The sequence below is a fragment of the Coenobita brevimanus genome, chromosome 29 (genome assembly GCF_032717465.1).
Source record: "Coenobita brevimanus isolate Jiangsu-jjx chromosome 29, ASM3271746v2, whole genome shotgun sequence".
Lineage (NCBI taxonomy): Eukaryota > Metazoa > Arthropoda > Malacostraca > Decapoda > Coenobitidae > Coenobita > Coenobita brevimanus.
Genome location: NC_136982.1, coordinates 39,665,178 through 39,809,356, shown reverse-complemented (window position 1 = coordinate 39,809,356; position 144,179 = coordinate 39,665,178). Strand labels below are relative to the sequence as shown.

The following is a 144,179-nucleotide window of genomic DNA, read 5'->3' as shown; positions in this document are numbered from 1 at the left end:
ATATATATAAAACAAAATGATGAACTGCCGAATTAGGGAAATTTTTATGTCGTGCAGTACCGTGAGAGAAATACTAAGGTAACCAACCCGTTCGTGAAATAAGTCTGAAGAGAGAGAGGCACCGAATGCAGGAAACAGCTGGGTAGATTCTTGGTGGATGCGGGAGGTGAGTGGTGGTGTGGTAGTGTACTGGCTTGTGGTAGTAGTGCCTTGGTGTGAGGCGCGGGCGGACGTTAACTGGTGGTCGGTCCTGTGGTGAGTCTCTACGACAGTAGTTTCCAACCTTTTCTAATTCTCGTCCCCCCCCCCTTACTGAATGACACGTTCCCTGCGCCCCCCCTTCCTCAAAAACTGTATTTTACTGGCATAGTTGGCACATGTCAATAAATATAATAGATTCTTAATCTTTGAAATTGTTTATATATTCAGATAACTAGATTTCTTATTCATGTCTGAAATAGTTTCTCCATATTTAGGAATTACTAAATTCCATCATAATTCATAGATTTCAAAATAATTACCCTCTTTATCAAGCCTTCGCAACCCCCCCATGCAGCTCTTCGTGCCCCCCTACGGGGGGAGGGGGCGCCCCACAGGTTGGAAACCACTGCTCTACGACATATTTACGACAGAGTCCTTGTCGTAACTTACTTGTTTTTGTTTTTAGAAGAATTTAAAGATACGAGATAAGAGGAGGGGGATTGCTCGAGCATATTTACGTCCGATTTCCTTGTCGTAACTTAGATTTGTTCTGGCGGGAAGTGAAGACATGGGAAGATACGACCATGTTTACGATCGCGTCCCTGTCGTAACTATTTTTGTTTTTTTGTTAGAAAGAAATAGAGACGTGGGAGGATCCGATATATTAACGATCGATTTCCTTATCGTTATGTAGATTTTTTTTTTTTTTTTAAGAAGTAGAAACATTGGATCAGGATGGAATTCTTGAACACATTTAAGATCCGATTCTCTCTATTAACTTAGATTTCTATAAGTAGGAAGAATTAGAGATATGGTAAGTTTCTACAGTCTTCTTGTCCCTCCTTTTAAGACAGGTATATAAACCTATGATGTTTTTTCTTCCCGTAAGATTTGCCTTTGTATGAAGAATTGACGACTTGGGAAGACTGGACTCTCCGTCCTTTCTGCGAAACGAAAACGAAATTACGACAGACGACTTTTTTTCTTAACCGATTTATTATTATTATTATTTTTATTATTATTATTATATTATATTTATTATTGTTCCCTGGGTCTTAGCCTTGGGGTTAAGATACGTATAAATGTGTGTGTTTGGATGAGTAAATTGGGAGTGTGTCGCGCTGTCTTGGCTACCTCCGTTTCTCTGGGGGAAGCAGCATTGGTGCATTATATTATTATTATTATTATTATTATTATTATTATTATTATTGCTGTTGCTTTTGTTGTTTTTGTTTTTGTTGTTTTTGTTATTTTTTGTTTTGTTTTTGTTTTTGTTTTGTTTTTGTTTTGTTTTGTTGTTTATTTTTATTATTATTGTTATTATGATCATCAGTCCTGTGTAGCGGGATGATACAGGATGGTCCCATTTTCGGTATCGCGCCCTATACCATTGCCCTAAACTCAGGCTGTGTATGTGTGTGTGTGTGTGTGTGTGTGTGTGTGTGTGTGTGTGTGTGTGTGTGTGTGTGTTGCAGGTCATGGTGTTGCTTCCGTCCTACCCACTCAGCAATGTTACTGGTCATAACAGCTTTGGCTTTCCTTATCTTGCTTTTGTCATATGTAATTAAAGTTTCCTATTCCTGGCCTTTGATAGAAAGACAGGCAGGTTTTTAAAATCACATATAAACTGCATGCATAGCTCTGCATAAAATCCTTACATATATACCTGTATATCTGTATTGCCCTGTATCTATATTTATATCTATCTATTTGTGTGGGGGGGTAGGGGAGTGTTGTTTATGGCGAGGTGTAGAGTGTGACTATGTTCTGCTGTCCAGTTTGTGAGAAGGGTCACTGTATATTTGCCTGGGGCTATTGTGAGTCTGTTTGTGGTGAACCATTCGTGTAGTGTGTTGAGGTAAGGTTGGAGGATGTGTGTGGCTGTGTCTGCGTTTTGGTGCGTACGGCCAAGTGTTATGTCGTCTGCATATGAAGCTACTGTATGTGTATTTGTGGTGTGTGGGTGTTGGTATGTCGTGCATGTATAGGTTAAAGACTGTAGGGGACAAAACAGATCCTTGAAGGACGCCGTTTGTGAAGTTTCTGATGTTCGATGACTGACTGGCAAATGTTACATGTGCAAATCTGCCTCCTAAATAGTTTGCCAGCAATTTGTGTGTGTGTATGTGTGTGTGTGTGTGTGTGTGTGTGTGTGTGTGTGTGTGTGTGTGTGTTATTGTGCATGTTTTGTGTTGAATATTTTGTTTGTGAGGGTGTGGCAGGGGAGGGCATCAAAAGTATTACTAATGTCTAGCGTGACTAGGAGTCTTCTGTGTGGTGGCCTAGCTGAATTCATGCCATCAAAAATTCTCTGTGTAAGGTCTGTAAGAGCAGTGTTTGTGGAGTGTAGTGGTATAAAACCATGTTGTGATGGGGCTTAGGGAATGTGAGGTGTTACTACTTGTAATACCAGTCGTTAGGTGACTTTGGAGGGGTGCAGAGGAGTTTGAAGGGGCGGGGGGTGAGGAAGGTAACGCGGTTTTTTTGCTGGATTTGGGGATAGTGATGATAGTACCATGCATCCAGATGTTGGGTAGTATGTTGTGTGTGCAGCTGTAGTTTGTTATGGTGGTGAATGCTTGTATGCCTTGTGGTCCAAGATGTTTAAGGTGTATGTTGGTTATGTTGTCTGGGCCACAGGCCGATGAGAGCTTAAGGTTGCTAAAGATGTGCTACGTCTGGTTGTAAGTGAAGGGTGCAAAGTCTGGGTCTGTGTGTCACGGGGTTTTTAATGTATATGTAATATTAAAGGATATTTATTCAATAATACTGAGAACAGGACAATGAACTGTCTTGTGAAAATCAAGCAATGATTACTTTATGCCGCCTTACTTCGCCGATTCTCTAAGGACAAGAATTTATAAACTTTCTCAACAGTACACAGCAGAGACTAATTCCTCACAATTGCAGTTTGTTAGTACTGTTAGCCTCTGGAGAAAGTGACTTCACCCCTGACAATCAATAACTAATGCTATTAATGATAACAGATTCACACTGATGCATTATCGCCTGGTTGCACAACGGATTTTAAGCTTAATACAAAAGGACTGGCCTAAGTACCAGTTATGAATAGCAAAGCGTTTATGCAAACTAGGAACTATAAGTGAAATAAGCTTAATATGGAAAATAAAACACTAGTTTACATTACATTAAGCTCAAGAAAAGGAACTGTTAATTTATTGATTACAATAAAATAAATTTACGTTACATATCAAAATGAATTCAAAATAAGGAGATCGCACTCACTCGCTCACTCAAAAGCTAGCTCTTAAACCTAGGAAAAAAAAAAAACGAAAAGAAAATACTGGTCAGAAAAGTGGACAAAGCAGATGACTGGGCATCATTACTGGAAGGACACTGCACACGCTGAGTCTCTCGCCAATCACACTAGGTGGAAATTCAGGAACTGGACAATGGCGGCACTGCTACACACTGAGCCCAACCTGCTTTCACGGCACTGAAATCCTGACTGAGTTCAAATCGTGAGAAAGAGGTGAGTGTCATGCCCGCATTGCTAACGGTTAGAATGAGCGAAACACGCCCATAATAAATCGCTCAGCGGAAGTCCTAATGTCTCGCACAAAGATGATCACTCATGACACAGTGAAAAATTGTTCTGAAAACACTCCCGACCGGGTGAATACGTAGCGGTTAAACTGAGCGATAAATACTGGGATTCCACTAGAATTCGCGGTTTCCCACCAAAGTTAATGTCACGAGCTTATTTAAATATAAAATTGCGCCGACTCGTGACACTGTGGGAAACTGTCTCATGCGTAAGGTAACACGTCGGTCATCGTGATGGGAGTATAGATGACTGACGTGTGAGATGTGATTGCTGAGAGTGTTTGCTTGTTGATTGTTTAAGAGTATGGTGTATGTTGTGATGGCAGTGTGTGATTGTGTAGTACTGCTGTTGGAGAGTGTGATACTGTTTAGTGTTTTGTAGAGTTTGCTGGTGTTTGTTTTGTGATCAAATGTTTGGAGATAATTATTCCAATTTAGTGTTTGCTGCTCTGATATTTTATTGTTTATTTGAGTGTTGAGTTCTTGTATTTGTTGCACGGTGTTTTGTATATAGGGTGTTGGGGAGTGTTGTCGTGTGTCACATTGAGGAGTGTTGTAGTGTGTCACGTTGACTGATGAAGCCTTGAATTTCTGGTGTGAAGTTGGAATTGTGTCTCTTTCTGTTGCCTCTAGGGATGTGTATTTTGTCTGGGTTTTGAATAATTGTATTGAAAATGTGCACCGTGGTGTTGATGTTTGTGATGGGTGTGCTGTTTAATGTTTCAAAGTGTTGTTCTGTTTCATTTGTGATTGCCTCCCAGTTGGCTCACTTATAATTATTGTTTGTGTGTCTGTAGCCAGCTGGAGTGGCTCTGGTTTTGGTAGTGATGATGACTGGGTGGTGGTCAGAGCCATGGGTTATGACCACTTTCCAGGATGTTGTGGGGGAGAGGTTTGGGGAGCAAAGGGTGTCATTTTGGAAGGAAGAGGGCTTGGTGAGGGATATGGGTATGTTAATGGAGATTGTTCAAAATGAAAAGATTATCTGTTTGGGATTATAGTACCAGCCCTCTGTCTGTGTCAGGGTTGCTGACATGCCAGGCCAACGCCTTGGCATTGAAATCACCACCCAGGATGATGTTGGGTAAGTTAGTGATGTGGTGTACTTGAGGAGAGTAATTGTGTGGTACTGTGGGAGATGAATGGCGATCGTTATGTTTGATTTGTTGCCAGTGCGTATTTTGATTGTATTTCTGTTGAGGAGTGATATGGAGGGAGAAGTGACTTTGTGTGTGCACTGGTGTCTGAAACGTTGATGGATTGGTGTACCATAGTGATGAGTCCACCGCCACTGCCGTCGGCCCGGTCTTGTCTGATGGTGGTGAAATTATGAAATTTCTTAGTGCTTAAAACTCTTTCACGCGACTTCAGAAATGGACTCCCGTGGTAGATGTTGTATGCTGATGACTTGGTGCTGATTGCAGAGAATGAAAGGTAGGCAGAGGAGAGATTTAGGAAGTGGAGAGACGGAGAGGGGCCCAAGAGTTTTAGAGTAAATATGGATAAACAAAAATGATGATATCAAGGGCTGGTGGCGGTACCGTCAAAGCAGAGGGAGAGTGGTCATGTGCAGTTTCCCATAAAGGCGTGGGAAGAACTCCATCTTGTGCAGTATTTGTGATAACTGTGTGCTTAAGAAATGCAGTGATATTAGAGGTAGACTGTGAGATGCTGATTGCATATATGCAGTGTTTTGAGGAGAACAGATTGTCAGGCATGAAAGGAATGATCTTGAATGTGTGGAAGAGTTTTTTTTATTTGAGGGACATGTTATGCTCTGGAGGTGGGGCTGGAGCTAGCCCTGTACTCGGAGTAGTTGCGGAAAGTTCAAGGAACTGTTGCCTCTCCTGGCACTGAGAGGGCTCTCCCTCTGTGCTAATGGATCTTTGTGTGCGGCATGTCTATCTGTCTATTTGCAGACGCCTCAATCCCAAAAGGGGTGGCCAGAAACAAATCGCATCCATATAGCCCATTCCCCCGCCATTTCACTGCCCGGTTCCTAGCTCATACCTCCCTCTCTTATATAAATCTCCACTCCACCCCTCCTCATCCTTGGATTCCCCCTCCCTCTCCCCCCCACCACCTCACTCACATACACTCTCCTCGTTCGTCTCTCGCTCTCCATCCTCTCCACATGGCCAAACTACCTCAGTGTATTTCTCCTAACGCTTTCTGTCACATCCACATCCACACCACAACGCTTCTTCACTTCCTAATTTATCAGTCTGTCTCTCCATGTAACTCCACATGCTCCTTTCAAATAATTCATTTCCACTGCTCTCACTCTTGATTTGTGTCCTTTCAACAAGAGCGTTAGGGTTGGTATCACAATCTATCATGCAACGACTTTTATACTTCCTTGCTCACTTCCCTGTTTCTTATCACCGATTTCAAAGATCCAGCAACCTTTCTTTGTTGTACCCTTTCAGGCTACTCAGTCTCCAAACTTCCATCCTTACTCATCACACTACCCAAGTACTTAAACGGACTTACATTTTCCATTTATTTATCATTCAACATCACTATACATCCAGTGACTTTATTTCTCTCGAAGACAGTAACTTTACTTTTCTCTACATTCATCTTTAGATTCCGTTTCTTAAACACTCTTCCAAACTCATTCACCAAACCTTGCAGCTCCCCTTCGTCTTCAATTAACAATACAGTATCATCTACAAACAACAGTACAGGGAGTTTCCAAACTTTTCCCTCTCATTAAAGCCGCTCGAACATCCACTGCCCTACCTTGTATCTCTTTTACAACCCCATCCATATACAGATTGAACAGCCATGGAGACACGACACATCCCTGTTTCAGTCCAGCATTCACATAGAAAAATTCACTTAATTCACTATCCACACGCACTGTAGCCTTAGCCTCCTCATTCATGCTCTTCACGGCATTCAACAAATTCCCATTTACTCCATATCCTTAATATTTTACACATTCCTTGTCTATCCACCCTGCCATATGCTCTCTCCAAATCCATGAAGGCCGCATACAACTTCTTTCCCTTCTCTAGAAACTTTTCCACTATAGACCTAAGAGTGATTATCTGATCTACGCAACCTCTTCCCTTCCTAAAATCTCCCTGTTTCTCACCAAGTAATTCCTTTGTTATTTCCCTAACCTTGTCAATACGTATCCTACCATATACTTTTCCTGTTACACTAAAAAGGCAAATGCCCCTATGATTATCACAAACTCCCCCTCCCCCTTTTCCTTTGTACTGTACTGGGGAATAATTACACCCGACTTCCAGTCCTCCGGGACTCCCAATCTGCATATCTTCCATATCCATTCTACTACTGCCTCTCTCCCATGCTTCAGCATTTCACCACACACTCCATCAGGTCCTAGGGCTTTCCCCGTTTTGACTTTCTTCATTGCTTTCACTACCTCCATCCTACTGATTCTTCCTTTCTTCTCACCTCCCACCTTTTCCCAGCCATTCCCCAGCCACTAATTTTTGTATCACTTTCATTCTCTATGTTTAACAATTCTTGAAAGTGTTCTGTCCATCTGCTCACCTTTTCTCCCTTCTCCACTAGCAATCTACCATTTTTATCTTTTACTTCTCGACTAACTTCATTATCACCTTGTCTTACTCTCTTTACCTCATTCCAGAACATTTTCTTACTCCCACTCTACTTTACGCTCATATTACCTCCATATTCCTCATCCACTGTCTTCTTACTCTCTCTTATTACTCTTTATACCTCTCTCTTCCTTTCTACATATAACTCTTCCGTCACTCATTGTCCTCCACGCCTATCTTCCCATCCACTCACTATATGCATTCTTCTATTGCTCCACAGCTTGTCTCACCTCTTCATTCCACCATGCTGTTCCTTGCTCTCCCTTTCATCTACTCTTCACCCCCACACACCACCACACTTGCTGCACAGATTTCTTCTGTGAATATCTTGCACACACCTTCCACGTCCCCCATCTGCTCCAATCCATATTTACCCAATGGCTTCTCCACTTCTCTCTTATATTCTGCCTTTTTTTTTTTTTTTTTTTCCCAATCCTCTTGCAACCCCTCTGCCCTCCTCGTGTGGACTACATCTTCTGTCCCTCCCTCCTCCTGTTCGTCCATTGCATTTGAACCTTGACTTTCGCCACCACCACATTGTGGTCATAAAGTCCGCTCCCCCAACCTCTGTATGCTCTTGCATCCATTACACACCGTCTCATTGTGTCATCCACACACACACAAAATCAATCATTGCCTTCCGTTTATGCAGTTCACCACCCAACCTTCTCATCATTCGCTACACATACCCTTGAATAAAACTGTCTAAAGAGGGTATTGGCTATCACCAACCCTCTCCCCGCACAAATGTCCACTTGAACACTGCCATTCTCACCCATTTCTGCAGGCAGACTCCACTCATCAACTACTCCATCCACCTTCACATTCTCTGCGCAGAACTCTTCTTTCACTTTGCTTGCACGATCTTGCATTGGCGCACACACACACACACACACACACACACACACACACACACACACACACACACACACACACACACACACACACACACACACACACACACACACACACACACACACACACACACTCGCCCACATTTGTAGTCCTACTGTCAATCTCACCCACACAATCCTTGAGCCAACTGATCCATACTCTCTTATATTCTCCTTCCATCTCATGCACACGACAATAGACACCCCTTCTTTTGCCCTCTCATTCTCACCTACTCCCATGCATATACCCCATCCATACTACCACTCTCTCACACTCTCACCTCACCATTTAGTCTCAGTTATTTCACTTGTGTCCACTTTTGCACCCTCAAGCACCTGGACAATTTCTCTCTCACCTCATCATTCGCACCCCTAACATTCCATGTCGCAATCCGTACCACGTTCTTTGTTCGTTCCTTAGTCACCTGTTGGTGACATGTGTTAGCAGTATAATGCTGTATGTAATGAGACTGCACAGTAAAGATAGAGGATAGTCGTAGCCTGAAACGTACAGAAATGACAGTGATTGGATGGATGTGTAATGTGTCCTTGAATGCGAGGCCTGGAGTGAATAGGTTTACGAATGAAGAGTCGAGAGGAAGGATGGGACTGAAGTATATTGGTGCTGTGGCGAGGTGGGGCAAATTGAGGTGGTTTGGGCATGTGGAGAGGATATAAATTTCTGATGTATGGACTTTTTCCCTTCCTCTGTTCATCTTTTATAAAAAAAAAAAAAAGTGATGTTGAATAGTGTTAACAACTCTGCATAAGAGCTGTGATTGTCCATCGTCAAGCAAGCCAGATGAACTACAGTACTTAGGGAACATAATGTCTCTGCCTTAAAGCTTATAGTCCGTAATGAAGCTCCAGTACAGCTGCGTTAATGCACATGATAACAAGGAGTGCTCTAACACCAACTCTCTCTCTCTCTCTCTCTCTCTCTCTCTCTCTCTCTCTCTCTCTCTCTCTCTCTCTCTCTCTCAAGACTAGGTACGCAAAATCCATTCTAGACAATTGACGTACCAACAAAGCTCCAGGTCCAGATGGAATTCCTCCAATTGTTTTGAAAAAGCGTTTCCCAGAACTTGCTCCTGTTCTAGCTAAATTATTCAGACTACCGTATGCATACGTACTTCTTCATTCCCTAATTCTTGGTAAGAAGCCAGTATCCACTCAGTTCCGAAGAAAGGAAGTTCCTCTGACCCCTCTGATTACAGACCAATAGCTAGCACATCTTCTTTTGGTAAAGTATTTGAGATTGTAATTAATAAGCACATTGTTAAACAGCTTGAATCTAACAACTTAATTAGTGATAGACAGTGTGGTTTTCGCCAGGAAAAATCCACTGTTGATACACTCAGTCTCCTGACCCATCCCATCCATCAGTCAACTGATCAACATGGAGAAACTTGAGCAATAATCCTTGATATTTCTAAAGCTTTTGACAAAGTGTGACACCATTCCCTGCTATCCAAACTCTTTTGCTATAGCTTGTCATCTTTTGTTCCTCTAAATTCCTCACATCTCAGCGACAGAAGGATAAGAGTTTAAAATAGATGTATATTCCAATTTCCACTCGATTAATGTCGGCATGCCACAAGGATCAGTTCTGGCTCCAACCCTATCCCTATCAATGATCTCTGTCACTCATAATCCCATTCATTCATATGCAGATGACTCAACACTTCACAGTTAATTCACACTTAATTACCTGTCCACAAAGCTTAATATCTCTAACTCACAACTCAGTACAGCAATCTCCATAAATCACGAATTATCTAAGATCACTGAATAGCGACAAAATAACACTGAATCATTCAACACTAGGAAAACCAAAAATATACAATTTACTAATAGGCAGGTATTGCCTGATTCCTATATTACCTTCAGTGCTACTAAATAATCCCATCTCTAAAAGGATTGAAATTCTCTGTGTTTCACCTAACAATGCCCACAGTTGGACCTTTCATGTTAGATCACTTGCTAAAACCGCTTAAAAGAAATTTGAATTATTATACAGAATCTGCAGTTTCATCACTGACGAGTAGTTAGCTGTAATATACAAGAGTCATGTGCAATCTCAGCTGCAATATTGCTCACCCTTGTGGAATGGATGTGGAGAAGTTGCACTAAAACAATTGGACAAAATTCAGAAGACAGCTATTAGAATTACTAATAACCGTACTATTACAAATGAACTACCTCCCCTACAAGTAAGAAGGAACGTTGCCTCTCTTGCATATTTTACAGATAGAGTACTTTTATGGCAAATGCTCAGACGAAGTTGCATCCATTGTGCCACCTGTCCGCACCTTCCCCCACGCTAGACGGGCATCTGGTAGTGCTTATGACTGGACTGTCACAAAGCAAAATTGTAGAACTTTTGCACATCAGAATTCTCTTATTATGAATGGAAGAGACTTGTAATCTGGTGTCTGGATGGTTTTTATTCTTCTGCTTTTCTTTCCTGTGCTTTGTTACTGTAAAAAAAAAAAAGAAAAAAAAAAAAGAAAAAAAAAAAAAAACTGCGACGAGGTTGTAAAGAGAAATTAACACAACATCTTGAGATGAAAAATATGTATATGGTTTTAGTGTCCAGGAAGAGAGAATATCGGAATGGTCCAACAATAGCGGTGCACTTGATATTTACTGCTCGATATCTTTATGTGTGGCTAGAATGACTCGGTCTCCTGGTGTGGGCGTGGGAGTAGAAAATAATACATGTTTCTGGCATGGGTTGGTCTCCTTGTGTGGGCGTCGGAGTAGAAAATAATATTATGTGTTGCTGGGACGGCTCAGTTTCCTGGTGTGGGCGTGGGAGTAGGAAATAACGTCATGTGTGTTGCTGGGACGGCTCGATCTCTTACTGTGGCTGTGGGACTGACAATGGGAGTGGGATATAATATACGAGGCAGAATAGACACTGAAAACGCCGACTGAGCCGTTCCAGCAACACACAAGAGATCGCCCGGCGAAGTGGAGCAGGAAAATGATATATAGACCACACTCTATAAACTCCCAATCTTGAACTTTGTTGTTGTTATTGTTGTTGGCATTATTGCTGTTATTGTTGTAATCCTAGACTCATCTGAACTTGAACCCAGTGGACTGTAGGCTGAAGCTGTCCTCCTGCAGTCCACCAACCTTCTTTTCGGGGGACAGGGAGGGAGATGAGGAACATTTGTTACACCAGCCAACAGAACCAGCCATTTACACCAGTGCCACCATGGGAAGACTTCCCTCCTACAGCCCACAAACATCTCACAGTTACATTAGAATGAGTGTTAATCCTTTCAGTCCGATGACGTGGTTTATATTCGGTTTTTACTTCCACAGCCAATAGGTCAGAGTGGATGAAGATAGGAGAGGCCTTTGTTCTGCAGTGGACTGACTCAGGCAGGTGATGATGATGTTGTTGATGATGATGATGATGATGATGATGATGACGATGATGATGATGATATTCTACCGCCAGACGGGTTTATTCAGTTCTGGAGAGACTTTCGAATGGGAACAGTTAGATACATCAGTCACTAATCCCTTCAGTAATTATGGTTTCTCCAAAGTTAGAATATATCGTTCGGTGTTAGCAAGAATGAAATTTAGAATACGTCATCGAACTGAAGGGGTTAAGAGAAAATACGAAACCCAAGGAGCACTCAGGGCGAGCAACATCTGCTGCCTTTAATCGGTGTCAGGGCCCAAACTTTGACGCAGCCCAGTGACTGGACTTTCAACCAATAAAATTCTTCTCAGAATCGGATTACTTCACCCTTGCCTGAGGCTCAACCTTCCATTAATCAGGTTCAAATCGAATCAAATATCTTTGAGTTGGCCTTGCCCTGTGGCCTGAACATAGACCTATTATTCAAAAAAACTATTTGACCCTCAGTCCTTCCACCAACCTAGGTTCATATCGGATAAAAATGAAGAGTACTTTTCGGAGACACACAAGCCTAAACACAAAGACACAAACACACCGAGCAAAATAGTACACCCACCGCGCCACGGAGTGCTTTAGTGTAAGAACAATCATTAGACTGCAAGGGTTAAAAAAAGAGGCCATACTTACTTTACTTGCTCTAGGTATACGGCCGGTGCATGTGCCGGTTGGGGGAAGATGGACGCCCCTGCCCAGCATAATCCTGGGTCACCCCTGGGCAAGACATAGTACCCGTTACCCCATCAAAAGGTCGTAAGTGGATGGTTACTAGAGAATCCCAAGTCTGCATGTTGATAGGATATGGCTGCTTGTTTCTTACCCAGGGAGGGGTTATGGACGATATATTTGCTGTGCGATTTTTTACTTGATCGGATGGTATTTAGAGGTCCTGACATTTGACCACTTTTTTCTTTCATTCACGGATAATAGCGACAACAAGGTCAGATACCAATGTGTGGCTTCATGAAAAGTCTCCAATATCTGAGCTGAGTAAATCTCGTTTACCAAGTATTATGGATGTGTTACTCCTCTTCATTTATCATAACCACACCCAAAGTAAAACAGATTTACAAAGCATCAAGGCTGTAATAACGGCTGTCTTCAAAATGTGGTCCAGAACCAGTTCGATTATGGCAACTGCCTTCGCTCATGCATCAACGAAGCTGTGATCTTTGATTAAGAGGAACAAGAGCAAGAGTAGAATGACATACAACATGCAGCGCGGGGTATTCATGGCTGATAATGAGGATACTTTTGATACTGTTTGCTCAGATGCCCTGACTCGGCGAGATCTCCCTCTTGAAGATAAGAAATTTCTCTTTTCCCAAGGGGTTGATCCACAAGGGAGTTATATGGGCACTGAGGTTCGCAAATTCAGTTTAGCTGCACAAAAGAGGGATAAAAAGAAAATTTCTCTAAAAGGAGCTCATTGGCGACAAGCAGAAGAGGCCTTAGCTGTTGGAGTCACAGGGGAGGCATTCTGTGACAGCAGCAGCACATCGTCGGCTGATGACAATGAAACCGTTGCTTATGGACCCAACCCAACAAAAGCTCCTCAAATGATAGCCCGAAAGACAGTATTAGTGACCTAGACCTGGCAGCGACTTGGCATCGTGAGGGCCTTTCTGCTCGTAATGCAACAGCAGCCAATGCTGCGAATGCAAAATCCATGGGTCTTGGTCTTGAAAAGGTTCCATCAAAGTGCACGGTCCACCGCTTCCGCCAAAAGGCTCGGTCAGCAGCAGGGACCCATATTATTGGCCGCCTCGAACAGCTTCAGCCTCGACCACAGCTCCACTGGGACTCGAAACTACTTCCTGATGTCGGATGCGACCTCAACCCAGTTGACTGGATTGCTATTTTAGTGACTGGAGATGGCGTGAAAGAGCTTTTTGGAGTACCAAATACAATGAGAGGAACAGGGCAGCAATTGGCAAATGCAGTCCTCATGCTTTCACCTCAGCAGGGATTGATATGATCATAGGCTTGGTATTTGACACGACAGCTTCGAACACAAGGCTAGTGCAGGGGGCGTGTATGTGTTTGTGGAAATAAGGCTATCTCTTCTGTGGCTAGCTTGCCGACATCACGTTCGTGAAATTCTCCTGAAGGATGTCTTTGTCGTGTGCCTAGGAAACCACCTGACCTTGAAATTCTGCTGTTCAAGAGATGCAAGGAGGCTTGACCATCAATGAGCCACTGTCATTTGGATACGTTTGACGGTGATTCACTCGCTATAGCCTTCATTAATGTTAATGCCTGCCTCTCACAAATGCGACTCGTATTGGATTTTCTGCGCAATGTCCTGAGAACCGGAAACCATTCTCGAGAGCATTATTAAGAGCTACTTCGATTGAGCCTCCTGTACCTCGGGGGAGACTTAGGACACTAAAGGTTTTCGCCCCCAGGAGCATGTCATCAGGACAGATTGATGGTAAAAGCTATATATTGCGTGAAGATAGCACTATTTCAGTGATAGTTCTCCAAACTCAGTCACCAAGAGTGGCAGGAAGTGCGCTGTGTGGCCCACTTCGTGAATCTCGTATACGTACGTCACTGGCACGAGGCTTTTGTCGCCATCAAAGCACCTAAAAAAGACGTCAGCCTTTGTAAAGTACTGTGCCAGTACTCTGACAAGGACATTGGTAACATACAGTAGCTTACCAAGCTATGCTCCGTCACATGTGGTATATCTTGGAAGACATTATCTGTCTTGTACTGCTTGCCAACAGAGTTAATGACGATTAGAAACGTGAAATGACGGCCAATCTGAATAAGAGCCCAGTGAAGGGCCTGAAGCAGGTTCATAGCAAAGGTCTCCAATTGGCTGGCCTTCTTAGTCCATGGGTGACGAGCCTGTCCACCAAACTGTTCTAATCTCTCCAGGTTGAGCCCATGTTCCTTGCCAGAGGACCTTCAACATGGCACTCTGACGGTAACTTCCGTCATGCAAAGAGACGTGCAGAAGACCTGAAGGTGGTCAATGATGCAGCAGAGAGAGGCATCACCCTCTCTGAGAAATTCCCAAACAAACCTCTGTGCCGTGATGAAGAACGCCTCCAGTTCCTCCTACGGACTGTCCACTTCCACCAACAGACTGTAAGAAGGAAGGAATGATGGCAGACCTCATGAAGCAGATGTTTATGTAAAATGCACTGATGCTAAGATGATATTGAGGTCTTTTGTTTATTTTCTTCATTTTTGAGAGTGTCACTTGTTCCAGTAAGTTTGGGTAAAGAAGAACTTATGAAATAAAGTATTGTGTTATTTAAATGTCAGTAGCAGTTGTTTCATTGGCTGACACTGAAAATATTAAATGAAGTATTCAATCGTTGGGACCTTTAATTAACCTTCAGTCTTTCTGAAATTTTGTAAAAGTTTTTTCATGCGCGACACCAGCGGGGCACAACACGAGCAAGATTGCATCTCGATGCTTTTTTCTCCACCCTTACGTTTTGGGACACCCTAATGGTTACCATCGTCCCGAGAGGTACTAGGTAAGGGGGCAGTGACTAGGCCTACCGCGGAAATGACGTGGGGCCAAGGCCCCGGAACTGACCATGCACAACACTCCAAGGCAGGGAAGTCATTCATATTTACCAAGTACTCAAAGTCCGGGATGAGTCTACAACTCATACATATCTCCTATACACAGCTCATCCTCTTGGGAGCTACAGTATGCCTCCTCCTTTTTCCCTGCACCTCGCCAAACGGAAAGACCCTGTTAACACCTTAGCGAGGCGCCGTCTGCCACAGGAAGGTATCTGCTTGTTGAGGTCGATGGGTGTGATCGGCCAAGCAGATCGGGGTAGAGCAACAATTACAGCTTCGCTTGCTAGATGAAAGATATACGTATCAGTGATATTCTCCCCTACAGGATCTCTCTGACGTCATCCAGGACCAGTGTGTGTTTACGAAACTGGTAGTGGTGTGGAGGTGACGGTGATTTCTATTACACCACCTGACTTCACCTTCATCCTGCAGCGATGGAAGCAGTCAACACCTTCATTAAAAGAATAACAGGTGAGTTCACACACACACACACACACACACACACACACCATGAGTGATGAGACGAGTGGGGACGGAGTGGGATGGAGTGAGGGAGGGTAAGGTCAGGGTACCATAATCTCTGGAGGATGGCAGGTCACACCTCACCTCAGTAAAACCATTTGACACTGCTCAGAAGGAAATGATGATGCTCAAGTTCAGTCCGACTTGAAATTATTAAAAGTAGATTTCCTCTTAAAATCAATAAGAATGTTTATGATATTTTATAAAAAATATTCCAGATATTTTTTATAATAATTTCTGCTACAGTGTACAGCAAATATGATTCGCAGACACAAAAAAAAATAATATCCCATGATAGTGTACCATATAATTAACGTAGATGAGAAACATGTCACTAGAAATATGATTTTCAATGTCTTGAGGATCTCATTTCTGAAATGTTCTCATCGACCTCTTAGTGTTTGTACATTAAACTAAAAATTATTTTCAAGGTCTGTGTCAGCCTGTCTAAGCGCACGAAAGGCTGCATTCAGGGAGGAGGAAATTTGTTCTGCCTGATAAAATGTATTAAATCGGTTTATAGTGATGTACTGATATTTTCCGTGATAGTATTATTGTTGTGTGAAGTGAATGTTGTGTTAGAGTTGTGGTATTATCGGGGTGATGTTTTCGGTACTGACAGCCAATGTTTCAGTGTCCTTATTGTCTTATTAGGATGGCACAGTGTAACGTATGTGTGTGTGTGTGTGTGTGTGTGTGTGTGTGTGTGCCACTGATATGATACGCGTATTAACTCCACAGGATGGGTGCCAGCTCGGGTAGTCCTGGGCTCCATGGCGCGGCTGGGGTTCATCAACCTGTTCCTGGTGCGAGTCAACCTGTGGGTGTGGGTGTGGGTAAACTGGGGTAGAGTATTAACAACATCTAATACCAACAGGCTGGTTGCCAGCCAGGGTGGCTCTGGGCGCCATGGCGTGGCTGGGATTCATCAACCTGTACATGGTGCGAATCAATCTGTCCGTCATCATCGTTGCCATGGTTGGACGCAACACATCCGATGCCACCCACTCCTACTGCCACAACATTACAGGTAGCCTAGGCTAGGCCTACTTTCACTATTACAGGTAGCCTGGGCTAGGCCTACTTTCACTATTACAGGTAGCCTAGGCTAGGCCTACTGCCACAACATTACAGGTAGCCTAGGCTAGGCCTACTGTCACTATTATAGGTAGCCAAGCTAGGCCTACTGCCACAACATTACATGTAGCCTAGGCTAGGGCTACTGCCACAACATTACATGTAGCCTAGGCTAGGCCTACTGCCACAACATTACGGGTAGCCTAGGCTAATCCTACTGTCACTATTACAGGTAGCCAGTTTAAGCCTGAACCACCCACACTTTCTGCGACAATATTGTTCTCATAGAGAGGGTAGCTCATTTAGTCCTCACCAGCTCGGGTTTAGGTTAAAGTTGTGTTTACGTCACGCCTAAACTGTAAATAATAAAACAGAACAATGACAATAAACAGCATTCACAGAACGACGTTATAACTTTTTAATAAATACTGCTCCTCCGAAATATTTCTGAAATCAAAGCATATGTAATCATCCCTACATTTAGGTACAGACTATGGCATTTTACACACACACACACACACACACACACACACACACAGACACACACACACACACACACACACACAGTGGTAACGCTGTCGCTTGCCAACTGGTGGACGGGAGTTCGCGCCTCGTTCAGGTTGCGAAAAGTTTCACTGACGAAGTGGGTGGTTACTGTCCCCCTTGAGCAAGGGGACGGGTGTGTGCGTGTGTGAAGGTCACAGCCTTGCCCTTAGATCGGACTATATGAGCTCTCAGCTCCATTCCGGGAGGGTAAAAGCTGGCGATCACGACCATCAAGTGATCCTGACCGACCCGGTGAATTACACACACACACACAGTGACCCCCTTGGCCGTACTAATGTGTGTACTGTTGTGTTGCAGGTGGCGATGTGGGTGAGAACCAGTCGGACACCACCACCACCACAGGAGCCCTTCAGGTGACACTGGCACCAGCTACATTACACATTAACCATCACATAACTGCACTACCAAACTTGCTTCTCTTGATGTTTAGCACACACACACACACACACACACACACACACACACACACACACACACACACATATATATATATATATATATATATATATATATATATATATATATATATATATATAATGGCAGTGCAAACCATTTTTCACTTATTCGGAATCTGTTGCTAATTTAATGAGGGCTGGTGTATCATTCTATGTGATTTCCTTTCTGTTGACAGTGCTACTTGTCCCAGTCAACAGTTCCAGCCACTGTTAACTGTTCATTGACTCTCTCCCTGTCCTTCGGTGCTGTCATTGGTCGGCTGTTGTAACGGGTGGTGCAGCAGGGAGAGTTCGACTGGAGTGAGACTATCCAGGGTCTGGTACTGGGCAGCTTCAGCTATGGATATGCTCTGACGCAGGTCACGTCAGGTCCACAGCAAGTCCTCTCGTTTCACTCTTAAGGAACTGTGACAACATGTCAGGACAAAATGTCTCTTGGATATAAATGTGGTCATGAGTACCAGTAACTGTAATTGCATATAATGTTAATATTTGTGTACAATAATCTTCATAACAGTGCTTGTGTGGATGGATTGTGAATGTGTGTGCGTGTGTGTGTGTGTGTGTGTGTGTGTGTGTGTGTGTGTGTGTGTGTGTGTGTGTGTGTGTGTGTGTGTGTGTGTGTGTGTGTGTGTGTGTATGTTGCAGGTGGTGGGTGGTCGGCTGGCGGAGGTGTATGGTGTGAAGCGGGTGTTTGGTGGTTCCATCCTGGCGGGGGGCGTGAGCAACCTGCTGTCTCCGGCGGCTGCCAGACTCCACTACGGGGCCCTTATCGCACTCAGGGTGTTGCAGGGCCTCTGTCAGGTTAGTCCTTCCCCTCGACTTCATTGTACCACCTACACAGACGTATTTATGTTATGACAAACACGTCTATTGACTATGTGCCTTCCGTCCCGCCAAGAAACCGTCATAGTAGGGTAAAGAAACGAGTGTGGTGAACTAACGTATGGGTGGGATGAAGTGAAATGCTGGTTGGGCTGTGGGGTTAGGGTAGAAAAATATAGTATACCCTTTAAAAACGAGTGTTTAGAATTTCTCACCACCCTCGACTTTTCCGTGAGTCCACCATGAGGTCACAGTTCATTTAAAGCAGACATTAAAAAGGGTTAGGGGTATAGGGATATAATAAATGGAGAGAATTATACTCTAGAAATACAAGATATTTAATACTTACAAATATCTGTTAGACAATACTGCACAGATTTAGCCAGATGCAGCCACAAGACAGAGGGAGTGAGCTAGACTAATAAGTAAATATATATAAAGAGGAAATAAAGCCCTTCACTGATATGTAATGACAAGCCTTCACACAGATTCTGGCACCTGTGTAGTAGTTTGCCATAACCACTAACCAGAGTAGATATTGCCCTGTCGTATTTCATTGATGACCCAAAGCTCTTAATTACATTTGTGGTTAGCTCTATTAAATTCAGTGGTTTGATACACCCCGTTGACCTGGGCACCAATCTGTGTATAATTTCGAATAAAGTTAGTTAGATATACATAATTACTGGATGTGAGCAGGTCAACCAAGCCAGAGAGTTATCCTAAGAGAGTAATTTACGGTGGTGTATCGTAAGTTTGAAGTAACAGTATATCTTTAACATCAATAAACCTGGATAGGTAACGTAGATATAGCTGATACTACCAAGAATATTACCGGTGTTTACATACAAGGTTGGAATTATGTATAAAGTATGGAAGAATGGTAGCGTATGGTAGGCTGGACGAATTATAACGAAAAGTATAAACTACGAAATGAACAGAATATGACGTCTATTAAATGTAAAAATATAATACTGTAGGTAGTAATTTTAAATTCAGTAATTATACGCAGATTAAATTATAAGAACATGAGAGGATTATTGCAATAGGCCAGTAGCTTGGTCAAGAGTGACTAGACGACTAGAAAAAGACAAGGATAGTAAAGAAGGACGTGGAGGAAGTGTATTGCCGGGTGTACGTTGCCTGTATCGTTGCCATGAAGGTCGCATAAGAAACGACTCTGCAGATCTCGCAACACTTCCTCCAGAGCAATTTATTTACACGTTACACTTCAGTATCCTGCCATATATTACTGAGGCAAACTCTTTCCATATTAAGCCAGTAATAATAACATATCAGTGAATACTAACACGTGATATACTTTAATAAATCACTGACAAAAAGGAGTTACGAAGTCTATGATGCGGTGATACGCTGAATAGGATGGCTGCTCTCTCACTGGTCTAGTCAGGCTTGATGTTTGGTAATAATTTTTGTGTACTGATGTTTTTCTCAATTTTGAAATAATCAGTAAGAGGTGCAGTAATACAGGTTTAACATCGATAGAGGAAATACAGTAAGGAAATGTTGTATTACACTTATATTAATGTAAATAATTACTCTCTTGGCGTAAAATTTCCATCACTTCATCTTCAATACTGAGTTAAATCACAATATTAACATTATAATACGATGCTAGTCTCGAAGATGTGGTATGGAAAGGATGTAGAACCATTGTATTCATATTTTAAAACATGGGTGACATGAACTGCTACAGGACGAAAATCTGGGCCAAGTTAGAGTAAAAGGAGTGTAGGTTATCTTACTGCCTTCTGGATGCGAACCCGGTTGACTGCAGGCTGAAGTTTCCCATCTCCTGCAGTCCTCCGTCCTCTCGGGGTATGGGGATGGGGTTAAGGGACATGGAGGCAGTGGACCCGCCATTTATATCGGTGCTACCGCGTGAAGGCGCCCCTGCTAACGCGTGAAGGTTTTGGTTGAATGTATTGCCTTATAGTAGTGACACTGGTAACTGGTAACCTGTAACCGGTAACTGGTAACTGGGTGTCTTCTGGTACTTAGGCTGTGTCGTGGCCCAGTATGTATGTCTGTTTGGCCCAGTGGATCCCGCCCGTGGAACGACCTCGCTTCATGGGATACGTCGTCTTCGGTAACCCTCTTGACCTCGTTTTACTCTGTTTCATGTCTGCTTCACCCTGTCACATGTGCAGTTTGGTACATGCCTCTGTTACATGTACTTGTTTCACTCTGATACATGTCCCTGCTTCACTCTGGTATATGTGTACTATTTTACATGTCCTTGTTCCACTCTCGTGCATGTTCTCCCTCTACTACACTGTTACATGTCCCTGCATCACTGTTACATGTCCCTGCATCACTGTTACATGTCCCAGCATCACTGTTACATATCCCTGCATCACTGTTACATGTCCCTGCATCACTGTTACATGTCCCTGCATCACTGTTACATGTCCCTGCATCACTGTCACATGTCCCTGCATCACTGTTACATGTCCCTGCTTCACTGTTACATGTCTCTGCTTCACTGTTACATGTCTCTGCTTCACTGTTACATGTCCCTGCTTCACTGTTACATGTCCCTGCTTCACTGTTACATGTCTCTGCATCACTGTTACATGTCCCTGCTTCACTGTTACATGTCCCTGCTTCACTGTTACATGTCCCTGCTTCACTGTTACATGTCCCTGCTTCACTGTTACATGTCCTTGCTTCACTGTTACATGTCCCTGCTTCACTGTTACATGTCTCTGCTTCACTGTTACATGCCCCTGCTTCGCTTTATCATGTGTCCCTGCTTCACTCTCTGCTTCAGTGTTACATGTCCCTGCTTCACTCTGTCACGTGTCCCTGCTTCACGCTCTGCTTCACTGTTACATTTCCCTGCTTCATTGTTACATATCCCTGGTTCACTCTGTCACGTGTCCCTGCTCCACTCTGTTTCATGTCTCTGCTTCACTCTCTGCTTCACTCTGTTACATGTCTCTGCTTCACTCTCTGCGTCACTCTGTTACATGTCCCTGCTTCACTCTGTTACATGTCTCTGCTTCACTCTCTGCTTCACTCTGTTACATGTCTCTGCTTCACTCTCTGCGTCACTCTGTTACATGTCCCTGATTCACTCTGTAACATGTCCCTGATTCACTCTGTTACATGTCCCTGCTTCACTCTGTTACATGTCCCTGCTTCACTCTGTTACATGTCCCTGCTTCACTCTGTTACATGTCCCTGGTTCACTCTGTTACATGTCTCTGCTTCACTCTGTTACATGTCTCTGCTTCACTCTGTTACATGTCTCTGCTTCACTCTGTTACATGTCCCTGTTTCACTCTGTCGGAAGTTTGTTTTTCCTTGGACCTCTGCAATAAACATCTAAGTTTTAGTGTGTGTGTGTGTGTGTGTGTGTGTGTGTGTGTGTGTGTGTGTGTGTGTGTGTGTGTGTGTGTGTGTGTGTGTGTGTGTGTGTAATTCACCGGGTCGGTTAGGATCACTTGATGGTCGTCATCGTCAGCTTTTTCCCTCCCGGAAGGGAGCTGAGAGCTCATATAGTCCGATCTAAGGGCAAGGCTGTGACCTTCACACACGCACACACCCGTCTCCTTGCTCTAGGGGGACAGTAACCACCCACTTCGTCAGTGAAACTTTTTTGTAACCTGAGCGAGGCGCGAACTCCCGTCAACCAGTTGGCAAGCGAGAGCGTTACCACTGCACCAGCAAGCGGTGTGTGTGTGTGTGTGTGTGTGTGTGTGTGTGTGTGTGTGTGTGTGTGTGCGTGTGTGTGTGTTTAACTGTGACTTTTCGGCAAGCCTCTAAGATATGACTCTAATAACTTATTTTTCTAGTGTCTAATATATACGGACGCCTGGTGGCCTAGTGGGTGAAGGCTCTCCAGCTGGATGGGTCTGTAGGGGTTTGCATCCAAGGGAGTTTTGGGGTTTATTGCTCACATAATGCCACTCAGGGATGTACGAGGCTGGTCACCCACACCTTAAATGTCAGGACTGAGAACCCTATCCCCGGACCCTACACTCCTGGTGGGGCAGGAAAGGATTGACTGATGTCTGTTTATCTGTCTGTCTATTTAACTATCAATCTGTCTTCTTTGAATTGTCATACGCCTTAATCCTCTAAAGGATGTCCAGAAACAGATCACCTCCACGTCGCCCTGTCCACTGCCATTTGGATGCCATCTCTCGAACTCACACACACCCCTCTCTCACATGCCTCTTCACTCCACCTCATCTTGTATATCTCCCTCCCTCTCTTTCCCTCCACCTCACTCACATAAACTCTAGTCAGTCTCTCAGTCTCCATTCTCTCCACGGCAATGACCTTTTGTTACGCTGCCACAGTATTGTTAGTGTAATCAGTCCATTCTCTCCACATGCCCAAACCATCTCAAAGGATTTCTCTTAACACCTCCAACCACACCCACTTCAGAATAGAAGCATTAACATATTTTTATGATTTTATTTCTGTTCACGTGTTTATGTATTTATTTATTTATTATTTTTTGTCAGGTTCAACACTGGGTACTGCCATAACTCTGCCTCTGATGGGCCTGATAGTGGACGCTCTGGGATGGGCCGCCGCCTTCTACATCTCCGGAACGTTGTCTGTGGTGTGGTGTGTCGTGTGGGCCCTCTTCATGCACAGCACCCCGGCTCAGCACCCTAGGTAGTGCTAGGTGATAGGGTAGGTGTTAGCAGCAGCAGCAGCACCGAAATCTTCATTATTTTCATCGTTGTTGTCGCTATAATCATCTCTATCATCATCATCATCATCAACGTCACCATTATCATCATCAGTGTCATAAGTCTCATCTACTTTATCATCATCGTCGTCGTCGTCGTCATTTTCATCGTAAATCATCACAATTATTATTACCATCATGGTCATCACAATTATCATTCCCATTATCATTGACATTATCATCGTCACCATTATCATTATCATTATTATCATCCCCATTATTATCATAATCATCATCTATCTGTCTGTTGGCCAGCTCCATGCTGCCCTTATTGTTAGTCACGTTTTCTTTCATTCATAATTGTTTAATTGTGACAGGCACTTCTACCCTTCAGAATTACTAGATTCCGACCAAACTTGGACACAATGACCAGTTTGTGACCTAGTTGTGTCCGCTTGGTTTTGGTTGTTAGGCAACTACCCGTTGCCTAACAACGGCCGAAAACCCGCTTTTTTTCTTACGTTTACGTTTCGAGCTGTAGAGGCATTACTAGTGGGCGAACAAAACTCTGACTTCTTTAGGCACAATCTTGAGGTCATTCCGTATTGGAAGTGTGTCATCCATTTTTACCCTCTCCTCTAGTGTTCGAGTGGCAACCCTGCTCCCCAGTGGCTCAGTGGAACTGAATGAAAGTTAGTGTCGACACTCACTTCTAGTCACTGACAGCGCCATCTAGAAGCCGTACGTTTGGTGGGCCATTCCGCGAATTTCAGGTTTTCTAGTTTCACAGTAAGGGGATGGAATTGAATGAAACTTTGCATGCATATAAACGTTAATGAGTTTTATAAGTGTGCTTCGTACATGCTTGACTTATATCCGCCAGGTCAGGGGTCAAAGGTCATCAAGTGCAGAAAAATGAAAGCGCTAAAAATTACTGCCTTGCTCGGCGAAATGCTAAGGCTCCAAAGATTAAACCCTGGCCATTGTTCTTGGACGGAATGTTGCACAGGAGAACCTCCACATAGAAATGACTTCCGTTCGCTGAAAAAGCTTGGTCCGCTTAGAGCTGACCATCGTTGCCTATCAGCTTGTCCTTCTATAGCCAGAGGCCTTAATCTCGTAAGGGGTGGCCACAAGCATATCGCCTCCATGTCGCACTGTCCCCCACCATGTCGCTGCCCTTCCACCACTTCACACACCCCTCTCTCACATACCGCTCCACGTCATCCCTATATCCTCGGTCTCCCCCTCCCCCACCCCCTCCACCTCACTCACATTCACCCTCCACGTTAGACTCTCGCTCTCCATCCTCCACACATGGCCAAACCACCTCGGTGTATTTCTCCTAAGTCTATCTATCACATCCAACTGACACCACAACGTTCTTTCACCTTCTCATTTGTCAGTCTGTCTCTCCATGTAACTCCACATGCTCCTCTCAAATAACTCATTTCCACTGCTCTCACTCTTAACTTGTGTCCTTTCAACAAGCCAAACTTTGCTTCCACATGTTAGAGTAGGTATCACTATCCTGTCGTGCAGTGACTTTTTTACTTCCATGCTCACTTCCCTATTTCTTATACTTTCAAAGAACCAGCAACCTTTCTTCCCTATTGTACCCTTCCAAGCACTGCATCCTCTAAAGCAGGGGTCGGGGAAGATTTTTAGGGTATTACCCAAAAGTTTATTTGAGTAAAAGGAAATTACCCCCAGACGTCAGAGTCAACAAAAACAAGCCAATTAAGTGTACACATGTGTCAATAGTACAGCGGCTGAGCAACAAATATGATGCATGATACATCGTTTTACATCTTGTTCATTAAAACTTACATCATTTATGTGAAGAATCAGTAGCACTGTAATTATACCGTATTCATTTCCTCTCATACCGTACGCATTACCTCCAAAAATTTTAGATTTACCTCCTTTGGGGTAATTTACCCCTGTTGCCTGACCCCTACTCTCAACCTCCATTCTTACTTGTCACACTACCCAGTTACTTAAATGCACTCACATTTTCCATCATCATCATCATCATATCGTCGTCGTCGTCGTCATTCTTATTCTCATCATCATTATTATCAGAATTATTATCATCATTATCATCGTTGCCATTATCATCTCTATTATCATCATTATCATCTCCATCATCATTATCATCAGCGTCGTCATGATGATGAGGATGACGATGGCGATCATTTTCCAGGATCAGCCCTGAGGAGCTTCAGTACATAGAGTCCGCCATCAGGACCTCCGGCACCAGCAGGATGGGGACGCCTCGGGTGCCCTGGCGACGCATACTCACAAGTCTGCCTGTGTGGGCCATCATCGTCTGCGACGTGGGACCCTCATGGGGCTTCGCCTTCTTCTTCAGCCAGCTCCCGACTTTCATGAAAAACATCCTCGGCTTCTCCATCAGAGAGGTTGCAATTCACTGATCTCTTCAGTCTTTTGATGTTTATTTTGTGTTCTTGTTACCTACGGACTGAGCCTGTAAGGGTCTGTGTCAGAGAGATGGCTGGAATTTAGTGTGCACATAATGCCACTCAGGGAATAGGGAGGCTGGCCATCCTTGCTATAAATATTGGGACCGAGCAACCTAACCTCGGATTCCTACGCTCCTGATGGGGGAAAAAAGTAATGGATGATGGATGGATTGTTACTCCACAATGATTTTATTTAACTCAAGAAACACCCTGTACTGAAGGGGTTAATGATGGTTGTAAGTAATCAGTGATAATTTGAATCTCAATTAATTCGACATCCCAGACAGATAAAGGAGTTTCTGACCACGACTGTACTGTGATGAGCAAAAGTTCGCTGATAATCTCCTGACAGGGTTGTGTTTACGAACGATTCTCATTTCATCCTTAATGTCAGAGTATCCTTCCCTACGCTTTTGTGCCGTTGGCTTCATATTACCATTCATTCCATCGCTCTCTGGGGGGTGCGGTAGCACAGTGGTAGCGCTCTGGACTCGTAATCGGGGGATTGCGAGTTCGAGCCTCGCCCGGGCTGCCGTGCCGGGAGTGGTAGCTCGCTCCTGTAACCCTAGCGGGGCTATATAGTCCAATACAGGGCTTAGCTCGGGGGAACTCCATTTCTCCCATTTTTTTCCATCTCTCTCTCTCTCTCTCTCTCTCTCCATACCTACCTACCTACATACTGACCTACCAACCTGCCTGCCGACCTTCCTAGCTATCAGTCTATCTACATATCTGTCTGTCTACAATACAAATCACACCAGTCCAGCCGGTATGGAAATATCTGTCAACATTCACTCATAACAGGATTAATATCTCCTTGTGGCCAGAACGGGGCCATCTCAGCTCTGCCCTTCCTCTGCCGATACATTGGGGCAGTTGTCATGTCCTCCATGGCCAGCTGGGTGATGGCAAAGGGACATCTCTCCATCCTCAACACACGCAGGGTCTTCTGCGTTATTGGTGAGTGGCAGCGATGTAGGGTTTACAGTTTTAGGTTTTGTGTTGAGTTGGAGGAAGGGCAGCCAAATGGCGGGGGACAGGGTGACCTGGAGGCAGTGAGACTGTGGCTACCCCTGACAGGATTAAGACGTCTGGGTATATATATATATCTATATCTATCTATCTATCTATCTATCTATCTATATATATATTTATCTATCTATATATACATCTATATATATATATATCTATCTATATATACATCTATATATATATATATATATATATATATATATATATATATTTATATATATATATATATATATATATATATATTTGTGTGTGTTTTTGGAGAGAGAGAGAGAGAGAGAGAGAGAGAGAGAGAGAGAGAGAGAGAGACAGACAGACAGACAGACAGACAGACAGACAGACAGAGTGCTGGAGAGGGACGCCTTCACGTGGTGGAGCAGGTATAACTAGGTGGCTCTGCTGACTGATTATGCAAACGTCCCTTACCTCCTCCCGTCCCCTGAAAGACGAGGGATGGAGTGCATAAAAGAGGGTAACTTCAGCCTGCAGTCCACCGGGTTCACATTCAGGATGAGCTTGGGGCAACGACAAGTACTGCGGCACAGGAATATTTGAACTTAATGCCCATTGATTGATGAGGGTCGTTAAGATAGGTGATTAATTTCTAAGCCTCAGTCGTCCCTTAAAATGCGACATGCACCAGTTGATGTTATAGTCAGGTCCCTAATTGTACAGCTGGGCAAAAAAAGACAAGGATAGTGTTTGACAGCTGCACCTGGAGACATGCTTATTTAGGAAGTTTTTTTTTTTTTCTTTATAATTGCAGTTTTAACAATTTAACTTTATTTCTTAGGAGCCATCATGAAATTTTTACGCCGGCGAGTTTCTGACACTATTCGGGGAATATCAAGTAGTCTGAGAAATGATCTGCTGTTTGACAAGATACGAGTTCCATCCCAGTGTTGATGGTGTTGTGTGTTGTGTTGTGTTGATGGTGGTGCATGGTATATTGTGTTAGTGCCAGCAGTGTTGATGGTGGTGCGTGGTGAGTTGTTACAGCTTCATTGTGTTGTTTTGCAGCATTGTTGATGATGCTACGTGTTGTGTTGTGTTGCAGCCATGTTAATCCCTGCAGTGATGGCGGTGATGTGTGTTGAATCGTATGTCAGCCTTGTTAGTGCTGGTAGTGTTGGTGATGGTGTGTGTTGTGTTGTATTGCTCCCATGTTTGTGACGGCAGTGTTGACGATGATGCATGTTGAGTTGCATTGTAGCAATGTTAATGATGGTGTTGCATGTTGTATTGTGTTGCAGCCATGTTAGTGCCGGTGGTGTTGATGGTGGTGCATAATGAAATGTCTTGCAGCATTCTTAATGATTGTGTTGCATGCTGTGTTGTGCTGCAGCCATGTCGGTGCCGACGGTGTTGATAGTGATGCTGTTGTGTTGTGTTCCAGCGGTGGTGATGGTGATGCTGTTGAGATATATTGCAGCAGTGTTAATGATGGTGTTGCATGTTGTGTTGCAGGCTTGATAATGCCGGCAGTGTTGATGGTGGTGCTGATCCAAGTCGGGTGTGACTGGAGGGCCACCATCGCCATCTTCTGCATCGCCCTCTTCTTCAACGGCGCCGTCTGCAGTGCCCACTTCGTCAACGTTACGGACATCACCCCAAACTTTGCAGGTAACCCAGAATCGTCGTATCCTGGGGCTAGGAAAATTGCTTTACCCTTTTTATATTAACCTGGCCAATTTTCATGGGGTTAGGAGGGTTACTATCTGCTTTTCACTCTAACTTGGCCCTAAATTGCCATCTCGCCCTCACTAGAGGCCTCATTCTCTTGGGATTAGGAAGAGTACTCATTTCACTTTAACTTGGCCTAAAATTCCCATCTCTCCATCTTGAATGCTGAGAGGTAAGATCAGACTAGCAGCTGACACTATAGTATGATGCTGTTCAAGAAGATGTCCGATGGAAAAGATGCTGAGTTGCAGTGTTGTCTTTAGCTGTCACTGAGCTACGTGAAACTAGATGCAAAGTATGAGAATATGGGCCAGGTTAAGATGAAAGAATTATTAGCTGTTGCTCCTTAACCTGTCCCGGAACTTCATCATTTTGGAGCTTATATCAGGTAGTTCAGTGGCAGAAAAAGATGAAGGACCAGAGCAAGTGTCAGACAGGATCCAGAACACCACCACCGACGCTGGATTTGTGGGGTTCAGTTAGGAAAAATGAAGAATCAGACAAAAGCCTCATACTCGTAAAAAAAAAAAAAAAAAAAAAAAAACTCATGTAGCCTCCTACAGGGACGGTGTTCGGCCTCAGCAACACCGCCTTCAGCATCATGGCCTTCATCGCGCCGGTGGTGATGGGCAGCATCACTGACGGACAGGTAGGGCTCGAGGGGGTCATACCTGCTGGTGGGGCGTGTGCCTTATCACTTTACATCACACACTCACTTCTACCACGGCAGTGAATATAATTTCTCTCTCTCTCTCTCTCTCTCTCTGTTCGCACGGGTGTCGTCATCCCCAAATTTTAAGTCTCATGTATGGAGCATGTTTGAGTATAAAATATGGTTAGACTGCATACCACATTACAGTTAAAAGTCAGCAACGAGAAAGACAGACAGAGCCCATTTCATACCCGTGTGTCACAGATAAAACGAGCGCCAGTAATTTAATCCCTCCGTGATATCAGTCTTCAGAGATGCGGAAAAAAAACAAAAAAAAAAACAGTGTGCCAAGGTCAGCTCAAGCCTCAGATATCATGAGCTGCTCATTTACTGGGTGTGAAGCGTTTTATCTTGGTAATACTTGTAAAGAAAAGGTTACACCAGTTAGTGATTATCCGGTTAGTGAAGGTAATAACAGGTAATACAGGTAAATAAGAGGTTACACTGATCACTGATTATCCAGTTAATGAAGGTAATAACAGGTAATTGGTAAATAAGGTTACACTGATTATCCGGTTAATGAAGGTAATAACAGGTAATTGGTAAATAAGGTTATACTGATTACTGATTATCCGGTTAGTGAAGGTAATAACAGTCTGCTTCACTGTTCTCTTGTCTTTTACTTGCTGTACTAATGCTTTCATCTCCCTCATTCACATCTATTTAGTGAAGAACGATTTTAGTCTCAGCGTAATATCCCTTATCTGATCAAGTCCTAAACCTGATTAAATCCTAAAGAACACGTCATGGCAAGTGTACAGACAAGAAAAAAATGAATCTAACAGAATATGTTAAGATATTCTGTTTTTGTAATCTATATTTATGGTACTGGAGGGGGACGCCACACCGCGTAGAGGGGCACTGATATAACAGGCTGGCTCTTCACTTCCTGTACCCCACAAAAAGAGCATGGTGAACCGCACGAAGGAGGTTGCTTCAGGCGGCAGTTCAGTGGGTTCAGATCCAGATGACCTTGGGCTCAAACAGTAACAATCTACATTTATAACTGCATCTTCTTGTGTGTGTGTGTGTGTGTGTGTGTGTGTGTGTGTGTGTGTGTGTGTGTGTGTGTGTGTGTGTGTGTTTATTAGTTCTCCCTCTATCTTTTATCTCTTCTTGCATTCCTGATCCTACCTAACCTTTCCTTTGGATGAAAAAAAATAAGAGGTCGGTCGAGATGATGATGATGATGATGATGATGATGATGAGGAGGAGGAGGAGGAGGAGGAGGAGGAGGGGGAGGAGGAAGAGGAGGAGGAGGAGGATATGTATGTGGCAGTGTGTGTGTGTGTGTGTGTGTGTGTGTGTGTGTGTGTGTGTGTGTGTTTCAAATGATACTGATGTATGTGTCTGTGTTTATGCAGCAAACCCTGGGCCAGTGGAAGAAGGTGTTCTGGGTGTGCGTGCCCACGAATGTCCTGACGGTGCTCTTCTTCCTGATCTTCGCCTCAGGCACCGTACAGCCCTGGAACTACCACCCCGAGGAAACCACTGACCCCGCAGCCACCACCATGATCACCGCCAACAACCCGGACGAGATGGAGGAGAACATAAAAAAACAGTTAACGCCTCTCCACCGGAACACGGAAGACAAGTAACACATTTCGCCACCACCACCACCACACCAATTCCACCCCTCAACTTAGACTAAACGGAGGAGAACATGAAGGAACAGTTAACGCCTGTCCACCGGAACACGGAAGACAAGGAACACATTTCGCCACGTTCCCCCTGTCCAGACGAGCAAGGGGAACGTAAAAGAGCAGTAACGAATCTCAGCATCACCAGCCCAGCTGAATCAAAGCAATAGAGAAGTGAAGTAACAAGTTTTTCCACCACACCCATCCAACAGGATCTGGACGGGAACATGAGGGAAATGGCAAGAGAATCCGCCACAGCCATCACCACCACCATCAGCAACCCTTAGCACGGGAGAGGAATGTCAAATCTCAGGAAAGGATGTGATTTTGGTGGACAAAATAATTGACTACGATGATGATTTTTTTTATTGTATCATTTTACTCAGTTTGTGATATTTTTCAGACTGGTAGGGTGATGTCACCTTCTTTACTCCATCAATACCAAACAATAAAATCATCTGATAGCTAGGAACAGTGAAATGGCGTCATCGTACTGCCGAGTTAAAAACAGTGACCAGGACAGAAAAGACAGCCGAGAAAGACAAAGCTCTTGTCTTGTATATTATAAACTGCACACTAAATCTATAAAGGATTTGAGAACTGTACCTTTAAAGAGTAACTAAATAAATAAGCTGCAAACTGACTCCTACAACATTCCTAAGATAATCCCTACAATTCATCACAATGTCACTTGTACACCATCTTAACAATTCTCTTCAGACTTCTGCACTCCTCATGTTCATCTCATTATTATTTTTCTGTATCAGCAATGCCTTACCATAATTACCTTTGGCTTGTCGGGGTGTGCGGGCGGAGCATATACCCAGCTCAGGGAAGATTGGCGCCCCTGCCCTGCATAGTCTCGGGTTACCCTTAGGCAAGATGTAGCGCCCGTTAGCCCACAAAGGGCAGCAGGTGTATGGTTACCATCATCCCAGGAGGTACCACCATGGGAGTATTGTAGACCCAAGGCCCGATAACTGGCCATACTCAACACTTACATGCAGGGAACTCAACTACATTTGCCAAGTAGTCAAAGTTTGGGACGAGAACACTACTTATCCATCTCCTATACACAGCTCATCCTGTTGCGGGGCTATGCTTCTCCATTTTCGCAGCACCTCGCCATGTGCATGAACCTTGCTCCACCCTGGCGAAGTGCTGTATGCCACAGGAAGGAGGCTGCTTGATTTTGGTCGATGGGTCTACTGGGCCAGACAGACCGGTGTACAGTAACAACAATTTCTGACTTGTCAAAGAAAATAAGGGAACTACAACTATTTCCACATATACTGTAAAGACTACACAGTCGGTTTGGTGGTGGAGAGGGACGCCTTCATGTGGTGATACCGGTATAACTTGGTGGCTTCACCGCCTGGTTATACAAACGTCCCTCAACCACATCCCTAACCCCAAGGAGGGTAGTGGATTGCAGAAGAGCAAGTTAAGCCTGCAGTCCACTGGGTTCATATTTCAGAGGGTTTCCGATGCTCAGCAGCTCTACGGGCAACTGATGGCCCCACACAACAGCCACCATTTTACCCGTAGGCGCTATTCTAAGTTGCTTTGGATAATTCGTTACACCTCTTCCCTAGCGATTTACTCTCAGTGTTAGATGTTAATATTTTTTGTACGTTATTAATGCACGCTCAGTTAGTAATAAAATAACATAAATGACGTACAGTAAAACGTTGAAGTTTAAAATGTAAAATAAATCACTAAGGAAGAGGTGTTGCGAAGCCTCCTACAGTGCCCAGGATACGGCCTTGTAAGACAACGAAAGACTGTGAACCGAATGTGCAGAATAAATCGCTAAGAAACGGGTGTTACGCAATCTCTTAACATTGTACTTCGCTTCAGAGGTGTTGGGTATCAGAGAGAAAGAGTAAGTAGTCCCATGTGGAAAATTGCCTCTACTGTGCCTTTACCAGCCTGATTGTTGCATAAAACGGCAAATATCACTTTTATTAGTGAGTTATTATTGTTGAGAAGCGAGATTTGCTGGTTAGGTAGTGCTGGAGGATGCCCGACGATTCTCGATTTTTTTCGCTACGTGTCAGAGTTGCCAGTTAGCCTGCTATTTTTGAGCGGAGGTATTATGTAGAATTATACAGTAATATTTGTGCTCTTTTTCTTTATAATGTTTTCTTTAAATGATTGTTCGTTAAATCATGCAATTTTATCTCAGTTTATATGCTAAAGCATTTAGAGTGTAACGTAATGTAAGAGAACTTTGGATATTTTGGATGTCTCCGAGCTGGCAACCGTTGCTTTCCCGAGAATGTAGTAGATAACTATAGTATACAGGATGCTTATATAAGGATAGGGAAGGGACTAGAGGAGTCTCAGTCCAGTCTGAGTTTAGTTCAGTGTCAGTGTAGACTGTATAGCTCCGATACTTGTAAAAACAGTGAAATGTAGTTGGCAATTATTATTATTATTATTATTAGTTATGGCTTAATGGCCATCACCCATTAGTAAGGGCATTAGGCCAAACAAGACAGTCTATACAAATAAATCGTCAAATTAAAAAACAAGACACTAGGACACAAAGGGGAATGAGGGACAAAGACAGGCACTGGAGGGACTTAAGAAAATGACTTGTGGAAGATAGACGAAGGGCTACACTGTACTGGAAGTGGAAGCAGAGTCCGAATCTGACTTTGGCTGCAAATTCCTAAGGGTGCTGCGGAGGATCCTCACCTCCTCGGTGTCTGTAATGGCTTTAAGGGACCCCCGTCGCAGCTTGTTAAAGGAGAGCATGGCCTTCCGGAACTCCCTTTTGCTGTACGCCTTTGCACTGCCGATCTCTGGTGCAGTGTCCTCGTATGACTGCAAGCAGTGCACAAACGAATCCAGCTCTGAACCATCGAGGGAGGCAAAGTCTGACCAGGCGAGGCAATGACTCAGGGGCAAAGGCTTCTGACTCGCCGAGTCCTGCCCCTCAGATGGGAGAGAGTCCACCTCGCCGGGCTCCACAGGAGAAACGGGGTCGGCAGGGACGTCAGCCATAGGAGAAACAGGGTCAGCAGGGGTGTCAGCCACAGGAGAAACAGGGTCAGCAGAAATGTCAGCCACTGGAGAAATAGGGTCAGCAGGGACATCGGTCACATGTGGCAAAAAAGGAGCCGCATCCCCAGTCTCCATGGGCACTTCGGGAGGTGGCAAAGAAGCAGACTGGCGGGAGACGGAACGACCCGGCAACTGGAGCCTTGTTGGTGGAGTGGAGGGCTGCAGCTGTAGCACCCGTGGGACCATAGTGGCGGGGGTCACGTGGGGCCCGGATCGACGTTGAAGGGCTCGCCTCCAAGGATAGTTGGCAAGCATTAGGTGTAATCATTTGATGAATAAGACTGCGAACTTAAGAACCAGTGTTTATATACAGCCTGAGCTGATCTAGTGTGCAGTACTCCGAAAGGCTGCCCATAAGAACAACACTGGACATCGTCCTTCCTATACTGCACCACTGCTGTTGGAGCCTGTGGCAGTGTGGGACGGGGACGTAACATTATTTTTACGTCGATTTATGTATTTATTTATTTACTCTGTGGATGCATCACTTTTCTGTTTTTAAGTACTCATGTGGTTAGACTCTCATCTCCAACATGCCCATTTGAACAACGTTGCTCTACGCCTACACAGGAAGATGTACAGACAGACACAAGTACTTGTATCTTTCCCAAGTTTGACGAATATATAGCGGAAAAATCGAACCATCTGAAAAACACAGTATTAGAGATTTTTCTTTTTTATTTTTTGTGAGTGCATTTCGCCAGTTAATTTTCTTCAAACGGAACTGGGACGATGGTTTTATTTTTTAATGGTGTAGATGGGAGCCACGCATGCTACCGAATTTTGTCTGGGACGCCACAGAATGGAAGGGTTTGGGAGTCACTGGTTTGCTGTATTGGCTAGAAAATGTACTGAACACGTTATTATTCTGTGTTAAGTATTGGTCACATATCTTCCTGGCCAGAGGTAGGGCATTTAGAACACCGAATTAGTCTTCAGTATTATTTATTTCATTTTATTGGTTGGTCTAAACTTGATACCGTCTGTGTCAAATTTATACTGGTCCTCAAATGTCACTGTTTTTGTATCTGCCCAGCGCCTTCTCATGCCCTGCCGTGTTAGAACTTTCACGTGGTGGCACCGATATTACTAGGCTGATCCACTGCCTGGTTATACAGTCCCTCAGAAAGAAAATTGTGGACTGCTGAAAAAAAAAAAAAAAAAAGGGACAATTTCAGCCAGCAATCCGCCGGATTCAGATTCAGATGAGTTTGGGGTTACAGCAACATAAGGCCCTTTGGTTAGACGACTTTTTCTTCTTCTTCTTGCTACCACCAGGCGGTTATATTCAGGTTACAAAGGATACCTCTGATGGGATTAATACAATCTCTTGTACCCCTTCATGCAGCCGCTAAATGATTGTCCTTAGCTCAAGAAGGACGTCTGATTTAGCTAATAACCTATTCACAAGGATCAGGCTTGACAGATTGGTTCTTACTACCGCAAAACCATTATATTCAACTCCAGAAGAACCTCTCTTGAGTAAAAGGTAAAGAAGGTTGACGCCAAGAGGCTGTTAACCATGGTGCTTAGTACCGTCACTGAAGCCTTTGAATCTGTTGCTGGGTATTCAGTTCACTCACTATCCTGGTATACAAGACCACTGCATCATCCAAGCTACCGCAGTTACCTTCCCTAGGCGTTACTTACCCCAGGTACTTATTTTGCCTTCCAACTCACAAAGGATGATTGGACACCTGAGTCGATCAGTGTCAGTTGTCTGCGCCAGGATTCCAACTTTGGCGTCCTCGGACAGGCAGTTTCATAGCTAACAATGCTAATCTCTGCCACCGAATGAGTGACTGCAATTAACACAACCTCTAGTAATCCCTTAACAGTTATAACAGTTTTTCTATTTAAATCAGGCTGCCTCCACATGATATTACAATATTCTGCTCAGGAAGGAACTCTCGTAGTGCAGGGGTTGAGATATTAATTCTGAATTCCGTACTTTTTGCTTTAGGCTACAGTTTTGCACAAATCATGATAAGGTTTGTCGTGTTAACTGGATTACATTGGCATCATCATCATCATCATCATCATCATCATCATCTCTCTCTCTCTCTCAAAAAAAAAAAAAAAAAAAAAAAGGAAAGTGGGAGGCCTGAAAATTAGGTAGAATAACTAAAAACAGATAATAAAATAATAACCCAAACCGAATTTCCATCAACCCGGAACAAGATGGTGCTGGGCAGATGTAAACAGTGACTCTGGTGTGTGATAATGCAATACACAAATGCATCTGGCTTTAACACCTGACTCTAGGCTCTAAAGGTCCTAGTCTCGTCAGCTCAGTCCTCTAGCACATCTTAACCATTTCAGTCCCAGGACGTCTTTTGTATTTAATTCTTGGCGAGCAGCCAAATAATGGGGAGGGTGCTGATGGCTCTAAATAACCCATCCATTTTGAAAGCATCCCCTAAATTGAAGAAATTCGTCTGATGAAAAAAGAAAAGAAAAAGAAAAAAAAAGAAAAAAAAAAGATGTTACAGGGTTGATGGGAGTATCTTCATTTCGCACACTAGCCATTAAAATTCTACCCTATGTGCTATTTATTTCTTCTATTAATATCGAAACAAATTGCGTAAATAGCATACAAAATGTATATTAACGTGTCTTATGCAAAAATAAATTGGTAAGAAAGAGGTTTTTGGGAGCATCTTGACCTGCAAAACGAGCCTCAAGTCCGTACTCTCGTTCGGTAAGGAGGTTCCCAAACACCTCTTCCTCAGTGATTTATTTTTATATTAGCTGGTTATTATCGTTTTCCATATTATTTATGTAGAGTAAAGCGATATTGGAAGAATTTATATAACACAGAGGAGGACAGTGAAGTGTAATTAGCAAAATAAATCGCTTAGGAAATGGTGTTAAGGAGCTTCCTTACCCGAAGAGAATACGAACGCAAGTCTCATCCCTGTAATCTGAGAATACACACTAACGCCTCTTCCTTCCCAGTTTGTTACTGGTTAGAATGCGTTAACAGCTTCTCGTATGCTATTTATCCAGTCAGTTTCTGTATTAAAACGTCCGACTACCAGTAAACGACACAGAAGAGAATATTGAGGCGTACTAAGCAAAATAAACAGCTATAGATGATATTATTTTTATCAAGCCGACGAGCAGAGGTCTTTGAAACTTCAGTCTTTTTGAAAGTTTAGTCGTAAATGGATCACATCGATAAGCACCAGATACATAAAAAGACGGGTTACATACACCATTACAGTTATTTTTTTGTACAAGCCTAACTTTATCAAATTACTGTACTCTTCATACCTATTTTACATATAGTACATCTAATTACTTGAGCTCTGTGTGGGGTGTCGTAGTCTGTTTGTTTTCATCTGGTAAAAGATATGTAACTCTGCAGCTGAGTTGATGGCCAAGTGTAGTGACTGAAGGGTGAATTTGACTTGTAACCAAGGAGACTCATACCAGTAACCAAGGAGACTTATACTAGTGACCATGGAGACTCATACTAGTAACCAAGGAGACTCATCAGTAACCAAGGAGACTCATAGTACATTTACTAGTAACCAAGGAGACTCATACTACTCATACTAGTAACCAAGAAGACTCATACCAGTAACCAAGGAGACTCAAAGCAGTAACCAAGAAGACTCATACTAGTAACCAAGGAGATTCATACTAGTAAACAAGGAGATTCATACTAGTAACTTAGTAAACAAGGAGATTCACACTAGTAACCAAGGAGACTCATACTAGTAACCAAGAAGACTCATACCATTAACCAAGGAGACTCATACTAGTAACCAAGGAGATTCATACCAGTAACCATGAGAACCACACCAGTAACCAAGGAGACTCATATTGGTAACCAAAGAGACTCATACTAATAACCAAGGAGACTCATACTAGTACCGAAGGAGACTCATCAGTAACCAAGGAGACTCACACTAGTAACCAAAGAAACTCATCAGTAACCAAGGAGACTCATACTACTCATACTAGTAATCAAGGAGACTCATACTACTCATACTAATAACCAAGAAGACTCGTACTACTCATGCCAGTAACCAAGGAGACTCATACTACTCATACTAGTAACCAAGGAGACTCATACTACTCATACTAGTAACCAAGGAGACTCATACTATTCATACTAGTAACCAAGGAGATTCACATTACTCATACCAGTAACCAAGGAGACTCATACTACTCATACTAGTAACCAAGGAGACATACTCATACTAGTAACCAAGGAGACTCATCCCCACCTCAGCTAAGGCTCAGTGAATTTAATGGCACCAGCTGTAAGAGTGACCCAGTTCCGCCAGATGAAAACAGAGTGACTCCAGTATCCACCAGCTCTGTTTACTCTACGGGAGAAACACATATGATTCCACACTGTAATGTACAGTGTAATATTACTCACTGATATTACTACTTAAAATAGTCGACTGCGTTACTGTTTACACTGTACGTACTTAGTTCATGGGTGTTCAATAAATGTACACTTTCCCCACACTTAAGGAACACTTAAGGCAGGATTCTACTTTCATACTGTACAACTCAGCAAATAAATAAGTAAATAAATATATATATATATATATATATATATATATATATATATATATATATATATATATATATATATATATATATATATATATATATATATATATATATATATATATATATATATATATATTGAGAAACTCCTGTGTTGGAAGGAGATAAATATAAGTGACATTTCCTTTGTGAGAGAGAGAGAGAGAGAGAGAGAGAGAGAGAGAGAGAGAGAGAGAGAGAGCAGTCACATATTACCTTCTTGGGGGACAGGAGGAGCTGGGGAGAAGGGGGAATCAAGGACTCATTTAAGGACCCTTTTAAGAACTCATTTAAGGACTCATATAAGGACTCCTTTAAGGACTCATATAAGGACTCCTTTAAGGACTCATTTGAAGGACTCATTTAAGGATTCATATAAGGATTCATTTAAGGACTCATTTAAAGGCTCATTTAAGGACTCCTTTAAGGACTCCTTTAAGGACAGGATACCCCTCTATGGCCACCTCTAGACTCAAACTGCAGCGCATAAACAAACAGCAGAATTTTGGTGCATTGAAACAGGGCAAACAGTGTGGTATCTCGTGATATTTCAAAACTGTATTGTGTGTATGGTCCCAAATGTGTGATGTAGAGGAGTCGCCATACTTTCTTCTTTGCTGGGTGTACGTGTAAAAATACGCTGTGACAAGGTATATAGAAAGAGTGGTGGTGGTGGTGGGGGGGGGGGCCGTATACTAGTGGGCGTAGGAGGCTCCCTGACACCTCCTTAGCGATTTTGGCGCCTTTTTCCGTTGGCATGGGAGACCTCGTAGCAAATTCTTCATAACGACTTATATTCCCTGGCACATCTTAATGATCTATGGTTTGTGACATTTTTTTCTTTGATTATACATGGTTAGTGATGTGTAATGAGCAAAATGAATCGCTAAGGAGGAGGTTTTACGAAATATCCAACACCAGGTAGGACACTATGCCCTTAGTTTAGATATCACAATGTATATTAATGGTATATAAACTAGTCAGGAAGAAGTGCTGGGAGACTCCTAAACCCACGACGATACGATTTCGGTGTTGAAACCTAACTCTGGCCACAGTTTTCGATTTATTTTTTAATATCCAGCTTTTTTTCTTTTCTTTTTTTTTTTTTTTTCTATTCCAGTCACCGTTAGACGATAAAATTCAGCCAAAAATAATCCCTCAATGTTCAGGCCGAAAAATTGGTACAGGAACTCTAACTGTGGCAAAAATCCGTAGTCGTCAGGTGGGTATATTCAAATTAGAGCCGCGTTTTTTATGCATTAAGAGTTTCATGTTTTATCACCAATTAAAGTTAGAGGATTACCGTACATTCACCTACAGAAAAAAAAAAAGGAAAGAAAAATGAAAAGGAAGCGAGAAAAGAAGGAAGAAGGGAAGTAAATAAAGAAAACTGAGAACTGAGTGGCCCAGCGGGATAGGTTGGGATAGGAGTCGGTTCAGGAACCTCACAAACCACACACCACCACCACACTCCTCACAACCAGACTGCTCTATGGTTCTCGGTAAACAGTCAAAGGAAAACCACCGTGTTCCTAACCCTTGCAAGACATGAGGTATACTATAGGCCTCTCACACTAACCTGGCCCAGATTTTCGTCCTTTTGTGTCTTATTTCACGTAGGTCTGCGGAAGAAAAAGACAATACTCTGCCTCCACATCCTCGCAACAGCACTCCTTTGTTAATGCAATGTTCTGGTGTTAATCTCTTGTTCTAACTCACCATTCAGGATGTAGAGATGGCGATTTTAGGCCAAGTTAGAGTACAAGGAGTATAACTATTTCATTCTATTAACCTCAGACTATTTTCTTCAGTTTATAAGTGATTTTGCGTTTTCGGAGGGTTAAAAATGTCTCTAAAAATCCTATCGCTTGACAGAAATCTTAAATATGTTCTTAAGGTGCCCAGACGATTTCTTTGAGCTGAGCGTTCCCTCGCCGCCAAAATCTGTATAAATCCCCCAGTAGCTGTTTCATGCTCTGAGAAATCCTAACTTTGTGGGTAACTCCTTGAGGTTTTATTTGATTCAGAACTCGAGAAATATTAACTTTCCACCTCAAGGCGTTTTATCCAGATTAGGAATTTAGAAGTCGTATGTATGTTTGTATGTATTTACGTATATATATATATATATATATATATATATATATATATATATATATATATATATATATATATATGTATGTGCGTTTGTATGTATGTATGTATGTATTTGCTTTCCGTCCTCTGAAGGATTAAGAATACTGTGATAATTGTTCCCGTTGCAGCCCCCCCTTGTAGCACCTCCCAGGTAGTCAGCACTCAGCACCCAAGTAGTCAGTACTCAGCTACCAAGTAATCAGCACTTAGCACTCAGGTAATCAGCACTCAGGTAGCCAACACTCAGCACCCAAATAATCAGCACTTAGCACCCGCCTCCTACCGTCCCCATAGCCTGAGCATCGCCACGGCCCAGCACAGGAGCAGGGCGTGTGTTGGTGCTGTCGTGGGTGCTGCAGAGGCCAACAGCACCTCCTATGTGGTGCTGGAGAGGGGAGGGGACTGGCGGGAGGCACTCTGCTGACGGGCGGTGCTGCTGCTGGCCGTCCATGCAGTCTGTGGGGCAAGCGTTCATGAGGGAGATTAGCATTTTTTTTAATAATAGCCAAATGAAGAAGCGGGAGAAATAAAGTCAATAAAGCCACCTTGCCGTAGGACAAGATGGGATGAAAATAAAGTCAATAAAGCCACCTTGCCGTAGGAGAAGATGGCATGGAAATAAAGTCAATAAAGCCACCTTGCCGTAGGACAAGATGGGATGAAAATAAAGTCAATAAAGCCACCTTGCCATAGAACAAGATGGGATGGAAATAAAGTCGATAAAGCCAATTTGCCGTAGGAGAAGATGGGATGGAAATAAAGTTAGTAAAGCCACCTTGCCGTAGGAGAAGATGGCATGGAAATATAGTCTATAAAGCCACCTTGCCGTAGGAGAAGATTGGATGGAAATAAAGTTGGTAAAGCCACCTTGCCGTAGGAGAAGATGGGATGGAAATAAAGTTAGTAAAGCCACCTTGCCGTAGGAGAAGATGGTATGGAAATATAGTCTATAAAGCCACCTTGCCGTAGGAGAAGATGGGATGGTGACGACCTGACTATCTCAGTACAAAGTGTCCTATTTTCAGAAATCTTATTGTTTAGTCGTATTTATTCCTTTATTCCAATGCCTTCAAACTGGATATTCATTCTTGTATGGTTGTAACGTTTTTGATAGCTGTCTAACTCAAGCTAAAAAATAATCGTACACTCAACACAAGCTCACTAAGATCTGTGTAGGTACCTGAGTCCTCCCAGTAGTCCTAAGTGTGGTGGTCTAAGGGGCAGGTCCGGCGCAGGGCAGAGGCTCTGTCTTCCCCACCAGCCAGTCGTGTGCCCTCACTCACCAGCGCCACACCCACATCGTCACGGACACAGGCGTGGTACTTGTTCAGCCACCAACACTGCATTTAACAGTAATTTTAAGATAATATGCTCGTGTCCGTTGGAAATTCTTTATCGCCGCTTACACAGTATTTGTTTTGTATGTTACTTCTCAGTGTACTATTATATTTTGAACACACCCTCAAGAGCGAGAGAAAAGATGAGGATGACATAAAATTTTATTTAGATTTTGTTCCGTAAGTATCACACGCCGTTTGTGAAGTTTCTGATGTTCGATGACTAACTAGCAAATGTTACATGTGCAAATCTGCCTCCTAAATAGTTTGCCAGCCATTTTGTGTGTGTGTGTGTGTGTGTGTGTGTGTGTGTGTGTGTTATTGTGCATGTTTTGTGTTGAATATTTTGTTTGTGAGGGTGTGGCAGAGGAGGGCATCAAAAGCATTACTAATGTCTAGTGTGATTAGGAGTCTCCTGTGTGGTGGCCTAGCTGAATTCATACCATCAAAAACTCTCTGTGTAAGGTCTGTAAGAACAGTGCTTGTGGAGTGTAGTGGCCTAAAACCACGTTGTGATGGGGCTTGGGGAATGTGAGGTGTTACTACTTGTAATACCAGTCGTTAGGTAACTTCGGAGAGGTGCAGAGGAGTGTGATGGGGCGGTGTGAGGAAGGTAATACTTTTTTTTTTTTTTTTGGATTTGGGGATAGTAATGATAGTACCATGCGTCCACATGTTGGGTATTGTGCTGTGTGTGTAGCTGTAGTTTGTTATGGTGGTGAGTGCTTGTATGCCTTGTGGTTCAAGATGTTTAAGGTGTATGTTCCTTATGTTGTCTAGGCCACAGACCGATGAGAGCTTAAGGTTGCTCATGATGTGTTACGTCTGGTTGTAAGTGAAGGGTGCAAAGTCTGGGTCTGGGGGAAACTGTCTCATGCTTAAGATAACGTGTCGGTCGTCATGATGGGAAAATAGATGACTGACGTGTGAAAAGTGATTACTGAGAATGTTTGCTTAGTATGGTGTCTGTTGTGATGGCAGCGTGTGATTGTGTAGTGTTGCTGTTGGAGAGTGTGATACTGTTTAGTGTTTTGTAGAGTTTGCTGGTGTTTGTTTTGTGATCAAGTGTTTGGAGATAATTATTTGAATTAGTGTTTGCTGCTCTGATATTTTATTGTTTATTTGAGTGTTGAGCTCTTGTATTTGTTGCACGGTGTTTTGTGTATGGGGTGTTGGGAAGTGTTGTAGAGTGTCACGTTGAGGAGTGTTGTAGTGTGTCACGATGACTGATGAGGCCTTGAATTTCTGGTGAGAAGTTTGAATTGTGTCTCTTTCTGTTGCCTCTAGGGATGTGTCTTTTGTCTGGGTTTTGAATAATTGTATTAAAAATGTGCACATCGGTGTTGATGTTTGTGATGGGTGTACTGTTTAATGTTTCAAAGTATTATTCTGTTTCAGTTGTGAAGGCCTCCCAGTTGGTATACTGATAATTAGTTTGTGTGTCTGTGTCCAGCTGGAGTGACTCTGGTTTTGGAAGTGATGATGACTGGGCAGTGGTCAGAGCCATGGATTTTGACCACTTTCCAGGATGTTGTGGGGGCAAGGTTTGGGGAGCAGAAGGTGATGTCTAGTGATGATAGGAGGAAGAAGGCTTGGTGTGGGATATGGGTATGTTAATGGAGATTATTGAGGAGGAAAAGATTATCTGTTTGAGATTGTAGTACCAGCCCTCTGTCTGTGTCGGGTTGCTGACATGCCAGGCCGACGCCTTGGCATTGAAATCACCACACAGGATGATGTTGGGTATGTTAATGATGTGGTGTATTTGAGGAGAGTAATTGTGTGGTACTGTGGGAGATGAATGGGGGGAGGAATGAATGTATTGGCGATCGTTATGTTTGATTTGTTGCCAGTGCGAATTTTAATTGATTGTATTTCTGTTGTGGTGTCATATGGAGGGAGAAGTGACTTTGTGTGTGCACTGGTGTCTGAAAAGTTGATGAATTGGTGTACCATAGTGATGAGTCCACCGCCACCGCCGTCGGCCCGGTCTTGTCTGATGGTGGTGAAATTATGAAATTTCTTAGTGCTTAAAACTTTTACACGCGACTTCAGAATTGGCCTCCCGTGGGAGATGTTTTATGCTGATGACTTGGTGCTGATTGCAGAGAATGAAAAGGAGGCAGAGGAAAGATTTAGGAAGTGGAGAGACGGAGAGGGGCCCAAGAGTTTTAGAGTAAAAATGGATAAACAAAAATGATGATATCAAGGGCTGGTGGCGGTATTGTCAAAGCAGAGGGAGAATGGTCAAATGCAGTTTCCCATAAAGGCATGGGAAGAACTCCATCTTGTGCAGTATTTGTGATAACTGTGTGCTTAAGAAATGCAGTGATATTAGAGGTAGACTGTGAGATGTTGATTGCGTATGTGCAGTGTTTTGGAGAGAACAGATTGTCAGGCGTGAAAGGAATGATCTTGAATGTGTGGAAGAGTTTTATTATTTGAGGGACATGTTATGCACTGGGGTTGGGGCTGGAGCTAGCTCTGTGGCTCGGAGTAGCTGAAAAAAGTTTAAGAAACTGTTGCCTTTCCCGACACTGAGAGGGCTCTCCCTCCGTGCTAATGGATTTTTGTGTGCGGCATGTTTATCTGTCTTTTTGGCAGACGCATTAATCTCAATAGGGGTGGCCACAAACAAATTACCTCCATGTAGTCCATTCCCCAGCTATTTCACTGTACGGTTCCCAGCTCATACCTCCCTCTCTCATATACCTCTCCGTCCCTCCTCATCCTTGGCCTTCACCTCCCTCCCCCTCTTCTCCATCTCACTCACATACACTCTATTCGTTCGCCTCTCGCTCTCCATCCTCTCCACATGGCCAAACCACCTCAGTGCATTTCTCATAACGCATTCTATCACATCCACATCCACACCACAACGCTCCTTGACTTCCTTATTTGTCTGTCTGTCTCTCCATGTAACTCCACATGCTCCTTTCAATTAACCCATTTCCACTGCTCTCACTGTTGTCCTTCCAACAAAGACGTTAGGGTTGATATCACAATCTATCATGCAACGACTTTTATACTTCCATGCTCACTTCCCTGTTTCTTATCGCTGATGTCAAAGAACCAGCAACCTTTCCTTGTTGTACCCTTTCAGGCTTTTTAGTCTCCAAACTTCCATCCTTACTCATCACACTACCCAGTTACTTAAGCACACTTACATTTTCCATATCCTCATCATCCAACATCGCTGTACATCCAGTGACTTCATTTCTCTCGAAGACCATAACTTTACTCTTCCCTACATTCATCTTTAGATTCCGTTTCTTACACACTCGTCCAAACTCATTCACCAAGCCTTGCAATTCTCCTTCGCCTTCACCTAACAGTACATTATATTCTGCAAACAACAGTACAGGGAGCTTCCAAACGTTTCCTTCTCATTAAAGCTGCTCGAACATCCACTACCCTACCTTGTATCTCTGTTATAACTCCATTCCTATACAGATTGAACAACCATGGAGACATGACACATCCCTGTTTCAATCCTACATTCGAACAGAAAAATTCACTCAGTTCACTATCCACACACATTGCAGCCTTAGTCTCCTCATACAAGCTCTTCACGGCATTCAACAAATTCCCATTTACTCCATATCCTTAATATTTTACACATTCGTTGTCTATCCACCCTGTCATATGCTCTCTCCAAATCCATACAACTTCTTTCCCTTCTCTAGAAACTTTTCCACTAAAGACCTAAGAGTGATTTTCTGATCTACGCAACCTCTTCCCTCCCTAAAACCTCCCTGTTCTTCTCCAACTAACTCCTCTGTTACTTCCCTGACTCTATCAATAAGTATCCTACCATACACTTTTCCTATTACACTAAAAAGACAAATGCCCCTGTGATAATCACACACTTCCTCCCCCCCTTTTCCATTGTACAGGGAAATAATTATACTTGACTTCCAATCCTCCGGGACTCTACCTTCCTCCCAGGCCAATCTGCACATCTTCCACATCAATTTTACTACTCTCTCTCCCCCATGCCTCAACATTTCACCAAACACTCCATCAATACCTGGGTCTTTCCCCAATTTGACTTTGTTCATTTCTTCCACAACTTCTATCCTATTGATTTCATCCTGTCTTCTCACCTCTCTCCTTCTCCCAGACATTCCCCAGCCACTTATACTCGCATTACTTCCATTCTCTATGTTCAACAATTCCTTACAGTGTTCTCTCCATTTGCTCTGTTTTTCTCCCTTCTCCACAAGTAATCTACCATTTTTATCTTTCACTTCCCTCTTAACCTCACTGTCACCCTGTCTTACTCTCGTCACCTCTTTCCAGAACATTTTCTTAAAATCCATCCACTTTTCACTCAAATTCCTTCAAAATTCCTCATCCATTCTCTTCTTTCTCTTTCTAATCTTTTCATTTCTCTCTTCCTTTCTTCATATAACTCTGTCTTCCCCCTCTCAACTTCTTCCATGCCCCTATTTCTCATCCATTCATTGTATGCTTTCTTCTTTTGTGCCACAGCCTGTCTCACCTCTTCATTCCACCATGCTGTTCCTTGCACCCCCTTCCGTCTTCTCTTCACCCCACACACAATATCACATGCTGCACATATTTCTTTTGTGAATATCTTGCACACACCTTCCACGTCCCCCATCTGCTCCAATTCATATTTACCCAATCGTTCCTCCACTTCTCTCTTATATTCTGCCTTTTTCTCATTATCTCGTAACCTTTCCATTCTCCTTGCAACTACGTCTTCCTCCCATCCTTCCCTTCTATTTCTCCATCTTACTTGGATCTCGATTCTGGCCACCACCAAGTACTGGTCAGAAAGTCCACTCCCCCAACCTCTGTAAGCTCTTGCATCCTTTACACATCTTCGCATCCTATCATCCACACACAGATAATCAATCATTGCCTTCCTTTCATTCAGTTCACCACCACCCTTCTCATCACTCGCCATTTATACCCGTGGATCATTTTGTGCCTGAAGAGGGTATTGGCTATCACGAACTCTCTCCTGGCACAAATGTCCACTAACACATTCTCATCTATCTCAGCAGGTACACCCCACTCACCAACTATTCCATCCACCTTCATAAATACCATACAAGAAAAGAATAGTGTTATATGCGGACTAAATCGTTCATGAAGAGGTGCTATTTATTTGTTTAATGAGATCATTTTGCAATTATCCAATCAAATCAATAATGACAGCTCTGCAACCTGAAGGGACCAACACACACACACACACACACGCACACACACACACACACACACACACACATAAACACACACACACACATACACACACACACACACACACACACACACACACACACACACACACATATATATATATATATATATATATATATATATATATATATATATATATATATATATATATATAAAACATAGCATGATTAACAATTTAGGATCAGATGAAGGAAGGAGGAGGGGAGGGGTGTGTAGCTGAGGATCAGCTGTTAAATGGTGCACACCCCTCTCCCTCCCTCAAAAAATAAATATATATATAAATAACACCATGATGAACTGCCGAATTAGGGAAATTTTTATCTCGTGCAGTACCATGAGAGAAATACTAAGGTAACCAACCCGTTCGTGAAATAAGTCTGAAGAGAGAGAGGCACCGGATGCAGGAAACAGCTGGTTAAGTAGATTCTTGGTGGATGCGGGAGGTGAGTGGTGTTGTGGTAGTGTACTGGCTTGTGGTAGTAGTGCCTTGGTGTGAGGCGCGGGCGGACGTTAACTGGTGGTCAGTCCTGTGGTGAGTCCCTACGACAGTAGTTTCCAACCTTTTCTAATTCTCGCCCCCCCCTCACTGAATGACACGTTCCCTGCGCCCCCCTTCCTCAAAAACTGTATTTTACTGGCATAGTTGGCACATGTCAATAAATATCATAGATTCTTAATCTTTGAAATTGTTTATATATTCAGATAACTAGATTTCTTATTCATGTCTGAAATAGTTTCTCCATATTTAGAAATTACTAAATTCCATCATAATTCATAGATTTCAAAATAATTACCCTCTTTATCAAGCCTTCGCAACCCCCCCAGGCAGCCCTTCGTGCCCCCCTAGGGGGGGGGGCGGCCCACAGGTTGGAAACCACTGCTCTACGACATATTTACGACAGAGTCCTTGTCGTAACTTACTTGTTTTTGTTTTTAGAAGAATTTAAAGATACGAGATAAGAGGAGGGGGATTGCTCGAGCATATTTACGTCCGATTTCCTTGTCGTAACTTAGATTTGTTCTGGCGGGACCTGAAGACATGGGAAGATACGACCATGTTTACGATCGCGTCCCTGTCGTAACTTTTTTTTTGTTTTTTTGTTAGAAAGAAATAGAGACGTGGGAGGATCCGATATATTAATGATCGATTTCCTTATCGTTATGTAGATTTTTTTTTTTTTTTTTTAAGAAGTAGAAACATTGGATCAGGATGGAATTCTTGAACACATTTAAGATCCGATTCTCTCTATTAACTTAGATTTCTATAAGTAGGAAGAATTAGAGATATGGTAAGTTTCTACAGTCTTCTTGTCCCTCCTTTTAAGACAAGTATATAAACCTATGATGTTTTTTCTTCCCGTAAGTAAGATTTGCCTTTGTATGAAGAATTGACGACTTGGGAAGACTGGACTCTCCGTCCTTTCTGCGAAACGAAAACGAAATTACGACAGACGACTTTTTTTCTTAACCGATTTATTATTATTATTATTTTTATTATTATTATTATATTATATTTATTATTGTTCCCTGGGTCTTAGCCTTGGGGTTAAGATACGTATAAATGTGTGTGTTTGGATGAGTAAATTGGGAGTGTGTCGCGCTGTCTTGGCTACCTCCGTTTCTCTGGGGGAAGCAGCATTGGTGCATTATATTATTATTATTATTATTATTATTATTATTGCTGTTGCTTTTGTTGTTTTTGTTTTTGTTGTTTTTGTTTTTGTTGTTTTTGTTATTTTTTGTTTTGTTTTTGTTTTGTTTTGTTGTTTATTTTTATTATTATTGTTATTATCATCAGTCCTGTGTAGCGGGATGATGCAGGATGGTCCCATTTTCGGTAACGCGCCCTATACCATTGCGCTAAACTCAGGCTGTGTGTGTGTGTGTGTGTGTGTGTGTGTGTGTGTGTGTGTGTGTGTGTGTTGCAGGTCATGGTGTTGCTTCCGTCCTACCCACTCAGCAATGTTACTGGTCATAACAGCTTTGGCTTTCCGTATCTTGCTTTTGTCATATGTAATGAAAGTTTCCTATTCCTGGCCTTTGATAGAAAGACAGGCAGGTTTTTAAAATCACATATAAACTGCATGCATAGCTCTGCATAAAATCCTTACATATATACCTGTATATCTGTATTGCCCAGTATCTATATTTATATCTATCTATTTGTGTGGGGGGGTAGGGGAGTGTTGTTTATGGCGAGGTGTAGAGTGTGACTATGTTCTGCTGTCCAGTTTGTGAGGTCACTAGATTTGGCTGGGTCTATTGTGAGTCTGTTTGTAGTGAACCATTCGTGTAGTGTGTTGAGGTAAGGTTGGAGGATGTGTGTGGCTGTGTCTGCGTTTTGGTGCGTATGGCCAAGTGTTATGTCGTCTGCATAGGAAGCTACTGTATGTGTATTTGTGGTGTGTGGGTGTTGGTATGTCGTGCATGTATAGGTTAAAGACTGTAGGGGACAAAACAGATCCTTGAAGGACGCCGTTTGTGAAGTTTCTGATGTTCGATGACTGACTGGCAAATGTTACATGTGCAAATCTGCCTCCTAAATAGTTTGCCAGCAATTTGTGTGTGTGTGTGTGTGTGTGTGTGTGTGTGTGTGTGTGTGTGTGTGTGTGTGTGTGTGTGTGTGTGTGTGTGTGTGTTATTGTGCATGTTTTGTGTTGAATATTTTGTTTGTGAGGGTGTGGCAGGGGAGGGCATCAAAAGCATTACTAATGTCTAGTGTGATTAGGAGTCTTCTGTGTGGTGGCCTAGCTTAATTCATGCCATCAAAAACTTTCTGTGTAAGGTCTGTAAGAGCGGTGTTTGTGGAGTGTAGTGGTATAAAACCATGATGTGATGGGGCTTGGGGAATGTGAGGTGTTACTACTTGTAATACCAGTCGTTAGATGACTTTGGAGGGGTGCAGAGGAGTGTGAAGGGGCGGGGGGTGAGGAAGGTAACGCGGTTTTTTTGCTGGATTTGGGGATAGTGATGATAGTACCATGCGTCCAGATGTTGGGTATTATTTTGTGTGTGCAGCTGTAGTTTGTTATGGTGGTGAGTGCTTGTATGCCTTTTGGTCCAAGATGTTTAAGGTGTATGTTGGTTATGTTGTCTGGGCCACAGGCCGATGAGAGCTTAAGGTTGCTAATGATGTGCTACGTCTGGTTGTAAGTGAAGGGTGCAAAGTCTGGGTCTGTGTGTCACGGGGTTTTTAATGTATATGTAATATTAAAGGATATTTATTCAATAATACTGAGAACAGGACAATGAATTGTCTTGTGAAAATCAAGCAATGATTACTTTATGCCGCCTTACTTCGCCGATTCTCTAAGGACGAGAATTTATAAACTTTCTCAACAGTACACAGCAGAGACTAATTCCTCACAATTGTTTGTTAGTACTGTTAGCCTCTGGAGAAAGTGACTTCACCCCTGACAATCAATAACTAATGCTATTAGTGATAACAGGTTCACGCTGATGCATTAACGCCTGGTTGCACAACGGATTTTAAGCTTAATACAAAAGGACTGGCCTAAGTACCAGTTATGAATAGCAAAGCGTTTATGCAAACTAGGAGATATAAGTGAAATAAGCTTAATATGGAAAATAAAACACGAGTTTACATTACATTAAGCTCAAGAAAAGGAACTGTTAATTTATTGATTACAATAAAATAAATTTCCGTTACATATCAAAATGAATTCAAAATAAGGAGATCGCACTCACTCGCTCACTCAAAAGCTAGCTCTTAAACCTAGGGAAAAAAAACGAAAAGAAAATACTGGTCAGAAAAGTGGACAAAGCAGATGACTGGGCGTCATTACTGGAAGGACACTGCACACGCTGAGTCTCTCGCCAATCACGCTAGGTGGAATTCAGGAACTGGACAACGGTGGCACTGCTACACACTGGGCCCAACCTGCTTTCACGGCGCTCAAATCCTGACTGAGTTCAAATCGTGAGAAAGAGGTGAGTGTCGTGGCCGCATTGCTAACGGCTAGAATGAGCGAAACATGCCCATAATAAATCGCTCAGTGGAAGTGCTAATGTCTCGCACAAAGATGATCACTCATGACACAGTGAAAAATTGTTCTGAAAACACTCCCGACCGGGTGAATACGTAGCGATTAAACTGAGCGATAAATACAGGGATTCTACTAAAATTCGCGGTTTCCCACCAAAGTTAATGTCACGAGCATATTTAAATATTAAATCGTGCTGACTCGTGACACTGTGGGAAACTGTCTCATGCGTAAGGTAACACGTCGGTCGTCGTGATGGGAGAATAGATGACTGACGTGTGAGATGTGATTGCTGAGAGTGTTTGCTTGTTGATTGTTTAAGAGTATGGTGTCTGTTGTGATGGCACCGTGTGATTGTGTAGTACTGTTGTTGGAGAGTGTGATACTGTTTAGTGTTTTGTAGAGTTTGCTGGTGTTTGTTTTGTGATCAAATGTTTGGAGATAATTATTCCAATTTAGTGTTTCCTGCTCTGATATTTTATTGTTTATTTGAGTGTTGAGCTCTTGTATTTGTTGCACGGTGTTTTGTATATAGGGTGTTGGGGAGTGTTGTCGTGTGTCACATTGAGGAGTGTTGTAGTGTGTCACGTTGACTGATGAAGCCTTGAATTTCTGGTGTGAAGTTGGAATTGTGTCTCTTTCTGTTGCCTCTAGGGATGTGTATTTTGTCTTGGTTTTGAATAATTGTATTGAAAATGTACACCGTGGTGTTGATGTTTGTGATGGGTGTGCTGTTTAATGTTTCAAAGTGTTGTTCTGTTTCATTCGTGATTGCCTCCCAGTTGGTTCACTTATAATTATTGTATGTGTGTCTGTAGCCAGCTGGAGTGGCTCTGGTTTTGGTAGTGATGATGACTGGGCGGTGGTCAGAGCCATGGGTTTTGACCACCTTCCAGGATGTTTTGGGGGAGAGGTCTGGGGAGCAAAAGGTGTCATTTAGGGAGGAAGAGGGCTTGGTGAGGGATATGGGTATGTTAATGGAGAGTGTTGAAAATGAAAAGATTATCTGTTTGGGATTATAGTACCAGCCCTCTGTCTGTGTCAGGGTTGCTGACATGCCAGGCCAACGCCTTGGCATTGAAATCACCACACAGGATGATGTTGGGTAAGTTAGTGATGTGGTGTACTTGAGGAGAGTAATTGTGTGGTACTGTGGGAGATGAATGGCGATCGTTATGTTTGATTTGTTGCCAGTGCGTATTTTGTATTTCTGTTGAGGTGTGATATGGAGGGAGAAGTGACTTTGTGTGTACACTGGTGTCTGAAAAGTTGATGGATTGGTGTACCATAGTGATGAGTCCACCGCCACTGCCGTCGGCCCGGTCTTGTCTGATGGTGGTGAAATTATGAAATTTCTTAGTGCTTAAAACTCTTTCACGCGACTTCAGAAATGGACTCCCGTGGAAGATGTTGTATGCTGATGACTTGGTGCTGATTGCAGAGAATGAAAGGGAGGCAGAGGAGAGATTTAGGAAGTGGAGAGACGGAGAGGGGCCCAAGAGTTTTAGAGTAAATATGGATAAACAAAAATGATGATATCAAGGGCTGGTGGCAGTACTGTCAAAGCAGAGGGAGAGTGGTCATGTGCAGTTTCCCATAAAGGCGTGGGAAGAACTCCATCTTGTTCAGTATTTGTGATAACTGTGTGCTTAAGAAATGCAGTGATATTAGAGGTAGACTGTGAGATGCTGATTGCATATATGCAGTGTTTTGGGGAGAACAGATTGTCAGGCATGAAAGGAATGATCTTGAATATGTGGAAGAGTTTTTTTTATTTGAGGGACATGTTATGCTCTGGAGGTGGGGCTGGAGCTAGCCCTGTACTCGGAGTAGTTGCGGAAAGTTCAAGGAACTGTCGCCTCTCCTGGCACTGAGAGGGCTCTCCTTCTGTGCTAATGGATCTTTGTGTGCGGCATGTCTATCTATCTATTTGCAGACGCCTCAATCCCAAAAGGGGTGGCCAGAAACAAATCGCATCCATATAGCCCATTCCCCCGCCATTTCACTGCCCGGTTCCTAGCTCATACCTCCCTCTCTTATATTAATCTCCACTCCACCCTTCCTCATCCTTGGATTCCCCCTCCCTCTCCCCCCCACCACCTCACTCACATACACTCTCCTCGTTCGTCTCTCGCTCTCCATCCTCTCCACATGGCCAAACTACCTCAGTGTATTTCTCCTAACGCTTTCTGTCACATCCACATCCACACCACAACGCTTCTTCACTTCCTAATTTATCAGTCTGTCTCTCCATGTAACTCCACATGCTCCTTTCAAATAACTCATTTCCACTGCTCTCACTCTTGATTTGTGTCCTTTCAACAAGAGCGTTAGGGTTGGTATCACAATCTATCATGCAACGACTTTTATACTTCCTTGCTCACTTCCCTGTTTCTTATCACCGATTTCAAAGATCCAGCAACCTTTCTTTGTTGTACCCTTTCAGGCTCCTCAGTCTCCAAACTTCCATCCTTACTCATCACACTACCCAAGTACTTAAACGGACTTACATTTTCCATTTATTTATCATTCAACATCACTATACATCCAGTGACTTTATTTCTCTCGAAGACAGTAACTTTACTTTTCGCTACATTCATCTTTAGATTCCGTTTCTTAAACACTCTTCCAAACTCTTTCACCAAACCTTGCAGCTCCCCTTCGACTTCAATTAACAATACAGTATCATCTACAAACAACAGTACAGGGAGTTTCCAAACTTTTCCCTCTCATTAAAGCCGCTCGAACATCCACTGCCGTACGTTGTATCTCTTTTACAACCCCATCCATATACAGATTGAACAGCCATGGAGACACGACACATCCCTGTTTCTATCCAGCATTCAAATAGAAAAATTCACTTAATTCACTATCCACACGCAATGTAGCCTTAGCCTCCTCATTCATGCTCTTCACGGCATTCAACAAATTCCCATTTACTCCATATCCTTAATATTTTACACATTCCTTGTCTATCCACCCTGTCATATGCTCTCTCCAAATCCATGAAGGCCGCATACAACTTCTTTCCCTTCTCTAGAAACTTTTCCACTGTAGACCTAAGAGTGATTATCTGATCTACGCAACCTCTTCCCTTCCTAAAATCTCCCTGTTCCTCACCAAGTAATTCCTTTGTTATTTCCCTAACCTTGTCAATAAGTATCCTACCATATACTTTTCCTGTTACACTAAAAAGACAAATGCCCCTGTGATTACCACAAACTCCCCCTCCCCCTTTTCCTTTGTACTGTACTGGGGAATAATTACACCCGACTTCCAGTCCTCCGGGACTCCCAATCTGCATATCTTCCATATCCATTCTACTACTGCCTCTCTCTCATGCTTCAGCATTTCACCACACACTCCATCAGGTCATAGGGCTTTCCCCGTTTTGACTTTCTTCATTGCTTTCACTACCTCCATCCTACTGATTTCTTACTTTCTTCTCACCTCCCTCCTTTTCCAAGCCATTCCCAGGCCACTAATTTTTGTATCACTTTCATTCTCTATGTTTAACAATTCTTGAAAGTGTTCTGTCCATCTGCTCACCTTTTCTCCCTTCTCCACTAGCAATCTACCATTTTTATCTTTTACTCCTCGACTAACTTCATTATCACCTTGTCTTACTATCTTTACCTCATTCCAGAACATTTTCTTACTGCCACTCTACTTTACGCTCATATTACCTCCAGATTCCTCATCCACTGTCTTCTTACTTTCTCTTACTACTCTTTATACCTCTCTCTTCCTTTCTACATATAACTCTTCCGTCACTCATTGTCCTCCACGCCTATCTTCCCATCCACTCACTATATGCATTCTTCTATTGCTCCACAGCTTGTCTCACCTCTTCATTCCACCATGCTGTTCCTTGCACCCCCTTTCATCTTCTCTTCACCCCCACACACCACCACACTTGCTGCACAGATTTCTTCTGTGAATATCTTACACACACCTTCCACGTCCCCCATCTGCTCCAATCCATATTTACCCAATGGCTTCTCCACTTCTCTCTTATATTCTGCCTTTTTTTTTTTTTTTTTTCATCCTCTTGCAACCCCTCTGCCCTCCTCGTGTGGACTACATCTTCTGTCCCTCTCTCCTCCTGTTCGTCCATTGCATTTGAACCTTGACTTTCGGCACGACCACACTGTGGTCATAAAGTCCGCTCCCCCAACCTCTGTATGCTCTTGCATCCATTACACACCGTCTCATTGTGTCATGCACACACACAAAATCAATTATTTCCTTCCGTTTATGCAGTTCACCACCCAACCTTCTCATCATTCGCTACACATAGTCTTGAATAAAATTGTCTAAAGAGGGTATTGGCTATCACCAACCCTCTCCCCGCACAAATGTCCACTTGAACACTGCCATTCTCACCCATTTCTGCAGGCAGACTCCACTCATCAACTACTCCATCCACCTTCACATTCTCTGCGCAGAACTCTTCTTTCACTTTGCTTGCACGATCTTGCATTGGCGCATACACACACACACACACACACACACACACACACACACACACACACACACACACACACACACACACACACACACACGCACACACACGCGCACACACGCACACACACGCGCACACACGCACACACACGCGCACACACGCGCACACACGCGCACACACGCACACACACGCGCACACATTTGTAGTCCTACTGTCAATCTCACCCACACAATCCTCGAGCCAACTGATCCATACTTTCTTATATTCTCCTTCCATCTCATGCACACAACAATAGACACCTCTTCTTTTGCCCTCTCATTCTCACCTACTCCCATGCATATATCCCATCCATACTACCACTCTCTCACACTCTCACCTCACCATTTAGTCTCAGTTATTTCACTTATGTCCACTTTTGCTCCCTCAAGCACCTGGACAATTTCTCTCTCACCTCATCATTCGCACCCCTAACATTCCATGTCGCAATCCGTACCACGTTCTTTGTTCGTTCCTTAGTCACCTGTTGGTGACATGTGTTTGCAGTATAATGCTGTATGTAATGAGACTGCACAGTAAAGGTAGAGGATAGTCGTAGCCTGAAACGTACAGAAATGACAGTGATTAGATGGATGTGTAATGTGTCCTTGAATGCGAGGCCTGGAGTGAATTTGTTTACGAATGAAGAGTCGTGAGGAAGGATGGGACTGAAGTGTATTGGTGCTGTGGCGAGGTGGGGCAAATTGAGGTGGTTTGGGCATGTGGAGAGGATATAAATTTCTGATGTATGGATTTTTTCCCTTCCTCTGTTCATCTTTTACAAAAAAAAAAAAAAAAAAAGTGATGTTGAATAGTGTTAACAACTCTGCATAAGAGCTGTGATTGCCCCTCGTCAAGCAAGCCAGATGAACTACAGTACTTAGGGAACATAATATCTCTGCCTTAAAGCTTATAGTCCGTAATGAAGCTCCAGTACAGCTGCGTTAATGCACATGATAACAAGGAGTGCTCTAGCACCAACTCTCTCTCTCTCTCTCTCTCTCTCTCTCTCTCTCTCTCTCTCTCTCTCTCTCTCTCTCTCTCTCTCTCTCTCTCTCTCTCTCTCTCAAGACTAGGTACGCAAAATCCATTCTAGACAATTGACGTACCAACAAAGCTCCAGGTCCAGATGGAATTCCTCCAATTGTTTTGAAAAAGCGTTTCCCAGAACTTGCTCCTGTTCTAGCTAAATTATTCAGACTACCGTATGCATACGTACTTCTTCATTCCCTAATTCTTGGTAAGAAGCCAGTATCCACTCAGTTCCGAAGAAAGGAAGTTCCTCTGACCCCTCTGATTACAGACCAATAGCTAGCACATCTTCTCTTGGTAAAGTATTTGAGATTGTAATTAATAAGCACATTGTTAAACAGCTTGAATCTAACAACTTAATTAGTGATAGACAGTGTGGTTTTCGCCAGGAAAAATCCACTGTTGATATACTCAGTCTCCTGACCCATCCCATCCATTAGTCAACTGATCAACATGGAGAAACTTGAGCAATAATCCTTGATATTTCTAAAGCTTTTGACAAAATGTGACACCATTCCCTGCTATCCAAACTCTTTTGCTATAGCTTGTCATCTTTTGTTCCTCTAAATTCCTCACATCTCAGCGACAGAAGGATAAGAGTTTATAATAGATGTATATTCCAATATCCACTCGATTAATGTCGGCATGCCACAAGGATCAGTTCTGGCTCCAACCCTATCCCTATCAATGATCTCTGTCACTCATAATCCCATTCATTCATATGCAGATGACTCAACACTTCACAGTTAATTCACACTTAATTACCCATCCACAAAGCTTAATATCTCTAACTCACAACTCAGTACTGCAATCTCCATAAATCACGAATAATCTAAGATCACTGAATGGGGACAAAATAACACTGAATCATTCAACACTAGGAAAACCATAAATATACAATTTACTAATAGGCAGGTATTGCCTGATTCCTATATTACCTTCAGTGCTATTAAATAATCCCATCTCTAAAAGGATTGAAATTCTCTGTGTTTCACCTAACAATGCCCTCAGTTGGACCTTTCATGTTAGATCACTTGCTAAAACCGCTTAAAAGAAACTTCAATTATTATACAGAATCTGCAGTTTCATCACTGACGAGCAGTTAGCTGTAATATACAAGAGTCATGTGCAATCTCAGCTGCAACATTGCTCACCCTTGTGGAATGGATGTGGAGAAGTTGCACTAAAACAATTGGACAAAATTCAGAGGAAAGGTATTAGAATTACTAATAACCGTACTATTACAAATGAACTACCTCCCCTGCAAGTAAAAAAAAATGTTGCCTCTCTTGCATATTTTACAGATAGGGTACTTTTATGGCAAATGCTCAGAAGAAGTTGCATCCATTGTGCCACCTGTCCGCACCTTCCCCCACGCTAAACGGGCATCTGGTAGTGCTCATGACTGGAATGTCACACTGCCATATGGCAGAACTTTTGCCCATCAGAATTCTTTTATTCCCCGAATTGCATCTCTTTGGAACTCGCTTCCACAGAGTTGTTTCCCCCTAAACGTAAACTTATTTCTGTTCAAGTCCAACTGTTACAGATTTTTTTTATGGATGAAAGAGACTTGTAATCTGGTGTCTGGATGGTTTTTATTCTTCTGCTTTTCTTTCCTCTGCTTTGTTACTGTATAAAAAAAAAAAAAAAAAAAAAAAAAAAAAAAAAACCTGCGACGAGGTTGTAAAGAGAAATTAACAAAACATCTTGAGATGAAAAATATGTATATGGTTTTAGTGTCCAGGAAGAGAGAATATCGGAATGGTCCAACAATAGCGGTGCACTTGATATTTACTGCTCGATATCTTTATGTGTGGCTAGAATGGCTCGGTCTCCTGGTGTGGGCGTGGGAGTAGAAAATAATACATGTTTCTGGGATGGCTTGGTCTCCTTGTGTGGGCGTCGGAGTACAAAATAATGTTATGTGTTGCTGGGACGGCTCAGTTTCCTGGTGTGGGCGTGGGAGTAGGAAATAACGTCATGTGTGTTGCTGAGACGGCTCGATCTCTTAGTGTGGCTGTGGGAGTGACAATGGGAGTGGGATATAATATACGAGGCAGAATAGACACTGAAAACGCTGACTGAGCCGTTCCAGCAACACACAAGAGATCGCCCGGCGGAGTGGAGCAGGAAAATGATATATAGACCACACTGTGTAAACTCCCAGTCATGAACTTTGTTGTTGTTATTGTTGTTGGCGTTATTGTTGTTATTGTTGTAATCCTAGACTCATCTGAACTTGAACCCAGTGGACTGTAGGCCGAAGCTGTCCTCCTGCAGTCCACCAACCTTCTTTTCGGGGGACAGGGAGGGAGATGAGGAACATTTGTTACACCAGCCAACAGAGCCAGCCATTTACACCAGTGCCACCACGGGAAGACTTCCCTCCTACAGCCCACAAACATCTCACAGTTTCATTAGAATGAGTGTTAATCCATTCAGTCCGATGACGTGGTTTATATTCGGTTTTTACTTCCACAGCCAATAGGTCAGAGTGGATGAAGATAGGAGAGGCCTTTGTTCTGCAGCGGACTGACTCAGGCAGGTGATGATGATGTTGTTGATGATGATGATGATGATGATGATGATGATGATGATGATGACGATGATGATGATGATATTCTACTGCCAGACGGGTTTATTCAGTTCTGGAGAGACTTTTCGAATGGGAACAGTTAGATACATCAGTCACTAATCCCTTCAGTAATTATGGTTTCTCCAAAGTTAGAATATATCGTTCGGTGTTAGCAAGAATGAAATTTAGAATACGTCATCGAACTGAAGGGGTTAAGAGAAAATACGAAACCCAAGGAGCACTCAGGGCGAGCAACATCTGCTGCCTTTAATCGGTGTCAGGACCCAAACTTTGTCGTAGCCCAGTCACTGGACTTTCAACCAATAAAATTGTTCTCAGAATCGGATTACTTCACCCTTGCCTGAGGCTCAACCTTCCATTAATCAGGTTCAAATCGAATCAAATATCTTTGAGTTGGCCTTGCCCTGTGACCTGAACATAGACCTATTATTCAAAAAAACATTGTTTGACCCTCAATCCTTCCACCAACCTAGGTTCAAATCGGATAAAAATGAAGAGTACTTTTCGCAGACACACAAGCCTAAACACAAAGACACAAACACACCGAGCAAAATAGTACACCCACCGCGCCACGGAGTGCTTTAGTGTAAGAACACATCATTAGACTGAAAGGGTTAAAAAGAGAGGCCATACTTACTTTACTTGCTCTGGGTATACGGCCGGTGCATGTGCCGGTTGGGGGAAGATGGACGCCCCTGTCCAGCGTAATCCTTTGTCACCCCTGGGCAAGACATAGTACCCGTTACCCCATCAAAAGGTCGTAAGTGGGTGATTACTAGAGCGTCCCAAGTCTGCATGTTGATAGGATCTGGCTGCTTGTTTCTTACCCAGGGGGAGTTATGGACGATATATTTGCTGTGTGATTTTTTACTTTATCTGATGATATTTAGAGGTCCTGACATTTGACCACTTTTTTCTTTCATTCACGGATAATAGCGACAAGGTCAGATACCAATGTGTGGCTTCATGAAAAGTCTCCAATATCTGAGCTGGGTAAATCTCGTTTACCAAGTAATATGGATGTGTTACTCCTCTTCTTTTATCATAACCACACCCAAAGTAAAACAGATTTACAAAGCATCAAGGCTGTAATAACGGCTGTCTTCAAAATGTGGTCCAGAACCAGTTCGATTATGGCAACTGCCTTCGCTCATGCATCAACGAAGCTGTGATCTTTGATTATGAGGAACAAGAGTAAGAGTGGAATGACGTACAACATGCAGCGCGGGGTATTTTTGGCTGATAATGAGGATACTTTTGATACTGTTTGCTTAGATGCCCTGACTCGGCGAGATATCCCTCTTGAAGAAAAGAAATTTCTCATTTCCCAAGGGGCTGATCCACAAGGGAGTTATATGGGCACTGAGGATCACAAATTCAAATTAGCTGCACAAAAGAGGCATGAAAAGAAAATTTCTCTAAAACGAGCTCATTGACGACAAGCAGAAGAGGCCTTAGCTGTTGGAGTCACAGGGGAGGCATTCTGTGACAGCAGCAGCACATCGTCGGCTGATGACAATGAAGCCGTTGCTTATGGACCCAACCCAACAAAAGCTCCTCAAAATGATCGCCTGAAAGACAGTATTAGTGACCTAGACCTGGCAGCGACTTGGCATCGTGAGGGCGTTTCCGCTCGTAATGCAACAGCAGCCAATGCTGCAAATGCAAAATCCATGGGTCTTGGTCTTGAAAAGGTTCCATCGAAGTGCACGGTCCACCGCTTCCGCCAAAAGGCTCAGTCAGCATCAGGGACCCATATTATTGGCATCCTCGAACAGCTTCAGCCTCGACCACAGCTCTACTGGGACTCGAAACTACTTCCTGATGTCGGATGCGACCTCAACCTAGTTGACTGGATTTCTATTTTAGTGACTGGAGATGGCGTGAAAGAGCTTTTTGGAGTACCAAATACAATGAGAGGAACAGGGCAAAAAGTGGCAAATGCAGTCCTTCATGCTCTAACCTCAGCAGGGATTGATAAGATCATAGGCTTGGTGTTAACACGACAGCTTCGAACACAAGGCTAGTGCAGGGGGCGTGTATGTGTTTGTGGGAGGATTTAAGGCGATCTCTCCTGTGGCTAGCTTGCCGTCATCACGTTCGTAAAATTCTCCTGAAGGATGTCTTTGTCGTGTGCCTAGAAAAAAACCTGACCCTGAAATTCCTCTATTCAAGAGATGCAAGGAGGCTTGACCATCAATGAGCCACTGTCATTTGGATACGTTTGACGGTGATTCAGTCGCTATAGCCTTCATTAATGTTAATTCCTGCCTCTCACAAATGCGACTCATATTGGATTTTCTGAGCAATGTCCTGAGAACCGGAAACCATTCTCGAGAGGATTATTAAGAGCTACTTCGATTGAGCCTCCTGTACCTCGGGGGAGACTTAGGACACTACAGGCTTTCGCCCCCAGGAGCATGTCATCAGGACAGATTGATGGCAAAAGCTAAATAGAGCGTAAAGATAGCACTATTTCAGTCCTAGTTCTCCAAACTCAGTCACCAAGAGTGGCAGGAAGTGCGCTGTGTGGCCCACTTCGTGAATCTCGTATACGTGCGTCACTGACACGAGGCTTTTGTCGCCATCAAAGCACCTAAAAAAGACGTCAGCCTTTGTAAAGTACTGTGCCAATACCCTGACAAGAACATTGGTAACATACAGTAGCTTACCAAGCTATGCTCCGTCACCTGTGGTATATATTGGAAGACATTATCTGTCTTGTACTGCTTGCCAACAGAGTTAATGACGATTAGAAACGTGAAATGACGGCCAATCTGAAGAAGCGCCCAGTGAAAGGCCTGAAGCAGGTTCATAGCAAAGGGCTCCAATTGGCTGGCCTTCTTAGTCCATGGGTGACGAGCCTGTCCACCAAACTGTTCTAATCTCCCCAGGTTGAGACCACGTACCTTGCCAGAGGCCCTTCAACATGGCACTCTGATGGTAACTTCCGTCATGCAAAGAAACGTGCAGAAGACCTGAAGGTGGTCAATGATGCAGCAGAGAGAGGCATCACCCTCACTGAGAAATTCCCAAACAAACCTCTGTGCCGTGATGAAGAACTCCTCCAGTTCCTCCTACGTACTGTCCACTTCCACCAACAGACTGTAAGAAGGAAGGGAATGATGGCAGACCTCATGAAGCAGATGTTTTTTGTAAAATGCATTGATGCTAAGATGATATTGGCGACTTTTGTTTATTTTATTCATTTTTGAGAGTGTCACTTGTTCCAGTAAGTTTGGGTAAAGAAGAACTTATGAAATAAAGTATTGTGTTATTTAAATGTCAGTAGCAGTTGTTTCATTGGCTAACACTGAAAATATTAAATGAAGTATTCAATCGTCGGGACCTTTAATTAATCTTCAGTCTTTCTGAAATTTTGTATGAAGGTTTTTGATGCGGGACACCAGCGGGGCACAACACGAGCAAGATTGCATCTCGATACTTTTTTCTCCACCCTTACGTTCTGGGACACCCTAATGGTTACCATCGTCCCGAGAGGTACTAGGTAAGGGGGCAGTGACTAGGCCTACCGTGGAAATGTCGTGGGGCCAAGGCCCCGGAGCTGACCATGCACAACACTCCCAGGCAGGGAAGTCATTCATATTTACCAAGTACTCAAAGTCCGGGCTGAGTCTACTACTCATACATATCTCCTATACACAGCTCATCCACTTGGGAGCTACAGTATGCCTCCTCCTTTTTCCCAGCACCTCGCCAAACGGAAAGACCCTGTTACCTTAGCGAGGCGCCGTCTGCCACAGGAAGGTATCTGCTTGTCGTGGTCGATGGGTCTGATTTGGCAGGCAGATTGGGGTAGAGCAATAATTACAGTTTCACTTGCTAGATGAAAGATATACGTATCAGTGATATTCTTCCCAACAGGATCTCCCAGACGTCATCCAGGACCAGTGTGTGTTTACGAAACTGGTAGTGGTGTGGAGGTGACGGTGATTTCTATTACACCACCTGACTTCACCTTCATCCTGCAGCGATGGAAGCAGTCAACACCTTCATTAAAAGAATAACAGGTGAGTTAACACACACACACACACACACACGCACACACACACACACACAGACCATGAGTGTAGAGACGAGTGGGGACGGAGTGGGATGGAGTGAGGGAGGGTAAGGTCAGGGTACCATAACCTCTGGAGGATGGCAGGTCACACCTCACCTCTGTAAAACCATTTGACACTGCTCAGAAGGAAATGATGATGCTCAAGTTCAGTCCGACGTAAAAGCATTAAAAGTAGAATTTCTCTTAATATCAATATGAATGTTTATGATTTTTTATAAAGGATATTCCAGATATTTTTTACAATAATTTCTGCTACAGTGTACAGAAAATATGATTCGCAGACACATAAAAAAAATTAATATCCCATGATAGTGTACCATAGAATTAACGTAGATGAGGTAAATATCACTAGAAATATGATTTTCAATGTCTTGAGGATCTCATTTCTGAAATGTTCTCATCGACCTCTTGGTGTTTGTACATTAAACTGAAAATTATTTTCAAGGTCTGTGTCAGCCTGTCTAAGCGCACGAAAGGCTGCATTCAGGGAGGAGGAAATTTGTTCTGCCTGATAAAATGTATTAAATCGGTTTATAGTGATGTACTGATATTTTCCTTGCTAGTATTATTGTTGTGTGAAGTGAACGTTGTGTTAGAGTTGTGGTATTATCGGGGTGATGTTTTCGGTACTGACAGCCAAGGTTTCAGTGTCCTTATTGTCTTATTAGGATGGCACAGTGTAACATACGTGTGTGTGTGTGTGTGTGTGTGTGTGTGTGTGTGTGAGGGTGCCACTAATATGATACGCGTATTAACTCCACAGGATGGGTGCCAGCTCGGGTAGTCCTGGGCTCCATGGCGCGGCTGGGGTTCATCAACCTGTTCCTGGTGCGAGTCAACCTTTGGGTGTGGGTGTGGGTAAACTGGGTAGAGTATTAACAATATCTAATACCAACAGTCTGGTTGCCAGCCAGGGTGGCTCTGGGCGCCATGGCGTGGCTGGGGTTCATCAACCTGTTCATGGTGCGAATCAATCTGTCCGTCATCATCGTTGCCATGGTTGGACGCAACACATCCGATGCCACCCACTATTACTGCCACAACATTACAGGTAGCCTAGGCTAGGCCTACTGTCACTATTACAGGTAGCCTAGGCTAGGCCTACTGTCACTATTAAAGGTAGCCAGGCTAGGCCTACTGTCACTATTACAGGTAGCCAGGCTAGGCCTACTGCCACAACATTACAGGTAGCCTAGGCTAGGCCTACTGTCACTATTACAGGTAGCCTAGGCTAGGCCTACACCACCCACACTTTGTGCAATAATATTGTTCTGACAGAGACGGTAGCCTAGGCCTACACGGACCAGGATACGCTCATTTAGTCCTCACCACCTCGGGTTTAGGTTAAAGTTGTGTTTACGTCACACCTAAACTGCAAATAATAAAACAGAACAATGACAATAAACAGCATTCATAGAAGGACGTTATAACTTTTTAATAAATACTGCTCCTCCGAAATATTTCTGAAATCAAAGCATATGTAATCATCCCTACATTTAGGTACAGACTATGGCATTTTACACACACACACACACACACACACACTGACCCCCTTGGCCGTACTAATGTAATGGTGTGTACTGTTGTGTTGCAGGTGGCGATGTGGGTGAGAACCAGTCGGACACCACCACCACCACAGGAGCCCTTCAGGTGACACTGCCACCAACTACATTACACATTAACCATCACATAACAGCACCACCAAACTTGCTTCTCTTGATGTTTAGCACACACACACACACACACACACACACACACACACATACACACACACACACACACACACACACACACTATATATATATATATATATATATATATATATATATATATATATATATATATATATATATATATATATATTGCCAGACGCCACAATCCTGTTTGGGGTGGCCACAAACAAATCGCCTCCAAGTCGCCCTGTCCCCCGCCATTTCACTGCCCTGCTCCCAACTCACACACCCCTCTCTCATATACCTCTCCACCCTATCCCTCCATCTCATCCTCTGCCTCCCCCTCCCTCTTCCCCCCTCCACCTCACTCACATACACTCTCTTCGTCAGTCTTTCACCCTCCATCATCTCCACATGGTCAAACCACCTCAGTGTGTTCCTCATAACGCTTCCTATCACATCCACATCCACACCACAACGCTCCTTTATATCCTCATTCGTCAGCCTGTCGCTCTATGTGACTCCACAGGCTCCTCTTAAATAACTCATTTCCACTGCTCTCACTCTTGACTAGTGTCTTTCCAACAACGTCCAAGCTTCACTTCCATACGTTAGAGTTGGTATCACAATACTGTCATGTAGTAACTTTTTCACTTCCATGCTTACTTCCCTGTTTCTTATCACTGCTTTCAAAGAACCAGCAACCTTTCTTCCCTGCTGTACCCTTTCAAGCACTTCACCCTCCAAACCTCCATCCTTACTCATCACACTACCCAAGTACTTAAACGTACTCACAATTTCCAATTCCTCACCATCCAACCTCGCTGTACATTCACTGACTTCACCTCTCTCAAAGACCATCACTTTACTCTTCCCTACATTCACCTTTAGATTCCGTTTCTTACACATTTTCCCAAACTCATCCACCAAACCTTGCAGCTCCCCTTCGTCTTCACTCAACAATACAGTATCATCTGTAAACAACAGTACAGGGAGTTTCCAAACACTATCCTCTCTCACCAGGGCCACTCCAACATCCACTACCCTACCTTGTACCTCTTTTATTACCCTTCTCTAGAAACTTTTCCACTAAAGATCTATGAATGAATATCTGATCTACACAACCTCTTCCCTTCCTAAAGCCTCCCTGTTCTTCTCCAACTAATTTCTCTGTTCTTTCTCTAACTCTGTCAATAAGTATCCTACCATACACTCTTCCTATTATACGAAGAAGACAAATGCCCCTATGATTACCACACACTTCTTTTTCCCCTTTTCCTTTGTACAAGGGAATAATTATATCTGACTTCCAATCCTCCGGGACTCTACCTTCCTCCCAGGCCAATCTGCACATCTTCCACATCCATTCTACTACTATCTCCCCCCCATGCTTCAGCATTTCACCACACACTCCATCAATTCCTGGGGCTTTCCCCGATTTAAATTTCTTCATTGCTTCCACAACTTCTATGCTACTGATTTCTTCCTGTCTTCTCACCTCCCTCCTTCTCCCAGCCATTCCCCAGCCACTTATACTCGCATTACTTCCATCCACTATGTTCAACAATTCCTTAAAGTGTTCTCTCCATCTGCTCACTTTTCCTCCCTTCTCCACTAGTAATCTACCATTTTTATCTTTCACTCCCCTGCTAAATTCACTTCCACCCTGTCTTACTCTTTTCACTTCTTTCCAGAACATTTTCTTACTCTCCCTCCACTTTACTCTCAAATTCCTTCCAAATTCCTCATCCACTCTCTTCTTACTCTCTCTTACTAATCTTTTCACCTCTCTCTTTCTTTCTACATATAACTCTCTCTTCCGCCTCTCAACTTCTTCCACGCCCCTATTTCTCATCCATTCATTGTATGCTTTCTTCTTTTGTGCAACAGCCTGTCTCACCTCTTCAGTCCACCACGCTGTTCCTTACACCGCCCTCCGTCTTCTCTTCCACACACCACATCACATGCTGCACATATTTCTTCTGTAAATATCCTACACACATCCTCCACGTCTCCCATCTGCTCCAATTCATATTTGCCCAATCGTTCCTCCACTTCTCTCTTATACTCTGCCTTTTTCTCATCCTCTTGTAACCTTTCCACTCTCCTTGCAACTACTCCTTCCTCTTGTCTTTCCCTTCTTCTATTTCTCCATCTTACTTGAATCCTAATTCTGGCCACCACCAAGTAGTGGTCAGAAAGTCCACTCCCCCAACCTCTATAAGCTCTTGCATCCATTACACATCTTCGCATCCTTTCATCCATACACACATAATCAATCATTGCCTTCCTTTCAATCAGTTCACCACCCACCCTTCTCATCACTCGCCATGTATACCTGTGGATCATTTTATGCCTGAAGAGGGTATTGGCTATCACCAACCCCCTCCCAGCACAAATGTCCACTAACGCACTCCCATTCTCATCTATCTCAGCAGGCACACCCCACTCACCAACTATTCCATCCACCTTCACATTCCCAACTTTACCATTCATATCACCGATCAAAAACACTCTCTCATTCCTTCCAAACTTTTCCATGCACACTTCTACATTTGTCCAGAGCTCTTCTCTCACTCTTCTAGCACGATCTTGCGTTGGCGCATACACACACACAAACGCCCACATTTGTATTTCAACTTTCAACTTTACCCACACAATCCTTGACCCAACTGATCCATACTGTCTTATGCTCTTCTTCCATCTTTTACTCACAACTATACATACTCCTTCCTTTGCCCTCTCATTCTCACCTACTCCTGCACATATACCCCGTCCATACTCCCATTCTCTCACACCTTCTCCTCTCCATTTTGTTTCAGTTATTCCACATACATCCACTTTCGCACCCTCAAGCACCTGGACATTCTCTCACTCACCTCATCATTCGCTCCTCTTATATTCCATGTACCCATTACCAAGTCCTTTGTCCGGTCCTGGGTCATCATCGTTTGGTCAGTCCTTGTCCGAGGCTTCTTGTTTGTTTTTTTAGTTAGTTGTTTTCCAGGGAAGGGCACTAACCCTCCGCCAACCCTTTTAGTCGCCTTTTACGAGAAGCAGGGATACTGGGGGAGTATTCTTGAAAAACTTATATATATATTTATAATGGCAGTGCAAACCATTTTTCACTTATTCGGAATCTGTTGCTAATTTAATGAGGGCTGGTGTATCATTGTATGTGATTTCCTTTCTGTTGACAGTGCTGCTTGTCCCAGTCAACAGTTCCAGCTACTGTTAACTGTTCATTGACTCTTTCCCTGTCCTTCGGTGCTGTCATTGGTGGGCTGTTGTAACGGGTGGTGCAGCAGGGAGAGTTCGACTGGAGTGAGACCATCCAGGGTCTGGTGCTGGGCAGCTTCAGCTACGGATATGCTCTGACGCAGGTCACGTCAGGTCCACAGCAAGTCCTCTCGTTTCACTCTTAAGGAACTGTGACAAAAAGTCAGGACAAAATGTCTCTTGGATATGAATGTGGTCATGAGTACCAGTAACTGCAATTGCATATAATATTAATATTTATGTACAATAATCTTCATAACAGTGCTTGTGTGGATGGATTGTGAATGTGTGTGTGTGTGTGTGTGTGTGTGTGTGTGTGTGTGTGTGTGTGTGTGTGTGTGTTGCAGGTGGTGGGTGGTCGGCTGGCGGAGGTGTATGGTGTGAAGTGGGTGTTTGGTGGATGCATCCTGGCGGGGGGGGTGAGCAACCTGTTGTCTCCGGCGGCTGCCAGACTCCACTACGGGGCCCTTATCGCACTCAGGGTGTTGCAGGGCCTCTTTCAGGTTAGTCCTTCCCCTCGACTTCATTGTACCACCTACACAGACGTATTTATGTTATGACAAACACGTCTATTGACTGTGTGCCTTCCGTCCCGCCAAGAAACCGCCATAGTAGGGTAAAGAAACGAGTGTGGTGAACTAATGAATGGGTGGGATGAAGTGAAATGCTGGTTGGGCTGTGGGGTTAGGGTAGGAAAATATAGTATACACTCTAAAAATAAGTGTTTTGCATTTCTCATCACCCTCGACTTTTCCTTGGGTCCACCATGATGTCACAGTTCATTTATTTAAAGCGGACATTCAAATGGGTTACGGTTATAGGACTATAATGAGTGGAGAGAATTAGACTAAATATACATAAGGTTTATTACTTACAAATATCTCTCAGACAATGCTGCACAGATTTAGCCAGATGCAGCCACAAGACAGAGGGAGTGAACTATACTAATAGATGATTGTAGATAAAGAGTGAGAGAGGATAGAAAACCCTACACAAATAGATTCTCGCGCCTCTGTGTGAGTATTTTGCCCTAACCACTAACCAGAGGCGTTATTGCCCTGTCGTATTTGAGCGATTGCAGTGAAGACCCAAAGCTCTTAATTAGATTTGTGGTTAGCTCAATTAAATTCATTAGTTTGTCACACCCCGTTTGACTGGGCACCAATCTGTGTATAACTTCAAGTGAAATTAATTTGATATACGTAATTACAAGATGTGAGCAGGTCAACCAAGCCAGAGAGTTATCCTAAGAGAGTAATTTACGGTGGTGTATCGTAAGTTTGAAGTAACAGTATATCTTTAACATCAATACCCTGGGTAGGTAACGCAGATATCGCTGATACTACCAAGAAAATTTCCGGTGTTTACATACAAGGTGGGAATTATGTATAAAGTATGGAAGAATGGTAGCGTATGGTAGGCTGGACGAATTATAACAAAGGGTATAGATAAACTACGAAATGAACAGAATATGACGTCTATTTAAATGTAAAAATATAATACTGTAGGTAGTAATTTTATATTCAGTAATTATATGTAGATTAAATTATAAGAGCAAAAGAAGAGAGGATTACTACAATACTCCAGTAGCTCGTACATGAGTGACAAGACTACAAGAATAAGACAAGGACTGTAAAGAAGAAGGACGTCTAGGGAGTGTTTGACAGTTGTATGTTGCCTGTATGATTGCCATGAGGGTCGCATAACAAACAACTCCGCAGATCTCGCAACACTTCCTGCTGAGCGATTTACTCTACACATTACACTTCACTATCCTGCTATATATTACTGAAGCAAAGTATTTCCTTATTAATCCGGTATTAATAACATACCAGTGCATACTAACGCGTCCTATACTTTAATAAATCACTAGCAGAAAGTAGCTACGACGTCTACTATGCGGTGATACGCAATGGTGTCTGCTCTCACTGGTCTAGTCAAGCTTGATGTTTGGGAATAATTTTTGTGTACTGATGTTTTTCTCAATTTTGAAATAATCAGTAAGAGGTGCAGTAATACAGGTTTAACATCGATAGAGGAAATACAGTAAGGAAATGTTGTATTATACTTATATTAATGTAAATAATTACTGTCTTGGCGTAAAATTTCCATCACTTCATCTTTAATACCGAGTTAAATCATGAGATTAACATTATAATACGGTGCTAGTCTCGAAGAAGCGGTATGGAAAGAATGTAGAGCCATTGTATTCATATTTTAACACATGGGTGACATAAACTTCTACAGAACGAAAATCTGGGCCAAGTTAGAGTAAAAGGGGTATAGGTTATCTTACTGCCTTCTGGATGCGAACCCGGTTGACTGCAGGCTGAAGTTTTCCATCTCCTGCAGTCTACAGTCCTCTCGGGGTATGGGGATGGGGTTAAGGGACATGGAGGCAATGGATCCGCCATTCATATCGGTGCCACAGCGTGAAGGCGCCCCTGCTAACGCGTGAAGGTTTTGGTTGAATGTATTGCCTTATAGTAGTTACACTGGTAACTGGTAACCTGTAACCGGTAACTGGTAACTGGGTGTCTTCTGGTACTTAGGCTGTGTCGTGGCCCAGTTTGTATGTCTGTTTGGTCCAGTGGATCCCGCCCGTGGAACGACCTCGCTTCATCGGATACGTCGCCTTCGGTAACCCTCTCGACCTCGTTTTACTCTGTTTCATGTCTGCTTCACCCTATTACATGTGCAGTTTGTTACATGCCTCTTGTTACATGTACTTGTTTCACTCTGATACATGTCCCTCCTTCACTCTGGTATATGTGTACTATTTTACATGTCCTTGTTCCACTCTGTTGCATGTTCCCCCTCTACTACACTGTTACATGTCCCTGCGTCACTGTTACATGTCCCTGCATCACTGTTACATGTCCTTGCTTCACTGTTACATGTCCCTGCATCACTGTTACATGTCCTTGCTTCACTGTTACATGTCTCTGCATCACTGTTACATGTCTCTGCATCACTGTTACATGTCTCTGCATCACTGTTACAGGTCCCTGCTTCACTGTTACATGTCCCTGCTTCGCTCTATCACGTGTCCCTGCTTCACTCTCTGCTTCAGTGTTATATGTCCCTGCTTCACTCTATCACATGTCCCTGCTTCACTCTGTTACATGTCCCTGCTTCACTCTGTTACATGTCTCTTTTTCACTCTCTGCTTCAGTGTTACATGCTCCTGCTTCACTCTATCACGTGTCAATGCTTCACGCTCTGCTTCATTGTTACATTTCCCTGGTTCACTCTGTCACGTGTCCCTGCTTCACTCTGTTTCATGTCCCTGCTTCACTCTCTGCTTCACTCTGTTACATGTCCCTGCTTCACTCTCTGCTTCACTCTGTTACATGTCCTTGCTTCACTCTGTCCTTCACTCTGTTACATGTCCCTGCTTCACTCTCTGCTTCACTCTGTTACATGTCTCTGCTTCACTCTGTTACATGTCCCTGTTTCACTCTGTCGCATGTTTGTTTTTCCTTGGACCTCTGCAATAAACATCTAAGTTTTAGTGTGTGTGTGTGTGTGTGTGTGTGTGTGTGTGTGTGTGTGTGTGTGTGTGTGTGTGTGTGTGTGTGTGTGTGTGTTTTACTGTGACTTTTCGGCAAGCCTCTAAGATATGACTCTAATAACTTTTTTTTTCTAGTGTCTAATATATACGGACGCCTGGTGGCCTAGTGGGTGAAGGCTCTCCAGCTGGATGGGTCCGTAGGGGTTTGCATCCAAGAGAGTTTTGGGGTTTATTGCTCACATAATGCCACTCAGGGATGTACGAGGCTGGTCACCCACGCCTTAAATGTCAGGACTGAGAACCCTATCGCCGGACCCTACACCCCTGATGGGGCAGGAAAGGATTGGCTGATGTCTACTTATTTGTCTGTCTATTTAACTATCTATCTGTCTTCTTTGAATTGTCATACGCCTTAATCCTCTAAAGGATGTCCAGAAACAGATCACCTCCACGTCGCCCTGTCCACTGCCATTTGGATGCCATCTCTCGAACTCACACACACCCCTCTCTCACATGCCTCTTCATTCTACCTCATCTTGTATATCTCCCTCCCTCTCTTTCCCTCCACCTCACTCACATACACTCTAGTCAGTCTCTCAGTCTCCATTCTCTCCACGGCAATGACCTTTTGTTACGCTGCCACAGTATTGTTAGTGTAATCAGTCCATTCTCTCCACATGCCCAAACCATCTCAAAGGATTTCTCTTAACACCTCCAATCACACCCACTTCAGAATAGAAGCATTAACATATTTTTATGATTTTATTTCTGTTTACGTGTTTATGTATTTATTTATTTATTATTTTTTATGTCAGGTTCAACACTGGGTACGGCCATAACTCTGCCTCTGATGGGCCTGGTAGTGGACGCTCTGGGATGGGCCGCCGCCTTCTACATCTCCGGGACGTTGTCTGTGGTGTGGTGTGTCATGTGGGCCCTCTTTATGCACAGCACCCCGGCTCAGCACCCTAGGTAGTGTTAGGTGATAGGCTAGGTGTTAGCAGCAGCAGCTGCACCGAATTCTTCATAATTTTCATCGCTGTTGTCGCTATAATCATCTCTCATCATCATCATCATCAACGTCACCATTATCATCATCGGTGTCATAAGTCTCATCTACTTTATCATCATCGTCGTCGTCGTCGTCGTCATTTTCATCGTAAATCATCACAATTATTATTACCATCATGGTCATCACAATTATCATTCCCATCATCATTGTCATTATCATCGTCACCATTATCATCATCATTATTATCATCCCCATTATTATCATCATCATCTATCTGTCTGTTGGCCAGCTCCATGCTGCCCGTATTGTTAGTCACGTTTTCTTTCATTCATAATTGTTCAATTGTGAGAGGCACTTCTACCCTTCAGAATTACCAGATTCCGATCAAACTTGGACACAATGACCAGTCTGTGACCTAGTTGTGTCCGCTTGGTTTTGGTTGCTAGGCAACTACTCGTTGCCTAACAACTGCCGAAAACCCGCTTTTTTTCTTACTTTTACGTTTCGAGCTGTAGAAGCATTACTAGTAGGCGAACAAAGCTCTGACTTCTTTAGGCGCAATCTTGAGGTCATTCCCTATTGGAAGTTTGTCATCCATTTTTACCCTCTCCTCTAGTGTTCGAGTGGCAACCCTACTCCCCAGTGGCTCAGTGGAACTGAATGAAAGTTAGTGTCGACACTCACTTCTAGTCATTGACAGCGCCATCTAGAAGTCGTACGTTTGGTGGGCGATTCCGCGAATTTCAAGTTTTCTTGCTTCACAGTAAGAGGATGGAATTGAATGAAACTTTGCATGCATATAAACGTTAATGAGTTTTACAACTGTGCTTCGTACATGCTTGACTTATATCCCCCAGGTCAGGGGTTAAAGGTCATCAAGTGCAGAAAAATGAAAGCGCTAAAAATTACTGACTTGCTCGGCGAAATGCTAAGGCTCCAAAGATTAAACCTTGGCCATTGTTCTTGGATGGAATGTTGCACAGGAGAACCTCCACATAGAAATGACTTCCGTTAGCTGAAAAAGCTTGGTCCGCTTAGAGCTGACCATCGTTGCCTATCAGCTTGTCTTTCTATAGCCAGAGGCCTTAATCCCGTAAGGGGTGGCCACAAGCATATCGCCTCCATGTCGCACTGTCCCCCACCATGTCGCTGCCCTTCCACCACTTCACACACCCCTCTCTCACATACCGCTCCACGTCATCCCTATATCCTCGGTCTCCCCCTCCCCCACCTCCTCCACCTCACTCACATTCACCCTCCACGTTAGACTCTCGCTCTCCATCCCCCCCACATGGCCAAACCACCTCAGTGTATTTCTCCTAAGTCTATCTATCACATCCAACTGACACCACAACGTTCTTTCACTTTCTCATTTGTCAGTCTGTCTCTCCATTTAACTCCACATGCTCCTCTCAAATAACTCATTTCCACTGATCTCACTCTTAACTTGTGTCCTTTCAACAAGGCCCGAACTTTGCTTCCACATGTTAGAGTAGGTATCACTATCCTGTCGTGCAGTGACTTTTTTACTTCCATGTTCACTTCCCTATTTCTTATGCTTTCAAAGAACCAACAACCTTTCTTCCCTGTTGTACCCTTCCAAGCACTGCATCCTCTAAACCAGGGGTCGGGGAAGATTTTTAGGGTATTACCCAAAAGTTTATTTTAGAAAAAGGAAATTACCCCCAGACGTCAGACTAAACAAAAACAAGCCAATTAAGTGTACACATGTGTCAATAGTACGGCGGCTAAGCAACAGATATGATACATGATACATCGTTTTACATCTTGTTCATTAAAACTTACATCATTTATGTGAAGAATCAGTAGTACTATAATTATACCGTATGCATTTCCTCTCATACCGCACGCATTACCTCCAATAATTTTAGATTTACCTCCTTTGGGGTAATTTACCCCTGTTGCCCGACCCCTATTCTAAACCTCCATTCTTACTTGTCACACTACCCAGTTACTTAAATGCACTCACATTTTCCATCATCATCATCATCGTCGTCGTCGTCGTCAATCTTATTCTTCATTCATTCATTCATTCATTGCCAGACGCCATGTATCCCAGACGGGGTTGCCAATGGCTTAGAGTTAATTGTTTTACAGGGAGGGGCACTAATCCTCCACCAACCCCACTTGACATGTAGGGATGCCAACAACATCTGGTGTTCCCCGGCGGTCACCCATCCAAGTACTAACCAGACCCAACGAATCTTATTCTCATCATCATTATTATCAGAATTATTATCATCATTATCATCGTTGCCATTATCATCTCTATTATCATCATTATCATCTCCATCATTATTATCATCAGCGTCGTCATGATGATGAGGATGACGATGTCGATCATTTTCCAGGATCAGCCCTGAGGAGCTTCAGTACATAGAGTCCGCCATCAGGACCTCCGGCACCAGCAGGATGGGGACGCCTCGGGTGCCCTGGCGACGCATACTCACAAGTCTGCCTGTGTGGGCCATCATCTTCTGCGATGTGGGCACCGCGTGGGGTATCTCCTTCTTCTTCAGCCAGCTCCCGACTTTCATGAAAAACATCCTCGGTTTCTCCATCAAAGAGGTTGCAATTCACTGATCTCTTCAGTCTTTTGATGTTTATTTTGTGTTCTTGTTACCTACGGACTGAGCCTGTAAGGGTCTGTGTCAGAGAGGTGGCTGGAATTTAGTGTGCACATGATGCCACTCAGGGAATAGGGAGGCTGGCCATCCTCGCTATAAATATTGGGACCGAGCAACCTAACCTCGGATTCCTACGCTCCTGATGGGAGAAAGTAATGGATGATGGATGGATTGTTACTCCACAATGATTTTATTTAACTCAAGAAACACCCTGTACTGAAGGGGTTAATGATGGTTGTAACTAATCAGTGATAATTTGAATCTCAATTAATTTGACATCCCAGACAGATAAAGGAGTTTCTGACCACAACTGTACTGTGATGAGCAAAAGTTCGCTGATAATGTCCTGCCAGGGTTGTGTTTACGAACGATTCTCATTTCATTCTTAATGTCAGAGTATCCCTACCTTCGCTTTTGTGCCGTGGGCTTCATATTACCATTCATTTCATCTCTCTCTCTCTCTCTCTCTCCATACCTACCTACCTACATACTGACCTACCTACCTGCCTGCCGACCTTCCTAGCTATCAGTCTATCTACATATCTGTCTGTCTACAATACAAATCACACCAGTCCAGCCGGTATGGAAATATCTGTCAACATTCACTCATAACAGGACTAATATCTCCTTGTGGCCAGAACGGGGCCATCTCAGCTCTGCCCTTCCTCTGCCGATACGTTGGGGCAGTTGTCATGTCCTCCCTGGCCAGCTGGGTGATGGCAAAGGGACATCTCTCCATCCTCAACACACGCAGGGTCTTTAGCGTTATTGGTGAGTGGCAGCGATGTAGGGTTGACAGTTTTAGTATTTGTGTTGAGTTGGAGGAAAGGCAGCCAAATGGCGGGGGACAGGGTGACGTGGAGGCAGTGAGATTGTGGCTACCCCTGACAGGATTAAGACGTCTGGGTATATATATATATATATATATATATATATATATATATATATATATATATATATATATATATATATATATATGTATATATTTGTGTGTGTGTGTGTGTGTGTGTGTGTGTGTGTGTGTGTGTGTGTGTGTGTGTGTGTGTGGAGAGAGAGAGAGAGAGAGAGAGAGAGAGAGAGAGACAGAGACAGAGACAGAGACAGACAGACAGACAGACAGACAGACAGACAGAGTGCTGGAGAGGGACGCCTTCACGTGGTAGAGCAGGTATAACTAGGTGGCTCTGCTGACTGATTATGCAAACGTCCCTTACCTCCTCCCGTCCCCTGAAAGACGAGGGATGGAGTGCAGAAAAGAGGGTAACTTCAGCCTGCAGTCCACCGGGTTCACATTCAGGATGAGCTTGGGGCAACGACAAGTACTGCGGCACAAGAATGTTTGAACTTAATGCCCATTGATTGATGAGGGTCGTTAAGATAGGTGATTAATTTCTAAGCCTCAGTCGTCCCTTAAAATGCGACATGCAGCAGTTGATGTTACACTCAGGTCCCTAATCGTAGAGCTGAGCAAACAGAGACAAGGATAGTGTTTGACAGCTGCACCTGGAGACATGCTTATTTAGGAAGTTTCCCCCCCCCCTTTATAATTGCAGTTTTAACAATTTCAGTTTATTTCTTAGTAGCCATCATGAAATTTTTACGCCTGCGAGTTTCTGACACCATTCGGGGAATATCAAGTAGTCTGAGAAATGATTTGCTTTTTGACAAGATACAAGTTCCATCCCAGTGTTGATGGTGTTGTGTGTTGTTTTGTGTTGATGGTGGTGCATGGTATATTGTGTTAGTGCCGGCAGTGTTGATGGTGGTGCGTGGTGAGTTGTTACAGCCTCATTGTGTTGTTTTGCAGCATTGTTGATGATGCTACGTGTTGTGTTGTGTTGCAGCCATATTAATACCTGCAGTGATGGCGGTGATGTGTGTTGAATCGTATGTCAGCCTTGTTAGTGCTGGTAGTGTTGATGATGTTATGTGTTGTGTTGTATTGTTCCCATGTTTGTGGCGGCAGTGTTGACGATGATGCATGTTGAGTTGCATTGTAGCAGTGTTAATGATGGTGTTGCATGTTGTGTTGTGTTGCAGCCATGTTAGTGCCGGTGGTGTTGATGGTGGTGCATAATGAAATGTCTTGCAGCATTCTTAATGATGGTGTTGCATGCTGTGTTGTGCTGCAGCCATGTCGGTGCCGACGGTGTTGATAGTGATGCTGTTGTGTTGCAGCAGTGGTGATGGTGATGCTGTTGAGATGTATTGCAACAGTGTTAATGATGGTGTTGCATGTTGTGTTGCAGGCATGATAGTGCCGGCAGTGTTGATTGTGGTGCTGATCCAAGTCGGGTGTGACTGGAGGGCCACCATCGCCATCTTCTGCATCGCCCTCTTCTTCAACGGCGCCATCAGCAGTGCCCACTTCGTCAGCGTTACGGACATCACCCCAAACTTTGCAGGTAACCCAGAATCGTCGTATCCTGGGGCTAGGAAAATTGCTATACCCTTTTCATGTTAACCTGGCTAATTTTCATGGGGTTAGGAGGGTTACTATCTGCTTTTCACTCTAACTTGGCCCTAAATTGCCATGTTGCCGTCACTAGAGGCCTCATTCTCTTGGGATTAGGAAGAGCACTCATTTCACTTTAACTTGGCCTAAAATTCCCATCTCTCCATCTTGAATGCTGAGAGGTAAGATCAGAGTAGCACCTGACACTATAGTATGATGCTGTTCAAGAAGATGTCTGATGGAAAAGATGCTGAGTTGCAGTGTTGTCTTGAGCTGTCACTGAGCTACGTGAAACAAGATGCAAAGAATGAGAATATGGGCCAGGTTAAGATGAAAGAATTATTAGCTATTGCTCCTTAACCTGTCCCTGAACTTTATCGTTTTGGAGCTTATATCAGGTAGTTCAGTGGCAGAAAAAGACGAAGGACCAGAGCAAGTGTCAGACAGGATCCACAGCACCACCACCGACGCTGGATTTGTGGGGTTCAGTTAGGAAAAATGAAAAATCAGACAAAAGCCTCACTCTCGTAAAAAAAAAAAAAAAAAAAAACATGTAGCCTCCTACAGGGACGGTGTTCGGCCTCAGCAACACCGCCTTCAGCATCATGGCCTTCATCGCGCCGGTGGTGATGGGCAGCATCACTGACGGACAGGTAGGGCTCGGGGGGGTCATACCTGCAGGTGGGGCGTGTGCCTTATCACTTTGCATCACACACTCACTTCTACCGCGGCAGTGAATATAATTTCTCTCTCTCTCTCTCTCTCTCTCTCTCTCTCTGTTTGCACAGGAGTCGTCATCCCGAAATTTTAAGTCTCATGTGTGGAGCACCTTTCAGTATAAAATATGGTTAGACTGCATACCACATTACAGTTAGCAGTCAGCAACGAGAAAGACAGACAGAGCCCATTTCATACCCTTGTCTCACAGATAAAACGAGCGCCAGTAATTTAATCCCTCCGCGATATCAGTCTTCAGAGATGCGGAAAAAAAAGGAAAGAAAAAAGAAAACAGTGTGCCAACGTCAGCTCAAGCCTCAGATATCATGAGCTGCTCATTTACTGGGTGTGAAGCGTTTTATCTTGGTAATACTTGTAAAGAAAAGGTTACACTGGTTACTGATTATCCGGTTAGTGAAGGTAATAACAGGTAATACAGGTAAATAAGAGGTTACACTGATTACTGATTATCCGGTTAGTGAAGGTAATAACAGGTAATTGGTAAATAAGGTTACACTGATTACTGATTATCCGGTTAATGAAGGTAATAACAGGTAATTGGTAAATAAGGTTACACTGATTACTGATTATCCAGTTAGTGAAGGTAATAACAGGTAATTGGTAAATAAGGTTACACTGATTACTGATTATCCGGTTAGTGAAGGTAATAACAGTCTGCTTCACTGTTCTCTTGTCTTTTACTTGCTGTATTAATGCTTTCATCTCCCTCATTCACATCTATTTAGTGAAGAACGATTTTATTCTCAGCGTAATATCCCTTATCTGATGAAGTCCTAAACCTGATTAAATCGTAAAGAACACGTCATAGCCAGTGTACAGGCAAGAAAAAAATGTATCTGACAGAAGATGTTAAGATGTTTTGTTTCTGTAATCTATATTTATGGTACTGGAGGGGGATGCCATACCGCGTAGAGGAGCACTGATATAGCAGGCTGGCTCTTCACTTCCTGTACCCAACAAAAAGAGCATGGTGAACCGCACGAGGGAGGTTGCTTCAGGCGGCAGTTCAGTGGGTTCAGATCCAGATGACCTTGGGCTCAAACAGTAACAATCTACATTTATAACTGCATCTTCTTGTGTGTGTGTGTGTGTGTGTGTGTGTGTGTGTGTGTGTGTGTGTGTGTGTGTGTGTGTGTGTGTGTGTGTGTGTGTGTGTGTGTGTGTGTGTGTTTATTAGTTCTCCCTCTATCTTTTATCTCTTCTTGCATTCCTGATCCTACCTAACCCTTCCTTTGGATGAAAAAAAATAAGAGGTCAGTCGAGATGATGATGATGATGATGATGATGACGATGATGATGATGAGGAGGAGGAGGAGGATATGTATGTGGCAGTGTGTGTGTGTGTGTGTGTGTGTGTGTGTGTGTGTGTGTATGTGTGTGTGTTTCAAATGATACTGATGTATGTGTCTGTGTTTGTGCAGCAAACCCTGGGCCAGTGGAAGAAGGTGTTCTGGGTGTGCGTGCCCATGAATGTCCTGACGGTGCTCTTCTTCCTGATCTTCGCCTCAGGCACCGTACAGCCCTGGAACTACCACCCCGAGGAAACCACTGACCCCGCAGCCACCACCATGATCACCGCCAACAACCCGGACGAGATGGAGGAGAATATGAAAGAACAGTTAACGCCTCTCCACCGGAACACGGAAGACAAGTAACACATTTCGCCACCACCACCACCACACCAATTCCACCCCTCAACCTAGACGAAACGGAGGAGAACATGAAGGAACAGTTAACGCCTCTCCACCGGAACACGGAAGACAAGGAACACATTTCGCCACGTTCCCCCTGTCCAGACGAGCAAGGGGAACGTAAAAGAGCAGTAACGAATCTCAGCATCACCAGCCCAGCTGAATCAAAGCAATACAGAAGTGAAGTAACAAGTTTTTCCACCACACCCATCCAACAGGATCTGGACGGGACCATGAGGGAAATGGCAAGAGAATCCGCCACAGCCATCACCACCACCATCAGCAACCCTTAGCACGGGAGAGGAATGTCAAATCTCAGGAAAGGATGTGATTTTGGTGGACAAAATAATTGACTACGATGATGATTTTTTTTATTGTATCATTTTACTCAGTTTGTGATATTTTTCAGACTGGTAGGGTGATGTCACCTTCTTTACTCCATCAATACCAAACAATAAAATCATCTGATAGCTAGGAACAGTGAAATGGCGTCATCGTACTGCCGAGTTAAAAACAGTGACCAGGACAGAAAAGACAGCCGAGAAAGACAAAGCTTTTGTCTTGTATATTATAAACTGCACACTAAATCTATAAAGGATTTGAGAACTGTACCTTTAAAGAGTAACTAAATAAATAAGCTGCAAACTGACTCCTACAACATTCCTAAGATAATCCCTACAATTCATCACAATGTCACTTGTACACCATCTTAACAGTTCTCTTCAGACTTCTGCACTCCTCATGTTCATCTCATTATTATTTTTCTGTATCAGCAATGCCTTACCATAATTACCTTTGGCTTGTCGGGGTGTGCGGCCGGAGCATATACCCAGCTCAGGGAAGATGGGCGCCCCTGCCCTGCATAGTCTCGGGTTACCCTTAGGCAAGATGTAGCGCCCGTTAGCCCACAAAAGGCAGCAGGTGTATGGTTACCATCATCCCAGGAGGTACCACCATGGGAGTATTGTAGAACCAAGGCCCGATAACTGGCCATACTCAACACTTACATGCAGGGAACTCAACTACATTTACCAAGTAGTCAAAGTTTGGGACGAGAACACTACTAATCCATCTCCTATACACAGCTCATCCTGTTGCGGGGCTATGCTTCTCCATTTTCGCAGCACCTTGCCATGTGCATGAACCTTGCTCCACCCTGGCGAAGTGCTGTATGCCACAGGAAGGTGTCTGCTTGATTTTGGTCGATGGGTCTACTGGGCCAGACAGACCGGTGTACAGTAACAACAATTTCTGACTTGTCAAAGAAAATAAGGGAACTACAACTATTTCCACATATACTGTAAAGACTACACAGTCGGTTTGGTAGTGGAGAGGGACGCCTTCATGTGGTGATACCGGTATAACTTGGTGGCTTCACCGCCTGGTTATACAAACGTCCCTCAACCACATCCCCAACCCCAAGGAGGGTAGTGTATTGCAGAAGAGCAAGTTAAGCCTGCAGTCCACTGGGTTCATATTTCAGAGGGTTTCCGATGCTCAGCAGCTCTACGGGCAACTGATGGCCCCACACAAGAGCCACCATTTTACCCGTAGGCGCTATTCTAAGTTGCTTTGGATCATTCGTTACACCTCTTCCCTAGCGATTTACTCTCAGTGTTAGATGTTAATATTTTTTGTACGTTATTAATGCACGCTCAGTTAGTAATAAAATAACATAAATGACGTACAGTAAAACGTTGAAGTGTAAAATGTAAAATAAATCACTAAGGAAGAGGTGTTGCGAAGCCTCCTACAGTGCCCAGGATACGGCCTTGTAAGACAACGAAAGACTGTGAACCGAATGTGCAGAATAAATCGCTAAGAAAGGGGTGTTACGCAATCTATTAACATTGTACTTCGCTTCAGAGGTGTTGGGTATCAGAGAGAAAGAGTAAGTAGTCCCATGTGGAAAATTGCCTCTACTGTGCCCTTACCAGCCTGATTGTTGCATAAAACGGCAAATATCACTTTTATTAGTGAGTTATTATTGTTAAGAAGCGAGATTTGCTGGTTATGTAGTGCTGGAGTATGCCCGACGATTCTCGATTTTTTTCGCTACGTGTCAGAGTTGCCAGTTAGCCTGCTATTTTTGAGCGGAGGTATTATGTAGAATTATACAGTGATATTTGTGCTCTTTTTCTTTATAATGTTTTCTTTATATGATTGTTCGTTAAATCATGCAATTTTATCTCAGTTTATATGCTAAAGCATTTAGAGTGTAACGTAATGTAAGAGAACTTTGGATATTTTGGATGTCTCCGAGCTGGCAACCGTTGCTTTCCCGAGAATGTAGTAGATAGCTATAGTATACAGGAAGCTTATATAAGGATAGGGAAGGGACTAGAGGAGGGACTTTGATGCATGGTCGTGGAGTGTACAGACGTGTTTCTCTGGCTCTCCTCTAGCTGCAGGGTTGCCTCACCGGCTTTAGCTTTTTCTTTTTCGCCACTAGGGCGTTTTTCAATAAAGTTAGGTTAGCTAGTACTAATTCTCCTCCCAGCCCTTTAGAGATATAGTAAGTGTCTATATCTGTTTCCTGAGATTGCCTTTGCTTACTCACCTCTGGAGTGTACCCCCCACTGATCGCTCTGGGGTGTGAGTTACACACGGGCGCGTCCTCCCGAGAGTGGTTTGAGAGGGTAATCTCAGACTAGGTGTGTGTTCCCCGGGCAAATCCTCCCTTGGTTGTTTTTCTCTTTCTTCCCACTTCCCCCGTAAGGGGGAAGTGGTAACTATGGCGGACGCCACTGCTGCCTCCCTCCCCTTCAGGGGGGGAGGTAGTCCTGACCGACCCCCGACTGTCTCATGGACTGACTACCCCCAGACTGAACGGCCCCAGACACGTACCCGCCTTGACATTAATGTACAAAACGCCGAGTTTGTTTTAATTCATGCGGTTGGTTCCACTCCCTGTCCAGCCTCAATCCCTTCATTATCAAGAAGGTGATTGATGGATGTGCAGGAGAGGTGGAACAGGTCAAAACACTTGCTAGCGGAGATCTCCTAGTAAAGACTGCAAATTCGTCCCAGGTTAAGGATTTGATGAAGATGAGCAAATTCCATTGCTATGATGTTGTGCCAACGATCCCTCACTCCATGAATTCCTGCAAGGGAGTCATCACTTGCAGGGACCTCATGGCCATGGAAGAGGACGACATCGTACATGAACTTGCTCATGAAGATGTAATTGAAGCCCGTTTCATCACGAGATTTTCCGAGGGCAGGAGGACGAAAACGGCAACGGTTATATTGACTTTCGGTAAAGTGACTCTCCCAACCCATATCAAAGTGGGGTATGAAATTGTTAACGTAAGGACATACATCCCTAACCCACTTCGTTGTTTACGATGTCAGTTATATGGACACCATGAAAAGTCTTGTCGGGCTTCTCAATCAGTCTGTGGCAAGTGCGCAACACAAGGACATGATGCTGACCATTGCACATCAGAGGGTGTCAGCTGCTTTCACTGCAAGGGTGCTCACTTCACTTCCTCTAGGGATTGTCCCAAGTGGAAGGAGGAGAAAGAGGTCTGTGCGGTGAAGGCGACTGAGGGCATCTCTTTCTACGAAGCAAGGAAAAGGTGAAGGAGTTGCATGCAACTCCCACACCGAATAGGTCCTATGCTTCGGCAGTGATGTCCCGCCCTGTGATGTGCACTGTGGAGACGCAGACTGATCTCGTGCTTGTTAATCAAGTCACTCACTCTACCTCCACCTCCACCTCTAAACCTCCTGTACGATCCAACTCTCTAACTGACCTCCCTAAAGCTTCATCATACTCACAGGCCGCTGCTGCTTCTCAGTCAGTCAAGCCTAAATCGAAGCCTGACAAGACTGCAAAACATAACTTCACCACCCTTTCAAAGCCACGTCCTCATGTCCTCCCTGCTCCTAGCCCAGCGAGGGAGAGGAAGAATAGCTCTTCCTCGGTGGAATCTGGGAGCCTTGTTATTGACCAAAATATGGAGGTTTCCGTCAGCAAGCACCGGGAAAGGTCCCCCGGTAGCCACTCGCCTGGTCGCGGGGGGCATAAAAAAACTAAACACACTGGCCCCCCCCGTAAATCTTAAACCGCCGCATTCACTATACTACAGTGGAATTGTAGAAGTATTGGGAATAAGTTACACAATATAGCAATCTTGCTTTCTATACACAGGCCAGACGTTGTTTGTTTACAGGAGACGCGCCTGGAGGATCACCCTGATCCTCCACAGTTCAAACACTACCACTCGTATAGAAGATATGAAGGTCACAGAGTAGCCATATACACACATAAATCACACCCACAAACGGAAGTGATTCTAAATTCTACTCTGGAAGCTGTCGCGTGCAGAGTAAAATTTAATAACACGTATCTGTCTATTTGTTCTCTGTACTGTCCTCCACATGGCCCCATTGATAGTGATGCTTTAAATTCACTAGTTGAACATCTCCCTGGGAATAAGTTAGTGTTGGGCGATTTTAACGCCCATCACTATCAATGGGGTAGCTTGAGGATTGATGGTCGTGGGGAGCAAGTAGCCGACCTAATACTACAGTCCAACCTCTGTCTTCTGAACGATGGTAGAGCGACTCGTGTAGATGATCGTACTGGTAACTTTTCGGCCATTGACTTATCTTTGGCCTCCCCTGGTATACATCAAGATCTCTCATGGGACCCTTACGACGACTCCTTGGGAAGTGATCATTTACCCATCTGTCTTTCTTATACACGCGACATCATTTCGGACCCTCCACCTCCAAAATTTAACTATAAGAAAGCAGATTGGGATCCTTCTCAAGGATCGCCAATTTAGATATATCTGGGGAGACCATAGATGTTAAGGTCGAAAATATAACCCAATCCATATTACACGCAGCTGAGGCTGCTATTCCCAAAACTTCTACAGTTCATGCGAAGCATAGAGCACATTGGTGGACGCCGGATTGCCGACAAGCTTTAAGAAAACGCAATAGGAGATACAGGATTTTTGATAGTCAGCCCACTGAGGAAAATTTTATTGCATACAAACAGGCACGGGCTGAGGCAAGGAGAATAATAAGAAGGGCTAAACGTGACTCCTGGCGGTCCTTTGTGTCCACGGTGACTCGTACAACACCATTACATAAAGTCTGGTCCACTATCAGATTATTAAATAATAAACGCCCATACTTCCCTGTCACCACCTTGCAGGTTAATAATAACATCTATGACGAGCCCGTGGACGTTGCTAACATCCTCGCCAGGAGTTTTTCTCATGTAAGTAGCTCAGCCAATTATGACCCGCGTTTCCAACTTCATAAACGCACGGCTGAGCTACAGATATTAGACTTTGCCACAGAAGACGTAAACTCCCCGTACAACCAAGAGTTTACGCTAGATGAACTGCTCCTTGCCCTTAAATCCTGTAAAGACACCAGCCCTGGACCAGACACCATCACGTACGGTATGATCCAGCATCTTAATCAGGACAACCTGATTAAGATGTTAGCATTGTACAATGAGATTTGGGCGTCTCGAACGTTCCCAAACTCATGGCACTTTGCGCTCGTCATACCGATACCCAAAGAGGCTGGTCGTCTTATGAATCCCACTTCATTTCGTCCTATTGTGTTGACTTCTTGTCTATGTAAGGTCATGGAACGTATGGTTAACAATAGGCTTCTTTTTGTTTTAGAGTCGAAGAATTTGTTAAATGATCAACAATGTGGCTTCCGTAAATACAGAAGTTCACTAGATCATTTAATGAATTTGGAGCATTGTATTGCAGAGGCATTTGCCAATAAAGAATTCATGATAGGGGTGTTCCTGGACATCCATAAAGCCTATGACATGACCTGGCGACACGGTATATTAATGAAGCTCTATGCTTATGGTTTAAGAGGAAATTTGCCTGTTTTTATTTCAAATTTCTTAAGGGACAGAACTTTCTCTGTCAAATTGCCCCGTAACGTAACATCGGATATATTTATCCAGGAAAACGGGGTGCCACAGGGAAGTGTGCTTAGTCCTACTTTATTTAGTATTATGATCAATGATATTCTGTCATCAGCTCCCATCCCGAGGAATCTTAAATACTCGCTCTACGCTGACGATTGTGCAATATGGCACTCTTCCCGTAATGCACAATTTTCGGCTGGGCGGATTCAAGCAGCCCTTGACTCCGTCCACCAATGGGCCTTGCAGTGGGGATTTAAGTTTTCCGTCCGTAAGTGTGCCGCTATAGTTTTCACTAATCGTAACGTACCTAATTTGTGCTTAACTTTGGATAATCAGGCGGTACCTTTTCAAAATTCTGTAAAATTTTTAGGAATACATTTTGATCGTAGAATGAATTTTAAACTTCACGTTAATACTTTGCTTGCTCGTTGTCATAAACCGTTAAATGTCCTCAAGTACCTAGCGGGTACTACCTGGGGTGCCGACAGAAAATCTTTATTAATGGTGTATAAGTCCCTTATTCGATCAAAGCTAGACTATGGCGCACAGGTGTATGGCTCGGCATCTGATGCCACGCTGAAAGGATTGGATGTGTTACAGAATAAATGCTTGCGAATGTGTCTTGGAGCTGTCCGGTGTACCCGTGTAGCTCGTATGGAAGTGGAGGCGAATGTGCCTCCCCTCCGTATTCGCCGTGACCACCTGGCATTTTCGTATGGACTACGAACATTAAGGAAAAGCAATATCGGCAATGTGGCCTGTACCCCCCTGCGTCAATACCACCACCTTCTGCGGGGGTGCGTCGGCCACTTGCCGCTCGCCTCCACTTACTGACTCAGGAGCTTGGTGTCGACCCCAGTGACTGTGACAAGTTGGTGCTAAAAATATAGCGCCTTGGGAGCCACCCAGCTTTACAGTGGATGTATCATGGCTCCCAGCACCAAAGGCCAAGGCGCCGGAGGCGGAGGTCCACCACTTGTTTCGTAACATCATTGTTCGTCACTTGGGGTCCCATCAATTGTACACCGACGGCTCCAAGTCGAGTGAATGTGTGGGTGCAAGTGTGTGGTCGACTGAATGTGCCCTCAGGTATCGGTTGCCGACTCATACATCTGTGTTTACTTCAGAACTCTTTGCTATTGACAAAGCCATAGACTATGCTCTCAATTCTAGGCATGACTCATTTGTCATTTTTTCAGATTCAAAATCAGCCCTTCAGGCAATTGCATCTTGTACTACGGACTCTCACGAGATCCAGGGCCGCATCGTTAATAAGTTGCATTCATGCAACAAGTCATTCACGCTGATCTGGGTGCCTGGTCATTGTCGTATCTACGGCAATGAGCAGGCTGACTTACTTGCAAAGTCGGCTGTAGAACTCGAGGAGACTTGGGACGTTCCTCGTGATCTACGGTCGAGTCTCTCTCTCGGAAAGAAATCAATAAATCTTCTGTGGCAAGGTCAGTGGACCAGACTAAATATTCCAACTTGTAAGCCGTACCTGGGCGACTGGGACACTGCCAACCGTCCCAGTCGCCTAGAAGAAAAAGTGTTGGCACGGTTGCGGCTTAATGCCACCATTTTAACCCACATAAAACCATATATGGAAAGACGCTTCCCACCGCACTGTAACATCTGTAATGCGGTGTTATCTATCAGTCATATCATCCTGCGCTGTCGGCGATTTATTCGTGAACGTGCTTCACTTATAAATTACTGCGGCGCAGTAGACGTCCCCTTCACCCTTTCCACCATCCTGGGTGATGGGGACATTGTTATGACTGATAAATTGATGGCTTTCTTGAGAGAGACCGGACTGATCAGAGTGATGTGACTTTTTTACTGTGTGGTTATGGTTTTTATGAAGAGTAAATATGTATATATTGTAATATTAATTAGGGTTGACAGTTGACATATTTTAAAAGTTCCTCCTCCCACCGATCTATTTCTAATATTGATGTCCCCTACATTAAGCCAAGTTCCTCGCCTGACAGTCACCAGCTGATGAGTGCAAGTGTGCAATATAGGAAGGTATTGGGCACTTGCAGTCGATGGTGGTCTGCTGGGCGAGGTTCTTCACTTTCTGTACAAATTATGTAAATACATTATATTATCTTGCTTAAGTTATTCTAATTAGGGACGACAGCTGACGTATATGGAAATGTTCCTGACTCGTCTGGTTCCCTTTCATATATTGATGTCCCCTATATTAGGTTGTGCCTCGACTGACAGTCACCAGGTGATGAGTGCAGGTATGTAATGTAGAAAGGCATTACATATCTGCAGTCGATGGTGTTCTGTTAGTCGAGGTATTTTTACCATTAGTGTAGGTCTAGCTATTTGTCTCTGTAGGATTTAGTATAGGTTAGCGATTTGTCTGTTAGGTGATTAGTTTTAGGGTCTTTAGATTAGTTTGTCTTTATATTATAAGGTATAAAAAATATAAAACCAAGAAAAAATTAAAAAATAAAAATACAAAAAAAAATAAGATTAAAATTATTATATATATATGTACGTTTGCATGAAAGTGTGTCTGTATGTATGCATGGAAGCGTGTGTGTGTGTGTGTGTGTGTGTGTGTGTGTATGTATATATATATGTTTGTATATATATGTATATATGTTTAAATGTATATACATATATATATATAAATGGCCTTAATAACCAGGGGCTTCGGCCCCAATGGTTGATAGGCCGAAAAAAAAAAAAAAAAAAAAAAAAAAACTAGAGGAGTCTCAGTCCAGTTTGAGTTTAGTTCAGTGTCAGTGCAGACTGTATAGCTCCGATACTTGTACAAACAGTGAAATGTAGTTGGCAAGCATTAGGTGTAATCATTTGGTGAATAAGACTGCGAACTTAAGAACCCAGTGTTTATATACAGCCTGAGCTGATCTAGTGTGCAGTACTCCGAAAGGCTGCCCATAAGAACAACACTGGACATCGTCCTTCCTATACTGCACCACTGCTGTTGGAGCCTGTGGCAGTGTGGGACGGGGACGTAACATTATTTTTACGTCGATTTATGTATTTATTTATTTACTCTGTGGATGCATCACTTTTCTGTTTTTAAGTACTCATGTGGTTAGACTCTCATCTCCAACATGCCCATTTGAACAACGTTGCTCTACGCCTACACAGGAAGATGTACAGACAGACACAAGTACTTGTATCTTTTCCAAGTTTGACGAATATATAGCGGAAAAATCGAACCATCTGAAAAACACAGTATTAGAGTTTTTTTTTTTTTTTTTTTTTGAGTGCATTTCGCCAGTTAATTTTCTTCAAACGGAACTGGGACGATGGTTTTATTTTTTAATGGTGTAGATGGGAGCCACGCATGCTACCGTATTTTGTCTGGGACGCCACAGAATGGAAGGGTCTGGAAGGCACTGGTTTGCTGTATTGGCTAGAAAATGTACTGAACACATTATTCTGTGTTAAGTATTGGTCACATATCTTCCTGGCCAGAGGTAGGGCATTTAGAACACCGAATTAGTCTTCAGTATTATTTATTTCATTTTATTGGTTGGTCTAAACTTGATACCGTCTGTGTCAAATTTATACTGGTCCTCAAATGTCACTGTTTTTGTATCTGCCCAGCGCCTTCTCATGCCCTGCCGTGTTAGAACTTTCACGTGGTGGCACCGATATTACTAGGCTGTTCCACTGCCTGGTTATACAGTCCCTCAGAAAGAAAATTGTGGACTGCTGAAAAAAAAAAAAAAAAAAAAAAGGACAATTTCAGCCAGCAATCCGCCGGATTCAGATTCAGATGAGTTTGGGGTTACAGCAACATAAGGCCCTTTGGTTAGACGACTTTTTCTTCTTCTTGCTACCACCAGGCGGTTATATTCAGGTTACAAAGGGTACCTCTGATGGGATTAATACAATCTCTTTTACCCCTTCTTGCAGCCGCTAAATGATTGTCCTTAGCTCAAGAAGGATGTCTGATTTAGCTAATAACCTATTCACAAGGATCAGGCTTGACAGATTGGTTCTTACTACCGCAAAACCATTATATTCAACTCCAGAAGAACCTCCCGTGAGTAAAAGGTAAAGAAGGTTGACGCCAAGAGGCTGTTAACCATGGTGCTTAGTACCGTCACTGAAGCCTTTGAATCTGTTGCTGGGTATTCAGTTCACTCACTATCCTGGTATACAAGACCACTGCATCATCCAAGCTACCGCAGTTACCTTCCCTAGGCGTTACTTACCCCAGGTACTTATTTTGCCTTCCAACTCACAAAGGATGATTGGACACCTGAGTCGATCAGTGTCAGTTGTCTGCGCCAGGATTCCAACTTTGGCGTCCTCGGACAGGCAGTTTCATAGCTAACAATGCTAATCTCTGCCACCGAATGAGTGACTGCAATTAACACAACCTCTAGTAATCCCTTAACAGTTATGACAGTTTTTCTATTTAAATCTGGCTGCCTCCACATGATATTACAATATTCTGCTCAGGAAGGGACTCTCGTAGTGCAGGGGTTGAGATATTAATTCTGAATTCCGTACTTTTTGCTTTAGGCTACAGTTTTGCACAAATCATGATAAGGTTTGTCGTGTTAACTGGATTACATTGGCATCATCATCATCATCATCATCTCTCTCTCAAAAAAAGAAAAAAGAAAAAAAAGGAAAGTGGGAGGCCTGAAAATTAGGTAGAATAACTAAAAACAGATAATAAAATAATAACCCAAACCGAATTTCCATCAACCCGGAACAAGATGGTGCTGGGCAGATGTAAACAGTGACTCTGGTGTGTGATAATGCAATACACAAATGCACCTGGCTTTAACACCTGACTCTAGGCTCTAAAGGTCCTAGTCTCGTCAGCTCAGTCCTCTAGCACATCTTAATCATTTCAGTCCCAGGACGTCTTTTGTATTTAATTCTTGGAGAGCAGCCAAATAATGGGGAGGGTGCTGATGGCTCTAAATAACCCATCCATTTTGAAAGCATCCCCTAAATTGAAGAAATTCGTCTGATGAAAAAAGAAAAGAAAAAGAAAGAAAAAGAAAAAAAAAGATGTTACAGGGTTGATGGGAGTATCTTCATTTCGCACACTAGCCATTAAAATTCTACCCTATGTGCTATTTATTTCTTCTATTAATATCGAAACAAATTGCGTAAATAGCATACAAAATGTATATTAACGTGTCTTATGCAAAAATAAATTGGTAAGAAAGAGGTTTTTGGGAGCATCTTGACCTGCAAAACGAGCCTCAAGTCCGTACTCTCGTTCGGTAAGGAGGTTCCCAAACACCTCTTCCTCAGTGATTTATTTTTATATTAGCTGGTTATTATCGTTTTCCATATTATTTATGTAGAGTAAAGCGATATTGGAAGAATTTATATAACACAGAGGAGGACAGTGAAGTGTAATTAGCAAAATAAATCGCTTAGGAAATGGTGTTAAGGAGCTTCCTTACCCGAAGAGAATACGAACGCAAGTCTCATCCCTGTAATCTGAGAATACACACTAACGCCTCTTCCTTCCCAGTTTGTTACTGGTTAGAATGCGTTAACAGCTTCTCGTATGCTATTTATCCAGTCAGTTTCTGTATTAAAACGTCCGACTACCAGTAAACAACACAGAAGAGAATATTGAGGCGTAATAAGCAAAATAAACAGCTATAGATGATATTATTTTTATCAAGCCGACGAGCAGAGGTCTTTGAAACTTCAGTCTTTTTGAAAGTTTAGTCGTAAATGGATCACATTGATAAGCACCAGGTACATAAAAAGACGGGTTACATACACCATTACAGTTATTTTTTTGTACAAGCCTAACTTTATCAAATTACTGTACTCTTCATACCTATTTTACATATAGTACATCTAATTACTTGAGCTCTGTGTGGGGCGTCGTAGTCTGTTTGTTTTCATCTGGTAAAAGACATGTAACTCTGCAGCTGAGTTGATGGCCAAGTGTAGTGACTGAAGGGTGAATTTGACTAGTAACCAAGGAGACTCATACCAGTAAACAAGGAGACTCATACCAGTAACCAAGGAAATTCATACTAGTAAACAAGGAAATTCATACTAGTAACTTAGTAAACAAGGAGATTCACACTAGTAACGAAGGAGACTCATACCAGTAACCAAGGAGACTCATACTAGGAACCAAAGAGACTCATCAGTAACCAAGGAGACTCATACTACATTTACTAGTAACCAAGGAGACTCATACTACTCATACTAGTAACCAAGAAGACTCATACCAGTAACCAAGGAGACTCAGCAGTAACCAAGGAGACTCATACCATTAACCAAGGAGACTCATACTAGTAACCAAGGAGACTCATACTAGTAACCAAAGAGACTCATACCAGTAACCAAGGAAATTCATACTAGTAAACAAGGAGATTCATACTAGTAACTTAGTAAACAAGGAGATTCATACTAGTAACGAAGGAGACTCATACCAGTAACCAAGGAGACTCATACCAGTAACCAAGGAGACTCATAGCAGTAACCAAGGAGACTCATACCATTAACCAAGGAGACTCATACTAGTAACCAAGGAGATTCATACCAGTAACCATGAGAACCACACCAGTAACCAAGGAGACTCATATTGGTAACCAAAGAGACTCATACCAGTAACCAAGGAGACTCATACTAGTACCGAAGGAGACTCATCAGTAACCAAGGAGACTCATACTACTCATACTAATAACCAAGAAGACTCGTACTACTCATGCCAGTAACCAAGGAGACTCATACTACTCATACTAGTAACCAAGGAGACTCATACTACTCATACTAGTAACCAAGGAGACTCATATTATTCATACTAGTAACCAAGGAGATTCACATTACTCATACCAGTAACCAAGGAGACTCATACTACTCATACTAGTAACCAGGGAGACTCATATTCATACTAGTAACCAAGGAGACTCATCCCCACCTCATAGCTAAGGCTCAGTGAATTTAATGGCACCAGCTGTAGGAGTGACCCAGTTCCGCCAGATGAAAACAGAGTGACTCCAGTACCCACCAGCTCTGCTTACTCTACGGGAGAAACACATATGATTCCACACTGTAATGTACAGTGTAATATTACTCATTGATATTACTACTTAAAATAGTCGACTGCGTTACTGTTTACACTGTACGTACTTAGTTCATGGGTGTTTAATAAATGTACACTTTCCCCCCACTTAAGGAACACTTAACGCACGATTCTACTTTCATACTGTACAACTCAGCAATATATATATATATATATATATATATATATATATATATATATATATATATATATATATATATATATATATATATATATATATATATATATATATATATATATATATATATATATATATATATATATATATATATATATATATACATATATTATATTATATATATATATATATATATATATATATATGTATATATATATATATATATATATATATATATATATATATATATATATATATATATATATATATATATATATATGGAGACTCCTGTGTTGGAAGGAGATAAATATAAGTGACATTTCCTTTCTGTGTGTGTGAGAGAGAGAGAGAGAGAGAGAGAGCAGTCACATATTACCTTCTTGGGGGACAGGAGGAGCTGGGGAGAAGGGGGAATCAAGGACTCATTTAAGGACCCTTTTAAGAACTCCTTTAAGGACTCATATAAGGACTCCTTTAAGGACTCATTTAAAGACACATTTAAGGATTCATATAGGGACTCATTTAAGGACTCATTTAAAGGCTCATTTAAGGACTCATTTAAGGACAGGATACCACTCTATGGCCACCTCTAGACTCAAACTGTAGCGCATAAACAAACAGCAGAATTTTGGTGCATTGAAACAAGGCAAACAGTGTGGTATCTCGTGGTATTTCAAAACTGTATTGTGTGTATGGTCCAAAATGTATGATGTAGAGGAGTCGCCATACTTTCTTCTTTGCTGGGTGTACGTGTGAAAATACGTTGTGACAAGGTATATAGAAAGAGTGGTGGTGGTGGTGGGGGGGGGGCCGTATACTAGTGGGCGTAGGAGGCTCCCTGACACCTCCTTAGCGATTTTGGCGCCTTTTTCCGTTGGCCTGGGAGACCTGGTAGCAAATTCTTCATAGCGACTTATATTCCCTGGCACATCTTAATGATCTATGGTTTGTGACATTTTTTTCTTTGATTATACATGGTTAGTGATGTGTAATGAGCAAAATGAATCGCTAAGGAGGAGGTTTTACGAAATATCCAACACCAGGTAGGACACTATACCCTTAGTTTAGATATCACAATGTATATTAATGGTATATAAACTAGTCAGGAAGAAGTGCTGGGAGACTCCTAAACCCACGACGATACGATTTCGGTGTTGAAAGCTAACTCTGGCCACAGTTTTCGATTTATTTTTTAATATCCAGCTTTTTTTCTTTTTTTTTTTTTCTATTCCAGTCACCGTTAGACGATAAAATTCAGCCAAAAATAATCCCTCAATGTTCAGGCCGAAAAATTGGTACAGGAACTCTAACTGTGGCAAAAATCCGTAGTCGTCAGGTGGGTATATTCAAATTAGAGCCGCGTTTTTTATGCATTGAGAGTTTCATGTTATATCCCCAATTAAAGTTAGAGGATTACCGTACATTCACCTACAGAAAAAAAAGGAAAGAAAAATGAAAAGGAAGCGAGAAAAGAAGGAAGAAGGGAAGTAAATAAAGAAAACTGAGAACTGAGTGGCCCAACGGGATAGGTTGGGATAGGAGTCGGTTCAGGCACCTCACAAACACCACACACCACCACCACACTCCTCACAACCAGACTTCTCTATGGTTCTCGGTAAACAGTCAAAGGATAGCCACCGTGTTCCTAACCCTTGCAAGACATGAGGTATATTATAGGCTTCTCACAGTAACCTGGCCCAGATTTTCGTCCTTTTGTGTCTTATTTCACGTAGGTCTGCGGAAGAAAAAGACAATACTCTGCCTCCACATCCTCGCAACAGCACTCCTTTGTTACTGAAATGTTCTAGTGTTAATCTCCTGTTCTAACTCGGCATTCAGGATGGAGAGATGGTAGTTTTAGGCTAAGTTAGAGTAAAAGGAGTATAGCTATTTCATCCTATTAAACTCAGACTATTTTCTTCAGTTTATTAGGGATTTTGCGTCTTAGGAGGGTTAAAAAATGTCTGTAAAAATCTTTAATATGTTCTTAAGGTTCCCAGACGATTTCTTTGATCTGAGGGGTGTTCCCTCGTCGCCAAAATTTGTATAAATCCCCCAGTAGCTGTTTCATGGCCTGAGAAATCTTAACTTTGTGAGTAACTCATTGAGATTTTATTTGATTCAGAACTCAAAGAAATATTAAATTTCTACCTCAAGGCATTTATCCACATCAGGACTTTAGAAATCCTTGGTATATTTGTATATAGGTTTGTATGTATGGTACGTTTGTATGTTTGAATGTATGTATGTATGTATGTATTTGCTTTCCGTCCTCAGAAGGATTAAGAATACGGTGATAATTGTTCCCGTTGCAGCCCCCCCTTGTAGCACCTCCCAGGAAGTCAGCACTCAGCACCGGAGTAGTCAGCACTCAGCACCCAAGTAGTCAGTACTCAGCTCCTAAGTAGTCAGCATTCAGCAACCAGCTAGTCAGCACTCGTCACACAGGTAGTCAGCCCGGGTTGTCACCACTCAGCACCTAGGTAGTCAGTACTCGGCTACCAAGTAATCAGCACTTAGCACTCAGGTAATCAGCACTCAGGTAGCCAACACTCAGCTCCCAGGTAATCAGCACTTAGCACCTGCCTCCTACCATCCTCATAGCCTGAGCATCGCCACGGCCCAGCACAGGAGCAGGGCGTGTGTGGGTGCTGTCGTGGGTGCTGCAGAGGCCAACAGCACCTCCTCTGGGGTGCTGGAGAGGGGAGGGGACTGGCGGGAGGCACTCTGCTCACGGGCGGTGCTGCTGCTGGCCGTCCATGCAGTCTGTGTGGCAAGCGTTCATGAGGGAGATTAGCATTTTTTTAATAATAACCAAATAAAGAATCGGGAGAAATAAAGTCAATATAGCCACCTTGCCGTAGGACAAGATGAGATGGAAATAAAGTCAATAAAGCCACCTTGCCGTAGGAGAAGATGGGATGGAAATAAATTCAATAAAGCCACCTTGCCATAGGACAAGATGGGATGGAAATAAAGTTAGTAAAGCCACCTTGCCGTAGGAGAAGATGGGATGGAAATAAAGTTAGTAAAGCAACCTTGCCGTGGAGAAGATGGGATGGAAATATAGTCAATAAAGCCACCTTGCCGTAGGAGAAGATGGGATGGTGATGACCTATCTCAGTACAAAGTGTCCTATTTTCAGAAATCTTATTGTTTAGTCCTATTTATTCCTTTATCTCAATGCCTTCGAACTGGATATTCATTCTTGTATGGTTGTAACGTTTTTGATAGCTGTCTAACTCAAGCAAAAAAATAATCGTACACACAACACAAGCTCAGTAAAATCTGTGAAGGTACCTGAGTCCTCCCGGTGGTCCTGAGTGTGGTGGTCTGAGGGGCAGGTCCGGCGCAGGGCAGAGGCTCTGTCTTCCCCACCAGCCAGTCGTGTGCCTCCAACCGCCCCTCACTCACCAGCGCCACACCCACATCGTCGCGGACACTGGGGTGGTACTTGTTCAGCCACCAATACTGCATTTAACAGTAATTTTAAAAAATATGCTCGTGTCCGTAGGAAATTCTTTGTCGCCTCTTACACAGTATTTATTTTGTATGTTACTTCTCAGTGTCCTATTATATTTTCAACACACCCTCAAGAGCGAGAGAAAAGATGAGGATGGCATAAAATATTAGTTAGATTTTGTTGCATAAATATCACACGCCGTTTGTGAAGTTTCTGATGTTCGATGACTGACTAGCAAATGTTACATGTGCAAATCTGCCTCCTAAATAGTTTGCCAGCCATTTTTTGTGTGTGTTATTGTGCATGTTTGTGTTGAATATTTTATTTGTGAGGGTGTGGCAGGGGATGGCATCACAAGCATTGCTAATGTCTAGTGTGTCCAGGAGTCTCCTGTGTGGTGGCCTAGCTGAATTCATACCATTAAAAACTCTCTGTGTAATGTCTGTAAGAACAGTGTTTATGGAGTGTAGTGGCCTAAAACCATGTTGTGATGGGGCTTGGGGAATGTGAGGTGTTACTACTTGTAATACCAGTCGTTAGGTGACTTTGGAGAGGTGCAGAGGAGTGTGATGGGGCGGTGTGAGGAAGGTAATACTTTTTTTTTGTGTGTGTGTGGATTTGGGGATAGTAACGATTGTACCATGCGTCCACATGTTGGGTATTGTGCTATGTGTGTAGCTGTAGTTTGTTATGGTGGTGAGTGCTTGTATGCCTTGTGGTCCAAGATGTTTAAGGTGTATGTTGCTTATACTGTCTGGGTCACAGGCCGATGAGAGCTTAAGGTTGCTCATGATGTGCTACGTCTAGTTGTAAGTGAAGGGTGCAAAGTCTTGGTCTGTGGGAAACTGTCTCATCCGTCAGATAACACGTCGGTCGTCGTGATAGGAGTATAGATGACTAACGTGTGAAAAGTGATTGCTGAGAGTGTTTGCTTGTTGTTTGTTTGGGGGCATGGTGTCTGTTGTTGTGATGGCAACGTGTGATTGTGTAGTGTTGCTGTTGGAGAGTGTGATGCTGTTTAGTGTTTTGTAGAGTTTCCTGGTGTTCGTTTTGTGATCAAATGTTTGGAGATAATTATTCCAATTTAGTGTTTGCTGCTCTGATATTTTATTGTTTATTTGAGTGTTGACTTCTTGTATTTGTTGCATGGTGTTTTGTATATAGGGTGTTGGGAAGTGTTGTAGTGTGTCACGTTGAGGAGTGTTGTAGTGTGTCACGTTGACTGATGAAGCCTTGAATTTCTGGTGTGAAGTTGGAATTGTGTCTCTTTCTGTTGCCTCTAGGGATGTGTCTTTTGTCTAGGTTTTGAATAACTGTGCTGAAAGTGTGCACAACGGTGTTGATGTTTGTGATGGGTGTACTGTTTAATGTTTCAAAGTGTTGTTCTGTTTCAGTTGTGAAGGCCTCCCAGTTGACATACTAATAATTAGTGTGTGTGTGTCTGTGGCCAGCGGGAGTGACTCTGGTTTTGGTAGTGATTATGATTGGAAGGTGGTCAGATCCAAGGGTTTTGACCACTCTCCAGGATGTTGTGGGGGTAGGGTTTGAGGAGCAGAAGGTGCTGTCTAGGGATGATAGGAGGAAGAAGGCTTGGTGTGGGCTATGGGTATGTTAATGGAGATTATATGGGATGAAAAGATTATCTGTTTGGCATTGTAGTACCAGCCCTCTCTCTGTGTCAGGGTTGCTGACATGCCAGGCCGACGCCTTGGCATTGAAATCACAACCCAGGATGATGTTGGGTATGTTAGTGATGTGGTGTATTTGAGGAGAGTAATTGTGTGGTACTGTGGGAGATGACTGGGGGGGGGGGGAATGTATGTACTGACGATTGTTCTGTACGATTTGTTGCTAGTGCGTATTTTGATTGATTGTATTTCTGTTGTGGTGTCATGAGGGGGGAGAAGTGATTTCATGTGTGCGCTGGTGTTTGAAAAGTTGGCCCGGTCTTGTCTGATGGTGGTGAAATTATGAAATTTCTTAGTGCTTAAAACTTTTACACGCGACTTCAGAAATGGACTCCCGTGGGAGATATTGCATGCTGATGACTTGGTACTGATTGCAGAGAATGAAAGGGAGGCAGAGGAGAGATTTAGGAAGAGGAGAAACGGAGAGGGGCCCAAGAGTTTGAGAGTAAATATCGATAAAACAAGAGTGATGATATCCTGGGCTGGTGGCGGTACCGTCAAAGCAGAGGGAGAATGGCCATGTGAGGTTTGCCATAAAGGTGTGGGAAGAACTCCATCTTGTGCAGTATTTGTGATAATTGTGTGCTTAAGTTAGGCATATGACAGAGGAGCTAGTTGGAGAAGAACAAGGGGGATTTAGGAAGGGAAAAGGGTGTGTAGATCAGATATTTGTTCTAAGATGTTTAGTGGAGAAGTATCTAGAGAAGGGAAGGAAAGTGTACGCTGCCTTCATGGACTTGGAGAAAGCTTATGACAGAATAGATAGGAAAGGTATGTGGAAGGTATTAAGAATATATGGAGTGGAGGGGAAATTGTTGAGTGCTGTGAAGAGTATGTACGAGGGAGCTAGGGCTACGGTGCGAGTGGATGGTGAGCTGAGTGAGTTCTTTGATCTCAATGTGGGACTGAAACAGGGGTGCGTAATGTCTCCATGGCTGTTTAATATATATATGGATGGGGTCGTAAAGGAGGTACAAGGTAGGGCAGTGGATGTGGGGGTGGCCCTAATGAATGAGGGTGAGTTTTGGAAGCTTCCGGTGTTGCTATTTGCTGATGATACAGTATTGTTGAGTGAAGATGAATGGGAGTTGCAAGGTTTGGTGAATGAATTTGGGACAGTGTGTAGGAGGAGGAAGCTGAAAGTTAATGTAAACAAAAGTAAAGTTATGGTGTTTGAGAGGAATGAAGTCACAGAGTGTGCAGTGAGGTTGGATGGTGAGGATATGGAGAATGTGAGTGCATTCAAGTACTTGGGTAGTGTGATGAGTAAGGATGGAACTTTGGGGGATGAAGTACGTGAAAGGGTACAGCAGGGAAGGAAGGTTGTTGGCACACTGAAAGCAGTGATGAGAAATAGGGAGGTGAGTATGGAAGTTAAGAAGTCACTGCATGATGGTATTGTGATCCCTACCCTGACGTATGGAAGCGAGGCGTGGACCTTGCAAGAGGGGAACAAGTCAAGAGTGAGAGCAGTGGAAATGAGTTACTTGAGAGGAGCATGTGGAGTGACATGGAGGGACAGGTTGACGAATGAAGAAGTGAAGGAACGTTGTGGGGTAGATGTGGATGTGGTTGAAAAGATTAGGAGAAATACACTGAGGTGGTTTGGACATGTGGAGAGGATGGAGAATGAAAGACTGACTAAGAGGGTGTATGTAGGTGAGGTGGAGGGAGGGAGAGGGAGGGGTAGACCGAGGATGAGGTGGAGGGATGGAGTTGAGAGGTATATGAGGGAGGGGGGGGTGAGTTGGGGGGAGGGGAGTCAAATGGTGGGTGACAGAGTGACTTGGAGGCGTTTTGTCTGCGGCCACCCTTTGCGGGATTAGGGCGTCGGGCTATGGATGGATGGATGGATGGATGGTGTGCTTAAGTGATGTGATACTAGAGGTAGACAGTGAGATGCTGATTGTCTATGTGCAGTGTGTTGGGGAGAACAGATTGTCAGGCGTGAAAGGAATGATCTTGAATGTGTGGAAGAGTTTTATTATTTGGGGGACATGTTATGCACTGGAGGTGGGGCTGGAGCTGGCTCTGTACCTCGGAGTAGTTGCAGAAAGTTTACGAAACTGTTGCCTTTCCCGACACTGAGAGGGCTCTCCCTCCGTGCTAATGGATTTTTGTATGCGGCATGTTTATCTGTCTTTTGGCAGGCTCTTTAATCTCAAAAGGGGTGGCCACAAACAAATTACCTCCATGTAGTCCATTCCCCCGCCATTTCACTGTACGGTTCCCAGCTGATACCTCCCTCTCTCATATACCTCTCCATTCCTCCTTGTCATCCTTGGCCTTCCCCTCCCTCTCCCCCTCCTCCACCTCACTCACATACACTCTCCTCGTTCGTCTCTCGCTCTCCATCCTCTCCACATGGCCAAACCACCTCAGTGCATTTCTTATAACGCATTCTGTCACATCCACATCCACATCACAACGCTCCTTGACTTCCTTATTTGTCAGTCTGTCTCTCCATGTAACTCCACATGCTCCTTTCAATTAACCCATTTCCACTGCTCTCACTATTGTCCTTCCAACAAAGACGTTAGGGTTGATATCACATTCTATCATGCAACGACTTTTATACTTCCATGCTCACTTCCCTGTTTCTTATCACCGATGTCAAAGAACCAGCAACCTTTCCTTGTTGTACCCTTTCAGGCTTTTCAGTCTCCAAACTTCCATCCTTACTCATCACACTACCCAGTTACTTAAACACACTTACATTTTCCATATCCTCATCATCCAACATCGCTGTACATCCAGTGACTTCATTTCTCTCGAAGACCATAACTTTACTCTTCCCTACATTCATCTTTAGATTCCGTTTCTTACACACTCTTCCAAACACATTCACCAAGCCTTGCATTTCCCCTTCGCCTTCACCTAACAGTACATTATATTCTGCAAACAACAGTACAGGGAGCTTCCAAACGTTTCCTTCTCATTAAAGCTGCTCGAACATCCACTACCCTACCTTGTATCTCTTTTATAACTCCATTCCTATACAGATTGAACAACCATGGAGACATGACACATCCCTGTTTCAATCCTACATTCGAACAGAAAAATTCACTCAGTTCACTATCCACACACACTGCAGCATTAGTCTCCTCATACAAGCTCTTCACGGCATTCAACAAATTCCCATTTACTCCATATCCTTAATATTTTACACATTCCTTGTCTATCCACCCCGTCATATGCTCTCTCCAAATCCATACAACTTCTTTCCCTTCTCTAGAAACTTTTCCACTAAAGACCTAAGAGTGATTATCTGATCTACGCAACCTCTTCCCTTCCTAAAACCTCCCTGTTCTTCTCCAACTAACTCCTCTGTTACTTCCCTGACTATCAATAAGTATCCTACCATACACTTTTCCTATTACACTAAATAGACAAATGCCCCTGTGATAATCACACACTTCCTCCCCCCCTTTTCCCTTGTACAGGGAAATAATTATACTTGACTTCCAATCCTCCGGGACTCTACCTTCCTCCCAGGCCAATCTGCACATCTTCCACATCAATTTTACTACTCTCTCTCCCCCATGCCTCAACATTTCACCAAACACTCCGTCAATACCTGGGTCTTTCCCCAATTTGACTTTCGTCATTTCTTCCACAACTTCTATCCTATTGATTTCATCCTGTCTTCTCACCTCTCTCCTTCTGCCAGACATTCCCCAGCCACTCATACTCGCGTTACTTCCATTCTCTATGTTCAACAATTCCTTACAGTGTTCTCTCCATTTGCTCTGTTTTTCTCCCTTCTCCACAAGTAATCTACCATTTTTATCTTTCACTTCCCTCTTAACTTCACTGTCACCCTGTCTTACTCTCTTCACCTCTTTCCAGAACATTTTCTTAAAATCCATCCACTTTTCACTCAAATTCCTTCCAAATTCCTCATCCATTCTCTTCTTTCTCTTTCTAATCTTTTCTTTTCTCTTTTCCTTTCTTCATATAACTCTCTCTTCTGCCTCTCAACTTCTTCCATGCCCCTATTTCTCATCCATTCATTGTATGCTTTCTTCTTTTGTGCCACAGCCTGTCTCACCTCTTCATTCCACCATGCTGTTCCTTGCACCCCCTTCCGTCTTCTCTTCACCCCACACACCATATCACATGCTGCACATATTTCTTTTGTGAATATCTTGCACACACCTTCCACGTCCCCCATCTGCTCCAATTCATATTTACCCAATCGTTCCTCCACTTCTCTCTTATATTCTGCCTTTTTCTCATCATCTTGTAACCTTTCCATTCTCCTTGCAAATACTCCTTCCTCCCATCCTTCCCTCCTTCTATTTCTCCATCTTACTTGGATCTCGATTCTGGCCACCACCAAGTACTGGTCAGAAAGTCCACTCCCCCAACCTCTGTAAGCTCTTGCATCCATTACACATCTTCGCATCCTTTCATCCACACACAGATTATCAATCATTGCCTTCCTTTCATTCAGTTCACCACCACCCTTCTCATCACTCGCCATTTATACCTGTGGATCATTTTCTGCCTGAAGAGGGTATTGGCTATCACGAACTCTCTCCCGGCACAAATGTCCACTAACACATTCTCATCTATCTCAGCAGGTACACCCCACTTACCAACTATTCCATCCACCTTCATAAATACCATACAAGAAAATAATAGTGTTATATGCAGACTAAATCGTTCAGGAAGAGGTGCTACTTATTTCTTTAATGAGATCATTTTGCAATGAACCAATCAAATCAATAATGACAGCTCTGCAACCTGAAGTGACCAACACACACACACACACACACACACACACACACACACACACACACACACACACACACACATATATATATATATATATATATATATATATATATATATATATATATATATATATATATATATAACTCATAGCATGATTAACAATTTAGGATCAGATGAAGGAAGGAGGAGGGGAGGGGTGTGTAGCTGAGGATCAGCTGTTAAATGGTGCACACCCCTCTCCCTCCCTCAAAAAATAAATATATATATAAATAACATCATGATGAACATCCGAATTAGGGAAATTTTTATCTCGTGCAGTACCGTGAGAGAAATACTAAGGTAACTAACCCGTTCGTGAAATAAGTCTGAAGAGAGAGAGGCACCGGATGCAGGAAACAGCTGGTTAAGTAGATTCTTGGTGGATGCGGGAGGTGAGTGGTGTTGTGGTAGTGTACTGGCTTGTGGTAGTAGTGCCTTGGTGTGAGGCGCGGTCGGACGTTAACTGAGGGTCAGTCCTCTGGTGAGTCTCTACGACAGTAGTTTCCAACCTTTTCTAATTCTCGCCCCCCCCCCACTGAATGACACGTTCCCTGCCCCCCCCTTCCTCAAAAACTGTATTTTACTGGCATAGTTGGCACATGTCAATAAATATCATAGATTCTTAATCTTTGAAATTGTTTATATATTCAGATAACTAGATTTCTTATTCATGTCTGAAATAGTTTCTCCATATTTAGAAATTACTAAATTCCTTCATAATTCATTGATTTCAAAATAATTACCCTCTTTATCAGAGCCTTCGCAACCCCCCCAGGCAGCCCTTCCTGCCCCTACGGGGGGGGGGCGCCCCACAGGTTGGAAACCACTGCTCTACGACATATTTACGACAGAGTCCTTGTCGTTACTTGTTTTTGTTTTTAGAAGAATTTAAAGATACGAAATAATAGGATGGGGATTGCTCGAGCATATTGACTTCCGATTTCTTTGTCGTAACTTAGATTTGTTCTGGCGGGAACTGAAGACATGGGAAGATACGACCATGTTTACGATCGCGTCCCTGTCGTAACTATTTTTTTTTTTTTTTTGTTAGAAAGAAATAGAGACGTGGGAGGATCCGATATATTAACGGTCGATTTCCTTATCATTATGTAGATTATACTTATTTTTTTTTAAGAAGTAGAAACATTGGATCAGAATGGAATTCTTGAACATATTTAAGATCCGATTCCCTCTATTAACTTAGATTTCTATAAGTAGGAAGAATTAGAGATATGGTAAGTTTCTACAGTCTTCTTGTCCCTCCTTTTAAGACAGGTATATAAACCTATGATGTTTTTTCTTCCCGTAAGATTTGCCTTTGTATGAAGAATTGACGACTTGGGAAGACTGGACTCTTCGTCCTTTCTGCGAAACGAAAACGAAATTACGACCGACGACTTTTTTTCTTAACCGATTTATTATTATTATTATTATTATTATTATTATATTATAATTATTATTACTCCCTGGCTCTTAGCCTTGGGGTTAAGATACGAGTAAATGTGTGTGTTTGGATGAGTATATTGGGAGTGTGTCGCGCTGTCTTGGCTGCCTCCGTTTCTCTTGGTTAAGCAGCATTGGTGCAGTATATAGATTTTTATTATTATTATTATTATTATTATTATTATTATTTCGTTGTTTTTTGTTTTTATTTTTGTTGTTTTTGTTATTTGTTTGTTTTGCTTTTGTTTTTGTTGTTTTTGTTTTGTTGTTTTTATTTATTATTATTGTTATCATCATCAGTCCTGTGTAGCGGGATAATACAGGATGGTCTCATTTTCGGCAACGCGCCCTATACCATTGCGCTAAACTCAGGCTGTGTGTGTGTGTGTGTGTGTGTGTGTGTGTGTGTGTGTGTGTGTGTTGCAGGTCATGGTGTTGCTTCCGTCCTACCCACTCAGCAAAGTTACTGGTCATAACAGCTTTGGCTTTCCGTATCTTGCTTTTGTCATATGTAATTAAAGTTTCCTATTCCTGGCCTTTGATAGAAAGACAGGCAGGTTTTTAAAATCACATATAAACTGCATGCATAGCTCTGCATAAAATTCTTACATATATACCTGTATATCTGTATTGCCCAGTATCTATATTTATATCTATATATTTGTGTGTGGGGGGGTAGGTGAGTGTTGTTTATGGCGAGGTGTGGAGTGTGACTATGTTCTGCTGTCCAGTTTGTGAGAAGGGTCGCTGTAGATTTGGCTGGGGCTATTGTGAGTCTGTGGTGAACCATTCGTGTCGTGTGTTGAGGTAAGGTTGGAGGATGTGTGTGGCTGTGGCTGCGTTTTGGTGCTTACGGCCAAGTGTTATGTCGTCTGCATAGGAAGCTACTGTATGTGTATTTGTGGTGTGTGGGTGTGGGTATGTCGTGTATGTATAGGTTAAAGAGTGTAGGGGACAAAACAGATCCTTGAAGGACGCCGTTTGTGAAGTTTCTGATGTTCGATGACTGACTAGCAAATGTTACATGTGCAAATCTGCCTCCTAAATAGTTTGCCAGCCATTTCTTTTTGTGTGTGTTATTGTGCATGTTTGTGTTGAATATTTTATTTGTGAGGTTGTGGCAGGGGATGGCATCAAAAGCACTGCTAATGTCTAGTGTGATCAGGAGTCTTCTGTGTGGTGGCCTTGCTGATTTCATGCCATCAAAAACTGTCTGTGTAAGGTCTGTAAGAACAGTGTTTGTGGAGCGTAGTGGCCTAAAACCATGTTGTGATGGGGCTGGTGAATGTGAGGTGTTACTACTTGTAATACCAGTCGTTAGGTGACATTGGAGGGGTCAGAGGAGTGTGATGGGGGCGGTGTGAGGCAGGTAACGCGGGTTTTTTGTTCGATTTGGGGATAGTGATGATAGTACCATGCGTCCACATGTTGGGTATTGTGCTGTGTGTGTAGCTGTAGTTTATGGTGGTGAGTGCTTGTATGCCTTTTGGTCTAAGATGTTTAAGGTGTATGTTGCTTATGTTTTCTGGGCCACAGGCCGATGAAAGCTTAAGGTTGCTAATGATGTGCTACGTCTGGTTGTAAGTGAAGGGTGCAAAGTCCGGGTCTGTTGGAAACTGTCTCATCTGTCAGGTAACATGTCGCGTCGGTCGTCGTGATGGGAATATAGATGACAGACGTGTGAAAAGTGATTGCTGAGAGTGTTTGCTTGTTGTTTGTTTGAGGGTATGGTGTCTGTTGTTGTGATGGCAGCGTATGATTGTGTAGTATTGCTGTTGGAAAGTGTGATCCTATTTAGTGTTTTGTAGAGTTTGCTGGTGTTTGTTTTGATCAAGTGTTTGGAGATAATTATTTGAATTTAGTGTTTGCCGCTCTGATATTTTATTGTTTATTAGAGTGTTGAGTTCTTGTATTTGTTGCACTGTGTTTTGTGTATGGGGTGTTGGGGAGTGTTGTCGTGTGTCACGTTGAGGAGTGTTGTAGTGTGTCACGTTGACTGACAAAGCTTTGAATTTCTGGTGTGAAGTTGGAACTGTGTCTCTTTCTGTTGCCTCTAGGGATGTGTCTTTTGTCTGGGTTTTGAATAATTGTATTGAAAATGTGCACAATGGTGTTGATGTTTGTGATGGGTGTACTGTTTAATGTTTCAAAGTGTTGTTCTGTTTCAGTTATGAAGGCCTCCCAGTTGGCTCACTTATAATTAGTGTATGTGTGTCTGTGGCCAGCTGGGGTGATTCTGGTTTTGGTAGTGATGATGACTGGGCGGTGGTCAGAGCCATGGGTTTTGACCACTTTCCAGGATGTTGTGGGGGAGAGGTTTGGGGAGCAAAAGGTGTCATTTAGGGAGGAAGAGGGCTTGGTGTGGGATATGGGTATGTTAACCCACCCCTTCCTGGAGACGTGAATTCACGTCCTCACATGACGTGCACTCATATCCCAGAGACGTAAATTAATGCAGCAACATTGCAAGGTCCCTAATTTGCACAATTTTCAATTTTCGCAAGTGATTTTTGGCAAGTATACACGGGACACCTTCCTCTACAAGATGCCAGGCAGGGACAATGCCTTACCCAGCATGACCTCCTCCCCCCCCTGCATGACCTTTTCTCAGCAATTCACCTGTTATCAGTGACCTGGCCAGTAAAGCCATGTCATGCCACGGTACAAAATTTAGGGCCAGAGTGATTCCCCAATCGATGACAATGTGGAGGACAAACATTAGTGGAAGAAACAGTCAGAAATGATGATCATGTAATGTGGCAAAAAAAGGTCAGGAATGGTGATGAGTTAGTGAGTGAAACAATGCTTATAATGCCTATATTACCGTTTGAAAACCAATATACTCTCGTACTACATATAAATTCGTACCAAATAAATAAATAAATACCGTTTATGAGTGGTGTAGAATAGTTATCCTCCCATAGAACTCGTTTTCTTTGCAGCCAGCCTGATAGAAAACCCTGTAAGGAAAGGAGGTACTCCTACCTGGATCGAGTATTTTAAACCTCAGATGAGCGATTTCTCTATGAATTTTTGATGTCTCTCACCAAAAGCGGATGTTTGAGCCAAAAAAAAAAGGTCCAAAAATGTCGGGACTGGGGCGTACCACTGCCCAGAAAACATCAGGATGGGGCAGGTTAATGGAGATTATTGAGGATGAAAAGATTATCTGTCTGAGATTGTAGTACCAGCCCTCTGTCTGTGTCAGGGTTGCTACCATGCCAGGCCGACGCCTTGGCATTGAACTCACCACCCAGGATGATGTTGGGTATGTTAGTCATGTGGTGTATTTGAGGAGTGTAATTATGTCGTACTGTGGGAGATGAATTGGGGGGGGGGAATGTATGTATTGGTGATCGTTATGTTTGATTTGTTGCCAGTGCGTATTTTGATTGATTGTATTTCTGTGAGGGAGGCGGTGGCTGAATCAGTAGAGAGGTGGCCTGCTCTCCTAATGGACCCAGGATCGAATCCCCGCTGGAGCAGGGAAGAGTTAAAGGATTTGTAATTTCCTAAAAAGCAGACTTTCCTGATCTACCAAATGACCTGCTGACATGTTGTAAAAATACCCCCGCTAATACCGATACACCAATCCTGTATGAGACAGCTCTAGCATGTATTCAATGCGGATGGTGGGTGTTAGCGCTGAAGTGATGACATGTGGAGGTGTAGGAGGACTACTGGGGCTTGGGATAGGTCACTGACCCCGAGAAATAGGCCCTGAAACCTTTGCCCAGAGTCGGACATGTAAAATATATATATATATATATATATATATATATATATATATATATATATATATGGAGGGAGAAGTGACTTTGTGTGTGCACTGGTGTTTGAAAAGTTGATGGATTGGTGTACCATAGTGATGAGTCCACCGCCACCGCCGTCGGCCCGGTCTTGTCTGATGGTGGTGAAATTATGAAATTTCTTAGTGCTTAAAACTCTTTCACGCGACTTCAGAAATGGACTCCCGTGGAAGATGTTGTATGCTGATGACTTGGTGCTGATTGCAGAGAATGAATGGGAGGCAGAGGAAAGATTTAGGAAGTGGAGAGACGGAGAGGGGCCCAAGAGTTTTAGAGTAAATATGGATAAACAAAAATGATGATATCAAGGGCTGGTGGCAGTACTGTCAAAGCAGAGGGAGAATGGTCATATGCAGTTTCCCATAAAGGCGTGGGAAGAACTCCATCTTGTGCAGTATTTGTGATAACTATGTGCTTAAGAAATGCAGTGATATTAGAGGTAGACTGTGAGATGCTGATTGCATATATGCAGCGTGTTGGGGAGAACAGATTGTCAGGCATGAAAGGAATGATCTTGAATGTGTGGAAGAGTTTTATTATTTGAGGGACAAGTTATGCGCTGGAGGTGGGGCTGGAGCTAGCTCTGGCTCAGAGTGGTTGGAGAAAGTTCAAGGAACTGTTGCCTCTCCTGACACTGAGAAGGCTCTCCCTCCATGCTAATGGATCTTTGTGTGCGGCATGTCTATCTGTCTAATTGCAGACGCCTCAATCCTAAAAGGGGTGGCCACAAACAAATCGCCTCCTTATAGCCCATTTAACTGCCCAGTTCCTAGCTCATACCTCCCTCTCTTATATGAATCTCCACTCCACCATCCCTTCTCATCCTTGGCCTCCCCCTCCCTCTCCCCCCCACCACCTCACTCACATACACTCTCCTCGTTCGTCTCTCGCTCTCCATCCTCTCCACATGGCCAAACTACCTCAGTGTATTTCTCCTAAAGCTTTCTGTCACATCCACATCCACACCACAATGCTCCTTCACTTCCTCATTTATCAGTCTGTCTCTCCATGTAACTCCACATGCTCCTTTCAAATAACTCATTTCCACTGCTCTCACTCTTGATTTGTGTCCTTTCAACAAGAGCGTTAGGGTTGGTATCACAATCTATCATGCAACGACTTTTATACTTCCATGCTCACTTCCCTGTTTCTTATCACCGATGTCAAAGAACCAGCAACCTTTCCTTGTTCTATCCTTTCAGGCTCCTCAGTCTCCAAACTTCCATCCTTACTCATCACACTACCCAAGTACTTAAACGCGCTTACAGTTTCCATTTATTTATCATTCAACATCACTGTACATCCAGTAACTTTATTTCTCTCGAAGACAATAACTTTACTCTTCCCTACATTCATCTTTAGATTCCGTTTCTTACAAACTCTTCCAAACTCATTCACCAAACCTTGCAGTTCCCCTTCGTCTTAAGTTAACAATACAGTATCATCTGCAAACAACAGTACAGGGAGTTTCCAAACTTTTCCCTCTCATTAAAGCAGCTCGAACATCCACTGCCATACCTTATATCTCTTTTACAACCCCATCCATATACAGATTGAACAGCCATGGAGACACGACACATCCCTGTTTCAATCCAGCATTCAAATAGAAAAATTTACTTAATTCACTATCCACACGCACTGCAGACTTAGCCTCCTCATACAAGCTCTTCACGGCATTCAACAAACTCCCATTTACTCCAAATCCTTAATACTTTACACATTCCTTGTCTACCCACCCTGTCATGTGCTCTCTCCAAATCCATGAAGGCCGCCTACAACGTCTTTCCCTTCTCAAGAAACTTTTCCACTAAAGACCTAGGAGTGATTATCTGATCTACGCAACTTCTTCCCTTCCTAAAACCTCCCTGTTCCTCACCAAGTAATTTTTCTGTTATTTCCCTAACCTTGTCAATAAGTATCCTACCATATACTTTCCCTGTTACACTAAAGAGGAAAATGCCCCTGTGATTACCAAAATCTTCCCCCCCCCTTTTCCTTTGTACTGTACAGGTGAATAATTACACTTGACTTCCAATCCTCCGGGACTTTACCTTCTCCCAGGCCAATCTGCACATCTTCTCCCCCATCCTTCAGCATTTCACCACACACTCCATCAGTTCCTAGGGCTTTCCCCGTTTTGACTTTCTTCATTGCTTTCACTACCTCTGTCCTACTGATTTCTTCCTTTCTTCTCACCTCCCTCCTTTTCCAAGCCATTCCCCAGCCATTGATTTTTGTATCACTTTCATTCTCTATATTTAACAATTCTTGAAAGTGTTCTGTCCATCTGCTCACCTTTTCTCCCTTCTCCACTAGCAATCTACCATTTTTATCTTTTACCCCTTGACTAACTTCTTTATCACCTTGTCTTACCCTCTTTACCTCTTTCTAGAACATTTTCTTACTCCCACTCTACTTTACGCTCATATTACCTCCAGATTCCTCATCCACTGTCTTCTTACTCTCTCTTACTACTCTTTATACCTCTCTCTTCCTTTCTACATATAACTCTTCCGTCATTCATTGTCCTCCACGCCTATCTTCCCATCCATTCACTATATGCTTTCGTCTATTACTCCACAGCTTGTTTCACCTCTGCATTCCACCATGCTGTTCCTTGCACCCCCTTTCATCTTCTCTTCACCCCACACACCACCTTCTTTTTCTAATTGAGACTCAGCTGTCTGAGGCAACTGACAGCAAACCCTTTTCTGTATCCTCCTACTTTCTCTATATTCATTTCAAAGCGAAAGGTGGCTGTTGTGTATATATATGCAACGACTTATCTTGCTCTCGTGTTCCTGAACTCGATTCTTCTGAATTCTCTAAACTCTGGCTTCGGCTTTCCTGTCATTCTCTGACTATATACATCTGTGCTATTTACTTATCCCTTAATTCTACTGACTGTCAAAAATTCTTCGACTATCTTACTTCTACGATGGAACACATTCTATCCATTTCTCCTTTCTCTGAAATCTCCATTCTAGGAGATTTCAATGTTCACCACCACCTTTGGCTCCCCTCTCCTTTCACTGATCCACCTGGTGAACAAGCCTACATCTTTTCTATCCTTAATGACCTAGAGCAGCTTGTACAGCACCCTACCCATATCCCAGACCGCCTTGGAGAGAGCTCCAACATACTTGACCTCTTCTTTACAACTAATCCTTCTGCTTACACTGTTAATCTTTTCTCTCTGCTGGGCTCCTCCAATCACAACCTTATCACCTTAACCTGTCCTATCACTCCGGTACGGCCTGTGGACCCTCCAAAGAAACGTCGTCTGTGGCATTTTGGAGCCGCGGATTGGGAGGCCCTCAGGCAGTACTTCTTTGATTTTCCCTGGAATGATTATTGCTTCCATGGCCGTGAGCCATCTGAGTGTGCCTTGCGCATTACGGAGGTTATTCTCTCGGGCATGGAAGCATACATTCCTTTCTCATATCCTTTGACTAACACAAGAAAGCCTTGGTTTAATCACGCTTGTTCTAATGCTGTCCGCAACAAGGAGAGGGCCTACAAAGGTACTGGAGCCAACCCACCCCTGAATCACATCATCTTTACATTTCTGCCCGGAATCATGCTAAGTCTGTTCTTCGCTCTGCTAAAAATAATTTCATCCGTACTAAATGCTCTCAACTCTCCAACTCGAATTCTTCCCGCTCCTTCTGGCACCTTGCCAAAAATCTTTCTAACAACTTTACCTCATCGTCCTTCCCTCCTCTTTTCTACTCTGATGGTTCTGTAGCTATTACTTCTACTGATAAAGCAGATCTCTTCACACAGACTTTCTCCTCCAATTCCACCTTAGACGATTCCGGTGCTGTTCCTCCATCACTTCCCCCCTCTGACTTCCTCATGGCTGACATTAAAATTTCTTCAGTTGATGTATTTTCTGCCATCACTGGCCTCAATACTAACAAGGCATATGGGCCTGATGGGGTCCCTCCTGTTGTTCTCAAGAACTGTGCTTCTGTGCTTACACCCTGCCTAGGCAAACTCTTTTGCCTTTGTCTGTCAACTTGTACCTTTCCTTCTTGCTGGAAGTTTGCTCTCATTCAGCCAGTCCCAAAGAAGGGTGACCACTCCCAACCCTCCAACTATCGTCCAATTGCTTTAACGTCCTGTATTTCAAAAGTTTTCGAGCCAATTCCCAATAGAAAAATTTTAAGGCATCTTTCCTGTCATAGCCTTCCTTCTGATTGTCAGTACGGTTTCCGTTAGGGACGCTCCACTGGCGATCTTCTCACCTACCTTTCAGACTCCTGGTCATCCTCCTTTCGGGACTTTGGCGAAAGCTTTGCCATTGCACTTGACATCTCAAAGGCTTTCGATCGAGTCTGGCATAAATCTTTAATTTCCAAACTGCCCTCTTACGGTTTCTATCCTTCTATCTGGGCCTTCATCGCTAGCTTCCTTTCTGGTCGTTCTATAGCCGCTGTTGTAGACGGCCATCTTTCTTCTCCTAGATCTTTCAACAGTGGTGTTCCTCAGGGCTCTGTCCTATCACCAACTCTCTTCCTTTTATTCATCAATGACCTTCTAAGCTGTACATCTAGCCCTATCCACTCATACGCTGATGACTCCACCCTTCACCTCTCCATTCGGTTCCCGCATGCCCATCTCAGCAGTTACTTCAATAAACAAGGGATGAGGCTATGGCACACCTAATGTCTGACTTGGCTCGTATCTCTGACTGGGGTAAAAATAATCTGATTGTTTTTAATGCATCTAAGACTCAGTTCTTACACCTATCAACCCAACAAAATCTTCCACAGGTATACCCACTAATGTTTAATAATATTCAGCTTAATCCTGCATCATCCTTGAACATGCTTGGGGTTTCATTTACTCGGGACTTATTTTGGAAAGATCGTATTACATCTCTTGTAAAATCTGCTTCCAAGAGATTGGGTGTGCTAAGCCGACTCCGTTCTTTCTTTACCCCTGCACAATTGTAAACTCTATAGAGGGGTTTTATCCACCCCTGTGTGGAGTACAATTCTCATGTGTGGGGAGGCTCCCCACATACAGCTCTTCTCAGTAGGGTAGAGTCAAAGGCTTTTCGTCTCATTAACTCTCCTCTTCTTACTGACTCCCTTCAACCTCCGTCTCATCGCTGCACTGTTGCATCTTTATCTCTTTTCTATCGTTACTTTAATGGTCATTGCTCCTCTGAACTGTCTGCATGCATTCCTCCACCTCTACGACGGGCTCGTAGCACCTGTCTAGCAGCAAACTCTCATCCCTTTTCTGTCCAACTCTCTAATGCAAAAGTTAACCGTTACTCCCAGTCTTTCATTTATGCAACAGGTCAACTCTGGAACTGTCTCCCTCTGTCTGTATTTCCTGTTGCCTATGATCTCCAGTCTTTCAAACGCAGTGTGTCCAGGCATCTTGAAATGATCGGATCTTGAATTTGGCTCTCTATTGTACATTATTTTTCTCTTGGAGGGAACTGTTATTGAGGGCTCATGGGCTTTGGTTCCTTCTTCCTCGCATAAATCTGTGAATATCTTGCACACACCTTCCACGTCCCCCATCTGCTCCAATCCATATTTATCCAATGGCTTCTCCACTTCTCTCTTACATTCTGCCTTTTTTTTTCCATCCTCTTGCAACCCCTCTGCCCTCCTCGTGTAGACTACATCTTCTGTCCCTCCCTCCTCCTATTCCTCCATTGCATTTGAACCTTGACTTTCGCCACCACCACATGGTGGTCATAAAGTCCACTCCCCCAACCTCTGTATGCTCTTGCATCCATTACACACCGTCTCATTCTGTCATCCACAAACACATAATCAATCATTGCCTTCCTTTTATGCAGTTCACCACTCAACCTTCTCATCACTCACCACACATACCCTTGGATAAAATTGTCTAGAGAGAGTATTGGCTATCACCAACCCCCTCCCTGCACAAATGTCCACTAGAACACTGCCATTCTCATCCATTTCTACAGGCACAATCCACTCATCAACTACTCCATCCACCTTCACATTCTCTGCGCAGAACTCCTCCTTCACTTTGCTTGCACAATCTTGCATTGGCGCATACACACACACACACACACACACACACACACACACACACACACACATTTGTAGTCCTACTGTCAATCTCACCCACACAATCCTAGAGCCATCTGATCCATACTCTCTTATATTCTCCTTCCATCTCCTGCAGACAACAATAGACACCCCTTCTTTTGCCCTCTCATTTTCACCTACTCCCATGCATATACCCCATCCATACTGCCACTCTCTCACACTCTCACCTCACCATTTAGTCTCAGTTATTTCACTTATGTCCACTTTTGCACCCTCAAGCACCTGGACAATTTCTCTCTCACCTCATCATTCGCACCCCTAACATTCCATGTCGCAATCCGTACCACGTTCTTTGTTCGTTCCTTAGTCGTCACCTGTTGGTGACATGTGTTAGCAGTATAATGCTGTATGTAATGAGACTGCACAGTAAAGGTAGAGGATAGTCGTAGCCTGAAACGTACAGAAATGACAGTGATTAGATGGATGTGTAATGTGTCTTTGAATGCGAGGCCTGGAGTGAATAGGTTTACGAATGAAGAGTCGAGAGGAAGGATGGGACTGAAGAGTATTGGTGCTGTGACGAGGTGGGGCAAATTGAGGTGGTTTGGGCATGTGGAGAGGATATAAATTTCTGGTGTATGGATTTTTACCCTTCCTCTGTTCATCTTAAAAAAAAAAAAAAAAAAAGTGATGTTGAATAGTGTTAACAACTCTGCATAAGATCTGTAATTGCCCCTCGTCAAGCAAGCCAGATGAACTACTTAGGGAACATAATGTCTCTGCGTCAAAACTTTTTGTCCGTAATGAAGCTTCAGTACAGCTGCGTTAATGCACATGATAACAAGAAGTGCTCTAGCACCAACTCTCTCTCCCTCTCTCTCTCTCTCTCTCTCTCTCTCTCTCTCTCTCTCTCTCTCTCTCAAGACTAGGTATGCAAAATTCATTCTAGACAATATACGTACCAACAAAGTTCCAGGTCCAGATGGAATTCCTCCAATTGTTTTGAAATAGCGTTTCCCAGAACTTGCTCCTGTTCTAGCTAAATTATTCAGACTACCGTATGCATACGTACTTCTTCATTCCCTAATTCTTGGAAAGAAGCCAATATCCACACAATTCCGAAGAAAGGAAGTTCCTCTGACCCCTCTGATTACAGACCAATAGCTAGCACATCTTCTCTTGGTAAAGTATTTGAGATTGTAATTAATAAGCACATTGTTAAACAGCTTGAATCTAACAACTTAATTAGTGATAGACAATGTGGTTCTCGCCAGGAAAAATCCACTGTTGATATACTCAATCTTCTGACCCATACCATCCATCAGTCAACTGATCAATATGGAGAAACTCATGCAATAACCCTTGATATTTCTAAAGCTTTTGACAAAGTGTGACACCATTCCCTGCTATCCAAACTCTTTTGCTATAGCTTGTCATCTTTTGTTCCTCTAAGTTCCTCACATCTCAGCGACAGAAGGATAAGAGTAAAAGTAGATGTATAGTCCAATTTCTACTCAATTAATGTCGGCGTGCCACAAGGATCAGTTCTGGCTCCAACCCTATCCCTAATTCATATCAATGATCTCTGTCACCCATAATCCCATTCATTCATATGCAGATGACTCAGCACTTCACAGTTAATTCACACTTAATTACACATCCACAAAGCTTAAAATCTCTAACTCACAACTCAGTACAGCAATCTCCATAAATCACGAATTATCTAAGATCACTGAATGGGGACAAAATAACACTGCATCATTCAACACTAGGAAAACCAAAAATATACAATTTACTAATAGTCAGGTATTGCCTGATTCCTATATTACCTTCAGTGCTACTAATAATCCCATCTCTAAAAGGATTGAAATTCTCTGTGTTTCACCTACCAATGCCCACAGTTGGACCTTTCATGTTAGATCACTTATTAAAACCACTTAAAAGAAACTTGAATTATTATACAGAGTCTGCAGCTTCATCACTGACGAGCAGTTAGTTGTATATTACAAAAGTCATGTGCACTCTCAGCTGCAATATTACTCACCCTTGTGGAATAGATGTGAAGTTGCACTAAAACAATTGGACAAAATTCAGAAGACAGCTATTAGAATTACTAATAACCGTACTATTACAAATGAACTACCTCCCCTACAAGAAAGAAGGAATGCTGCCTCTCTTGTATATTTTACAGGTAGGGTACTTTTATGGCAAATGCTCAGACAAAGTTGCATCCATTGTGCCACCTGTTCGCACCTTCCTCCACGCTAAATGGGCATCTGGCAGTGCTCATGACTGAACTGTCACACTGCCATATTGCAGAACTTTTGTCCATCGGAATTCTTTTATTCCCCGAATTGTATCTCTTTGGAACTCGCTTCCCCAGAGTTGTTTCCCCCTAACCTTAAACTTATTTCTGTTCAAGTCCAACTGTTACAGATTTTTTTTCATGGATGGACGAGACTTGTAATCTGGTGTCTGGATGATTTTTATTCTGTTGCTTTTCTTTCCTCTGCTTTGTTACTGTAAAAAACAAAAAAACAAACTGGGACGAGGTTGTAAAGAGAAATTAACACATCTTGAGATGAAAAATATGTATATGGTTGAGTGTCCGGGAAGAGAGAATATCGGGATGGTCCGAAAATAGCCGTGCACTTGATATTTACTGCTCGATATCTTTATGTGTGACTAGAATGGCTCGGTCTCCTGGTGTGGGCGTGGGAGTAGAAAATAATATTACGTGTTGCTGGGGTGGCTCAGGTTCCTGGTGTGGGCGTGGGAGTAGAAAATAATGGATGTTTCTGGGATGGCTTGGTCTCCTTGTGTGGGCGTGGGAGTAGAAAATAATATTATGTATTGCTGGGACGGCTCGGTCTCCTGGTGTGGGCATGGGAGTGACAGTGGGAGTGGGATATAATATACGAGGCTGAATAGACACTGAAAACGCCGACTGAGCCGTTCCGGCAACACAAGAGATCGTCCGGCGGAGTGGAACAGGAACACTACATATAGACCACACTGTATAAACCCCCAGTCTTGAACTTTGTTGTTGTTATTGTTGTTGGCATTATTGTTGTTATTGTTGTAATCCTAGACTCATCTGAACTTGAACCCAGTGGACTGTAGGCTGAAGCCATCCTCCTGCAATCCACCATCCTTCTTTTCGGGGGATGGGGAGGGAGATGAGGAACATTTGTTACACCAGCCAACAGAACCAGCCATTTACACCAGTGCCACCACGGGAAGACTTGCCTCCTACAGCCCACAAACATCTCACAGTTACATTAGAATGAGTGTTAATCCTTTCAGTCCGATGACGTGGTTTATATTCGGTTTTTACTTCCACAGCCAATAGGTCAGAGTGGATGAAGATAGGAGAGGCCTTTGTTCTGCAGCGGACTGACTCAGGCAGGTGATGATGATGTTGTTGATGATGATGATGATGATGATGATGACGATGATGTTGATGATGATATTCTACCGCCACGGGTTTATTCAGTTGTGGAGAGACTTTTCGAATGGGAACAATTAGATACATCAGTCACTAATCCCTTCAGTAATTATGGTTTCTCCAAAGTTAGAATATATCGTTTGGTGTTAGCAAGATTGAAATTTAGAATACGTCATCGAACTGAAGGGGTTAAGAGAAAATACGAAACCCAAGGACCACTCAGGGCGAGCAACATCTGCTGCCTTTAATCGGTGTCAGGGCCCAAACTTTGTCGTAGCCAAGTGACTGGACTTTCAACCAATTGTTCTCAGAATTGAATTACTTCACCCTTGCCTGAGGCTCAACCTTCCATTAATCATCTTCAAATCGAATCAAATATCTTTGAGTTGGCCTTGCCCTGTGACCTTAACATTGACCTATTATTCAAAAAAACATTATTTGACCCTCAACTCTTCCACCAACCTAGGTTCAAATCGATTAAAAATGAAGAGTACTTTTCGCAGCCATACAAGCCTAAACACAAAGACACAAACACACCGAGCAAAATAGTACACCCACCGCGCCACGGAGTGCTTTAGTGTAAGAACACTTCATTAGACTGAAAGGGTTAAAAAGAGAGGCCATACTTACTTTACTTGCTCTGGGTATACGGCCGGTGCATGTGCCGGTTGGGGGAAGATGGACGCCCCTGCCCAGCATAATCCTGGGTCACCCCTGGGCAAGACATAGTACCCGTTACCCTACCAAAAGGTCGTAAGTGGATGGTTACTAGAGCGTCCCAAGTTTGCATGTTGATAGGATCTGGCTGCTTGTTTCTTACCCAGAGGGGGTTATGGACAATATATTTGCTGTGTGATTTTTTACTTGATCTGATGATATTTGGAGGTCCTGACGTTTGACCGCTTTTTTTCTTTCATTCACAGATAATAGCGACAACAAGGTCAGATACCAATGTGTGGCTTCATGAAAAGTCTCCAATATCTGAGCTGGGTAAATCTCGTTTACCAAGTATTATGGATGTGTTACTCCTCTTCCTTTATCATAACCACACCCAAAGTAAGACAGATTTACAGAGCATCATGGCTGTAATAACGGCTGTCTTCAAAATGTGGTCCAGAACCAATTCGATTATGGCAACTGCCTTTGCTCATGCATCAACGAAGCTCTGATCTTTGATTAAGAGGAACAAGAGCAAGAGTGGAATGACGTACAGCATGCAGCGTGGGGTATTCATGGCTGATAATGAGGATACTTTTGATACTGTTTGCTCAGATGCCCTGAATCGGCGAGATATCCTTCTTGAAAACAAGAAATTTCTCATTTCCCAAGGGGCTGATCCGCAAGGGAGTTATATGGGCACTGAGGATCGCAAAATCAATTTAGCTGCACAAAAGAGGCATGAAAAGAAAATATCTCTAAAACGAGCTCATTGGCGACAAGCAGAAGAGGCCTTAGCTGTTGGAGTCACAGGGGAGGCATTCTGTGACAGCAGCAGCACATCGTCGGCTGATGACAATGAAGCCATTGCTTATGGACCAAACCCAACAAAAGTTCCTCAAAATGATCACCTGAAAGACAGTATTAGTGACCTAGACCTGGCAGCGACTTGGGATCATGAGGGCCTCTCTGCTCGGCATGCAACAGCAGCCAATGCTGCGAATGCAAAATCCATGGGTCTTGGTCTTGAAAAGGTTCCATCGAAGTGCACGGTCCACCTCTTCCGCCAAAAGGTTCGGTCAGCAGCAGGGACCCATATTACTGGCCGCCTCGTATGCTTCAGCCTCGACCACAGCTCCACAGGGACTCGAAACTACTTCCTGATGTCGGATGCAACCTCAACCCAGTTGACTGGATTGTTGTTTTAGTGACTGGGGATGGCGTGAAAGAGCTTTTTGGAGTACTGAATACAAAGAGAGGAACAGGGCAGCAAGTGGCAAATGCAGTCCTTCATTCTCTCACCTCAACAGAGATTGATAAGATCATAGGCTTGATAATTGACATGATAATTTCGAACACAAGGCTAGTGCAGGGGGCGTGTATGTGTTTGTGGGAGAAGTTAAGGCGATCTCTTCTGTGGCTAGCTTGCCGTCATCACGTTCGTGAAATTCTCCTGAAGGATGTCTTTGTCGTGTGCCTAGGAAACCTCCTGGCCCTGAAATTCTGCTGTTCAAGAGATGCAAGGAGGCTTGACCATCAATGATCCACTGTCATTTGGATACGTTTGACGGTGATTCAGTCGCTATAGCCTTCATTAATGTTAATGCCTGCCTCTCACAAATGCAACTCGTATTGGATTTTCTGGGTAATGTCCTGAGAACCGGAAACCATTCTCGAGAGGATTATTAAGAGCTACTTCGATTGAGCCCCCTGTACCTCGGGGGAGACTTAGGACACTACAGGCTTTTGGCCCCAGGAGCATGTCATCAGGACAGATTGACAAAAGCTATATACAGCGTGAAGATAGCACTATTTCAGTCCTAGTTCTCCAAACTCAGTCACCAAGAGTGGCAGGAAGTGCGCTGTGTGGCCCACTTCGTGAGTCTCGTATACGTGCGTCACTGGCACGAGGCTTCTGTCGCCATCAAAGCACCTAAAAAAGACGTCAGCCTTTGAAAAGTATTGTGCCAGTACCCTGAGAAGAACTTTGGTAACATACAGTAGCTTACCAAGCTATGCTCCATCACCTGTGGTATATCTTGGAAGACTTGATCTGTCTTGTACTGCTTGACAACAGAGTTAATGACGATGAGAAACGTGAAATGACGGCCAATCTGAAGAAGCGTCCAGTGAAGGGACTGAAGCAGGTTTATGGCAAAGGGCTCCAATTGGCTGGCCTCCTTAGTCCATGGGTGACGATCCTGTCCACCAAACTGTTCTAATCTCTCCAGGTTGAGCCCATGTTCCTTGCCAGAGGCCCTTCAACATGGCACTCTGACGGTAACTTCCGTCATGCAAAGAAACCAGCAGAAGACCTGAAGGTGGTCAATGATGCAGTAGAGAGAGGTATCACCCTCATTGAGAAATTCCCAAACAAACCTCTGTGCCGCGATGAAGAAGGCCTCCAATTCCTCCTACGGACTGTCTACTTCCACTGACAGACTGTAAAAAGGAAAAGAATGATGGCAGACCTCATAAAGCAGATGTTTATGTAAAATACATTGATGCTAAGATGATATTGAGGGCTTTTGTTTATTTTATTCATTTTTGAGAGTGTCAGTTGTTCCAGTAAGTTTGGCTAAAGAAGAACTTATCAAATAAAGTATTGTGTTATTTAAATATCAGTAGCAGTTGTTTCATTGGCTAACACTGAAAATATAAATTGAAGTATTCAATCGTAGGGACCTTTAATTAACCTTCAGTCTTTCTGAAATTTTGTATGAAGTTTTTTGACGCGGGACACCAGCGGGGCACAAGATGAGCAAGATTGCATCTCGATACTTTTTTCTCCACCCTTACATTTTGGGACACCCTAATGGTTGCCATCGTCCCTAGAGGTTCTAGGCCGGGGGCAGTGACTTGGCCTACCGTGGAAATAACGTGGGGGCAAGGCCCCGGAACTGACCATGCACAACACTCCCAGGCAGGGAAGTCATTCATATTTACCAAGTACTCAAAGTCGGGACTGAGTCTACTACTCATACATATCTCCTATACACAGCTCATCCTCTTGGGAGCTACGGTATGCCTCCTCCTTTTTCCCTGCACCTCGCCAAACGGAAAGACCCTGTTAACACCTTAGCGAGGCGCCGTCTGCCACAGGAAGGTATCTGCTTGTTGTGGTCGATGGGTCTGATCGGGTAGGCAGATCGGGGTAGAGCAACAATTACAGCTTCACTTGCTAGATGAAAGATATACGTATCAGTGATATTCTACCCTACAGGATCTCTCTGACGTCATCCAGGACCAGTGTGTGTTTACGAAACTGGTAGTGGTGTGGGGGTGACGGTGATTTCTATTACACCACCTGACTTCACCTTCATCCTGCAGCGATGGAAGCAGTCAACACCTTCATTAAAAGAATAACAGGTGAGTTAAAACACACACACACACACACACACACACACACACACACACACAGACCATGAGTGATGAGACGAGTGGGGACGGAGTGGGATGGAGTGAGGGAGGGTAAGGTCAGGGTACCATAACCTCTGGAGGATGGCAGGTCACACCTCACCTCAGTAAAACCATTTGACACTGCTCAGAAGGAAATGATGATGCTCAAGTTCAGTCCGACTTGAAATTATTAAAAGTAGATTTCCTCTTAAACTCAATAAGAATGTTTATGGTTTTTTTTTATAAAAGATATTCCAGATATTTTTAACAATTTCTGCTACAGTGTACAGCAAATATGATTCACAGAAAGATAAAAAAAATTAATATCCCATGATAGTGTTCCATATAATTAACGTAGATGAGGAAAATATCACTAGAAATATGTTTTTCAATATCTTCAGGATCTCATTTTTGAAACGTTCTCATCGACCTCTTGATGTTTGTACATTAAACTGAAAATTATTTTCAAGGTCTGTGTCAGCCTGTCTAAGCGCACGAAAGGCTGCATTCAGGAAGGAGGAAATTTGTTCTGCCTGATAAAATGTATTAAATCGGTTTATAGTGATGTACTGATATTTTCCGTGATAGTATTATTGTTGTGTGAAGTGAATGTTGTGTTAGAGTTGTGGTATTATCGGGGTGATGTTTTCGGTACTGACAGCCAAGGTTTCAGTGTCCTTATTGTCTTATAAGGATGGCACAGTGTAACGTACGTGTATGTGTGTGTGTGTGTGTGTGTGTGTGTGTGTGTGTGTGTGTGTGTGTGTGTGTTTGAGGGTGCCACGATACGATCCGCGTATTAACTCCACAGGATGGGTGCCGGCTCGGGTAGTCCTGGGCTCCATGGCGCTGCTGGGGTTCATCAACCTGTCCCTGGTGCGAGTCAACCTGTGGATGTGGGTGTGGGTAAACTGGGGTAGAGTATTAACAACATCTAATACCAACAGGCTGGTTGCCAGCCAGGGTGGCTCTGGGCGCCATGGCGTGGCTGGGGTTCATCAACCTGTACATGGTGCGAATCAATCTGTCCGTCATCATCGTTGCCATGGTTGGACGCAACACATCCGATGCCACCCACTCCTACTGCCACAACATTACAGGTAACCTAGGCTAGGCCTACTGTCACTATTACAGGTAGCCAGGCTAGGCCTACTGCCACAACATTACAGGTAGCCTAGGCTAGGCCTACTGCCACAACATTACAGGTAGCCTAGGCTAGGCCTACTGCCACAGCATTACAGGTAGCCTAAGCTAGGCCTACTGCCACAACATTACAGGTAGCCTATGCTAGGCCTACTGTCACTATCACAGGTAGCCTAGGCTAGGCCTACTGCCACAACATTACAGATAGCCTATGCTAGGCCTACTGTCACTATCACAGGTAGCCTAGGCTAGGCCTACTGTCACTATTAAAGATAGCCAGGCTAGGCCTATTGTCACTATTACATGTAACCTAGGCTAGGCCTACTGCCACAACATTACAGGTAGCCTAGGCTAGGCCTACCGTCATTGTTACAAGTAGCCAGGCTAGGCCTACACCACCCATTCTTTTTGCAAAAATACTTTTCTCAGAGAGAGGGTAGCCTAGGCCTACACGGACCAGGATGCGATCATTTAGTCCTCACCAGCTCGGGTTTAGGTTAAAGTTTTGTTTATGTCACGCCTAAACTGTAAATAGTAAAACAGAACAATGACAATAAACAGCATTCACAGAACGACGTTATAACTTTTTAATAAATACTGCTCCTCCGAAATATTTCTGAAATCAGAGCATATGTAATCATCCCTACATTTAGGTACAGACTATGGCATTTTACACACACACACACACACACACACACACACACACACACTGACCCCCTTGGCCGTACTAATGTAATAGTGTGTACTGTTGTGTTGCAGGTGGCGATGTGGGTGAGAACCAGTCGGACACCACCACCACCACAGGAGCCCTTCAGGTGACCCTGCCACCAGCTACATTACATATTAACCATCACATAACAGCACCACCAAACTTGCTTCTCTTGATGTTTAGCACACACACACACACACACACACACACACACACACAGATATATATAATGGTTGTGCAAACCATTTTTCACTTATTCGGAATCTGTTGCTAATTTAATTAGGGCTGGTGTATCATTCTATGTGATTTCCTTTCTGTTGACAGTGCTGCTTGTCCCAGTCAATAGTTCCAGCCACTGTTAACTGTTCATTGACTCTCTCCCTGTCCTTCGGTGCTGTCATTGGTCGGCTGTTGTAACGGGTGGTGCAGCAGGGAGAGTTCGACTGGAGTGAGACCATCCAGGGTCTGGTGCTGGGCAGCTTCATCTACGGATATGCTCTGACGCAGGTCACGTCAGGTTCACAGCAAGTCCTCTAGTTTCACTGTTAAGGAACTGTGACAACAAGTTAGGACAAAACGCCTCTTGGATGTTAATGTGGTCATGAGTACCAGTAACTGTAATTGCATATAAAGTTAATATTTATGTACAATAATCTTCATAACAGTGCTTGTGTGGATGGATTTTGAATGTGTGTGTGTGTGTGTGTGTGTGTGTGTGTGTGTGTGTGTGTGTGTGTGTGTGTGTGTGTGTGTGTTGCAGGTGGTGGGTGGTCGGCTGGCGGAGGTGTATGGTGTGAAGTGGGTGTTTGGTGGGTGCATCCTGGCGGGGGGCATGAGCAACCTGCTGTCTCCGGCGGCTGCCAGACTCCACTACGGGGCCCTTATCGCACTCAGGGTGTTGCAGGGCCTCCTTCAGGTTAGTCCTTCCCCTCGACTTCATTGTATCACCTACGCAGACGTATTTATGTTATGACAAACACATCTATTGACTGTGTGCCTTCCGTCCCGCCAAGAAACCGCCATAGTAGGGTAAAGAAACGAGTGTGCTGAACTAACAAATGGGTGGTATGAGGTGAAATATTGGTTGGGCTGTGGCGTTAGGGTAGGAAAATATAGTATACACTTTAAAAATTAGTGTTTTGAATTTCTCACCACTCTCTACTTTTCCATGAGTCCACCATGAGGTCACAGTTCATTTAAAGCAGACATTAAAAAGGGTTAGGGGTATATGGATATAATAAGTGGAGAGAATTATACTCTAGAAATACAAGATATTTATTACTTACAAATATCTGTTAGACAATGCTGCACAGATTTAGCCAGATGCAGCCACAAGACAGAGGGAGTGAGCTAGACTAATATGTAATTATATATAAAGAGTGAGAGAGGAAATAAAGCCCTTCACTGATAGGTAATGACAAACCTACACACAGATTCTGGCGCCTGTGTAGGAGTAGTTTGCCACAGCCACTAACCAGAGTAGATATTGCCCTGTCGTATTTCATTGGTGACCCAAAGCTCTGTTAAATACAATTGTTTGATACACCCCTTTGACCTGGGCACCAATCTGTGTATAATTTCGAGTGAAGTTAGTTAGATATACATAATTACTGGATGTGAGCAGGTCAACCAAGCCAGAGAGTTATCCTAAGAGAGTAATTAACGGTGGTGTATCGTAAGTTTGAAGTAACAGTATATCTTTAACATCAGTAAACCTGGGTAGGTAACGCAGATATCGCTGATACTACCAAGAAAACTACCGGTGTTTACATACAAGGTGGGAATTATGTATAAAGTATGGAAGAATGGTAGCGTATGGTAGGCTGGACGAATTATAACGAAGGGTATAGATAAACTACGAAATGAACAGAATATGGCGTCTATTAAATGTAAAGATATAATACTGTAGGTAGTAATTTTAAATTCACTAATTATACGCAAATTAAATTATAAGAACATGAGAGGATTATTGCAATAGGCCAGTAGCTCGTACAAGAGTGACTAGACGACTAGAAAAAGACAAGGATAGTAAAGAAGGACGTGGAGGAAGTGTATTGCCGGGTGTACGTTGCCTGTATCGTTGCCATGAAGGTGGCATAACAAACGACTCTGCAGATCTCGCAACACTTCCTCCAGAGCAATTTATTTACACGTTACACTTCAGTATCCTGCCATTTATTACTGAGGGAAACTATTTCCATATTAAGCCGGTAATAATAACATATCAGTGAATACTAATACGTGATATACTTTAATAAATCACTGACAAAAAGGAGCTACGAAGTCTACGATGCGGTGATACGCTAAATATCATGTCTGCTCTCCCACTTGTCTAGTCAGGCTTGATGTTTGGGAATAATTTTTGTGTACTGATGTCTTTCTCATTTTTGAAACAATCAGTAAGAGGTGCAGTAATACAGGTTTAACATCGATAGAGCAAATACAGTAAGGAAATGTTGTATTACACTTATATTAATGTAAATAATTACTGTCTGGGAGTAAAAATTCCATCACTTCATCTTCAATACTGAGTTAAATCACGATATTAACATTACAATACGATGCTAGTCTCAAAGAAGCGGTATGGAAAGGATGTAGAGCCATTGTGTTCATATTTTAACACGTGGGTGACATAAACTGCTACAGGACGAAAATCTGGGCCAAGTTAGAGTAAAAGAAGTGTAGGTTATCTTACTGCCTTCTGGATGCGAACCCGGTTAACTGCAGGCTGAAGTTTTCCATCTCCTGCAGTCTACCATCCTCTCAGGGTATGGGGATGGGATTAAGGGACATGGAGGCAGTGGACCCGCCATTTATATCGGTGCCACAGCGTGAAGGCGTCCCTGCTAACGCGTGAAGGTTTTGGTTGAATGTATTGCCTTATAGTAGTTACACTGGTAACTGGTAACCTGTAACCGGTAACTGGTAACTGGGTGTCTTCTGGTACTTAGGCTGTGTCGTGGCCCAGTATGTATGTCTGTTTGGCCCAGTGGATCCCGCCCGTGGAACGACCTCGCTTCATCGGATACGTCGCCTTCGGTAACCCTCTTGACCTCGTTTTACTCTGTTTCATGTCTGCTTCACCCTGTTACATGTGCAGTTTTGTACATGCCTCTGTTACATGTACTTGTTTCACTCAGATACATGTCCCTTCTTCACTCTGGTATATATGTACTATTTTACATGTCCTTATTCCACTCTGTTGCATGTTCCCCCTCTATTACACTGTTACATGTCCCTGCATCACTGTTACATGTCCCTGCATCACTGTTACATGTCCCTGCCTCACTGTTACATGTCCCTGCATCACTGTTACATGTCCCTGCATCATTGTTACATGTCCTTGCTTCACTTTTACATGTCCCTGCATCACTGTTACATGTCACTGCTTCACTGTTCCATGTCCTTGCTTCACTGTTATATGTCCCTGCTTCACTGTTGCATGTCCCTGCTTCATTGTTACATATCCTTGCTTCACTCTGTCACGTGTCCCTGCTTCACTCTCTGCTTCACTGTTACATGTCCCTGCTTCACTGTGTCACGTGTCCCTGCTTCACTCTCTGCTTCACTCTGTTACATGTCCCTGTTTCACTCTGTCGCATGTTCGTTTTTCCTTGGACTTCTGCAATAAGCATCTAAGTTTTAGTGTGTGTGTGTGTGTGTGTGTGTGTGTGTGTGTGTGTGTGTGTGTGTGTGTGTGTGTGTGTGTGTTCTTACCTTACCTAATTGTTCTTACCTAATTGTATCTTTACAGGAATGAGTCAAGCTTGTACTGTCCCGTGTCTTAAACCATATTTATCTTACATATCCTTAAATTTGTGAATTGTTTTGGCACACACTATTTCATTCGGTGGTGCATTCTATTGATCAATTGCTCTGTTTGGGAAACTGAATTTCCTTACGTCTTTATCACCTCTCTTCTTATGCAGTTTTTTTGCAGTGTCCTCTTGCTGATGCTTCTCCATATGTTAAGTAATCATTTATGTCTATTTTCTCCTTTCCTGATATGCTTTTATATAGCATTATCATGTCACCTCTTTTCCTTCTCTCCTGTAGTGTTGGTAGATTCAGTTTATTTAGTCTTTCTTCGTAGCTTAGGTCCCTTAAGCTTGGTATCCATCTTGTAGCGGCCCTTTGAACTTTTTCAATCTTGTCTATGTGCTTTTTGAGATGAGGACTCCAGACTACTGATGCATATTCCAGGGTTGGTCTAATGAATGATGTTATTATCCTTCTTAGCATGTCTTCATTTATGTATGTGAATGCTATTCTCATATTTGCAAGCAGTGTATACATGTTCCGTACCTTCTCGCTGATGTGGTCAGCCGGAGATAGTCTGTTATTGATAATCACACCTAGGTCTTTCTCTCTTTCTGATGTATATAGGGTTTTATTTCCTAACTTATAATCCCAATCAGGTCTTTTTCCACTTTTACCAAACTTGATTACATGACACTTGTCCACATTGAATTCCATTTGCCATGTACTACTCCATTCATGAAGTTTATTTAATTCTTCTTGTAGCTCTTTACAAGAGTCTGTGTTAGTAATTCTCCTTTGTATTTTTGCATCATCTGCAAACATATTCAGATAGCTCTCATTTCCAGTGTTACTGTTTATATCATTTACATCCACTAAAAACATGATTGGTGCCAGCACTGAACCCTGTGGTACTCCACTAGTCACTTCTTTCCATGATGAGTAGTTTCCTCTTAGTACTGTCCTCATTTCTCTTTTTATGAGAAAGTCTTGCATCCAACAAAACAGTTTGCCTCGAATTCCTCCTTGATGGTACAGTTTCCATAAAAGTCTTTGGTGTAGTACTTTGTCAAAAGCTTTCTTGAAATCTAAATAGATACTGTCCACCCATCCTTCCCTTTCCTGTATTGTGTTTGTTACTCTGTCATAGTAGCTTAACAGATTAGTAACACATGATTTTCCTTTTCTGAAACCAAACTGTCTTTCTGTTATCATACTGTGTTCTTCTAGATGATTTACCCAAGCTTTTCTTATAAGTTTTTCTAATACCTTGCTTACAACACTGGTCAGTGATACTGGTCGGTAGTTGAGTGGATTTTGTCTATTTCCTTTCTTGAATAAGGGGACAATATTTGCTTTTTTCCACATATCTGGTAGTTTACCTTGACTCAAGGATTTCTTGAAAATTAAAAATAATGGTTTACATAACTCCTTTGCACATTCTCGTAATACCCAACATGAAATTTCATCAGGACCACTTGCTTTTCCTCTGTCTAATCTACTTAACTCCTCCTGTATTACTTTTTCTCATTCATTCATTCATTCATTGCCAGACGCCATGTATCCCAGACGGGGTGGCCAATGGCTTAGAGTTAATTGTTTTACAGGGAGGGGCACTAATCCTCCACCAACCCCACTTGACATGTAGGGATGCCAACAGCATCTGGTGTTCCCAGGCGGTCACCCATCCAAGTACTAACCAGATCCAACGTTGCTTATTTGTATATCTGGTAGTATGTGTGGACATGCGTGTTCCACATAGTCCCTCTCAAAATTTTTTTCTTCTGTAAAAACTAATTGGAAATTCTTATTTAGTGCTTCACAAATATCTTTCTCTTGTGTATAAGTGATTCCCTCCTCCGTAATGGATTGTATTATATCTTTTACTTTAGTTTTGCTTCTGATATAGCTGTAAAACAGCTTTGGTTGATCACTACTTTTATTTATTATATCCTCCTCAAACTGTTTTTGGGCTTCCCTCCTTATTCTTGTATAGTCGTTTCTTGCCTGTTTGTAATTATTGTACGCCCTTTCACTATTGTGTCTTCTGTATCTATTCCACAACAAATCTCTTCTTTCTTTTGATTTTTTACATTCTGTATTGAACCATTTCTGTATTTTCTTATCTGCTTCTTTGTGCTGTGGGATGTACTTCTGGACTCCTATTTCATAAAAGTCACAAAAATTTTTATATACAGCATTTAAATCTTGTCCTCTAAGCTCATTTTCCCAATCAACTTCTAAGAAATACTTCTTTAGGTCTTGATAATTTCCCTTTTTATAGTTTAGGCTCTTTTTGTAACTATCATTGCTGTTTACTATGTCATATGCTATCCTGAATTATAGTTTAGTACTGCATGATCGCTTTTGCCGAGTGGAGGGTGATATATTAAACTGTCAATATCATTTTCTTGCCTTGTAAATATTAGATCTAGCACTGAAGGTACATCAAGTCCTCTTTTTCTGGTGGTTTCCCTCACATGTTGCGTTAAGAAAAACTCTTGTACGAGATCCAGGAGCTTTTTGTCCCAACAGCTTTCTTGGCTATTTATATCTAGAGTATTCCAATTTATATTTGTATTGAAGTCCCCAGTTAGTATAATTCTTTCCGATTTCTCTTCCATTTTATGTAGCAATGATCTTACACTCTGAATTGTACTCTCTGCCAGGTCCTCATATTCGTCTCTTTCCCATGTGTTTGATCTGGGTGGCATGTACAAATTTGCTACAATTACTTTACCTTCAGATGTGTCGATCTCTACTGCAATCAGTTCTACTTGTGATGGTATATCTAGTTTTATTTCCTTGACTTTTAGATTTTTCTTAGTTAATATTATAATTCCTCCTCCTTTTTTTAAATATCTGTCTCTTCTCCATATATTGTATTCCTCTAAGTTTAGTATGTCATTTGATATCCTTGGTATTAATTTTGTTTCAGTTAGGCATATTATTTGTGGTTCATTTTCTCTGACATAATCATTCATCTCTAGTAATTTAGATACCATTCCATCCACATTTGAGTACATCAACTTTATCATCTTGTTTATATACTTTTCCTGACATGGTTCTACTACCTTCCAACTTTTTCTTCCATCCTGTTTGTGTACCACTTTCGTACCTGCAATCCTATTACTTTGTAAAAAAATTTCTTCTTGTCCTCTTCTGATCTTCCCTCATTTTTTGTTTTTGCTTCCTCCCTTTTCTCTTTCAGTAATTCCATTTCCTCTTGTGTTAGACATCTTTTTACCCATACATTTTTGAACTCCTCTTTTTCCTTAAGATTCTTTGCATTTTTTAGTATCTCTTCCACAGTGTTTACACTCTGGAAAGTCACCTTTAGAGGTCTTGTCTTGCTTTTCTCATATTTCCCTAACCTTTTGTGTTCCTCTATGTCTTTATACAGATTTCCTCTGATACTTCTTTCAGTAAGCTCATTACATTTGCCATCTCCTTTTTGTCTCTTGTGATCTTGTTTTTAACTTCATCCTCTTCTATACCAGTGATTACTATTGATTTGTTTATCTCTACTGAATCTCTGACTAACTTTGGATTGTTTTGGATTATTCTTTTCACCTCCTTTTTAATGCTTTTTTCCTCCACCCTTGTTTCCAAGTCTTTCTTTACTTTCACCATTTCTGCATACGTCGTTTCTACATCATTTTTGTAGCTTTGCACAGCTTCATTTACTTGTGTTATCTTCTCCTCAATATCACTGCTCTGGTCAATAAGACTGCTAACTTGCCTAATTGTCTCTGTGTCAGTTTTGAACTCTTCCATAACACTCTCGTGATTGACTACTGTACTTGCCATTTCACTAATTTTCTTCCTAAGTGTACTCAATTCCACGGTTAGTTCACTGATGGTTGTGTCTTTCTTATTGGCCTACCTTCCTAGTTTTTCTATTTCTTCCTTTTGCAAGTGCATCTGCTTCTTTATTTCATCAATTTCATTTTTGAAAGCCATTTCTAGTTTGTTTACACGTTAAACCAGTCTATTGTAGGTCTCTACTTCAACCAGTTCTTAGTAGAAATCATCATTTTGCTTTTTACCTTTATCCCTTTTCTTTTACAAATTTGTTTTACTGAAGTATGTATCCATTTTGCAATACTTAAAGTGCAAAGCATATACTTACAATCTCCGTCTTGTTGTAAACAAACCTCAGAGATGACTCAGCGTATTCTTTCGTCTTGGTTCTATTTCCTGTTTTTACAAGTCTTGTTGACACTCATTATTTTTTTCCTTTTTATAATTAACAATCATTTAGTCTAACCTGGTACTGAGCTTGACTCATACAAAGATACTATTTAGGTAATGCCACTGGCCGTGATTGGTACGGAGCGCCGGTGTCACACGTCCACCTAGCTTGAATCCCTCTGTGTGTGTGTGTGTGTGTTTTACTGTGACTTTTCGGCAAGCCTCTAAGATATGACTCTAATAACATTTTTTTCTAGTGTCTAATATATACGGACGCCTGGTGGCCTAGTCGGTGAAGGCTTTCCAACTGGATGGGTCCGTAGGGGTTTGCATCCAAGGAAGTTTTGGGGTTTATTACTCACATAATGCCACTCAGGGATGTACGAGGCTGGTCACCCACGCCTTAAATGTCAGGACTGAGAACCCTAGGCCCGGACCCTACACTCCTGATGGGGCAGGAAAGGACTGGCTGATGTCTATTTATCTGTCTGTCTATTTAACTATCTATCTGTCTTCTTTGAATTGTCATACGCCTTAATCCTCTAAAGGATGTCCAGAAACAGATCACCTCCACGTCGCCCTGTCCACTGCCATTTGGATCCCATCTCTCGAACTCACATCACCCCTCTCTCACATGCCTCTTCACTCCACCTCATCTTCTATATCTCCCTCCCTCTCTTTTCCTCCACCTCACTCACATACACTCTAGTCAGTCTCTCAGTCTCCATTCTCTCCACGGCAATGACCTCTTGTTACGCTGCCACAGTATTGTTAGTGTAATCAGTCCATTCTCTCCACATGCCCAAACCATCTCAAAGGATTTCTCTTAACACCTCCAACCACACCCACTTCAGTATAACATCATTAACATATTTTTATTATTTTATTTCTGTTTACATGTTTATGTATTTATGTATTTATTATTTTTTATGTCAGGTTCAACACTGGGTACGGCCATAACTCTGCCACTGATGGGCCTGATAGTGGACGCTCTGGGATGGGCCGCCGCCTTCTACATCTCCGGGACGTTGTCTGTGGTGTGGTGTGTCATGTGGGCCCTCTTCATGCACAGCACCCCGGCTCAGCACCCTAGGTAGTGTTAGGTGATAGGGTAGGTGTTAGCAGCAGCAGCTGCACCGAATTCTTCATTATTATCATCGTTTTTGTCGTTATAATCATCTCTAGCATCATCATCATCATCAACGTCACCATTATCATCATCAGTGTCATAAGTCTCATCTACTTTATCATCATCGTCGTCGTCGTCGTCATTTTCATCGTAAATCATCACAATTATTATTATTACCATCATGGTCATCACAATTATCATTCTCATTATCATTGTCATTATCATCATCATTATTATCATCCCCATTATTATCATCATCATCATCATCTATCTGTCTGTTGGCCAGCTCCATGCTGCCCTTATTGTTGGTCACGTTTTCTTTCATAATTGTTTAATTGTGAGGGGCACTTCTACCCTTCAGAATTACCAGATTCCGACCAAACTTGGACACAATGACAAGTCTGTGACCTAGTTGTGTCCGCTTGGTTTTGGTTGCTAGGCAACTACTCGTTGCCTAACAACGGCCGAAAACCCGCTTTATTTCTTACTTTTACGTTTCGAGCTGTAGAAGCATTACTAGTGGGCGAACAAAGCTCTGACTTCTTTAGGCGCAATCTTGAGGTCATTCCCTATTGGAAGTGTGCCATCCATTTTTACCCTCTTCTCTAGTGTTCGAGTGGCAACCCTGCTCTCCAGTTGCTCAGTGGAATTGAATGAAAGTTAGTGTCGACACTCACTTCTAGTCACTGGCAGCGCCACCTAGAAGTCGTACCTTTGGTGGGCCATTCCGCGAATTTCAAGTTTTCTAGTTTCACGGCAAGAGGATGGAATTGAATGAAACTTTGCATGCATATAAACGTTAATGAATATTACAAGTCTGCTTCGTACATGCTTGACTTATATCTGCCAGGTCAGGGGTCAAAGGTCATCAAGTGCAGAAAAATGAAAGAGCTAAAAATTACTGTCTTGCTCGGCGAAATGCTAAGGCTCCAAAGATTAAACCCTGGCCATTGTTCTTGGATGGAATGTTGCACAGGAGAACCTCCACATAGAAATGACCCGTTCGCTGAAAAAGCTTTGTCCGCTTAGAGCTGGCCATCGTTGCCTATCAGCTTGTCTTTTTATAGCTAGAGGCCTTAATCCCGTAAGGGGTGAAAATTGCCCCCATGTCGCCCTGTCCCCCACCATTTCGCTGCCCTCCCACCACTTCACACACCCCTCTCTCACATACCGCTCCACTTTATCCCTACATCCTCGGTCTCCCCCTCCCCCACCCCCTCCACCTCACTCACATTCACCCTCCACGTTAACCTCTCGCTCTCCATCCTCCCCACATGGCCAAACCACCTCAGTGTATTTCTCCTAAGGCTTTCTGTCACATCCAACTGACACTACAACGTTCTTTCACTTTCTCATTTGTCAGTCTGTCTCTCCATGTAGCTCCACATGCTCCTCTCAAATAACTCATTTCCACTGCTCTCACTCTTAACTTGTGTCCTTTCAACAAGGTCCAAACTTTGCTTCCATATGTTAGAGTAGGTATCACAATACTGTCGTGCAGTGACTTTTTTACTTCCATGCTCACTTCCCTATTTCTTATGCTTTCAAAGAACCAGCAACCTTTCTTCCCTGTTGTACCCTTCCAAGCACTGCATCCTCTAAACCAGGGGTCGGGGAAGATTATTAGGGTATTACCCAAAAGTTTTTTTGAGTAAAAGGAAATTACCCCCAGACGTCAGAGTCAACAAAAACAAGCCAATTAAGTGTACACATGTGTCAATAGTACGGCGGCTAAGCAAAAGATATGATACATGATACATCGTTTTACATCTTGTTCATTAAAACTTACATCATTTATGTGAAGAATCAGTAGTACTATAATTATACAGTATGCATTTCCTGTCATACCGCACGCATTACCTCCAAAAATTTTAGATTTACCTCATTTGGGGTAATTTACCCCTGTTCCCCGACCCCTATTCTAAACTTCCATTCTTACTTGTCACACTACCCAGTTACTTAAATGCACTCACATTATCCATCATCATCATCATCATCATCGTCGTCGTCGTCATTGTTATTCTCATCATCATTATCATCACAATTATTATCATCATTATCATCGTTGCCATTATCATCTCTATTATCATCATTATCATCTCCATCATTATTATCATCAGCGTCGTCATGATGATGAGGATGACGATGTCGATCATTTTCCAGGATCAGTCCTGAGGAGCTTCAGTACATAGAGTCCGCCATCAGGACTTCCGGCACCAGCAGGATGGGGACGCCTCGGGTGCCCTGGCGACGCATACTAACAAGTCTGCCTGTGTGGGCCATCATCATCTGCGACGTGGGCAGCGCGTGGGGCATCTCCTTCTTCTTCAGCCAGCTCCCGACTTTCATGAAAAACATCCTCGGCTTTTCCATCAGAGAGGTTGCAATTCACTGATCTCTTCAGTCTTTTGATGTTTATTTTGTGTTCTTGTTACCTACGGACTGAGCCTGTAAGGGTCTGTGTCTGAGAGGTGGCTGGAATTTAGTGTGCACATGATGCCACTCAGGGAATAGGGAGGCTGGCCATCCTCGCTATAAATATTGGGACCGAGCAACCTAACCTCGGATTCCTACGCTCCTGATGGGGGGAAAAAAAGTAATGGATGATGGATAGATTGTTACTCCACAAATATTTTATTTAACTCAAGAAACATCCTGTACTGAAGGGGTTAATGATGGTTGTAACTAATCAGTGATAATTTGAATCTCAATTAATTTGACATCTCAGACAGGTAAAGGAGTTTCTGACCACGACTGTACTGTGATGAGCAAAAGTTCGTTGATAATGCCCTCCCACGGTTGTGTTTACGAACGATTCTCATTTCATCCTTAATGTCAGAGTATCCTTCCCTACGCATTTGTGTCGTGGGCTTCATATTGCCATTCATTCCATCTCTCTCTCTCTCTCTCTCTCTCTCTCTCTCTACCTACCTACCTACCTATCTACCTACCTACCTACTTACTGACCTACCTACCTGCCTGCCTACCTTCCTAGCTGTCAATCTATCTACATATCTGTCTGTCTACAATACAAATCACACCAGTCCAGCCGGTATGGAAATATCTGTCAATATCCACTATAACAGGACTAATATCTCCTTGTGGCCAGAACGGGGCCATCTCAGCTCTGCCCTTCCTCTGCCGATACATTGGCGCCATTGTCATGTCCTCCCTGGCCAGCTGGGTGATGGCAAAGGGACATCTCTCCATCCTCAACACACGCAGGGTCTTCAGCGTTATTGGTGAGTGGCAGCGATGTAGGGTTGACAGTTTTAGTATTTGTATTGAGTTAGAGGAAGGGCAGCCAAATGGCGGGGGCAGGGTGACGTGGAGGCAATGAGACTGTGGCTACCCATGACAGGATTAAAACGTCTGAATATATATATATATATAATATATATATATATATATATATATATATATATATATATATATGTGTGTGTGTGTGTGTGTGTGTGTGTGTGTGTGTGTGGAGAGAGAGAGAGAGAGAGAGTGCTGGAGAGGGACGCCTTCACGTGGTGGAGCAGATACAACTAGGTGGCTCTGCTGACTGATTATGCAAACGTCCCTTACTTCCTCTCGTCCCCTGAAAGACGAGGGATGGAGTGCAGAAAAGAGGGTAACTTCAGCCTTCAGTCCACCGGGTTCACATTCAGGATGAGCTTGAGGCAACGACAAGTACTGCAGCACAAGAATGTTTGAACTTAATGCCCATTGATTGATGAGGGTCGTTAAGATAAGTGATTAATTTCTAAGCCTCGGTCGTCCCTTAAAATGCGACATGCAGCAGTTGATGTTACACTCAGGTACCTTATTGTACAGCTGAGCAAACAGAGACAAGGATAGTGTTTGACAGCTGCACCTGGAGACATGCTTATTTAGGAAGTTTTTTTTTTTTTTCCCTTTATAATTGCAGTTTTAACAATTTCACTTTATTTCTTAGGAGCCTTCATGAAATTTTTATGCCGGCGAGTTTCTGACACCATTCGGGGAATATCAAGTAGTCTGAGAAATGATTTGCTGTTTGACAAGATACGAGTTCCATCCCAGTGTTGATGGTGTTGTGTGTTGTGTTGATGGTGCATGGTATATTGTGTTAGTGCCGGCAGTATTGATGGTGGTGCGTGGTGAGTTGTTACAGCCTCATTGTGTTGTTTTGCAGCATTGTTGATGATGCTACGTGTTGTGTTGTGTTGCAGCCATGTTAATCCCTGCAGTGATGGCGGTGATGTGTGTTGAATCGTATGTCAGCCTTGTTAGTGCTGGTAGTGTTGGTGATGGTGTGTGTTGTGTTGTTTTGCCCCCATGTTTGTGGCGGCAGTGTTGACGATGATGCATGTTGAGTTGCATTGTAGCAGTGTTAATGATGGTTGCAGGCATGATAATACCGGCAGTGTTGATGGTGGTGCTGATCCAAGTCGGGTGTGACTGGAGGGCCACCATCGCCATTTTCTGCATCGCCCTCTTCTTCAACGGCGCCGTCTGCAGTGCCCAGCTCGTCAACGTTACGGACATCACCCCAAACTTCGCAGGTAACCCAGAGGCATCGTATCCTGGGGCTAGGAAAATTGCTTTACCCTTTTCATATTAACCTGGCCAATTTCCATGGGGTTAGGAGGGTTACTATCTGCTTTTCACTCTAACTTGGCCCTAAATTGCCATCTCGCCGTCACTAGAGGCCTCATTCTCTTGGGATTAGGAAGAGTACTCATTTCACTTTAACTTGGCCTAAAATTCCCATCTCTCCATCTTGAATGATGAGTGGTAAGAATAGACTTGCAGCTGACACTATAGTATGATGCTGTTCAAGAAGATGTCTGATGGAAAAGATGCTGAGTTGCAATGTTGTCTTTAGCTGTCACTGAGCTACGTGAAACAAGATGCAAAGTATAAGAATATGGGCCAGGTTAAGAGGAAAGAATTATTAGCTGTTGCTCCTTAACCTGTCCCTGAACTTCATCATTTTGGAGCTTATATCAGGTAGTTCAGTGGCAGAAAAAGATGAAGGACCAGAGCAAGTGTCAGACAGGATCCACAGCACCACCACCGACGCTGGATTTGTGGGGTTCAGTTAGGAAAAAAGAAAAATCAGACAAAAGCCTCATACTCATAAAAAAAAAAAAAAAAAAACTCATGTAACCTCCTACAGGGACGGTGTTAGGCCTCAGCAACACCGCCTTCAGCATCATGGCCTTCATTGCTCCGGTGGTGACGGGCATCATCACTGACGGACAGGTAGGGCTCGGGGGGGTCATACCTGCTGGTGGGGCGTGTGCCTTATCACTTTACATCACACACTCACTTCTACCACGGCAGTGAATATAATTTCTCACTCTGTCTGTCTGTCTGTCTCTCTCTCTCTCTCTCTCTCTCTCTCTCTCTCTCTCTCTCTTTCTCTCTCTCTCTTTCTCTCTCTCTCTCTCTCTCTCTCTCTGTTCACACGGGAGTCGTCATCCCCAAATTTTAAGTCTCATTTATGGAGCACCTTTGAGTATAAAATATAGTTAGACTGCATACCACATTACAGTTAGCAGTCAGCAACGAGAAAGACAGACAGAGCCCATTTCATACCCGTGTCTCACAGATAAAACGAGCGCCAGTAATTTAATCCTTCCGCGATATCAGTCTTCAGAGATGCGGAAAAAAAAAAAAAAATCAGTGTGCCAAGGTCAGCTCAAGCCTCAGATATCATGAGCTGCTCATTTAGTGGGTGTGAAGCGTTTTATCTAGGTAATACATGTAAAGAAAAGGTTACACTGGTTACTGATTATCCGGTTAGTGAAGGTAATAACAGGTAATACAGGTAAATAAGAGGTTACACTGATTACTGATTATCCGGTTAATGAAGGTAATAACAGGTAATTGGTAAATAAGGTTACACTGATTACTGATTATCCGGTTAATGAAGGTAATAACAGGTAATTGGTAAATAAGGTTACACTGATTACTGATTATCCGGTTAGTGAAGGTAATAACAGTCTGCTTCACTGTTCTCTTGTCTTTTACTTGCTGTACTAATGCTTTCATCTCCCTCATTCACATCTATTTAGTGAGGAACGATTTTAGTCTCAGCGTAATATCCCTTATCTGATCAAGTCCTAAACCTGATTAAATCCTAAAGAACACGTCATGGCAAGTGTACAGACAAGATAAAAATGAATCTGACAGAATATGTTAAGATGTTTTGTTTCTGTAATCTATATTTATGGTACTGGAGGGGGACGCCACACCGTGTAGAGGAGCATTGATATAACAGGCTGGCTCTTCACTTCCTGTACCCCACAAAAAGAGCATGGTGAACCGCACGAGGGAGGTTGCTTCAGGCGGCAGTTCAGTGAGTTCAGATCCAGATGACCTTGGGCTCAAACAGTAACAATCTACATTTATAACTGCATCTTCTTGTGTGTGTGTGTGTGTGTGTGTGTGTGAGTGTATTAGTTCTCCCTCTATCTTTTATCTCTTCTTGCATTCCTGACCCTACCTAACCCTTTCTTTGGATGAAAAAAAAAAAAAAAGAGGTCGGTCGAGATGATGATGATGATGATGATGATGATGAGGAAGAGGAGGAGGAGGAGGAGGGGGGGAGGAGGAGGATACGTATGTGGCAGTGTGAGTGTGTGTGTGTGTGTGTGTGTGTGTGTGTGTGTGTGTGTGTGTGTGTGTTTAAAATGATGCTAATGTATGTGTCTGTGTGTGTGCAGCAAACCCTGGGCCAGTGGAAGAAGGTGTTCTGGGTGTGCGTGCCCACGAATGTCCTGACGGTGCTCTTCTTCCTGACCTTCGCCTCAGGCACCGTACAGCCCTGGAACTACCACCCCGAGGAAACCACAGACCCCGCAGCCACCACCATGATCACCGCCAACAACCCGGACGAGATGGAGGAGAACATGAAAGAACAGTTAACGCCTCTGCACCGGAACACAGAAGACAAGTAACACATTTCGCCACCACCACCACCACACCAATTCCACCCTTCAACCTAGACGAAACGGAGGAGAACATGAAGGAACAGTTAACGCCTGTCCACCGGAACACGGAAGACAAGGAACACATTTCGCCAAGTTCCCCATGTCCAGACGAGCAGGGGGAACGTAAAGGAGCAGTAACGAATCTCAGCATCACCAGCCCAGATGAATCAAAGCAATACAGAGGTGAAGTAAGTTTTCCCATCACACCCACCCAACAGGATCTGGACGGGAACATGAGGGAAATGGCAAGAGCCTCCGCCACAGCCATCACCACCACCATCAGCAACCCTTAGCACGAGAGAGGAATGTCAAATCTCAGGAAAGGATGTGATTTTGGTGGAAAAAATAATTGACCATGATGATGATTTTTTTTATTGTATCATTTTACACAGTTTGTGATATTTTTCAGACTGGTAGGGTGATGTCACTTTCTTTACTCCATCAATACCAAACAATAAAATCATCTGATAGCTAGGAACAGTGAAACGGCGTCATCGTACTGCCGAGTTAATAACAGTGACCAGGACAGAAAAGACGGTTAAAGCAGCCGAGAAAGACAAAGCTTTAGTCTTGTATATTATAAACTGCACACTAAAGCTATGAAGGATTTGAGAACTGTACCTTAAAAGAGTTACTAAATAAATAAGCTGCAAACTGACTCCTACAACATTCCTAAGATAATCCCTACAATTCATCACAATGTCACTTGCACACCATCTTAACGATTCTCTTCAGACTTCTGCACTCCTCATGTTCATCTCATTATTATTTTTCTGTATCAGCAATGCCTTACCATAATTACCTTTGCCTTGTCTGGCTGTGCGGCCGGAGCATGTGCCCAGCTCAGGGAAGATGGGCGCCCCTGCCCTGCATAGCCCCTGGTCACCCTTGGGCAAGATGTAGCACCCGTTAGCCCACAAAAGGCAGCAGGTGTATGGTTTCCATCATCCCAGGAGGTACCACCATGGGAGTATTGTAGAGCCATGGCCCGATAACTGGCCATACTCAACACTTACATGCAGGGAACTCAACTACATTTGCCAAGTAGTCAAAGTTTGGGCCGAGAACACTACTTATCCATTTCCTATACACAGCTCATCCTGTTGCGGGGCTATGCTTCTCCATTTTCGCAGCACCTTGCCATGTGCTTGAACCTTGCTCCACCCTGGCCAAGTGCTGTATGCCACAGGAAGGCGGCTGCTTGATTTTGGTCGATGGATCTACTGGGCCAGACAGACCGGTGTACAGCAACAACAATTTCTGGTTTGTCAAAGAAAATAAGGGAACTACAACTATTTCCACATATACTGTAAATACTGCACGGCCGGTTTGGTGGTGAGGGACGGCTTCATGTGGTAGTACCGGTATAACCTGGTGGCTTCACTGCCTGGTTATGCAAACGTCCCTCAACCACATCCCTAACCCCAAGGAGGGTAGTGGATTGCAGAAGAGCAAGTTAAGCCTGCAGTCCACTGAGTTCATATTTCAGAGGGTTTCCGAGGCTCAGCAGCTCTACGGGCAACTGATGGCGCAAGACAACAGACACCATTTTACCCGTAGGCGCTATTCTAAGTTGCTTTGGATAATTCGTTACACCTCTTCCCTAGCGATTTACTCTCAGTGTTAGATGTTAATATTTTTTGTACGTTATTAATGCACGCTCAGTTAGTAATAACATGACATAAATGACGTACAGTAAAACGTTGAAGTGTAAAATGTAAAATAAATCACTAAGGAAGAGGTGTTGCGATGCCTCCTACAGTGCCCAGGATACGGCCTTGTAAGACAACGAAAGACTGTGAACCGAATGTGCAGAATAAATCGCTAAGAAAGGGATGTTACGCAATCTATTAACATTGTACTTCGCTTCAGAGATGTTGGGTATCAGAGAGAAAGAGTAAGTAGTCCCACGTGGAAAATTGCCTCAACTGTGCCCTTACCAGCCTGATTGTTGCATAAAACGGCAAATATCACTTTTATTAGTGAGTTATTATTGTTGAGAAGCGAGATTTGCTGGTTAGGTAGTGCTGGAGTATGCCCGACGATTCTCGATTTTTTTCGCTAGATGTCAGAGTTGCCAGTTAGCCTGCTATTTTTGAGCGGAGGTATTATGTAGAATTATACAGTAATATTTGTGTTCTTTTTCTTTATAATGTTATATATATATATATATATATATATATATATATATATATATATATATATATATATATTTTTTAGTTAAATCATACAATGTTATCTCAGTTTATATGCTAAAGCATTTAGAGTGTAACGTAATGTAAGAGAACTTTGTATATTTTGGATGTTTCCGAGTTGGCAACGTTGCTTTCCCGAGAATGTAGTAGATAACTATAGTATACAGGAAGCTTATATAAGGATGGGGAAGGGACTAAAGGAGTCTCAGTCCAGTCTGAGTTTAGTTCAGTGTCAGTGCAGATTGTATAGCTCCGATACTTGTAAAAACAGTGAAATGTAGTTGGCAAGCATTAGGTGTAATCATTTGGTGAATAAGAGCGCAAACTTAAGAAGCCAGTGTTTATTTACAGCCTGAGCTGATCTAGTGTGCAGTACTCCGAAAGGCTGCCCATAAGAACAACTCACTGGGCATCGTCCTTCCTATACTGCACCACTGCTGTTGGAGCCTGTGGCAGTGTGGGACGGGGACGTAACATTATTTTTACGTCGATTTATGTATTTATTTATTTACTCTGTGGATGCATCACTTTTCTGTTTTTAAGTACTCATGTGGTTAGACTCTCATCTCCAACATGCCCATTTGAACAACGTTGCTCTACGCCTACACAGGAAGATGTACAGACAGACACAAGTACTTGTATCTTTCCCAAGATTGACGAATATATAGCTGAAAAATCGAACCATCTGAAAAACACAGTATCAGAGATTTTTCTTTTGTTTGTGAGTGCATTTCGCCAGTTAATTTTCTTTAAACGGAACTGGGACGATGGTTTTATTTTTAATGCTGTAGATGGGAGCCACGCATGCTACCGTATTTTGTCTAGGACGCCACAGAATGGAAGGGAATGGGAGTCACTGGTTTGTTGTATTGGCTAGAAAATGTACTGAACATGTTATTATTCTGTGTTAAGTATTGGTCACATATCTTCCTGGCCACAGGTAGGGCATTTAGAACACCGAATTAGACTTTAGTATTATTTATGTCATTTTATTGGTTGGTCTAAACTTGATACAGTCTGTGTCAAATTTATACTGGTCCTCAAATGTCACTGTTTTTGTATCTGCCCAGCGCCTTCTCATGCCCTGCCGTGTTAGAACTTTCACGTGTGACACCGATATTACTAGGCTGTTCCACTGCCTGGTTATACAGTCTCTCAGAAAGAAAAGTGTGGACTGCTGAAAAAAACAGGACAATTTCAGCCAGCAATCCGCCGGGTTCAGATTCAGATGAGTTTGGGTTTACAGCAACATAAGGCCCTTTGGTTAGACGACTTTTTTTTTCTTCTTGCTACCACCAGGCGGTTATATTCAGGTTACAAAGGGTACCTCTGATGGGATTAATACAATCTCTTTTACCCCTTCTTGCAGCCGCTAAGTGATTGTACTTAGCTCAAGAAGGACGTCTGATTTAGCCAATAACCTATTCACAAGGATCAGGCTCGACAAATTGGTTCATACTACCGCAAAACCATTATATTCAGCTCCAGAAGAACCTCTCGTGAGCAAAAGGTAAAGAAGGTTGACGCCAAGAGGCTGTTAACCATGGTGCTTAGCACCGTCACTGAAGCCTTTGAATCTGTTGCTGGGTATTCAGTTCACTCACTATCCTGGTATACAAGACCACTGCATCATCCAAGCTACCGCATTTACCTTCCCTAGGTGTTACCTACCCCAGGTACTTATTTTGCCTTCCAACTCACAAAGGATGGTTGGACACCTGAGTCG

The 144,179-nt window shown here is 43.1% G+C and overlaps 4 protein-coding genes across 4 annotated transcripts; all 4 read left to right on the top strand.

The window, feature by feature from the left end:
- The first annotated feature begins 15,688 nt into the window (after positions 1-15,688).
- On the top strand, positions 15,689-30,880 carry LOC145395013 (putative inorganic phosphate cotransporter). The gene is made up of 13 exons (XM_080268758.1): positions 15,689-15,725; positions 16,518-16,622; positions 16,654-16,806; positions 17,718-17,773; positions 18,160-18,234; positions 18,524-18,679; positions 20,723-20,810; positions 23,200-23,356; positions 25,579-25,795; positions 26,686-26,818; positions 28,355-28,510; positions 29,134-29,219; positions 30,647-30,880. Exons 1-13 carry the CDS (start codon positions 15,689-15,691, stop codon positions 30,878-30,880), a joined length of 1,653 nt encoding a protein of 550 aa, XP_080124884.1.
- A 16,897-nt stretch (positions 30,881-47,777) lies between these two features.
- Positions 47,778-138,365, top strand: LOC145395011 (sialin-like). Its single transcript, XM_080268756.1, has 12 exons — positions 47,778-47,803; positions 122,181-122,326; positions 123,304-123,456; positions 124,259-124,314; positions 124,638-124,715; positions 124,969-125,124; positions 127,160-127,247; positions 133,098-133,254; positions 135,454-135,670; positions 136,400-136,532; positions 137,667-137,822; positions 138,271-138,365. The coding sequence occupies exons 2-12, from the start codon at positions 122,290-122,292 to the stop codon at positions 138,363-138,365; spliced, it is 1,326 nt and encodes a 441-aa protein (XP_080124882.1). The 5' UTR covers positions 47,778-47,803; positions 122,181-122,289.
- On the top strand, positions 63,390-80,465 carry LOC145395012 (putative inorganic phosphate cotransporter). Its single transcript, XM_080268757.1, has 13 exons — positions 63,390-63,438; positions 64,390-64,490; positions 64,657-64,678; positions 65,086-65,141; positions 68,470-68,547; positions 68,791-68,946; positions 70,996-71,083; positions 72,773-72,929; positions 75,342-75,558; positions 76,256-76,388; positions 77,867-78,022; positions 78,640-78,725; positions 80,232-80,465. The coding sequence occupies exons 1-13, from the start codon at positions 63,402-63,404 to the stop codon at positions 80,463-80,465; spliced, it is 1,521 nt and encodes a 506-aa protein (XP_080124883.1). The 5' UTR covers positions 63,390-63,401.
- Positions 138,366-138,442: 77 nt separating the features above from the next.
- Positions 138,443-140,244, top strand: LOC145394941 (sialin-like). The gene is made up of 2 exons (XM_080268690.1): positions 138,443-138,525; positions 139,992-140,244. Exons 1-2 carry the CDS (start codon positions 138,478-138,480, stop codon positions 140,223-140,225), a joined length of 282 nt encoding a protein of 93 aa, XP_080124816.1. The 5' UTR covers positions 138,443-138,477; the 3' UTR covers positions 140,226-140,244.
- The last annotated feature ends 3,935 nt before the right edge of the window (positions 140,245-144,179 follow it).

What these genes read in the sequence shown, in the direction of transcription:
- LOC145395011 (XM_080268756.1), top strand. Translation starts at nt 122,290, where the DNA reads ATGGAAGCAGTCAACACCTTCATTAAAAGAATAACAG. An exon ending in ACCCCGGCTCAGCACCCTAG is followed by an intron (nt 133,255 to 135,453) that starts GTAGTGTTAGGT and finishes ATCATTTTCCAG; the next exon opens with GATCAGTCCTGAGGAGCTTC. An exon ending in TCGGCTTTTCCATCAGAGAG is followed by an intron (nt 135,671 to 136,399) that starts GTTGCAATTCAC and finishes CCTTGTGGCCAG; the next exon opens with AACGGGGCCATCTCAGCTCT.
- LOC145395012 (XM_080268757.1), top strand. Translation starts at nt 63,402, where the DNA reads ATGGAAGCAGTCAACACCTTCATTAAAAGAATAACAG. An exon ending in TGTTGCAGGGCCTCTTTCAG is followed by an intron (nt 68,947 to 70,995) that starts GTTAGTCCTTCC and finishes TCTGGTACTTAG; the next exon opens with GCTGTGTCGTGGCCCAGTTT. An exon ending in GCAGCATCACTGACGGACAG is followed by an intron (nt 78,726 to 80,231) that starts GTAGGGCTCGGG and finishes GTGTTTGTGCAG; the next exon opens with CAAACCCTGGGCCAGTGGAA.
- LOC145395013 (XM_080268758.1), top strand. Translation starts at nt 15,689, where the DNA reads ATGGAAGCAGTCAACACCTTCATTAAAAGAATAACAG. An exon ending in TGTTGCAGGGCCTCTGTCAG is followed by an intron (nt 18,680 to 20,722) that starts GTTAGTCCTTCC and finishes TCTGGTACTTAG; the next exon opens with GCTGTGTCGTGGCCCAGTAT. An exon ending in GCAGCATCACTGACGGACAG is followed by an intron (nt 29,220 to 30,646) that starts GTAGGGCTCGAG and finishes GTGTTTATGCAG; the next exon opens with CAAACCCTGGGCCAGTGGAA.
- LOC145394941 (XM_080268690.1), top strand. Translation starts at nt 138,478, where the DNA reads ATGGCCTTCATTGCTCCGGTGGTGACGGGCATCATCACTGACGGACAG. An exon ending in GCATCATCACTGACGGACAG is followed by an intron (nt 138,526 to 139,991) that starts GTAGGGCTCGGG and finishes GTGTGTGTGCAG; the next exon opens with CAAACCCTGGGCCAGTGGAA.